This window comes from Oryctolagus cuniculus, chromosome 5 (assembly GCF_964237555.1).
Source record: "Oryctolagus cuniculus chromosome 5, mOryCun1.1, whole genome shotgun sequence".
NCBI lineage: Eukaryota > Metazoa > Chordata > Mammalia > Lagomorpha > Leporidae > Oryctolagus > Oryctolagus cuniculus.
The window spans coordinates 136,691,722-136,835,900 of record NC_091436.1 but is presented as its reverse complement, the minus strand read 5'-3'; the positions used below and the strand labels follow the sequence as shown (position 1 = coordinate 136,835,900).

Below are 144,179 nucleotides of genomic sequence, written 5' to 3'. Positions count from 1 at the left end.
ATTATTTGGGTTCGGCTGTACACTTAAAATAAATGCATTCTTTTGAGCTGAAGCTGTACTTCCATAAAATTGATATAAAAAAAAAAAAAAACAGAATAAGAGGTTTTGGTGCCAGGTTGACCTTAGTGGTCAAGCTTGGCCTCAAAGCAGTGATAAGTCAAATATAATGTTGGATATCATTAAAGCAATAAAAGGAAAAATTCTTCCCTCTAGTATGAAAGGAACATTAATATATGTTTTCATTCCTTTGCTTTGAATTTTTGTTTTGAATTTTTTTGTTTTGAATATTTTGTTGTTTTTTTTTTTTTTCGCTAAAACTCCAAATGTATTCTGTGCCTTTCACTTGGTCTAAATGTTTCACTGCTTTTCCTATTGCTTATTCCCATAGGAAGTAATTCTTTAGGGCTAGCATTGCGACACAGCAAGTTAGGTTGCAGCTTGTGACACTGCCATCCCATATATGAGTGCTGGTTTTAGCCCCAGGTGCTCTTCTTTTGCTCTAGCTCACTGCTAATGTACCTACAAGGTCAGTAGAAGTTGGCTAAAGGACTTGGGCCCCTGACACCTATGTGGGAGACCAGCATGGAGTTCCTGGATCCTGGTATCAGTTGGCTCAGCTCTAGCTCTTATGGGCAAATGGAAGATCGTCTTTCCTTCTCCTTTTCAAGTAAATAAATGAGTATGTATTTTAAAAATTAATTCCTCTAATTTACACTTCCTGAAGACTGCACATAGACATTCTCAAAAATACAGTCATTTCTTCTTGGACAGTACAAGTACATGTCTCTTCAACACCACTCTCATTACATTTAGGTGGCCAAAATATGCATAGAAATGACCTATATAATTTCTGATAAAATGTTCTTGTGAGTTGTTTCCCTCATACTCATTACTATTGTAATACTTTAACAATATGCCCCAGGACTACAAGGCTGAAAGTAAAGGCCCATAAATAGAAGCAGAAGAATGAAAAAACTCTCATTGGCAGAATCACTATTCTGAAGAGTTGCCCAGGAGAAACACTCAATCAGGTATATTAGTATTATACTTTGTAGGATTATACAGTAACAAATTAAATTAAATTGCTGATATATATGATTGGACTTTTTTTAAAAAAAGGAATTAATTATTGTTTGTGCAGAAAATGTTACAATAAAATAAAATGCTATAACACACACTTATAATATGTGGTCTTGGTTCACTGAATTTGTAGACCTCCATGATGAACAGTGATAGAATTCTGGCTAAAACCGTTGCCTATGTGGTCATCTGGAAAGCATATCATGTATCCTAGGCAGAATGTGATGTAAAGGAATGCATTTGAAAAGAGAGTAGTCATTAAATCTGTTGGTAACATCCTATTTCAAAATATTTACTATTATATTCCTCACTTTGTCAAACATAAATGAAAATAGATTAAACACTATTCAACATGGAGGCCTCGAATGAACTGCACCTCTCCCAGTGTTCTTTCTCTGGCTCTCTCTGAGGCAGGTTTCAGGATTTAGGTTTTGTCAGTGCCCACGAACAATTAGGACAAGCACTGACATGTGAGTGGGAAGCTGGTTAAAAATCTGAGAGTGGCATTTGAGTTAGAATTTGTTTCAATTCGGAATTAATTGGGAGGCCAAAGATTTAAAGAAACAGAAGATTCTCTTAAGAGACAGTGTATGATAAATGGTGGGTGTAATATGTGAGTGGATGGTGGTTTGTAAATGTTGAAATCTAGGCTCCAACAATCATTGTCAGCAGAAAATCAAGCTGCAAATATTTACGTATTAAAATGTAAATTATAAAGCTAGTTAAATGTAATAACTAGTTATACTGCTATGGGCACATTTTACCTAGGTTACATTTTACTTTTATAGAAATATATTTTAAGCACAAATTGGAGCTTGAATGCCAGTTTGGAATAGAGGATTTTATGAATTGTTTCATACTGCAGGTGAAAAATTTGACTATGGGGAATCAAACTAATTTCTAATCCAGTCTCTAAAACTAAAATACTAAAAACAAAAATAGGAATAAAATCCCACATTAAATCTTAAAAAACATTTTCCTCAGAATTGATTGGGACCTGAGGCCTTTCTTCCAGTAAACCAGGACTTGTTAGGCTTTTATTAGGTTCTGAACATTAATACCATGTATTTTCCCTTATCATGACAGATTGCTTCAGTGAAAAGTGCTTACTAATGATGAACTTTGGTGGTCCAGTTGGAGTTCTTCCATTTTGAGAAATGTGATATTTTCCTGGAACTGTTTTCTAGTCCCCTTCCCCATGGCCATGACCCTCTCCCCTCTGTAGAATTGAAGCTAGAATTTTCCCTTTTGATAAAGGAACCAAAAAAGAACATGAGATTTGTAAACTGATGGTTAGTAACTAGAAGAAAACTTGAAATAGTAGAAAACATTATAAGCCTAACTCTAGTCATATTAAAATGTGTCTCTTTAATTATCTTTTGAACCTATCTTCACATGGTATTTCAACCATGTTTTATTATAATTTATATATTTTTCCCTGTTCTTTTTTCAGAGCTGTGTTGTTCTGGTAAGGTTTATGTTAATTGTGGATCTGTGTTTTGTTATAGTTTATCTAGAACTGCCAATTTATTTTCTAGAGTCAATTCTGAAGTCCTATGGTCACTTATTTTTGGGACCATTTTCTACGAGTGTTGATACAAATTGCAACTCAAGGAGACCTCATCACATCCCACTCAGTGAATGCTGGTTGATGGAGGGAATGCCTTGCCTGTAGTTACCTTCACCACTGGACTGAAAAGCTGGCAAGAAATGGTATATCCTTCTTTTCATGAATCAGAAAAGCTTAGTGTGCTGGGTTTCCTTGTTAGCCTTGGCACATGAAGTGAGTACACAGTATTAATTCAGATTTAAGGGATTATCTAAACCTTGGTTTATGTGGACTCATAGTATACATGCAATATTACCTACATTGAACATCTCTTCCAGTTCCACTTGTGTATGTAGGTTCCTGCCTGACCCCCTCCTCATTAGTTATGAAAATTTGTAAACTGACAATATTATAGCAATGTTTTATTGCACTGATTTTATAAACTTTTACAGTGCAATACAGCTGAGGCAAAGCAAAGGTAAATTTCTCAAGGTTTTTGCTGTCTTGCTGTGTAGTATTTGATGGAAGATCTATAATCATTTGTAATAGACAAAAATAAACCAGGTTGCAAATTCTTTTTTAAAAAAATTTAAACCATTTATGAATTTTTTGGTTAAAATTGTAGGATAAGTTAAATTTAATTATGTTCTTTTAACCCATATGAGTGTATTTCTGTAAGCATAGGTATGTAAAGTTTTAAAAAGCAATCAATAAATAAACACGGTTTCTTCAAGAAATGAAGTCAGCAATCTATGGGACAAGAGCCAAGGAATCTTTCCATTTCTTTTTATAAAAGCAATTTTGTTGGAACAGATTAATACTAAATCATTCACATATTTCCTATGACTGCTTTTATGCTATAGGGGTAGACAGAGACATGCAGCTGACCAACCTAAAACCTCATCTTTGTAGGCTACTTCCTGTTTTTCTAATCCTCATCAGGTGTATTTCTTTGCTGGAAACTTTTCTTAGACAGGTGAAGCCCTCTCTGTGCATACCCAAGGTAGGCTAGATGTGTTACAGAATTTATGTTCCTAATCAGGCCTTAGTCAATCACTTGGAATGGGCGATATCTCTGAATTGCCTGTTCTATTCCATTTGCAATGTTACCCAATGACATGATGTGCTAGGTCCCGACAGGGGTAGCTAGATATATAGTTTCCCTTTCCTATTTCATTTCATAGTTCCAGATACTCTTTCTCAGATTGTGCCCTAAATAAACATCTTCACTTTCAAAAACAATAATAATAATCACATGGTCAAAACTTTAGGATCTGACTCCTTGGAAGAAAAAGTATGCCAACTATTTTTTTAAGAACATCCCAACATAAGAGATGAAATTTTAAAATGACTTTTTAGGTCAAAGGAATAGTGCAAATTATTTTTTGAGTACAGTGACTAGGGAAAGAACAACTTAAGATGATAAAATTTTCACTTTCAAGAGAGCAATCATGAAAAGAAATACATTTTAAAATGCATCTTTACATTATATTTGCTTTAGATTTAGTTATGGATACATGAAACTAACTGGCAGAAAATATATAAAATATCTAATGAATTTGGAAAAAAATTGTCAAAAATAAGGACCACCATTGTGTTTATAGCAGGAAAAAAAAAACTGTACCCATATGAATACAGTTCATGTCCCAGCTGCTCCACTTCCAATCTGACTCCTTTCTAATGCACCTGGGAAAGCAGTAGAGGATGGCCAAGGTGCTTGGGCCCCTGAACCTAAGTAGGAGACCAGGATTAATCTCCTGACTCCTGGCTCTGGCTTCAGCCTGGCTCAGCCCCAACCCCAGCCCCAGCAGTTATGACCATTTGGAGAGTGAACCAATGAATAGAAGATTCTGATTCATTCCATCTCTCTCTCTCTCTCTCTCTCTAAACTCTACCTTTCAAATAAATAAATAAATAAATTTATCAAATGAAAATAAAATGATGGGACATCTGGGATGACTGAATGAATAGGTTGGCAAAAATAAGACTGAAAAAATTATTTAAATGACCACTTTAGAATTCTGGAAATTGACCAAAGCACACATGAAATTGAGAAACATCTGAGCATGAAATACTATGAAATCTCAAGAACATCATCATTTTAGCATAGATTTCTTCTCACATCCTGTAGGACAGTGATGCACGAATTCTACAAAGTCAATACAGGTCATTAGGTCCAGAAATCCAGCTGCCATAGGTCCTGAATTGATTTGAAGCCAGAGACCTGTAAAGCATATGATCAGATAACTTTTCAAAACAATATTACCACACTGTGTGCATGCAAGGAATGTTAGGGTAGAGAAGCATCCGCTGCCCAAGGAATGACTCCAAGAGACACTCTCATGCAATCAGCAGGGGGTTTATTGATCCAGCATGCTGGGGCTCTGACACACAGGAACAGAGCAGCCCCGGGAAGTCGAGGGTCAGAGTTTTTATACAATTTTCAGAGGCACTCCACACGTCATGGTACCATTTAGCAAATCATCTCATCACGCGGGAAGTTCAAAAGACATCTCCCAAAAATGGGATGGCTTTGGGTTGATGACCTTTGAATTGATTGGCCGAAGCATAGGGTCTGAGCTGCTGGGGTGTACGTGCCAAACTGTAGGGTCCTACACAAGATTGTGGGAAGGTTTGTGGCTTATCTGGGAACTCAGGGACAGGGAACTGGTCGGGGGAGGCAAGATACAGGAAAGGGGTAGGGAGGGGCTTTGCGCAAACAGCAGGTGAGGCAGAGGTTACATAGTTTATTTCATTTTTTTTTTCATCTTTACAGCTGCACATAGTTTCAGCTTTGGGGGAGGAGGCTTAGGCCTGTAACTTTAAATCCAACTCCCCACAATCAAGTTTTACAGTGAAGAATTGAGCTTGCAGAATAGGCAAAATCAAAGAGAAAAGCAGACAGCACAACTTTCTATTTAACTCCTGACACATAGTCAAGAACAAGCTCAATTCTTCAGGAACAGCTTCAAGCAATCAAGAAAGTTCATTTTCAGCTACTTTTATTTTATTGGCTAAGTCAACTAATTGTAAGAAAAATCTAGAGATTTGTGAAGCAGACATGGTGTACACGGGCAAGTTTTATCTACCCTTCATCATCTGGAAGGCTGCATATGTGCACAAGACCACATACATATTCTTCAGAAAAAGAACATTTAACTGCCCCTTGCTGAACATGAGAACTTGAATATGCAAAAAATAAAATGTTAGGATGACTAGGGATCAGGAATCTGCCTGATACTTGAATAAATTTTCTAAAGCAAATACAGATTTACTAACAAAGAATGAAAACATTATTTGATTAACCACAACATTTAATCAATGGTTTGTTTATCACTAATATATTCTGACCCAGGGATGACTTCTAGAAAACCAGGTTGAAAAATTTAAAACTCTTAAAAAGTGCTGAGCAAAGGCATTAACAACCACATATTGATGCATAAAAAGACTTTGGAGAATTAATACTGAGAGATCACCAAACAAACAAATCTGTACACAGTAATTCCCAGGTGGGAGAACAAAATCTGAATTCAAATTGTTGTAACATATCATGTATTCTATTTAGTATACAGTTCTCTGCAACAATTAAAAATCATAAATAAAGTGCAGAAAGAGGAAAGTATGAAAAAATGCTCATTAAAAAAGCAATCAACAGTAAATGTCTCTGATGAGATGATACAAAGTATGAAATTAACAGTGATATACTTCAAAGCAGATATTTTAAATATGTTTAAAGAACTAAAGATAAGACATACAAACAAAGAAAAGTGATGATAATGAGATATCTAATAGAATTACAATAAAGGCATAAAGTAGAGAGAACATAGAATTGAAATTTATAGAAACAAATTTTAAAATCTCTGGATGGACTCAATAGCAGAGTTGAGCAGTGTTAGTAAATGGCACGGTCTTATCTGTGGCACCATCTAAGCCCTATCACCATCTTATGCTCTGGCCACAATGCCATATTGTAAAATAAGCCTCAGTTCTAAGCCCAGCCTGGCTTACTAGAAGTCAGGTGATCAAATGGCTCAACAACCACCCTAACAGGATCCGCTGGTCCCACTTCCCTACTCCTGCTAGGCTATAACAAGACCTACATTACCACACAGGCTTTCTTCTCTTCTCTTTCTTGCCCTCCCTTTCCAGCCTGTTGGCTTCCTCTCCCCTGAAAATAGGCCTTCTCCTTAATATGGTGTTTGGTCTGTTTTGTGGTGGTCTCTCTGCTGAATACAAAAAATGTATTGCTAATGCTAACAAAATGTTTATCATTCTGAAAACCCTACTCCCTTGACATTCCAAACTGCTAAGATGATAAACTACAAATTCACCAAGGAGCCTTCCTCTCATTCTCTGCTCTCCTCACCATGTCCTTGTGGTGCTCTGCGGTTCCCCCAACAAGCAGCTCTGCTCTTCAAGCCTGACTTTCCATTCCCACCCTCTGCCAGACAGCTTCAGCTCTGAAGTCTTATCTAACTAGCCACTTCTTCTTCTTTAAACCTGAAAATCTTAAAATCTAACATAATGACAAACAATCTCCAGTGGGTAACTCATCTATGACACACTGGTCCCTGGCCCACTGTCACCCTTGGGACCTGTCTTACAGCTGTCTAAACACGTGCTTTTTCAGACACAGTTCAAAAGTAGCTGACTGTTGCCTAGACAGCATTGGCCTAAGCTGTTTTTCTTTGGGAAAAAAAGAAAACCAGACTCAAATTCAATCAAAACCTAAAAGATGTATCTGATAAATAACATTCTTGTGCATGAAAATTTGGTTCAGCTGTAGCTAGATATTGGGTTTAAGGAAATTTCTCTCTTTCATATCTAGGAATGTCACTGCCTTTAGAAAATATTGCTTTATAACTTGCCAAACTTGTTTTGCAATTTAGTTTGACAGGTTTCCAATGAGATAGCAATGGATAATCAGTATTCCATGAAAGAGCAATGGGTGATTAGTACTCATTATAAGCCCGTGGTGGATCTCCAGTTTAATATTACTGATTTATAGCTAAGAGGAGTAAAATTCTATGTAAATGCAATTTTTATCTTAATTCAGATGTAGATATGATATAATATCAGCATCTTCAGTCATCTAGGTATAATTGCTACATGTAAATTGGATAAAGGTAAATGAGACAAATATGTTTAAATGTATTTATTGGTAACTCTTAAAACCTTATATTCTATAAAAATATTATTTGGGTTTGTTAACAAATATATTTTTATAAACTATGTATAACAATAGTTCAACACTGCTTAAAAATAACTATGGTTAAAATTCAATGTGTTATCTTATTTAAAAGTTGTCTCAATTTGGAGATTTTTACATAGAATTAGCATCTGACCCTCTGTTAAAACAATGAGGTTTTTACAATACGTATGTTAGCAAAAGTTTTAAAATCATTGTAAAATCTGTTTAAAACTTACTGCATCTCCTTTTAATAGTTTTGTTTAATTGTTGACTTCTCTATCAGTTTTCTAGCCATCTCCAGTAAGCTATTTTCTATTCCCTAGTGTTGACTCTGTTAAAATTGTTCCAAGTTATGTATGACTCCATGAACTGACTCATATTTTGGATTTTATTTACCATTCTTGGAATGACCAAAGAGACACAGATTTTGTGTTCTGTTAAATTAATATATTTTGCTCTCTTAATGTCTATGCTATGACTGTTTAAAACAGCTGTTTTCATTAAGAGTTATGGTTTGTTTAAATATATGCTTACTATAAAGTATTTAAGTAATTGCTTTGCAGCAATAATCAAAGCTGGTCTATATTATGTCATGATGTTAAGGGATCCTATTTCAACCAGATGTTTTAAACCTCCTTGGAATACTTGACAGGCATTCAAAAAAAAAAAAAAATCAAAGTTCCAAATTCTTTGGACTTTGCTATTTCCACCTGGGCCCTTGGGTATATCAAAGGATATGTCTGACATCTTGTAGAGGCACCAACTGTTGAATTATGGGATCCAAGACATTTCCCAATTAACCCACAAAAGACAGTCACAGATGCAAGGGCAAGAGGATTTATTGTTTTATTGCCAGCTAGCTGGGGCTCCCACCGACACACACAACATGGTGCAGTGTGGGGGGTGAGAAGCCCCGCCTCTCTCCTTCTCAGCATTTTTATACACTTGAGCAAACAAATATATTCATCATTAAGCACATGTGCTAGTTCCTTATTTTTTATATGAAAATTATCTAAATTTGAGCATTTTATTGGGGCATCCCAGAAGTCCGGGACTACGCGTCACAGAAGGAAGTGGTCCCACAAGGAAGTAGGAGACCATTAATTTCAGGAAGTATTTACTAAGTTTCATTTTCTAAGAATTGGGCCTTCCCATCTTCCTGCAGTTTGTGAAGCCTGTCATGGCGGTACAATTATCCCACCCCCTTTTCTTACGCTGGACATCCCGCATTAAGTCATTGAGCAAGCAGCACAGTACAGAAGCAAAAAGCAATTGATATTCAGCATCTGCTAGTTCTAGATAGATATACATATATATTTTTTCATTTCAACACAACTAATAAGGCTATTTGGATTATATTAAAGTTACTGTCAAGATGTAAAATTGTGCTAAGTTTTAAGATATAATAATATAAAATCTTACTGATAGAAATGTCCAAAAGTTATCTTGTTGTGTTGCTATCAGACATGGTGCTTATTTTAATGAGAAAGGCCCAGAGACCTAAAAGGGATAAATGTTTTATAAAATCCTACAGGTCTTTCAAAAATAATGTATGGAGTAAGCAAGTGCCTCTTGTTGGTTGATGAGTTTATAATTTCAAACATGGCTATTTAATATTTTTTGTCATCCATAGTTTGTGCTCTCCTCCTAACACTAAAAATCAGATTTGCTGCTCATAAAAAATAAAATAATGGCCAGCGCCGTGGCTCACTAGGCTAATCCTCTCCCTGCGGCGCCAGCACAGCAGGTTTTAGTCCCAGTCGGGGCGCCAGATTCTGTCCTGGTTGCCCCTCTTCCAGGCCAGCTCTCTGCTGTGGCCAGGGAGTGCAGTGGAGGATGGCCCAAGTCCTTGGGCCCTGCACCCCATGGGAGACCAGGAAAAGCGCCTGGCTCCTGCCATCAGATCAGCGCGGTGCGCCGGCCGCAGCACGCCGGCCGCAGCAGCCATTGGAGGGTGAACCAACGGCAAAGGAAGACCTTTCTCTCTGTCTCTCTCTCTCACTGTCCACTCTGCCTGTCAAAAAAATAAAAAAATAAAATAAATGAATAAATAAATAAAATAAAATATTGTTAGTTCTGTGTTTAAATGTATCTTCCTATAGGTTCTCAAGGTTTTTTTCCCAGTGATTTCTATTAAATTCAGTACTTGGCTTTTAAGCAGATATAGGTAATAATGGACTACAGGTTCCAACTGAGAGAGAATATGGTTAATTGAGGTGACTAAGAGCAGAAAGTAATTCAAATCAATTGGTAAATTAAAAAAAAGTTAAAGATTTTAAGACACTATTACTAAAACTGCTTTATTGTTCTGTCTTGTATGTTATGTTATACATGTATGCATATTGTATGTTTCCATGAAAACATGTATTAAAAACTCAGTTTTAATTGGTTTATAGATGAAAGTGAGTGTAATCTGAAGTAGGTTGTTTTCATTTAAGATTTATATTGTGATTCCCAAAACAGATATTAAAATGTAACTCAGAAAAACATAGTAATAACTACACAAGATAATTTAATAGTACTTTAGACTCTGTTTTATTCAGAGTAATTTAAAATAGAATAAAAAGATACATGAAGAGTAGTTTTTTACTTACTACTTGTAGAATCCTTTATTTGGTACAGGGTCAAGCTTGTGATTATAAAGTAAATTGAAAGTATGCCATTCTGAAACTCAAAAAGTAATATAAGAAAGGAAGCAGGGGGGAATTCAGAATGAGGGAGGAAGGGAAGGTGAAGGGAAGTATCATTATGTTCTTAAAATGTTATATATGAAAATAAAAAGTTAAAATGTAACAAAAATATATGCAGAAAATAATAGGAAACATTGTAAAAATCATGCAAAATATGTTCAATTTAAACATATTAATACCCCAAGCAAGATATGATCATCATCTGATTACATGAGGTTGAAAGAGTCAAAATTTAGATTCAAAGGCAAAAGTGGTTAAAAGTAAAACAACAGAATAACTAATATTCAAGCATAAATAATAAAAATGTTGATTGATTATACCAACTACAGAGAAAATAGACTCTAACAAAAAAATACTATCAGAAAAAAGAAATATTTTATAATAGTAAAATATTGATATAGAAGCAAGATCTAACAGTTATAAATACCTTCACTCCTAAAAACAGAACTCTTAGTATATGAAGCAAAATGCCACAAATTAATGGAGTAATAAACAATTTCAAAGTAATTGTCAAGTGGCTCAGTGACTCTCAATAATAGATAAAACAACTACATTGAAAATGATAATGATGTGAAGACATAGACATTATTAGTAACATGATCTCACTAACATCTACAGAACACTACACACAGCAACAACACAACACAGATTATTTTCAAGCTTATGTAATGTATTATCCTGCATAGACAAAATTTAGGCAATAAAGAAAGTTTCAAAAAACTTAAAAGGGTATTTTCCACTCACAATGGAATTAAATTGAAAGTGAAAATGGAAGCAAAATTTAGAGTTAATTAGAATTTGGATATTAAACAAAACAAATAATCCATGTATTAAAGAAGAAATGAAAACTGAATTTTAAAAATATTTTGTATTGAATGAAAACGAAAATAGTACAGATCAAAATGTCTAATATGTAACTAATGCAGTGCCTAGAAGGAAGTTTGGAGCTTTATACAGTTGAAATAGAAAAAATAGAACCATCCAAAAGCAATAATCTGAACTTTTCCCTTTATACAGTTGAAATAGAAAAAATAGAACCATCCAAAATCAATAATCTGAACTTTTCCCTTAAAAAACTAGAAAGAGGAGCATTGGAGGCAGCAGCGGTTGGTGTATTGCAAACAGCAACAGGTGGAGAGAAGAAGCCTTTGTGAAATGAGTAGGGGTTGTGGCCAGTGATTCTCAGGCTCATATGTGATCCACAGATTTTACCAGAGGGAAAAATTCATGTTCCCTCTGAGCTTGCATCTGGCTGGGAAGATTGACGGAGGCTGGGCACCCACTTAGGACTGTGAGGTACCCGCAACCTCTCAAGATATCACAGGCTCTAGGGTCCAAACCACCTAAGCAAAGCTCCCATAGACAGCTGTCTCTGGAAACATTTCTGCATCTCTGTGAACAGAACAGGCCAGCAGAGCAGAGCTGCGTGAGCCCTGTGTGCTGAGACTGTGGGAAATCTGACTGCAAGAGAGAGTGCTGGGTATAGTTGGTTCTCTGGGCAATCACTGGGTGTGGTTCCACATGTTTAGAGCTCATGGATGGCCCGGGGTGGGTCACATGGGCAGGATCCACACTAACACTAAGGGTTGCACACATCCTTTGTGCTGTTCTTGAGGCAATACAGATGAGTAGTGCACCCACTTTGCGCTAACACCCGGGCATTGATCATCTTGGAAGGGAGGAGGTGAGAGTATGATTACCCCAAGAGAGGTGATCATAGCCTCCTTCCTGCTATGGAGAGATCTACAATCTAACATAGGTGTCACCCTGGATACTCATCAGAGGAAAAAATCAACAAGTATTTCCCAAAAGGCCATAAAATAAATGTAGCAATTCATGAAATAAGAATAAGGAAAACAACATAATCCGCCAAAGGAACAACGCTTCAATATTAGATGTGAAGATAAATAGATCGATGAAAAACCTGAAACAGAATCCAGATATTAATCACAGGATTCCTCAGAAGAAAAGAGAAGCAAAATCATGAATTAGAGAAATCCATACATGACCCAGTACAGTCACTGTGCACACACACACACACACACACAAATGACCTGGGCCCCTGCTGCAGGTTTCAGTTTCCTCAACTATCTGTGTATTCAGGCAGCCCCTGCAACTATGTGCATACAGATGGCTCCTAAAGCAGACTGCTGCTGCTGCTGGAAATGTGAATTAGCTGAAGCACCTTTATCTGGCACCAGCATCTGTTATCACGCTTGAGTCCACAGCTGGCCACAAAGCTGCACATGTGCCTGCTGTTATCACTGATTGATGTAGCTATGGATATAGAAAGCCAGATCCCACAGCTATGGTTATGCACACAATCTTCCTTGGCCCCCGCTCCTGGATTTACCAAGCAAGCAATCCTGAAGCCAGGCTCTGCTGCCACACAAGTATTTGTAGCAAGCCTCTGTAGCTCAGTTCATGAATATGGCTGGTCTCAAACATACATACAGACATAAATGCATGAATATGGCTGGTCACAGAAAGCTGCCTGGATTTGTTCTCTGATACTAAAAACAAAAGTGCCTCTGAGGTCTTCAGTAACCTTTGCATCTGGAGACCTCCACCAATTCTTATTTCCAAGAATATGCAATTGTAATGTCCTGGATACCAACTGTCTTAGCCAACATGAAACTGTGCCCATGTCCACCCCAGGAAAGAAATACTTTGGCACCCAGTGTCACTTGATTGATCCAATGACCAGGCATGTTCCAGAATGTCTAGCCAACTAACAGTTGAAGTTCTTTCCTCACCAATTTCAATCCAAAGTGTTTGGAAAAGTTGATTATTACTTCAAATACAAAGCTGTAATAATCCATAAAAATCAAAAATAGAACACCACCACCAAAATAACACAATGTCAAGTAATTGACTCTAAAGCAATGAAAATTGTTCCTAAAAAAAATCTAAAAATTGCCACAGAATTCAAAATAATTCTTCTAAAGAAATTCATGAACTATGAGAGAACACAGATATAGACCTCAAAAATGAACACAGTTTAAGAAGAAAATGAGAAGTTCAGTTAAGAGAAATTTTAAAAAAAGAACCTGGGAGAAGTGCTGATAGTGAATAATGAGAAGAATAAAGTGAAAAATACACCAGAGTCAACAACAGATTTGAATAAATGGAAGTATCTGTGAGACAGAAGATAAATATTCTGAAAGTAGACAGTGTTGGAGGAAAAAAATGAAAAGGAATAAAGAAAACCTATAGGATTTGGTGGACAGCACCAAGCAAGCTAAGTTGTATTATGAGAATATAATAAAAAAGGGATAGATGAGATAGATAGATAGATAGATAGATAGAGATAGAGTGAGATAAAGGTAGAGATAGAGATGATACATAGAGATAGAGGTAGAGATGATAGAGATAGAGATAAATCGAGGAGGAGAGAGAGAGAGAGAGATGTGCAAATGTGTATTTAAAGACAAAATGGTACATAGTGAATGTGTATTTAAGGACAACGTTCATGAAATAAATCATCAAGGACACAAAAAATGGGAAAACATTCCCTGCTTATGAAATCGAAAAATCAATATCACTAAAATGTCTATATTACTTAAAGCAACCTACAGATTCAATGTAGTCTCTATCAAAATACTAATGATACTCCTTACAAAATTAGAAAAAGTAATCCTAAAACTCATATGAAATCACAAAAGAACCAGAATATTCAAAGTTATCCTGAACAAGAAAAATCAAGTTGGAGGGATCACAATACCAGACTTCAAAGCATCCTACAAAGGTATAAAAAATAAAACAGCACAGCATGGTACTGCATGAAAGCTGATACATAGATATATGGAACAGAAGAGAGAGACCAGAAATTAATCCACATATATACAGCCAACTTATGTTTGACAAAACTACTCAGACCATACAGTGGAGTAAACATAATCTCTTCAAAAAATGATGCTGGAAAAAAAAATTTATATATATATATTATATATAAAAATATGTATATATGTAGAAGAATGAAATTAGATCCCTACCTCTTACCATATACAAAAATCAACTCAAGATGGATCACAGACTTTAATTTAAGTCTGTAGACAATGAAATTGCTGAAAAAAAAACACATGGAGAATACCCCAAGACATTGCTGTAGGGCTAACTTCCTGGATAAGATCCTCAAAGCACAGGAAATAAAGGAAAACTAGACAAATGGGATTATTTCAAACTCAGAAGATTTGCACAACAAAGGAAACAATAAATAGAGTCAAGAGTATTCCAATAGAATGGGAAATAATATTTGTAAACCACCTATTTGCAAATCACATATTTTACAAAAGATTAATATCCCAAATATATCAATAACTTAATAATCTCAATAACATAAAAAAGAGAAATGGGCAAAAGTCTTCAATAGACAGTTCTAAATAGAAGAAATACAAGTGGCCAACAATTATATGAAAAAATGCTCCAACATCACTAGTCATCAACGCAATGCAAATCTAAACCGCAATGAGATTTCACCTCACCACTGTCAGAACGGCTAAAATCCAAAACACGGAGTAACAAATGCTGACAGGGATGTGGAGAAATGAGAATACTTATGTAATTTTGTTGGGAATGTAAATAGGCACAGCCACTGTGGAAAACGATGTAGGGATTTCTTTAAAAACTAGAAATAAACCTGACATATGATCCAGAATTCCCATTCTTACTACTAGATATGTACCCAAAAGACTTGAACAGTGGGCTGGCATTGTGGCATAGAGGGTTAAACTACCACATGCAGCATCGGCATCACATGAGGGTGCCAGTTCAAGTCATGGCTGCTCCACTACCAATCTAGCTCCTTGCTAAAATGCCTGAGAAAACAGCAGTGCTTGGACCAAGTGCTTGGACCATGAACCACACTGGGAGATCCAGTGGGGGTTCCTGGATTCTGGCTTCAGCCTGGCCAAGCTCCAGCCATGGTGACCATTTGGGATGTGAATCAGTAGATGGAAAATCACTCTGTCTGTAACTCTATCTTTCAAATAAAGAAAATCTGAAACTTGGAGAAAAGTTTCATGACATTTGTCTTGAAAATGAATTTTTGATACAACCGCAAAAGACATAACCATAAGAACAAAAATGAATGAGAAGTCATCAAAGATTTTGTATATCAAAGAAAACAATAAAATGACACGCAAACCCATATTATGGGAGAAAATGTTTGCAAACCATGTATATGATATAAAGGAATAACATCCAAAATATACAAATCTATATCACAATGAAATAGGTGTTCACACCAGTTAGTGTATTCAAAAAGTGAAAAAATAAATCTTCTTGAGGCTGTTTAATAGTATTGGTGATGTACCTTTTTTAGTCATTATGGAAAACAATATTATGGTTCTTCCAAAAATTAAAAAGGGAACTAGCATATGATCCAGCCATGTACTTTTAGGTATTAATCCAATGAAAATAGCATCAATATCTCCAAGTGATGAATGCATTCTTGTATTCATTGCATCATTATTCACAACAGTTGAGATATGTGAATAGCTTAAGTTTCCACTGACACATAACTGGATGCAGTATATTTATAAACTATGGAATACTACTCAGCCATCAAAAAAGAATGAAATTCTGTCTTTTGCAACAAAATGGATGCAACTAAACTATTATGCTTAGTGAAATAAAGCCATCCCTGAAAGATAAATATATTTTCTCTGATAAATGATAGGTAATATAGAACATAAAAATTATAGGAACAAAATAGACATTTTATGATTTCATTGTTGTATTTAACCCTGATTTAACCTCCTGTGGAACTGTGGTATTTCTACTTTTGCTAGTTGACTATTATGGTTAGTGCTGCATTCAGTCAGTGATTATAGAGTGGAACAAATTTTGCTTTTGAAAAATTAATGAAAAAGAAGGAGGGATTGTGGGAGGAATAGAAGAAACTTGGAGTATATGGTTACTTTATAACTGTAACTACATATAGGATAAATGAAATCTGTCTCATTCATATTAATAAAAGTTTTAAAGAAGAAAATTTGGCATATGAGGGTGGTCCAAAAGTTCATAGAAAGTGTAAATTGACACACCACTGGCCCAGCTAACTAAAAAAGAAGTGAAAAAACCCAAATCAATAAAATCAGAGGGGAAAAGGGAATGTAACAACAGACACCACAGAAATAAAAAGAGTCATCAAAAGTTACTACAAAGAGTTGTATGCCAGCAAACAGGGAAATCTGTCAGAAATGGATAGATTCCTGGACACATGCAACCTACCTAAATTGAACCAAGAAGACATAGAAAACCTAAACAGACCCATAACTGAGACAGAAATTAAATCAATAATAAAGGCACTCCCAACAAAGAAATGCCCAGAACCAGATGGATTCACTGCTAAATTCTACCAGACATTTAAAGAAGAACTAACTCCAATTCTTCTCAATGCATTCAGAACAATCGAAAAAAAGGGAATTTTCCCAAATTCTTTCTGTGAAGCCAGCATCACCTTAATCCCTAAGCTGGAGAAAGATGCAGCATCAAAAGAAAGTTAAAGACCAATATCCCTGACGAACATAGATGCAAAAATCCTCAATAAAATTCTCGCCAATAGAATACATCAAAACATCAGAAAGATCATCCACCCAGACCAAGCAGGATCTGTCCCCGGTATGCAAGGATGGTTCAATGTTCAAAAACCAATCAATGTGATACACCACATTAACAATCTGAAGTAGAAAAAACATATGATTATCTTAATAGATGCAGAGAAAGTATTTGATAAAATACAACATGCTTTCACGATGAAAACTCTAAGCAAATTGGGTATGGAAGGAACATTCCTCAATTCAATCAAAGCAATTTATGAAAAACCCACGGCCAGCATCCTATTGAATGGGGAAAAGTTGGGAGCATTTCCACTGAGATCTGGCACCAGACAGGTATGCCCACTCTCATCACTGTTATTCAATATACTTCTGGAAGTTCTAGCCAGAGCTATTGGGCAACAAAAAGAAATTAAAGGGATACAAATTGGGAAGGAAGAACTCAAACTATCCCTCTTTGCAGACAATATGATTCTTTATTTAGGGGACCCAAAGAACTCTACTAAGAGGCTATTGGAACTCATAGAAGACTTTGGCAAAGTAGCAGGACATAAAATCAATGCACACAGAAACACGGTCATCAATATGAAAGAAGGTAAAGGAAGGAAACCTCACAGCAAAAATCACAGGAAATTCAAAGCATATATTAGAACTTATCTTTGGCAGATGGCAGGGCAAAGTTACCACTTATTAGTCACATTGAACGTGAATGGCCTGAACTGTCCAGTTAAAAGACACAGATTGGCTGATTGGGTTAAGGAACAAAACCCATCTATTTGCTGCTTACAAGAAACACATCTTTCCAACAAAGATCCATACAGACTGAAAGTGAAAGGCTGGAAAAAGATATACCATGCCAACAGAAATGAAAAAAAGAGCGGCCGTAGCCATCTTAATATCGGACAACATAAACTTTACCACAAAAACTGTTAAAAGAGACAAAGAGGGACACTATATCATGATTAAGGGATCAATTCAACAGGAAGATATAACAATTATCAATGTATATGCACCTAACTACAGGGCACCAGTTTATCTAAAAGATTTGTTAACGGACTTAAAGGGAGACTTAGACCCCAATACAATAGTACTGGAGGACTTCAATACTCCACTCTCAGAAATAGACATATCAACAGGAAAGAAGATCAACAAGGATACAGTAGATTTAAACGACACTATAGCCCAAATGGATCTAACAGATATGTACAGAACTTTCAATCCTACAGCTAAAGATTTTACATTCTTCTCAGCAGTACATGGAACCTTCTCTAGGATTGACCACATACTAGGCCATAAAGCAAGTCTCAGCAAATTCAAAAGAATTAGAATCATACCATGCAGCTTCTCAGACCGTAAAGGAATGAAGTTGGAAATTAATAACTCAGGAATCCCTAGAGCATACGCAAACACATGGAGATTGAACAACATGCTCCTGAATGAACAATATCAATAGGTGCATACATCAAGAAATTGGAAAGGCACCAAATAGATGAGCTTACAATTCACCTCAAGGATCTAGAAAACCTACAGCAAACCAGACCCAAATCTAGTAGGAGAAGAGAAATAATTAAAATCAGAGAAGAAATCAACAGGATTGAATCAAGAAAAACATTACAAAAAATCAGCCAAATGAGGAGCTGGTTTTTTGAAAAAATAAACAAAATTGACACCCCATTGGCCCAACTAACTAAAAAAAGAAGAGAAAAGACCCAAATCAATAAAATCAGAGATGAAAAAGGAAACGTAACAACAGACACCACAGAAATAAAAAGAATCATCAGAAATTACTACAAGGACTTGTATGCCAGCAAACAGGGAAACCTATCAGAAATGGATAGATTCCTGGACAAATGAAACCTACCTACATTGAACAAGGAAGGCATAGAAAACATAAACAGACCCATAACTGAGACAGAAATTGAAACAGTAATAAAGGCCCTCCCAACAAAGAAAAGCTCAAGACCAGACGGATTCACTGCTGAATTCTACCAGACATTTAAAGAAAAACTGACTCCAGTTCTTCTCAAACTATTCAGAGCAATCGAAAAACAGGGAGTCCTCCCAAATTCTTTCTATGAAGCCAGCATCACCTTAATTCCTAAGCCGGAAAAAGATGCAGCATTGAAAGAGAATTACAGACCAATATCCCTGATGAACATAGATGCAAAAATCCTCAATAAAATTCTCGGCAATAGAATGCAACAACACATCAGAAAGATCATCCACCCAGACCAGTGTGATTTATCCCTGGTATGCAGGGATGGTTTAATGTGTGCAAACCAATCAATGTGATTCACAACATTTACAGACTGATTGATACTAGAAGGCATTTGATAAAATACAACACCTTTTCATGATGAAAATTCTAAGCAAACTGGGTTTGGAAGGAACATTTCTCAATACAATCAAAGCAATCTATGAAAAACCCACAGCCAACATCCTATTGAATGGGGAAAAGCTGGAAGCATTTCCACTGAGATATGGTACCAGACAGGTATGCCCACTCTCACCAGTGCTATTCAATATATTTCTGGACGTTCTAGCCAGAGCTATTAGGCAAGGAAAACAAATTAAAGGGATACAAATTGGGAAGTAAGAACTCAAACTATCCCTCTTCCAGATGATATGATTCTTTATTTAGGAGACCCAAAGAACTCTACTAAGAGACTATTGGAACTCATAGAAGAGTTTGGCAAAGTATCAGGATATAAAATTAATGCACATAAATCAACAGCCTTTGTATACGCAGGCAATGCCATGGCTGAGAAAGAACTGCTAAGATCAATCCCATTCACAATAGCCACAAAAAAATCAAATACCTACTCCCGGCAAGATGGCGGAATAGGAAGGGAGCACACTGATAGTCTGGGGAGAGATAGTTTAATAAAAGTGGAGATACTGCAGGTTCAAGGAAGAGTAGGGGAGGAAACAGCAGAAGAAACTCTTCCGGAACGCGTGACTCACAGCGGACCTGCGTGGACAGCGTGGGAGCCCACAGTTTGGGACATCAGCGGCAGACTCAACACACCAGCGCTGGAACGCGAGGTGAGCCGAACCTCAATAGCCCGAGACACCGGCAGGCAAGCGGAGAGAGGAGACTAGAGGGAACAGACAATGCCATGGCTGAGGAAGAACTTCTAAGATCAATCCCATTCACAATAGCTACAAATACAATCAAATACCTTGGAATAAACTTAACCAAAGACGTTAAAGATCTCTACGATGAAAATTACAAAACCTTAAAGAAAGAAATAGAAGAGGATACCAAGAAATGGAAAAATCTTCCATGCTCATGGATTGGAAGAATCAATATCATCAAAATGTCCATTCTCCCAAAAGCAATTTACAGATTCAATGCAATACCAATCAAGATATCGAAGACCTTCTTCTCAGATCTGGAAAAAATGGTGCTGAAATTTATATGGAGGCACAAGAGACCTCGAATAGCTAAAGCAATCTTGTACAACAAAAACAAAGCCGGAGGCATCACAATACCAGATTTCAGGACATACTACAGGGCAGTTGTAATTAAAACAGCATGGTACTGGTACAGAAACAGATGGATAGACCAATGGAACAGAATTGAAACACCAGAAATCAACCCAAACATCTACAGCCAACTTATATTTGATCAAGGATCTAAAACTAATTCCTGGAGCAAGGACAGTCTATTCAATAAATGGTGCTGGGAAAATTGGATTTCCACGTGCAGAAGCATGAAGCAAGACCCCTACCTTACACCTTACACAAAAATCCACTCAACATGGATTAAAGACCTAAAGCCACGACCTGACACCATCAAGTTACTAGAGAACATTGGAGAAACCCTTCAAGATATTGGCACAGGCAAAGAATTTCTGGAAAAGACCCGGGAGGCACAGGCAGTCAAAGCCAAAATCAACTATTGGGATTGCATCAAATTGAGAAGTTTCTGTGCTGCAAAAGAAACAGTCAGGAGAGTGAAGAGACAACCAACAGAATGGGAAAAAATATTTGCAAATTATGCAACAGATAAAGGATTAATAACCAGAATCTACAAAGAGATCAAGAAACTCCACAAAAACAAAACCAACAACCCACTTAAGAGATGGGCCAAGGACCTCAATAGACATTTTTCAAAAGAGGAAATCCAAATGGCCAACAGGCACATGAAAAAATGTTCAAGGTCATTAGCAATCAGGGAAATGCAAATCAAAACCACAATGAGGTTTCACCTCACCCCGGTTAGAATGGCTCACATGCAGAAATCTACCAACAACAGATGCTGGCGAGGATGTGGGGAAAAAGGGACACTAACCCACTGTTGGTGGGAATGCAAGCTGGTCAAGCCACTATGGAAGTCAGTCTGGAGATTCCTCAGAAACCTGAAGATAACCCTACCGTTCGACCCAGCCATCCCACTCCTTGGAATTTACCCAAAGGAATTTAAATTGGCAAACAAAAAAGCGGTCTGCACCCTAATGTTTATTGCAGCTCAATTCACAATAGCTAAGACCTGGAACCAACCTAAATGCCCATCAACGATAGACTGGATAAAGAAATTATGGGATATGTACTCTTTAGAATACTATACCGCAGTAAGAAACAACGAAATCCAGTCATTTGCAACAAAATGGAGGAATCTGGAACACATCATGCTGAGTGAAATAAGCCAGTCCCAAAGGGACAAATACCATATGTTCTCCCTGATCGGTGACGACTGACTGAACACCAAGAGGAAAACCTGTTGGAGAGAGGTGGACACTATGGGAAATGGTGGCTTGATCAGCATAGCCCTGACTGTTAATGAACAACTTAATACATTATCCCTCTTAGTAGTTTTTTTATCTGTTCTACTTAATATGACTGGTTTAATTCTGTAATTAATACACAGTTATTCTTAAGTGTTGAAATTTAACTGAAATGTGATCCCTGTTGAACATGGTGGTGGGAATGGGAGAGGGAAGAGATGTATAATTTGGGACATGCTCAGGCTGACTTGCCCCAAGTGGTGGAGTTGGAAGCATACCAGGGGATTCCAATTCAATCCCATCGAGTTGGCATGTACCAATGCCATCTCACTGTTCCAGGTGATCAGTTTCAGTTCACAGTTGGTCATGGTGAAGGGACTGGGAGTCAAAGGGAACACATAGACAAGTCTAGTACCTGCTAATGCTAACCGATGGAGTAAATAAAGGGGAGAGTGATCCAACATGGGAAGTGAGATACTCAGCAGACTCATAGAATGGCAGATGTCCTAAATAGCACTCTGGCCTCAGAATCAGCCCTAAAGGCATTCGGAGCTGGCTGAAAAGCTCATGAGAGTATTTCAGGCATGGAAAGCCAAGACACTCTGGCAAAAGATCTCTGCGAGTGAGATCCCAGTGGAAAGAACAGGTCATCAAAGAAGGAGGTACCTTTCTCCAAAGGGAGGAGAGAACCTCCACTTTGACTATGACCTTGTCTAAACAAGATAAGAGTCGGAGAACTCAGAGGGCTTCCATAGCCTTGGAAACTCATGACTGGAGCATAGGGAGATTACTGATGCCATAAACAGGAGTGTCAATTGGTAAAGTCAACAACAGGAGTCACTGTGCACTTACTCCTCATGTAGGATCTCTATCCTTAATGTGCTGTACATTGAGATTTAATGCTATAACGAGTACTCAAACAATATATTTCACTTTGTGTTTCTATGGGGGTGCAAACTGTTGAAATCCTTACTTAATGCATACTAAACTGATCCTCTGTAAAAAAAAAAAAAAGAAATTATCAATTCCCAACTTGACTCTCACTGGGATTAAACATGACAATAGGTCTGCTCTGATTTCATCATCATTTAAAAAAATCATCTATTATTTTTCACTTTATGTTTCTGTGTGGGAGCAAACTGTTGAAATCCATACTTGATGTATACTAAGCTGATCTTCTGTATATTAAGATAATCAAAAATGAATCATGATGTGAATGGAAGGGGAGAGGGAGTGGGAAAGGGGAGGGTTGTGGGTGGGAGGGACGGTATGGGGGGGAAGCCATTGTAATCCATAAGTCGTACTTTGGAAAATTATATGCATTAAATAAAAGTTTTAAAAAAAATCAAATACCTTTGAATAAAATTAACCAAGGACGTTAAAGATCTCTACGATGGGAATTACAAAATCTTAAAGAAAGAAATAGAAGAGGATACCAAGAAATGGAAAAATCTTCCACGCTCATGGATTGAAGAATCAATATCATCAAAACGTCCATTCTCCCAAAAGCAATTTACAGATTCAATGCAATCCCAATCAAGATACCAAAGACCTTCTTCTCAGATCTGGAAAAAATGATGCTGAAATTCATATGGAGACACAGGAGACCTCGAATAGCTAAAGCAATCTTGTACAACAAAAACAAAGCCGGAGGCATCACAATACCAGATTTCAGGACATATTACAGGGCAGTTGTTATCAAAACAGCATGGTACTGGTACAGAAACAGATGGATAGACCAATGGAACAGAATAGAAACACAAGAAATCAATCCAAACATCTACAGCCAACTCATATTTGATCAAGGATCCAAAACCAATAACTGGAGTAAGGACAATCTATTCAATAAATGGTGCTAGGAATATTGGATTTCCAAGTGCAGAATCATGAAGCAAGACCCCTACCTTTCACCTTACACAAAAATTCACTCAACATGGATGAAAGACTTAAATCTACGACTTAACACCATCAAATTATTAGAGAGCATTGGGAAAACCCTGCAAGATATAGGTACCGGCAATGACTTCTTGGAAAACACACTAGAAGCACAGGCAGTCAAAGCCAAAATCAACTATTGGGATTGCATCAAATTGAGAAGTTTCTGTACTGCAAAAGAAACAGTCAGGAGAGTGAAGAGACAACCAACAGAATGGGAAAAAATATTTGCAAATTGTGCAACAGATAAAGGATTAATAACCAGAATCTACAAAGAAATCAAGAAACTCCACAAAAACAAAACCAACAACCCACTTAAGAGATGGGCCAAGGACCTCAATAGACAGTTTTCAAAAGAGGAAATCCAAATGGCCAACAGGCACATGACAAAATGTTCAAGATCACTAGCAATCAGGGAAATGCAAATCAAAACCACAATGAGGTTTCACCTCACCCCGGTTAGAAAGGCTCACATTCAGAAATCTGCCAACAACAGATGCTGGCGAGGTTGTGGAGAAAAAGGGACACTAACCCACTGTTGGTGGGAATGCAAATTGGTAAAGCCACTATGGAAGTCAGTCTGGAGATTCCTCAGAAACCTGAAGATAACAGTACCATACACCCAGCCATCACACACCTTGGAATTTACCCAAAGGAATTTAATTGGCAAACAAACAAGCTGTCTGCACCCTAATGTTTATTGCAGCTCAATTCACAATAGCTTAGACCTGGAACCAACCCAAATGCCTATCAACGATAGACTGGATAAAGAAATAATGGGACATGTACTCTATAGAATACTATACAGCAGTCAAAAACAACGAAGCCGGGTCATTTGCAACAAAATGAAGGAATCTGGAAAACATCATGCTGAGTGAATTGAGCCAGTCCCAAAGGGACAAATATCATATGTTTTCCCTGATCGGCGACAACTAACTGAGCACCAAAGGGGAAACTTGTTGAAATGAAATGGACACTATGAGAAACAGTGACTTGATCAGCTCTGGTCCTGACGGTTGATGTACAATGTAATACTTTATGCATTTTAGTATTTTTTTTTGTTCTAGTACCATTGGTTGAACTCTGTAATTAACACACAATTATTCTTAGGCGTTTAACTTTTAAGTGAAAAGTGATCCCTGTTAGGAATTTGGAAAACATTATGCTGAGTGAAATAAGCCAATCCCAAAGGGACAAATACCACTTGTTCTCCCTGATAGGTGACAACTAACTTTGCAGCAAAAAGGAAACCTGTTAAAGTGAAATGAACACTAGGAGAAACGGTGACTGGATCAGCCATCACCCTGACAGTTGATGAGCAACTTGATATGTTATCCCTCTTAGTATTTTTTTGTTTGTTCTACTTAATACTTTTGGTTGAATAGTGTAATTAATACACAATTCTTCTTAAGTGCTGAAACTTAACTGAAAACTGCTCGCTGTTAAATGTAAGAGTGGGAGTAAGAGAGGGAAGAGATGTGCAATTCGGGACATGCTCAAGCTGACTTACCTCAAACGGTAGAGTTAGAAACATACCAGGGGATTCCAATTCAATCCCATCAAAGTGGCATGTACCAATGCCATCTCACTAGTCCCAGTGATCAATTTCTGTTCACAATTGATCATAATGATAGGACTAGGAACCAAAGGGATCACATAAACAAGAATAGTGTCTGCAAATACTAGCTGATAGAATAAAAAAGGGAGAGAATGATCCAACATGGGAAGTGAGATACACAGCAGACCCATAGAATGGCAAATGTCCTAACAGCACTCTGGCCTCAGAATCAGCACTTAAGGCATGCAGATCCGGCTGAAAAGCCCATGAAACTATTACAGGCATGGAAAGCCAAGACACTCTGGGAAAAAAAAAAAAACCTAAATGAAAGATCTCTGCGAGTGAGATCCCAGTGGAAAGAACGGGTCATCAAAGAAGGAGGGACTTTTCTCTGAAGGGAGCAGAGAACTTCCACTTTCACTACAACCTTGTGTAAAAATGATCAGAGTCAGTGAACTTAGGGGGCTTCCATAGCCTTGGCAGCTCCTGATAAGAACCTAGGGTGATTACTGATGCCATAAACAAGAGTGTCAATTTGTTAAGTCAACAACAGGAGTCACTGTGCACTTACTCCTCATGTAGGATCTTTGTCCTTAGTGTGATGTACATTGATATTTAATGCTATAACTAGTACTCAAACAGTATTTTTCACTTTATGTTTCTGTGTGAGAGCAAACGGTTGAAATCTTTACATAATGTATGCTAAACTGATCTTCTGTATATAAAGAGAATTGAAAATGAATTTTTATGTGAATGGAAGGAGAGAGGGAGTGGGAAAAGGGAGGGTTGTGGGTGGGAGGGATGTTATGGGGGGAAGCCATTGTAATCAATATTCTGTACTTTGGAAATTTATATTCATTAAATAAAAGTTAAAAAAATCAATGCACAAAAATCAACAGCATTTGTATACACAGGCAATGCCATGGCTGAGGAAGAACTTCTAAGATCAATCCCATTCATAATAGCTAAAAAACAATCAAATACCTTGGAATAAACTTAACCAAGATGGTAAAGATCTCTACGATGAAAATTACAAAATCTTAAAGAAAGAAATAGAAGAAGATACCAAAAAAATGGAAAAATCTTCCATGCTAATGGTTTGGAACAATAAATATCATCAAAATGTCCACTTTCCCAAAAGCAATTTATAGATTCAATGTGATACCTATCAAAATTCCAAAGAAATTGTTCAGATCTGTGAAAATTATGGTGAAATTCAACGGAGACACAGGAAACCTCAAATAGCTAAAACAATCTTGTACAACAAAAACAAAGCCGGAGGCATCACAATGCCAGATTTCAGGACATATTACAGGGCAGTTATAATCAAAACAGCATGGTACTGGTACAGAAAGGGGTGTATAGACCAATGGAACAGAATAGAAACACCAGAAATCAATCAAAACATCTACAGCCAACTTATATTTGATCAAGGATCTAAAACCAATTCCTGGAGCAAGGACAGTCTATTCAATAAATGGTGCTAGGAAAACTGGATTTCCATGTGCAGAAGCATGAAGCAAGAGTCCTACCTTTCACCTAATACAAAAATCCACTCTACATGGATTAAAAATCTAAGTCTACGACAAGGCACTGTCAAATTATTTGAGAATATTGGAGAAACCATGCAAGATATAGGCACAGGCAAAGACTTCTTGGAAAAGACACCGGGGACACAGGCAGTCAAAGCCAAAATTAACAATTGGGATTACATCAAATTGAGAAGTTTCTGTACTGCAAAAGAAACAGTCAGGAGAGTGAAGAGACAACCAACAAAATGGGAAAAAATATTTGCAAATTATGCAACAGATAAAGGATTAATAACCAGAACCAGAATCTACAAAGAAATCAAGAAACTCCACAAAAACAAAACCAACAACCCAATTAAGAGATAGGCCAAGGACCTCAACAGACAGTTTTCAAAAGAGGAAATCCAAATGGCCAACAGACACATGAAAAAATGTTCAAGATCACTAGCAATCAGGAACATGCATTTCAAAACCATAATGAGGTTTCACCTCAACCCGATTAGAATGGCTCACATTCAGAAATCTACCAACAACAGATGCTGGAGAGGATGTGGGGGAAAAGGGACACTAACCCACTGTTGGTGGGAATGCAAACTGGTCAAGCCACTATGGAAGTCCATCTGGAGATTCCTCAGAAACCTGAAGATAACCGTAGCATACAACCCAGCCATCCCACTCCTTGGAATTTATCCAAAGGAAATTAAATTGGCAAACAAAAAAAAAAGTGGTCTTCCCCTTAATGTTTGTTGCAGCTCAATTCACAATAGCTAAGACCTGGAATCAACCTAAATGCCCATCAACAGTAGACTGGATAAAGAAATTATGGGACATGTACTCTACAGAATACTATGCAGCAATCAAAACAATGAAATCCGATCATTTGCAACAAAATGGAGGAATCTGGAAAACATTATTCTGAGTGAATTAAGCCAGTCCCAAAGCGACAAATATCATATGTTCTCCCTGATTGTTGACAACTAACTGAGCACCAAAGGGGAAACCTGTTGTAGTGAAATGGATACTATGGGAAACAATGACTTGATCAGCCATTGTGTTGAATGTTCAGGAACAACTTAATACTTTATTTCTTTTAGTATTTTTTGTTCTACTTAATACTATTGAAAAGTGATCCCTGTTAAATAGAAGAGTGGGAATAAGAGAGGGAGGAGATATACTGTTTAGCACATGCTCAATCGGACTTGCCCCAAACGGTTGAGTTAAATACATGCCTGGGGAATCCAATTCCTTCCCATCAAGGTGGCATGTACCAATGCCATCTCACTAGTCAAAGTGATCAGTTTCAGTTCATACTTGATCATAATGATAGGTCTAAGAGTCGAAGGGTCACATAAACAAGACTAGTGTCTGCTAATACTAACTGATAGAATTAAAAAGGAGAGAACGATCCAACATGGGAAGCGGGATACACAGCAGATTCATAAAATGGCAGATGTCCTAAATCACATTCTGGAATCAGAATCAGCCCTTAAAGCATTTTGATCTGGCTAAAGAGCCCATGAGAGTATTTCAGGCATGGAAAGCCAAAACACTGTGGCAAAAATATGAACTAAATGAAGGATTTCTGTGAATGAGATCCCAGTGGAAAGAATGGGCCATCAAAGAAGGAGGTACCTTTCTCAAGGGAAGAGAGAACTTCTACTTTGACAATGACTTTGTGTAAATAAGATGGGAGTTGGCGAAATCACAAAGCTTCCATAGCTTTTGCAACACATGACAAGTGCCTCGGGTGATTACTGATGCATAAACAAGAGTGTCAATCTATAAATCAACAGCAGGAGTCACTGTGCACTTTCTCCCCATGTAGGATCTCTGTCCTTAATGGGTTGTACTATGTTAATCAATGGTATAACTAGTAATCAAACAGTACTTTACACTTTTTGTTTCTGTGTGAGTGCAAACTGTTGAAATTTACTTAATATATACTAAATTGATCTTCTATAGATAAAGATAATTGTAAATGAATCTTGATGTGAATGGGATGGGAGAGGGAGCGGGAGTTGGGAGGGTTGTGGGTGGGAGGGAAGTTATGGGGAGGGGAAAGCCACTGTAACCCAAAGGCTGTACTTTGGAAATTTATATTTATTAAATAAAAGTTTAAAAAAGCTATGTATGAATTTCAATTTTTTCACCAAATAAACATTTTTAAGAAAGCTTTTCAATTTTTTAAATTTCAAAGATATAGTTTTTGGAATATGGTGTCTCTTCCACCCATATTTGCCCTCCCACCCTCATACAGTCCCACCTCCTACTCCATCTCCCATCCCATTCCTCATTAGGAATCATTTTTAATTATTTTTATATGCAGAAGATCAACTCTATACTAAGTTAAAATTTCAACAATTTTCACCCACACAAACACATAAAATATAAAGTACTGTTGTTTGAAGTTTAGTTTTATTGTTAATTCTCAGAGTACAATACATTAAGGACAGAAGTCCTCCAATGGGAGTAAGTGCACAGTGACTCCTGTTGTTGATTTAACAATTGACAGTCCTACTTATGACATCATTGATCACCCAAGGCTCTTGTCATGAGCTTCCAAGGCTATGGAAGCCTCTTGATTCCACAAACTCTGGCAGCATTTAGACAGTGCCATAAGCAAAGTGGAAGTTTTCTCTTCACTCTAGAGAAAAGTGCATCCTTCTTTGAGAGCCCCTTATTTCCCATGGGATCTCACTTACAGAGATCCTTCATGTAGATCATCTTTTAATTACATTTAATTGAAAAATTTTTGGAGTACTCTTGTTTGTTTGTTTGTTTTCACAGGCAGAGTGGATAATGAGAGAGAGAGACAAAGAGAAAGGTCTTCCTTGGCCATTGGTTCACCTTCCAATGGCCGCTGTGGCCAGTACGCTGCGGCCGGTGCACCGCGCTGATCCGAAGCCGGGAGCCAGGTGCTTCTCCTGGTCTCCCATGGGGTGCAGGGCCCAAGGACCTGGGCCATCCTCCATGACACTCCCCGGCCACAGCAGAGAGCTGGCCTGGAAGAGGGGCAACTGGGACAGAATCCAGCACCCCGACCGGGACTAGAACCCGGTGTGCCAGTGCCGCAAGGCGGAGGATTAGCCTATTGAGCCGCAGCGCCGGCCCTAGAGTACCCTTGTAAAATTAAATATCATTCAGCATTAAGAAAGAGATCCTGGCATGTGTAAAGTATACTTGGACTTGAAAGACGTAATGATGGGGCCAGTGCTATGGCTTAGCAGGTATAGCCACCACCTACAGTGCCAGTATACTTTATGGACCCTAGTTCATGTCCCGGGTGCTCCACTTCAGATCCAGCTCTCTGCTATGGCCTGAGAAGGCAGTAAAAGATGGCCCAAGACCTTGGGCCCCTGTACCTGCATGGGAGACCCAGAAGAAACTCCTGACTCCTGGCCTCGGATTGGTGCAGCTCTATACTACATATTTAGATAATTATTTTGAGAATTTTGATTATATAAGTTAAATGAGATTAATATATAGGAGGATATATTGTTCATGGAATATTTTATTCTTACAGTTTCAATATTGATATAGTTATAATATTTAAGATTCCTGAGGAGAGAATATAAAAGCTAAGAGAAATAATTGATGATTCCCCATACCATGTAGGTCAGTATAGGATTGATGGAAGAGAATACATGTTGTTCTCTACATAGGAAGAGGTTATGCTAATATAACAAAGGGAGAAGTAATGGAGACATCCTAATTTAGATACAAATTTTTATATTTTGTTATAATAATCAGACAGTTCCTCTCTGATGGATTCTAATTATTATTACTTTGATTTTCTAAGTGAGAACACAGTACTTTATTGAGAACAAGGAAGAGTAGAAATTAAAGTTATAGTAAGTGGGCTCTTTTGAAGTTTTATAGACAAAATTAAGGGAATGTAGATAGCTGGAAAAGCATGGGAAATAGTGTTGGCATCCAAGTTGTGAAAGATACAACAAGTATATAAGGTACCAGTGTGATCATCTGTATGATTTTATAGCATGTTAAGCTGTTAGTGTGAGCAGCGGATAGAATCATCCATATTTGGGTCTTGATAAGATGTCACAGAAGGACAACAAGGACAGGGCTTTCATTTACTAGTAAGGAAATATTTGAAGTTATTAACCATTATTATTTAAGTAGGAAAGGATGGGAATTGAAGTCATGAGAGACTGACAGACCAGGAAAAAAAATGAAAGTCTAATGAGATGTAAGCACTGGATGAGTAGAAAAGTGAACTAGGCAGGTCAGGACATTAAACCTTCTGTTTCACCTGAATATTCAACTGTGGAAGTCTGCTGCTATCCTGAAAAGGAGTGTGTGTCAGTTAGAGTTAGATCTCATAATAAAACACACAAAAATACACAAATGGCTTAAAGATAAAGTTTTATTATCCAAAGAAAAGATGTCTTGTGTTAAACAAGAGTAGATACAATAACTTGTCAAAATCATTCTAACTTTATGTAATCATGTTTTATTTCATGCTCAATAATATGCTTCAAGTAAATATCCATCATGTCATATCTAGCCAGCAGAAAAAATAAACAGCATAGAAAGACATACCATTTCCCTTTAAAGGCAAATCTTGGAAATCAGATTGCACAATTCAACATATATTAAACTGGCCAACATCTAGTCACATGCAACCGAGGAGTTAGGAAATCTAATTTTTAAACCAGGCTGTCACAGGTCAAGAGATCTATTAATAAGGGAGAAAAAAAGTGAATATAATGCAAAATCAGAATCTGTGCCCCTCAGCTTCATTTTGACAATTAACAAATAAGGAAAAAGAAAAATGCAATTTTTGGATTGTTAGGTAGAATTGCAATCAACATTAAGACTCTCATTTTGTGATAAGGGTACACTTCTGAATTACAGCACCACTCTGCTCTCCTTCAGTGGACAATGGTCAAGGTGACTGAGTCAGACTTCCAAAGCCTGAAAAGAGGTCTTAAGGCACCTTGGAACAAAATCGGGGTAAAGGTGAAAATATGGGACCCATCTGTCATGTTATAGAATGACACGTCTCCATATTCATAATCTAGGAATATCACTACCCTACGGGGGTGCTGTCTCAGAGTAAGACGAGTTTCTGGGGAAGTGAGAGCCCAGTACTCCCCCTCATAAATCCTGATGGCCCAGAAACCATTTTGTGGGGATATTGTGACTTGCCCCTTCCTTGTTACATTGTCCCTACAGATTCCCAGATCACAGGAAGCTGTGTCCCCAATTTCTACCTCCCAGTAGTATCTCCCCGAGGTGATACTCAGCTGACCCAGCACACAGGGCAGGGAATGAAATCTCTGTGGGGAGTCACGGAGATCTTGCTTCTCTTCTTGCCATGTTACACGTCTCTGTTCAGACAGGAAGAGCGCAGGATGCGCAGTTTCTGCGTCCAGGGTCATGTTTACTGCAAAGACAAGAGAATCATCATCATCTAACTAGGGAAAGTCTCAGTAGTGCGGGGCTAGAGAAACTATTCTGTGAGAGCTTCTCTGGCCCGAGGTGAATTCTGCTAACCTCTGCCCATCTTTGTGTGAGACTACCCACAAAGATGTGGATCCCTGTACACCATCATAGACTCACCAGCCTGGAACTCTTCTTTCCTCCAATCTGCAAGAAATATATCAACATGAGAACCACCATCTGAGAAAGAAAGCTACCTGACCATTTAGAGTATGAATTCCCCAGGTTTAGTTTAAAATAATAGCAACTGAACAAAATTCTATTTATATCCTTGCCCTTCATTTTATAGCCTGCCAAATTATGTCAGATTTAAGGACCTGACCTATGCCAATTATTTCCTCATTTAAAAATTATTCAAGATAATAGTCTTTGGTCTATTTATGGTGAATTTGACTTGAAAAATTTTGTTTTGTTTTCTTTCTTCACAAATTAGTATATAGTTACTATTCTGTCTTCTCTCAAATATAAAGTGATACACAAATTTAAAAATATTAAAATTTAATGTTTCAGTCACATTATGTGTTAACATTTTAAGTTTATTTAACAGGTAAAACTATGGGGTTGAGGAGAGAAACACACACATACACACACATATACAGAGAGAGAGAGAGAGAGAGAGAGAGAGAGAGAGCTTTTCTATCTACTACAGTGACTGAGGATGGGCTAAGCTGAAACCGGGAGCCCAGTACTCGATGCACGTCTCCCATGAGGGAGGTGGGAAACAAAACTTGGGCCAAAACCTGAACCTTCCCAGATGTATCAGTAGGAAGCTGGATTGGAAACAGAGGAACTTGAAATCATATCAGTACTCCAGTGTGAGATGCAGCTGTCCCAAGCCATAGCTAAAGTTCTGTGCCAAAATACACACCCCAATGTATAGTATGTTATGAGAGATATGATTTGGATTTCTTTTCCTTTGTAATGTTTTGTATATTGAAGATGTTCATTTATAGTATCTTCAATAATGGGTTATTTTTTCAACTTTTATTTAATAACTATACATTTCCAAAATACAGTTTTTGGATTATGATGGCTTTTCCCCATATAACCTCCTTCCCACCCATAACCATCCCATCTCCCACTCCCTCTCCCATCCCATTCTTCATCACGATTCATTTTCAATTATCTTTATCTACAGAAGATCAACTCTATACTAAGTAAAGATTTTAACAGGCTGCACCCACAAAACAAAACAAAGTATAGAGTACTGTTTGAGTAGTAGTTTTACCATTAATTCACAAAGTACTTCACATTATGGACAGAGATCCTACATGGGGAGTAGGCGCACAGTGACTCCTGTTGTTCATTTAACAATTGACACTCTTATTTATGATGTCAGTAATCAACCTGTAGCTCTTGTCATGAACTGCCAAGGCTATGAAAGTCTCTTGAGTTCACAAACTCTGATCTTATTTAGACAAGCTATAGTCAAAGTGGAAGTTCTCTCCTCCCTTCAGAGAAAGGTACCTCCTTCTTTGATGGCCTATTCTTTCCACTGGGATCTCACTCACAGAGGTCTTTCATTAGGTCATTTTTTTTTTTTTTTGGCCAGTGTCTTGGCTTTCCATATCTGAAATACTCTCATGGGCTTTTTAGCCAGATCCAAATGCCTTAAGGGCTGATTCTGAGGCCAGAGTGCTGTTTAGGGCATTTGCAATTCTATGAGTCTGCAGTGTATCACGTTTCCCATGTAGGATCACTCTCTCCTGTTAACTCTATCAATTATTATTTTCAGACACTGGTCTTATTTATGCAATCCCTTTGACACTATCTTTTTGAACAATTATGAACTTAAACTGATCACTTTAACAAGTAAAATAGCATTGATGCATGCCACTTTGATGGGATTGAATTGGAATCCCCTGGCACATTTCTAGCTCTACCATTAGGGGTAAGTCTGATTGAGCATGTGCCAAACTATACCTCTCCTCCCTCTCTTATTCCCATTCTTATATTTAACAGGGATCACTTTTCAGTTAAATTTAAACACATAAGAATAATTGTGTGTTAATTAAAGAGTTCAACAAATGGTTAAGTAGAACAAAAAATATTAAAAGAAATAAAATAGTAAGTTGCAATGGGTTATTTTTAGGAACCAAGTCACTCACCAGGGTATAACGCTGCTTTCCTCCAGTCTGCAAGAGAAGAAAACAGGAAACGCTTTACTTTTTTTCCTTCTAAGTCTTCTCTCATTCCCCTTCTCATTTACCCTTGTTTTTCTCTTATTTTCTCCTGTACATCTTTTGTACTTTAATTTTCTGACCTATAATCTGATACTTAAAATTTCAAAGACACGATGAGGAAAATGATCAAGTGGAAGAAGTGTAGAAACATAAAAGCAATAAAAGGAAGAAGTCTGAAGGTGGGAGCATGAAATGCAGCAAAGAAAAAAGAATGAAGGGTGCAAGGAAGGGTGTAAAGAAAGCTGAGTCACAATGACTTTGTGTCTTCTGGATACATACAAAGTAGTGTGATTGCTGGCTCCTACGGTGTCTCTAAAGCCATGCACTCTAATCTTGCTGGTAAAATCACTGCCATGTGGTTGGAGAGTAATAATTCAGAACTTCTTCATAGCTTGAGTCTCCAGAGTCTGTCTGCTGTAAAACTGGTGGAACTGTAGCTGTACCACAAGCCCTTCAAATAAGGCAACTGCCCGGAAAACAGTGAGCAGTGCCACTGGTGTTCCAATTGTTTAGAAATGATCAGGGACAATGCAAAGAAACTCATACATCACCAGAGAAAAATATATAAACATAAAAATTTAAATATTAAGAAGTAAACATTGCAAAATATGAAATTAATTTTAAAAAAGAGAAGAAATTTTGAACTCTATGTACCAATCAATTGCCAGATCTGGCAAGCATAATGCTAGTCCTAGATTACTTATTGATTTGAAAGCAACAATAACAAAAACAAAAATAGTAAAATATAAAGACAAATTAATGTTTTATAGACCCTGGAAAAAAGATTTTTCAGCAAAATAAAAAATGTAAAGCATTCCTTTCTTCAAAGTTATAATTCTTTTACTGTATAATAGCACAGAATGTCAGCTCTATTTTAAGGAACAGAAGTTATGACTGAGAAAGGAAACATAATTTGGATTATAAAATTCTTACTTTAATAAAATTCCTTAAACAGTGGAAAAAATTTGTCAACATTGTGCCCCAAATTCTTCTTTGCCAAATAGGCATTTTTGTTGCATTTCTGTATCATAACCAATTACTATAGAGGTTAATATAGGGATTGAATCCAAAAGAGTCAGAGAAATGGAATTATTTTGAGAGAGAATGATTACTCACTGAACTTAAATTGAGCCTATTCTGAGAGAAGCAATGTCAGCATGCATCGTATAATTGCTATAGTACTTAGATATGGACTGATCCCATGGGAGATAAAGAAATGGAGGTTTCCAAGAGATAATAATTACTTACCAGACTTATATTGAGCCTTCCTCCTATCTGAGAGAAAAAATACAAAACATCACTTCATGAGATAAGTTTTGTTAATATTATGAAGAATACACAATCTAAACCATATATCTGCCAGTGTTTGTGCCTGCAACACTGGACACATCTTATTCATTTCATTATCAATAAAAGAAAACTCTAAAGTATATTCCAAATGAATACCTCACTCCAATTGGAAGAAAACTGCCTGATATATGAATGGTTAAATAAAATATACTTCAGAAATATTGTATGAAATGAAATGAAAACTTGTTTTATTTTTGGTGCAAAAAATTTTGAAATCTATGTACAATTTTTTCATAATTCACACTTTCAACACATTTTTTGAGATTCCTTGAAATTCCTATAATGTGATACTAAAATTTGTAGAACTATCTTAAAACAAAGTCTTAGATTTTAAAGATATATTTCCAATGGAATTTACATGAATAACAATGCATACTAAGGTCATGAAAGAACAATTTATAACTGAGTAAACTAAAAAGAAGAAAGAGCAGTAGAGTAGTAACTATGGTTGAAAAGAGAAAATTGTCGGAAAAATCATGGAAAAATATTGAACATTTTTGACTATTTGAAAATATTGTCAAATGATATGGATCAGCAATTCTCAAGACTACACTTAATATTAGTTTATACAAACATTTAAAAGGCAAATAAAAGGAGGAATTTATTTCTCTCATACCCATAGTCTGATATCCATAGGTAAGAGTGAAGACATCATCATGTGAAAAAATAATGAACTCTCTACTAGAGAAGATGTGTTGTGGAACACAATTAAAGTAAGTTTTCTATTGAGGGGAAACAGCTATTTTCCTCTTGACCTAATTATTTTCATCTCATGACCTTATAATAAACTTACATCAATTATCTCCAAGAGAGAAGAAGAAGGATATATAGCACAGAAAGGAATAGAGATGAAAGGAAGAGAGGGAAGGAAATTTAATATGAGATAATTTCAGGAAGCCAAAAAGAAAATACATAGCCTAATTTGAAATCCACAAGAAGGAAAAGCAAAGAGAGGATAGTGATGAAGTGAAGAGTAGAGATGGCAAAAAGATCTAAGAAATCTGTCAATAAGAAAAACAGTCAAAAAATTACCAATCTCTCCCTGAAGTTCTTCTGAAAAATAAAATGGAAAAACTCATATAAATGTCAAGGAACAACATAGATGTAGTTAGAGTATGTTATGTTAACTGTAGTAAGTAGACACAGAATGACACATATCGTGTGCTTTCACATGTGAAATCATAAAAAACCAATATCATACAGTAGAAAGTTAATTACCAGCAGCTGAAGGGGAGAAGAAGGAAAAGGAAGAGGAATTAGATTGATCAAAATGTACAAAGTTTCAGTTAAATTGGAGGAATATGTTTTAGACTACATAGTGACCATAGTTAATAACAATGTAAATTTAAAATTTCCCTTAAAAAGAAGATATTTAATAATCTTACTGCAAAAATAAATTGATAACAGATATGTTAATTAGCCTGCTGAGTCCTTATACAATGTCTACATGAATCAAAACACTACATTGTAATCCATGAATATTTTAAATTAAGGTTTTGCACCTCAATAAAATTTCAAAATGTTAAGTGAAAGGATGATATGAACCAACAAAGAAAATGAAAATGAGTTAAATTTTCTAGTGTAAAGTATAAATTGGTAGAATAAATATAATTGATAGCATAAACATAGTCATGATAAGATCAACAAAGTGACAAGGAAGCACATTTCTAACTTAGAAACTTGAAAAGTGGCATATTAGAAAAGCTGAAACAGGACAAAAGAATGTAAATGATGGAAAAGAAGAACTACCTAGGATTTATATCATACATACGTATTTTATAGATTAAAGTATTGAAGTAATTTAACTAATCCAACACACATACACAGACATATGAATGGAAGGTACTCAAAAAGTGGAAAAATGGGATTAAAAGATGATACCTCTCTGTCTCTACCTCTCAAATAAAGATATAAATATGGCATTTAAAAAATGAATTAGGCATTTGGAGCAATGGTGAACCCACTGCCTAGGATGTCAGCATCTCATATCAAGGAGTTTGGGTCCTGGCTCCACTTCTGAATACAACTCCCTGCTAATGTGCACTGTAGGAAGCAGCCATGATTATTCAGTTATTGAGTCCTTGCTACCACATGGGAGACCCAGATTGAGTTTCTGGCTCCAGGTCTTTTTCCATCTCTCCCATCTTTTCTCTTAGGCTCTGATAACCTCCAAAGGCTTCTCAGAAGATATCACAAACAATAAGGGAACAGATTACTATAACATCTGGGCACAATATTTTTGCAAGATTCATGGTCTCCAATTCTTCCCATTTAATAAAATTTCATTAGGATTTAATTGAGTTGTTAGTTGACAGAACTTTTAAAATTATCTTTGATAAATAGTAATTCTGTAGTTTTTATTATTTATCTCAGGAGAAGTTCCAAAATCTGGTTACATTGTTTTAATTAAGGCCCTTCCTATTCTTATTATCTTACAAATAAAAACACAATTTGTTAGCCTATAAATCTTTGATTAAAAAATAAGAAAATAAATGGAATAAATCATTATACTTAGTGAAATAAATCATGATCAAAATGTTTGAAAACTGTGCTTGAAACTTCCTTATTCCATCTCTTCTCTAATACATGAATTTAGGCTTCAGGGATATTCCTTAAACCAGTCCCAAAAAGATAGATACAATATGTTTTCACTGATCTGAGGTAACTAATATAGTACCTAAAATGTACTCTATTAGAGCTAAACTGACATTTTGAGATTTGATGATTTTTTATAGCCCTTCTCTCACCTGTAGAGAAACAGTGTTTTTTTTTTTCTTTTACTATTGGTTAAACTTTACTTAGCGTAGGTTTAACCTTATGAGTATAAAGTAAACTGAAAATAAATATTTGTAAAAATTAAGAGTGAGAATAGGAGAGGGAAGAGAAAGAAGGGTTGGAGCATGGGCAGGGGGAAGTTTAGGATGGGAAGTATCACTATGTTCCTAAATCTTTATACATAAAATACATGAAAATTGCATACCTTAAATAAAGTTTAAAAAGCATTGATATAGGCCACTGACTCAAGTGTTTCAGAGAAATAAAATTAAACAAGAAAGAATACGAAAGGAAGGAGGAGGGAGTGTTGAGTGGAGCATTACCACTATGCTTGTAATCTGTATATGAAATACATGAAATTTGTTCACCTTATATAAAAAATACAAAAATTAAGCATGAGTAAATCAAGTTAAAAGTGCTATGAAATTCGTAATTACAATGAAAATGTATGTCACGCATTTTATGTATATAAAATAAAACTGATAATTTTACTTAAATAATAAACAAATAATTCACTGAGAAATTTATGATGAAGATTTTTGAGGTCATATTTAAGTTGTTTAAGGTAGACTTAGTTTTTCACAATTATTTTAAGAATTACATGAACAAAATGTCTGAAAAGTGTGCTTTAAACTTTCTTATTCCATCTCTTTTAAATATATGAATTTAGGCTTCAGGGATATTCCTTAAATAGCTTACATATACTTTTGGAAATATGAGCTCATAATCTAGAATTCATAGATAATTTTATTGTACATTGGCAATTTTTGCACTTTATAACACTTCAACTTTTTATATGATATTTATACTTTTATTGGCCCTACATTCTTAAAGAAATCTATTTTATTGTGTTATTTCTTCTTGATTCTTTTGTCATCTTTTCTGGATTCTTCAGAATATTCCTCTCTCTATGGAGGAAGAGAATAGTATTCAAGAAATAAAATGACTCTTGGTACAATTTTCTAAATGGAAAAAATATGATGCTGCTACCTCATATTCATTCCAGGGAGAAAAATCACATTATTCATTAACTAAATCACATGAAATTAAAATATGTATGAAGTAAATTCATCACAAACAAGTTTGGAATTTTTTTGTCATTTCTTAAGGTAAGGGAGGTGTAATGTGCAAAGTAATGGGCACTTATAGATTGGAATATCTGATAAAGTTCTTAAATAAAGAGAAGTTTTCCAGAAATTATCTACATTAAATGGAAACTATGTGCCTTTTGTCTTAATGTCCATCATCTCACCAAAATCATAAACTTCAGAAGTATTTGTAATACAGAAATGGAAAATACATAAATGGAATACAGAATGGAAAAGATAAGGAAACAGAAATAGAGATAACATGAGGGAGGCCCATAACCAAAAAAAAATGAAGATGGAAGAATAGAAGTAGGTATCTGGAGAAGAGAGCTGACAACATGTAAGAAAAGAGAGATGGAAAGTTAAAGACACCAAGAAATTAGTTATTTTAAAGTGATAGGGGATAAAGACCTGTCATGGTACTGACCATTATGTCTCTGAAGTTCATCTGAAAATAAGATGGAAAAATAAATATAAATATTCTTGTAATGAAAAACAAGGTTAATAAAATTCCAACTTATAAAAAATGCAATGCAAAGTTAAAACTCGGGATACGGACACACACACACACACACACACACACACATATACACTCATAAATGGTGCTGGAAAAGTGTTTTTGTTTAACTAATATACTATACAGAATGAAATGAGAAAAGGAGAAAATTTGCTTCCTTGACAAAAAATAGAAATATTAGTTCTGATGGTTACTATATAATATATTTTTATTTTCCTTTTATGTTATTTAGGCTTTTATTATTAGAGTTCTTACCTTCAACACTGTCTTGGTTTCAAGTAAATATATGATATTGATTCTCATTATCATGGTAGCTATGTTGTACTGAGTCACCATCAACTCTGAGTTACAGACTCCTGAGCCACTGATCCTGGAATAAATCCAAGTTCAGATGCCTCTAAGTCACTGGCTACCACAGTACCAAAATATCACTTTGTTTTATATGCTTGTATGTCAATAATCTGATCCAGAATAAATCAGTGTTTACAGGGAAAGAAAGGAATAACTGAACAAAAAAGGATAGGGAATGATGAAAATGAAGGGGGACATTAGTCTTGTTTTGTTTGTTTGTGTGATCCCTTTGACTCTTAGACTTATCAGTGTGATCAATTGTGAACTGACTAGTGTCTGCTAACACTAACTGACAGAATCAAAAAGGGAGAGAATGATCCAACATGGGAAGCGAGATACTCAGCAGACTCATAGAATGGCGGATGTCCTAAACAGCACTCTGGCCTCAGAATCAGCCCTAAAGGCACTCAGATATGGCTGAAGTGCCCATGAGAGTATTTTAGGCATGGAAAGCCAAGACACTGTGGGGAAAAAAAAAAAAAAGACCTAAATGAAAGATCTCTGCGAGTGAGATCCCAGTGGAAAGAATGGGCCATCAAAGAAGGAGATACCTTTCTCTGAAGGGAGGAGGGAACTTCCACTTTGACTATGACCCTGTCGGAACAAGATCGAAGTGAGCAAACTCAAAACGTTTCCATAGCCTTGGCAACTCATGACTAGAGCCTAGGGAGATTACTGACACCATAAAAAAGAATGTCAAATTGTTAAGTCAACAACAGGAGTCACTGTGTACTTACTCCTCATGTGGGGTCTGCCCTTAATGTGTTGTCCAATGTGAAGTAATGCTATAACTAGTACTGAAACAGTATTTTACACTCTGTGCTTCTGTGTGGGTTTAAACTGATGAAATCTTTACTTGATATATACTGTATCGATCTTCTGTATATAAAGATAATTGAAAATTAATCTTGATGTGATTGGAATGGGAGAGGGAGCAGGAGATGGGAAGGGTGCGAGTGGGATGGAAGTTATGGTGGGAGAAGCCATTGTAATCCATAAACTGTACTTTGGAAATTTATATTTACTAAATAAAAGTTAAAAAAAAGAAAGTGGAGGTGGAAAAAAAGGAGAGAACTTAATGTGGGAGAACTCCAGTAGTCAACATATGGGGAAGAGAGTAGACATTCAGAAGAAGCATGAATCAAGAGATACATATAGGGGAGGAGGGAACAAATGTTAAAGATACCGAGAAAGTAGTCATTTTAAAGTGGCATGGGAGTAAAGGCTGTCAGGGAATATTTACCACATTGTCTCTGAAGTTCTGAAAAATAAGATGGAAAAACAAAATAAATATGCTTGCTATGGGAAGCAAAGCTCAAGAAAATGCAAACTTTCTGAAAATGCAAAATATGATATGGGAGTAAGGGCTTCCAAGGAACATTTACCATTGTTTTCCATAAGATTTCCTAAAAAATAAAATGAAAAATAACAAAGTAGATATTATTGAGAACAAATTTAAAAGATCACTCAATTTATCATAAAAAGCAAATTTAGAACTCTCAGGATATTCACACACATATGCAGTGGCAAATAGTTTTTTGTTGTTGTTGTTGTTGTTGTTGTTGTTTTAAAGTTTAATGTACCATAATATGAAATTTGGAGGGATGGAAAATCTTTATAAACATTTTAGAAATGTAAATTATTATTATCCTATTAAATCGCTATTGACTCCTTTTTATGTTATTTTGGCTTGTATTATTTGGTCTGCTAACTAATATGTTCTTTGATTTCCAGTAAATAGATAATGCAGATTCTCATTATTGTAGTAGCTATGTTTTATTGAGTCACCACAAACACTGAATTGGAGAATCCTAAACCATTGTTCTTGCAGGAAATCCAGCTTTAGATTATTCTAAGCTTGTGTCACATTTACACCAATGGATCAATACAGAACTTTTTTCTTTTCAATTAGTTTATTTACATAAAGAGAGCAGATTTCAAGTATTTCACCTATGCAGTTTAAGACCATAAAGACATTTTCCATACACCCTCCATACTTCCCTCACAGCTTTCCTCCTCCTTCCTTTCTTATTCTTCTTTTAAATTTTGCTATAACATGCTTTTAATTTATTTTATAATCACAAACTTGTCTTTCTGTGATAAGCATCTGGAATAAAGAGCCAATGTTTTTAGGGAATAAAACATGGCATCTAAAAGAAGAAAGACAATGGATAAAAGAAGAAAGGGAAACAGATGGGAGAGAAAGAAGGTAGATAACTTAACATGGGAGAAGTCTAGGATTCAAAATATGAGGCAGAAAAGTAGACATTCAGGACAAATGGGAACCATGCTAATGAAGAAGAAGGGAGTGTCAAAGGGAAAAAGGCACCATGGTGTAGATCTAGGGGTTGTCAGAGAATATTCGCCAAGATTGTTTCTAAGATGCCTCTGAAAAATAAAAAGGACTAAGTGTTCTAACCCTCAGTGAAAAATCCCAGGATAAAGGACTCAAAAAGAAAAGTAGTTTTACAATGAATATTTGATGTTATAAAATATAAATAAAAAAGAAAAGTTACTGGATATGGAAAGAGCAATGTGTCAGGCAAGATCAGGTTCAATATATTTAGGAGTACTGGAGTAATAGGATTAAAGGCAGAGTTACATTGAAACTTGAGCAATGAAGAATGTTGGTGAAAACATTTTAAGACTCACAAGAAAGAGGATGTGAATTTATCCTCTTTAATTATGTTCTCTTCTGATTAAAGATTAGATTAGGATCATCTGCACAGAAGTGGATGCATTAAAAATTCCATGATAGATTCTCAGGGGACAGGAAGAGAGAAAACTGCAGTGGAAATTTTACTGAAGGAAGAGGAATGCAGAGGATTGGTGTGGAAGGTGCAGATGGGCAACATGAACATGGACACAACAGCCGACCTCCACAAAAAGAGCCAGAGAAAGTGCCAGCATTGAAGAGTGAGATGAGGTCAAACTACAGTGGTCATTGCCACTGGAGATACAGCCAGAAGTAGAACATGGCATAAGTCTAGCCTGAAACTCTGAGAGGGATAGGGAATCTGCAGACTCAGTTAAAAAAATGGCACATTTCTCTCTCACCACCACCACCCTACAAAGGCTCTTGGCAACAGGCTGAGAGAGGACAGGCAACATTTTGGGCACAGGCAGCAACTGCAGAAACACTTGTGTGCATGCCCAACAACTATCCTTCTTGTCAGTAGTAAAAGCAACAACAGTTCAGGCACATGCACCCTGCAACCAGTAGGGAGATAGCAACATTTGGCCAGAACCTCACCCTTGCATGGCATCCAGAATTTCTACCAAAGGGAGAAATTTGAATCTGACTTTGAATCTGACTGGAAGGATTGACAAGGGACTGGGCACCTATACAGGATGTGAGTTGCCACCAGCCTCTCAACATATCACAGACTCCAGGACACAAATTGCAAAAGTGGAGCACCCACGGACAGCTAGTTCAGGGAACATCTCTGCCTCTCTGTGGATGGGTCAGGCTAGTGGGGGTGGAATGGAAACTCTGCACTCCGTGACTGTGGGAGAATTATGTACTGAGACTGTGAGAAATCTGTGACTGCACAAGAGGGTGTAGCTGGGTCTGTGGGCAATCAGTATGAGTGGCTACACATGCTCAGAGCTCCCTGATTGCCAAGGGATTGGTCACTGCAAGGTGATCCATGCTGAGGACTGTACTGATCCTTCAGTACATAAGGCAGCATGGATTGCACCCACTGTGGAATAACACTGAGACATTGATCATCTTGGAAGAGAAGAGGTGAGAGGAGATCTATCATGCTCAACTACAGTGTCACCCTGGATACACACCCCACCCTGGAGCAATGACCAGAGCTCCCTGGCCACACCCAACACACACCTCTGAGTATTCATTGAAAGAGCTGACACCACAATAAACCACAGAGGCATAGTTCAAAGATAAAGCCATCGGAATAAAAAGCCAACAAGTCTTTCCAAAAACACCTAAAAATAAATGCAGAAATACAAGAAACAAAAATAAGAAAGACAGCATTATCCCCCAAAGGAACACAGCAACACTTCAATATTAGGGTGTGAAGATGAAGAGATTCATGAAATGCCTGAAATACAATTAAAAAGATTAATCACAGGACTACTCAGAAGAAATGAGAAGCAAATTCACAAATTAAAGAAATTCATACACGACATGAATAAAAAATTCTCCCATGAAATTGAGATTTTGAAGAGAAATCACAATGAAATATATTAGAAATGAAGACTTACATATGTCTAATAAAAACATAGTGGAAATCCTTAACAACAAACTTGGTGAGGTAAAATAAAGAATATTCAAGCTAGAAGGCAAATCTCTGTAAATTTTTCAGTCAGACCAAACAAAAGAAGAAATAGAAAACTTAAAAAACAGTGTTGGAGATCAATGGGATACTATCAAATGACCCAAAATACGGGTCTTTGGAGTTCCTGAATGTGAGGAAAGAGAATAGATTAGAAGGGGCCTATTCAGTGAAATAATTTAGAAAATATTCCTAATTTGGAGAGACACAGGAATGTCCAAGTAAAGGAAGCACATAGAACACAGAAAACATCTTCACCATGATATTGTAGTTTAACTTTCAACAGTAAAACTTAAAGATAATATTCTAATTGTGTGGGCCTGTGGATGAATAGCTTAAGCCTCCAATTCTGGTGCCAGGTTCCACTAAGGACACTGGTTCCTCTCCAAGCTACTCCTCATCCAATTCAGATTTCTGGTATGTCATGGGAAAGTAGTGGAAAATGGCCCAAGTACCTGGGCCTGTGCACCCACATGGGAGACTCAGAAGAAACACCTGGCTTCCACCTTTGGATTGGCACAGCTCCAGCCACTGCAGGCTTTTTGGGGAATGAACCAGTTGATGAAAGACCTCTCTCTCCTCTCATTCTCTGTAATGCACCTCTCAAATAAATAAATTAAAGATTCTAAAATGTGCATGAGAGAAACACCATTACTTTCAAAAGATCTCCAATTAGCCTCACAGCTGACTTCTCATCAGAAACCCTCAGACTAGGAAAGAATGGGAGGTATAGTCCAAGATTTAAAAGAAAAATAACTGTCAACACTGTACAATAACTGTACAACACTGAATGTTGTACCCAACAAAGCTCTCATTTATGAATGAAGGTGAAATAAAGATCTTTCTTTTTTTCTTTTTTTTGACAGGCAGAGTGGACAGTGCGAGACAGAGACAGAGTGAAAGGTCTTCCTTTGCCGTTGGTTCACCCTCCAATGGCCGCCACAGCTGGTGCACCGTGCTGATCCAATGGCAGGAGCCAGGTACTTATCCTGGTCTCCCATAGGGTGCAGGGCCCAAGTACTTGGGCCATCCTCCACTGCACTCCCTGGCCACAGTAGAGAGTTGGCCTGGAAGAAGGTCAACCGGGACAGAATCTGGCGCCTCGACCAGGACTAGAACCCAGTGTGCTGGCGCCACAAGGCGGAGCATTAGCCTAGTGAGCCACAGTGCCAGCCATAAAGATCTTTCATGACAGAAATTAAAAGACTTTTTCACCACTCATCCACCTTACACTAGATGTTTAAGGTTATGCTAAACACAGAAACACAGATAGATAGTCATAATTATGAAAGAATGTGAAGACAAAAATTTCACAGTATAAGTATAAAGGAAACCCAAAGTAACAATAGGAATATTTATGAGAAAATGGAAAGGCCACGTCACTAATTATCAATAGAAACCTTGAAAGTAAATATTTAAACTCTCTAGCTAAAAGATACAGGCTGGCTGAATGGATTAAGAACAAGACCCATTTATTTGCTGCCTACACGAAGCACACGTCGCCAACAAAGATACATACAAAGTGCTAACAGAAAGCAGAAATGAGCATGTATACCTATCCTAATATCAGACAAAAAAGACTTAAATACAAAAAGTATTCAATGACACAAAGAAGGGCACTATGAAATGATTAAAAGATTATTTCAACAAGAAGATGTGGCTATAATAAATGGAAATTCACCCATTGACAAAGTGCCCGGCTATTTAAAACAAATGTTACTGTGCACTTACTCCTCATGTAGGATCTCTGTCCTTAATGTGCTGTACATTGTGATTTAATGCTATACTAGTACTCAAACAGTATTTTTCACTTTATGTTTCTGTGTGGGTACAAACTGTTGAAATCTTAATATATGCTAAACTGATCTTCTGTATATAAAGATAACTGAAAATGAATCTTGATGTGAATGGAAGTGGAGAGAGAGTGGGAAAGGGGAGGGTTGCGGGTGGGAGGGAAGTTATGTGGGGGAACCCATTGTAATCCATAAGCTGTACTTTGGAAATTTATATTCATTAAATAAAAGTTTAAAAAAAATGTTTCTGGATCTAAAGAGAGACATAGACTCCAATACAATACTAATGGGGGACTTCAACATCTGACTTCAAGCAATGGAAAGATCAATTAGAAAGAAAATCAACGAAGAATCAAAGAGCCAATCAACACTATGAATTAAATGCACCTACCTGATATATACAGAACTTTTCATCCCACAGTTGCAGACCACAAATTCTTCTTTTTTTTTATTTTTTGACAGAGTGGACAGAGAGAGAGAGAGAGAGAGAGAGACAAAGAGAAAGGTCTTCCATTGCCATTGGTTCACCCTCCAATGGCTGCTGCAGCCAGAGCGATGCGGCTGGCGCACCATGCTGATCTGAAGGCAGGAGCCAGGTGCTTCTCCTGGTTTCCCATGGGGTGTGGGCCCAAGTACTTGGGCCATCCTCCAGTGCGCTCCCGGGCCATAGCAGAGGGCTGGCCTGGAAGAGGGGCAACGGGGACTAGAACCCAGTGTGCCGGCGCCGCTAGGTGGAGGATTAGCCTGTTGAGCCGTGGCGCCGGCCAACCACACATTCTTTTCATCAATGCATGGAACTTTGTAAAGGTATTCTATAATAGACCATATATTAGGCCATAAACAAGTCTCAAAAAAATTTAAAAAATCAAAATCATGCCATGCATCGCCTCCAACCACAATGGAATAAAGCTGGAACTGAACAACTCAGGAATGTCTAAAGCATATGCAAACACATGGAGACTGAAAAACATCCTCCTGAATGAACTGTGGGTCATAGAAGAAATCAAAAGGGAAATAAAAAATATCTGGAAACAAATGAAGACAATAACACAACATATCAAAGCTAATGGAACACAGCAAAAACAGTATTAAGAGGGAAGTTTATAACAATTGGTGCCTACATAAAGGAATTGGAGAAGTACCAAATAAACGAGCTATCAGTGCATCTCAGGAACATAGAAAAAGAACAAGAAACAATAAACAAAATTAGTAGGAGGAAAGAAATAGTTAAAATTAGAGAAGAAATAAATAAATTTAAATTAAATAAATACAAATGATCAGAGAAATGAAGAGCTGTTTTTTTAAAAAAAAATTCATACACTATTGGCCCAAATACTCAAAAAAATGAGGAAGAAGCCCCAAATTTATAAAATCAGAGATGAAAAAAGAATTATTACAGTAGACACTGCAGAAACAAAAGAATCATCAGGAATTACTACAAATTATGCCAATGAATCAGAAAATCTAAAAAAATGGATAGATACTGGCACATACAATCTAATAAAATCGAGCCCTGAAGACATAAAAAACATAAACAGATCAATCAACAAGACATAGATCGAATCAGTAGTAAAGATCTTCTCAACAAAGAAAAGCCCAGGACCAGAAGGCTTCACTGGTGAATTCTACCAGACATTTAAAGATGAAATAACTCCAATTCTTCTCAAGCTATTCAAATATTTCAAAGGCAGAAATCCTCCCAAACTTTTTCTTTAGGGTCAGCATCACCCTTATTCCTAAAGCAGAAAAAGAAACAACTATAGATCACCCTCCCTAATGAACATAGATGCAAAAATACTCAACAAAATGACTCCAAAAACAGACAAGAAAAACCATTCATCTGGAATAAGTGGGATTTATCCCTGTTATGCAAAGATGGTTCAACATTATAAAAATAAATAAATGTTATATATCACATTAACAATCTGAGGAACAAAAACTAAATAATTATTTCAATAGATGCAGAGAAAGCATTTGATAAAACACAACATCATTCCATGATGAATACCTTACTGGGTATAGAAGCAGCATTCCTCAATACAAGCAAGGCAATTTATGACAAACCTTCAGCCAGTAACTTATTCTGGGAAAGTTTGATCTAAGATCTGGAAGTACACATGGATACCCACTCTCACCACTGCTATTCAACACAGTCCTGGAAGTTTTAGCCAGAGCTGTTTGGCAAGGAAAAGAAATAAAAGGGATACAAATTGGAAAGGCAAGTCAATCTATTCCTATTTGCAGATGGCATGATTCTATATAAGGAAACAAAAAGACTCCACTAAGAGATTATCAGAACTTATAAAAGAGTTTGATAAAGTGGCAAGGTATAAAATAACACACAAAAATCAATAGCCTTTGTATACACAAATATACCATGATTGAGAAAGATTTATGACCAATCCCTTCCATAATAGCTACAAAAAAATTAAATACCTTGGAATAAATTTAACCAAGAAGTCAAAGATCTCTACTATGAAAATTACAAAACTTTAAAGAAAGAAATAGGAGATACAAAAAATGGAAAAAATCTCCCATATGCATTGAATGGTGGAATTAATATCAAAATGTTATTTTACCCAAAGCAATTTGCAGATTGAATATGTTCCCAATCAAAATACCAATTACATTCTTCTTTTTCTAAAAGATTTTATTTATTTGAGAGGTAGAATTAACAGACAGTGAGAGAGAAAGGTAGAGAGAAAGTTCTTTTATCCGTTGGTTCACTCCCCAAATGGCCACAATGGCTGGAGCTGGACTGTTCCAAAGCCAGGAGCCAGGAACTTCTTCCATGCCTCCCACATGGATGCAGGGATGCAAGTGCTTGGGCCATTTTCTACTGCTTTTCCAAGTATAGGAGAAACTTGAATCCTAAAAGGAGCATCTGGGACTGGAATGGGCATCCATATGGGATGCTGGTGCCAAGGGGGAGGATTAAACTACTGTACCACGGTGCCACCCCAGCATTCTTCTACGATTTAGGAAAAAAAAAACTGCTAAAATTCATATGGATTTTAAATGACTGTAGATAAATAGAACAGAATAGAAACTCCAAAAATCAATCCATGCATCTGCAACCAACTTACCTTTGAAAAAGCAACTAAAATCAATCCCTGTAGCAAGCACCATCTCTTTAATAAATGGTGCTGGGAAAACTAGATTTCCATATACAGAAGTATGAAACAAGACCTCTACCTTAAACAGAAATCCAAAATTGACCAAGGACCTAAATCTACAATGTGATACCATCAAATTACTAGAGAACATTGGGGAAACTCTACAAGTCATTGACACAGGCAGACTTCTGGGAAAAGACCCCAGAGGCACAGACAGTCACAGCCAAAATTGGCAAATGAAATTATATCAAGCTGAAAAGTTTCTGCAATGCAAAAGAAATACTCAGCAAAGTGAAGAGGCAACTGACAGGATGAGAGAAAATATTTGCAAACTATGCAACTGATAAACAATTAATATCTAGAATCTATAAACAGTCAAAGAAATTCAACAACAACAAAACAATCTAGTTAAGAAATGGTTTAAAGATTTGAACAGGCATTTTTCAAGAGAAGAAATTCAAATGGCCAACAGATACCTTAAAAGCTATTCAGAATCAGTAGTTATCAGGGAAATGCAACTCAAAACAACAATGAGGTTTCAGCTCACTCCAGTTAGAATGGGTCTCATACAGAAATCAACATACAACAAATGCTGGCAGGAATGTAGGGAAAAAGGTGCCCTGATCCACTGTTGATAGGAATGTAAACTGGTGAAGCCTCTGTAGAAGACAAAACGCAGATAACTCAGAAACCTGAATATAGACCTACAATAATGATCCAGCCATCTCACTACCAGGAATTGATCCAAAGTAAATGAAATCAACATATGAAAGAGTTATCAGTACCACCATGTTCATTGCAGCTCAATTCACAATTGATAATATATGGAATCAACCCAGATATCCATAAACCAAGACTGGATAAAGAAATTATATTGTATATACACTATGGAATACTGCTAAGCAGTTAAAAAAAGAAATCCTGTCATTTGCAACAATGGATACAACTAGAAATCATTATACTTAGTGAAATAAGCCAGTCCCAAAAAAACAAATACCCTATGTGTTCCTTTATCTATAGTAACTAATAGAGAATCTAAAATATAATGTATTCAAATGAAATTGACATTTTCAGTTTCAATGATTTGCTTATAGCCCTTGTCTCTACTGTTGAGGAACAGTATTTTTTTCTTCTTACTATTTGTTGAACTCTTTACTTTGTATACAGTTAATCTTTTGAGTATAAACTGAACTGAAAATAGTTCATTTTAAAAATTAAGAGTGGGATGGGGCCGGTGATGTGGCATAGCAGGTGAATCCACTGCCTGCAGTGCCAGCATCCCATATGGGCACTGGTTCGAGTCTTGGCTGCTCCACTTCCAATCCAGCTCTCTGCTATGGCCTGGGAAAGCAAGAGAAGGTGGCCCAAGTTCTTGGGTCCCTGCACCCATGTGGGAGACCCGGAGGAGCTCCTGGCTCCTGGCTTTGGATCAGTGCAGCTCTGGTAGTTGCAGCCAACTGGGGAGTGAATCGGTGAATGGAGGCCCTCTCTCTTTCTCTGCTTGCTGTTTGACAGTGGTGCTTCCCATGTGAACATGTGTTTTGGTATGCCCCTTTCTCTCAGAAAATATAAGTAATAATTTCTCTTTTCAGTGGCATTAGCCTTCTGTGTCACCACTCAGACATACATATAGTGATGGAATACATTGTCAAAAATTGTACATACAGCTGGCACCATGGCTCAATAGGCTAATCCTCCACCTGTGGTGCCGGCACACTGGGTTCTAGTCCCAGTCGGGGCGCCGGATTCTGTCCCGGTTGCCCCTCTTCCAGGGGCAAGGACCCTCTCTCTGCTGTGGCCCAGGAGTGCAGTGGAGGATAGCCCAAGTCCTTAGGCCCTGGACCCGTATGGGAGACCAGGAGAAGCACCTGGCTCCTGGCTTTGGATCAGCATGGTGCACCAGCCACAGCAGGCCACCTGCAGCGGCCACTGGAGTGTGAACCAACGGTAAAGGAAGACCTTTCTCTCTGTCTCTCTCTCTCTCACTGTCCACTCTGCCTGTCAAAAAATTGTACATACACGTAGATATGTTTAAAGAACATTTTGTGACTATATGTTTAGCGTGAAATGGAACTCACCATTTTCCATTGTGTTATCTGAAAAACAGAAAGTGATGAAGAGAATGTTATCAATTCACTTCATTATTCAAGTAGAATAATCTTAGGCTGTTGTCAATGAGGCTTAATGTCATATTCTCTGAAAAACCATAGACAAGACTTTAGTTGTCAACTCATAGACTAGTTTACTGAGATTCTAAGTCCCCAGATTGCTTCTCTAACCTCCTCTAATCTCTCTCTATATTGTTTAATTTCTTTATTGCTCTATCAGTTTTCCTAAACATTCCCTCTGATATTACCTGTTCTCTTCTGAGTTTTTTCCTCCTCTTCCATATAAAACCAGAGACTTGGTGCCAATCTCCTCTACCACCTGCTTTCTTTAAAATCAAGTATCCTTACTCTTAGTTTCTTTCTACCCTTTGCAGAATATATAGGATTGTCTTTTAACTAGAAAATTGGTAAACTATGTATGTTTAGACACACACACATATGTTAATATTTAGACTTTAGATTTTTTTTATTTGGAAGAAGGAGTTGGTCAATTAAGAAGAAAAGTTTCTTTTTCAATCAGCAGCACCTCAACTCCCAATTTACATACATGGGCATGTTTTCAGCCGCCATCCTAATGGGTTTATGTCACACCAGGCAGTTAAGTCAGAATTTACCTTATATTCTAAAATGATCATATAAATGTATTCACAACATTAACATTTAGTAAAATAAGATTAAAATTTTAGTCTTCAGTTAATTGTATTTTTCTGAATTTAGAAACCGCCTCTTTTTATAGGCATAGTTTGGGTAATGGGTATCAAATCAGAATTGGATTGAAGGAATAACTTCCTACCATTACATGGCATTGTGGGGAGACTATAACTTACAACAAACTAGTACATATTGTATGAAAAAAAAAAAAACAGAAGAAAGAAACTCCAAGCCTCTAATCATAAAGTTATGTCAAACAAGGAGAAATGCTGATTACACTGTAGTGTAGTACATATTGTATACATGTATTGAATTAACACACTGTGGAACATACAATATTTAACTCTTGTTAATAAAATGTTAATGCTCAATAAAACATCTACTTGCCAATGTATGCATCTAATTCATCATAAAGTAATTTGCTAGATGTTAACACAGAAATTCCAAAATAATGAAAATAAGTCTCTCTCCATCTCATCTCATCTCATCTATCTATCTATCTGCAAATATATGAAGTACTCCCTCAGTTTCATACATGTCTTTTTTAAAAAGATTGATTTACTTATTTGAAAGTCAGATTTACACAGAGAGGAAGGGAAGCAGAGAGAGAGAGAGAGAGAGAGAGAAACAGAAAGAGAGAGAGAGAGAGAGAGGTCTTCCATCCATTGGTTCACTCCCCAGTTGGCCATAAGGCTGGAACTGGGCCAATCCAAAGCCAGGTGTCAGGAGCCTCCACCAGGTCTCCCATATGGGAGCATGGGCACAAGGACTTGGGCCATTCTCCACTGCCTTCCCAGGCATAGCAGGGAGCTGGATCAGAAGTGGAACAGCCAGGACTCGAACCAGCGCCCACATGGTATGCTAGCACTGCAGGCTGCGGCTTTACCTGCTACGCCACAATGCCAGCCCCTCATAGATGTCTTAAACTTTTGTCCTCTGCTCTGGAAAAACTGTTTTCCGGTTCTGATGATGTGTCACTTTCCTTTCCACTATTTTGGTGAAGTCTCTATATTTTCTGCCCCATATATTCCTCTTTCTTATTTTGGTTCCTTGAAAGGGAAACCTGAAATAAGCATTTAGGTGCCCATGTTTTACCTGAGGGTGATCCCAGAATATAGAAGTGAAGTATTAAGAGAAAGTAAGACAAGAAATGAGAAATGGGGCCAGATTGCCTCTCTAACTTCTTTTTGCATAATACATTAGTATATGGAAACACAACTGTTACAACTGATTTTATGTGTTTATTTGCTGAATGTATTAATTCTACCTATTTTGGGATATAGTCTTTAGGGTTCATTTTATTCTTTGCACTTTGAACATACCATGTAAATTTTGAAATCAGCTTATAAAGTTCCAGAACCAGTGAAGATCATGTATTTGATAGAAGGTTAATATTCAAAATATATAAGAAACTCTCAGAACTCAATATCAACACACATAATAAGCAAAGAACCTGCATAGACATTTCTCAAAAAGAAAACATACAAATAGCCAAGGATATATGAAAAATGTTCCTTCCCATCCGTAGTGCATCATTTTCTCTATATCTTCTCCAGAATTTGTTATTTCTTTGATTTTTTTGGAGGATAGCCATTCTAATTGGAGTAAGGCAATAGCTCATTGTGGGTTTTATTTGCACTGCCCTGATGGCTAGTGATCCTGAACATTTTTCATGTTTGTTATCAATTTGTATTTCTTTATTTAAAAATATAAATGCGCACACATTTAATGGCATAAATATTTTATTGAAAGAATTACTTGAGCTACATTTCTCCAATCATCCTCCTGAAGATTCTTGAACTCAGATAATTTTCCTCTGTGAGATAATCAAAGTTATACTCAAGCTTTCAGAATTTTACATCTTTTCTTTTTAACATTAATTCCTCTACATTTTCAGAATTTGTTGGTGAAACTGGGCTATGTGTTGAAGGTCATACAAGGCTACTTTGTCACTCTAGCCTCATATACTTATGAGATGGATATTCTCTCGTCAACAGTAGAACTTGACCTGCAGAGCGTGATCCCCAGCTGCATGACTGAATCCAGAATTAGCAACTATTGATGGGGTGAAAGTGCTTACAAAGGTGAGCTCATCTTTTCACAGTTATTGGCACTCTAGAATCCTATGACCACTTAAATTCTGCATCATGGGTTTAAATTTCAAATTTTTTGCATTCATATTTTTTCTAGTTCTTGTCATCAAAATATTTATCCTGAAAACTAGACCATCTGCCCAGGAATATAATTTTATTTGTTCATTTGTAATGGTGGAAACTTAGAAGATGGAAAGAATTTCTGTAGCCATATCCTTATTTATTGATGAGTGTCCTGATGTGAGCCATTTTATTGGCATATATTTGAAAATAATATTGTTACAGGTTTCTAAAATGACATATAGATATAGATGATATAGATATAGATATGGATACACACATGTATATAATATATATGTACATATATATATCCCACCCATTTATAATGCTTATTATGGGTCTGTTTGGATTCTCTATATGTTCTTGATTTAATCTTGGTAGGTTTTGGCTGTCCATGAATTTATCCATTTTAAGTTTTCTCATTTGTTAGTGTACAGTATTTCATAGTACATTCTTTCTTTTTTTTTTTTTTTTTTGACAGGCAGAGTTAGACAGTGAGAGAGAGAGAGAGAGAGACAGAGAGAAAGGTCTTCCTTCCATTGGTTCACCCCCCAAATTGCTGCTATGGCCGGCGCATTGCACCGATCCGAAGCCAGGAGCCAGGTGCTTCCTCCTCGTCTCCCATGCAGGTGCAGGGCCCAAGCACTTGGACCATCCTCCACTGCCTTCCCGGGCCACAGCAGAGAGCTTCATTGGAAGAGGAGCAACCGGACAGAATCCAGCGCCCCAACCAGGACTAGAACACGGAGTACCAGCGCCACAGGCAGAGGATTAGCCTAGTGAGCCGTGGCACTGGCCATCATAATATTTTCTTATGATCCGTTGTATTTCAGTAGTGTTAGTTGTAATGTCTCTTTTATCTCTAATTTAATTTATTTGAGTTTTTCCTATTTTTTCTTTGTTATTTTTGTCTGCTTTGTTTTTCTTACCAAGAAACAGCTTTTTGGTTTTTGTTGATCTTTAGTATTGCTACTTTATTTTCAATTTCATTTATTTCTGTTCTGATTCTTATTATTTCTCACCTCTTACTGATTTAGGATTTGACTTGTTCTTGTTTTTCTAAGTCTTCAAGGTACATTATTAGATCATATATCTGAGACATTTTTCTTCTTTTAATATAAGCAATTAAGACTATAAACTTATCTCTTAATACTGCTTTTGCTGTATCTCACAGGTTCTGATATGTTGTGTCTTCATTTTCATTTATTTCAAGCAAAAATTTTATTTACTTTTTAATTTTTTCAATGACACACTTTCATTTAGTAGCATGTTGTTGAATTTTCATGTATTTGTGAATGCTCTATTTTTCTTCTGGTTCTTGATTTTTAGTTTAATTCCTTTGTGGTCTGAGAAGATACATGGTATAGTTTCTTGTTGATTCATTCCTTTTATGAAAATTTAATGGCCTGCTTTGTCTTTTTTTACAGTTTTTGGTTAAAAGTCTATTTTATCTGATAAGAGGATAGCTACTTTTGCTCATTTCTATTTTCCATTTTCCTGGTACATCTTTTTCCAGCCCTTCAATTTCAGTCTATGTTTATCTTTATTTGTGAAATGAGTTTCTTAAAGGCATTACATAATGGGGTCTTGGTTTCTTATCCATTTAGCCAACATAAATGTTTAGACTAGAGAATTTTTGAAATGCTCTCATATATTTCTACCCACTGAAAACTAGTACTCATTCAGCAGTTGGCCACATTTATACACACATCAAATCCAAATGCAAATGCTATGGTATTTCTATCTCTAACAGGTATATGGAAATAAATTTCTTTCTGTTTAAAATCACTTCTACTGGCCAGGCGCCACGGCTCACTAGGCTAATCCTCCACCTCATTGTCCACTCTGCCTACCAAAAAAAAAAAGAATAAATGTTTTCTGGGCCGGCAGGCCCCGCGGATCAATCAGCTAATTAACTGCCTGCAGCGTCAGCACACTTGGATCTAGTCCTGGTTGGCGCGCTGGATTCTGTCCCGGTTGCTCCTCTTCCAGTCCAGCTCTCTGCTGTGGCCCAGGAAGGCAGTGGAGGATGGCCCAGGTGCTTGGGCCCAACACCCGCATGGGAGACCAGGAGGAGGAACCTGACTCCTTGGCTTCAGATTGGCACAATGCACCGGTTGTAGCGGCCATTTAGGGAGTGAACCAACGGAAGGAAGACCTTTCTGTCTCTCTCTCTCTCTATCTCACTAATTCTGCCCGTCAAAAAATCACTTCTACTGCTAAAATCCAAGCTCTAACCAGTTGATAAATATGATTGTGGTGGTTATTTATGAATAAAGGGGTTAGCACTGAGAGAGGAAAGAAGGAAGCATTGTGGCAATATTAATTTTAAGTTTTATGATATCATTGATGTCACATAGGTATGTTCACTTTGTGGAAATTCGTTGTTCTGCACACTTGTTTTAAAAATTTTTCTAAGTAAAAAATTACTATGAGTTGAAGTGCGTCCCTCAGAAGTTAATATGTTGAAATCCTATCTCCTAGTAGCTTGGATCATGATCTTATTTGGAAATAAGGTCATTGCAGGCACAACTAGGATGTCCTTATGGAAAGGAGATATGTGCACACAGAGAAAGACATACATAAGGGAAGACTACATGAGGAGCCCAGCCATGTGAAGATGAAGGAATTTCTACAAGGCAAGCAATACTGAAGATTGGCAGAAAACTTTCAGATATTATGGGCCATGCATGATACAGATTCTTTATCCAAAGGAACCAACTATGTTGTTATGTAGATATTTTGATTTTGATCTTATATACTAAAGAACAATGGAGACAACAAATTTCTGCTATTTGAGGCACATAATTTTGGGTATTTTTAAAGACAGCACTAGCAAACTAATATATATATGCGTGTGTGTGTATATATATATATATCTTATATATATATATAAGTTGCTTATAAGTATATGAGCAACTTCTAATTATAATAAATAGCACTATAATTATGGTTAGTTATTTCAATTGTTATTTCTATTGTTTTGGAAAATTTTAGTATTCAGGTCTTACCTGAAGTTTGACATAATATACCTGAAATGGAAAAAATATATATCATTAAGCTCTTTAGTATTATGACAAATAGAGAACAGAAGAAAATAATGAATCATTATATCACATTATAACAAAGTGTGAAAACATAAGTTATCATCATTTATATAGTTTTATAATTTTAAATATATTTTTGCTTAAAATTTGCATTTTAGTCATTGCTATTTGAACATTTTTAAATCTCAAGGTTGTCTATCTTCATAATAATTCAGAAATATATTGTTAGTAGTTATAATATCTTAGACTTACAAAATTTAAGTGCCTTATCCAAGAGTACATGATTTATAATTGTGAGACCCTGAGAACCTAAGAAGTAATTATCATAAAATCATTCTACTCAAGTCTTAAATAGATATGCTTGATGAGCATTGTAGGGATAAATGATATTTCTAAATATAAATGCAAAAAATCTCTATAAAAGTGTATTTAACCCGACAAAGCTATGTACTAAGAGACTATACATATTCAACAAGTAAATATGATCAGAAATATAAGAATGATCCAACAATTAGATACTATGCTAAAGGATATTTCCAACGTAATATATATAAGAATTATCATTTTATTATATCCCAAAAGTGAAATAAATGCACGCTTGATACAAAATAATAAAAAGTAGAGAACTAGAACAGAAGAAAATATTTTAATGCTAACAAAGAATATCCTTCAGAAATGAATAATAAATATTTTTCTTAATGATAATCATTAAAACAAAGGAATATTATTTCAGGTGGTTCAAGCCAAAAACACAATAGGAAAAAAGATATTGTGTGTGTATGTGTGTATATGCATCAATAAAAACATATTTTACAAAAAGTAAATTAGGGGCTGACATTGTGACATAGCCAGTAAAGCTGCCACTTGCGATGCTGGCATCCCATATGGGCACTGTTTTATGTCCCAGATGTTCCACTTCTGATCCACCTCCCTTCTTATTGCCTGAGAAAAGCAATAGAAAATGGCCCAATGCTTTAGCCCCTGCTGCTCAGGTGGGAGACCTGGATGAAGGTTCTGGCTCCTGGTTTAGGCCTGGTGCAGCACCACTGAGGCCATCTGGGGAGTGGACCAGGTGATTGAAGGTCTCTCTCTCTCATTCTCCATCTCTCTTTTTCTCTCCCCATCCCCTCCGTAATTCTTTCAAATAAATAAATACACCTTGCAAAAATCAAAAAGTAAATTAGAGTAAGTTAATTATATATGAAAACTATCATAATTGGATCTGATTTCATTTTAGATCCTAAACATACAAGAACATCAATGAAAAACCTACATAAAATGAGTTAAGTTCAACAAAGTGCTCATTTTAACAGCTAAATGTTTTTAAAATATCAATAACTTCAAAAAACATCATAACTATGTTTATAAGACCATACTCCTAATTTGTTTGATCTAACCTGTTTATGCAGGCTTTCCAAAGGTAATTATTATTAAAATTAAATTAGTTACACATTGCTGCACAACAAATTACCACAAACATAATGGTTTAAAAAACACACACTTATTATCTCAGTTTCTGTGGATTAGGAATCCTGGATCAGGCATCTGAGCACAGCTTTCTAACTCTACCTAAAATTTCTCCCAAGGCTGTAGTCAAGGTGTTGGTCACCACTGGGATTTGGACTAGGGAAGGATCTGTTTCAAAGTTTTATGAATACTGGCAGAATCCCAACTGAGTGACTTAGATTGAGAGCCTCAGTTCCTAGCTACCTTTACTCTGAAGGCTGCCATAATTTCCCGTCCAGTTAGTTTCCCCCAATGTGTCAATGTGATTCATCAGAAACAGTGAGAAAGACAGTTTGCCAGCAAGACAGACATCAAAATCTTTTGTAATATAATGAGAAGAAAATTATTTAAGGACAGAGGATTACACAAGACTGAATACTAAGAGGCAGAGATTATTTATGGCAAGATGAAAATTTAAGCAGAAGATAAAATTTGCCTCAAGTATCTAAATATTTGTGGTTTCTTTTTTCTCCTCAACAACAACTTTATCAATGAAAATGTGTATTGTCCTTTTGATTCAGAATACAGGTATACTAATTATCAACCACTATTCAGCTAAAAATAAATAAAAATTTATGAAAGAAATTTTTTTCTTGTATGGCTTGGATTTTCATTGATTTTCTAAACTGCTGACACATTAAGACAAAACTGACGTTACCACTTCTCTGTTCTTATTTGATTCACCCAATCTATTGGCTTCATCATAATTTATCACATTCAATTTTTGATGTCTTACCATTTTGGTTGCGTTTTATAAAACATTTGCAAATAAAGTAAATTAAAATGCAAATTAAAATACATAATTCAATCCCAAGGATGACTGCATCCATAATCAAAGTCTTAGAATCATTTGCACAGTTTCCTGAAAGAAAACAAAGACATGTAGAGTTAGACACAATTTTCATTCCTTTTTTATCCTAGAATAGTTCATATGTATTTATGCTCAATATGACCAGTTAAAATATTCGTATCTTTATTCGAACAATGGAAACAAATTTCTGAACAGCTAATTTCATTAAATTACACTAACTGCTGTGAGAATCGCATAGAAATTGAAGTTATACTTTGTGTCTTGGAAGTTTTCCCCAAGTTACATTATGTAGTTGAATTTCTAGGGCTGGTTCTCTTTAAAAGATTTGGTGTGACCACAAAGCAGAGACCATGAATGCTTCACTAGTATAATGTAATCATGGGGGGCAGAATGAGTTAGAAAAGGGATTTTGCAGAGACATTTATGGGACAGCTTGATTTACTCAATTCTATGCTAACCAACAGTGAAGTGGAAAATTATATTATCTCAACCCAAATTCTGAGAAAGATTTGTTCCACACATACTTATCATCCTTTGCTTTAATTTCCTACATTTTATGCCATTTATGCCTCATAAAATTCTACTTCACTCATTATGTAATATCTAATTACAGAATAAGATTGAAAGTCATCCTTATTTTTCTTATATTCTCATTTCCATTCAATTTGGACATTAGGCTCTGAATCCTGCTGATTCTCTCTAGCTCATTCATTTGTTTATTAAAAAAGTTAGCAAGTATCATCAATGGTCATTTCAAAGGTTTATTAATTTTCTCATACTAATGATATTACAATATCCCATGAGTAAAAACCTACTGCTGCAGGGCCAGTGCTGTGGCACAGAGGGTTATCACCCTGGCCTGAAGTGCCGGCATCCCATATGAGTGCTGTTCGAGACCTGGCTGCTCCACTTCCAATCCAGCTCTCTGCTATGGCCTGAGAAAGCAATAGAAGATGGCCCAAGTCCTTGGGCCCCTGCACCCACATGGGAGATCCTGAAGAGTCTCCTGACTGCTGGCTTCGGATCCAAATAGCCCCGGCCATTGTGGCCAATTGGGGAGTGAACCATTGGATGGAAGACTTCTCCCTCCCCCGCTCTCTCTCTCTCTCTCTCTCTCTCTCTCTCTGTTTCTTTCTCTCTCTGCCTCTCCTCTTTCTGTGTAACTTTGACTTTCAAATAAATAAATCAATCTTCAAAAAAAAAAAAAAAAAACCTTACTGGTGCCCTGCCAAGGCGATGTTACTCACTGAAAATCTTTCTTCCTCTGCTCAGAGGAGACACCACCATCCTAGATTTCAGTGGCTACTTACCAAATATTTCATTGACAGGCTCCAATAATGAATCTACTTCCTTTGTTTCATAATCCAATCATTCAAGTCAATCTACACTTAAAGTCAATTTGAATATCTATTTACCTTCTGACTGCTTTCCCAGGTATATTCCAATTTTTCTTCCTTAACACTTGTATAAACCTTGATATTTGAGAAAATGTTTTAATAATCTACTTCAAAGCTGACTGCCACGCTTACTTGTATTTATTTTATTAACATTGATTTTTGTAATATATTTGAGCAAACTTCACATAGTCATAGCATGTACACACAAACAGTGGAATAATAGGTAGTAATAAAAACAATGAACAGAGTTTTTGAGATTTATTTTGTTATTGAAAGACAGAGTTACAAAGAGAGAGTGTGAGAGAGAGTGAGAAATCTTTTTTCTGCTAATTCTCTCCTCAAATGTCCACAGCAGCCAGGGCTAGATCTCCCACTTGGGTGCAGGGAACCAAGCACTTGGTCCATCCTCCACTGCTTTCCCAGGCACATAAGCATGGAGCTGGATCAGAAGTGGAGCAGCCAGGACTCAGATCGTCACCCATACGGAGTGTTGGCATCACAGGTAGCAGCTATCCTGGCTATGCCACAATGTCAGGCCTGGAATGAACTATTGCTATGTGCAACAGCATGGAGTGATATCAAAATTCTTATTACTGATGGAAGGAAGCAAGATATGAAGCTGTACACAGAGTTTGATTCCACTTAGAGAAAATTCTAGAAAGTTTAAACCAACTTCTATGGAGAGCAAATCAATGATTTCTTGTGACCAGAGAGAACATGCAAGGGCCAGAAGGAGGTAATACAAAGGACCAGAGAGAAACTTTTTCAGGAGATAGATATGTATATTCTTGAATGTTGCTATGGACACACAAGTGTATGTGTATTTCACAAATTTTTCAGTTGCATGATTTTAATGAGTGAATTTTATTTTTATGCAGTTATACATAAAGTAAAGCTATTAACAGGTCAGCCCCGTGGCTCACTTGGTTAATCCTCTGCCTGCAGCACCGGCACCCCGGGTTCTAGTCCTGGCTGGGGCACCGGGTACTAGTCCCAGTTGCTCCTCTTCCAGACCAGCTCTCTGCTGTGGCCCAGTAAGGCAGTGGAGGATGGCCCAGGTGCTTGGGGTCCTGCACCCGCATGGGAGACTGGGAGGAAGCACTCGGCTCCTGGCTTCGGATCAGCACAGTGCCAGCTGTGGCGGCCATTAGGGGAGTGAACCAACGGAAGGAAGACATTTCTCTCTGTCTCTCACTGTCTATAACTATACCTGTCTAATAAAAGAAAAATAAAAGCTATTAACAACAACAACAAAAAAACCGCCAGTGCTTTTTATTTAGACCTCAAGGCTCTTGGACCTTCCCCATCATCCCAATCCAAATTTATTTCTTGGCCTCATTTCCTTTAACATCAAGCTGTATCCTTTCTCAAGCATTTAATAGACATTCAATAATACTTCAGATTTATTGTAAGTTGCATAAAAGATAAAAAATTAAAATATTGTATTTTTTTTAAAAAAGCACAAACTTTTATCAAGCTACCAAAGTCAAAGAGGAAAAATAAAATCAGAGATGAAAAAGGAGACATTGCAACCAATACTACTGAAACAAAAGGAATCACAAGAAATTTACAGGAACCACCACATACTAACAATTCAAAGAAATTCTTTTTTTTTTTTTTTTGTAATCCTGGATATGTACAATTTACCCAGATTAAATCAAAGAAGTACAGAAAATTGAAACGAAACAACTATCAGAGAGAAGATTGAAGCATAGTTAAAAGTCTCATCAAAGAAAATCCCAGAACCTGATGGCTTTACGGTGAATTTTACATAGATATTTAAGGAGGAATTAACTCCATTGCTATTAAACTGTTCCAAAAGATGAAAAAATTGGGACTGACATATTATTTTTAAAAGGCGTACATTGTTTTGATACCAAAAAAGAAACAAAGGCACACACAAGCAATAGATAATTACAAACTTTTTTAGCGAATGTTGATGCAGAATTCTTAATAAAACATTATCAAACAGAATCCAACAGTACATCAACAAGGTTATATATACATCATGATCAAGTGGGATTCATCCTAGTGACAAGGATGGTTCAACATTTCCAATCAATTAGCATAATAAGTCACAGCAATGGAATGAAGTACAAAAATCATCTGATCTTTTCAATAGATGCAGAAAAGGTGTATGTTAACATTCAATATCCTCTCAGGGTTAAAAACTCTTGAAAATTTTAATTTGAAGGAACATATGTCAAAATAACAAAGGTTTTATATGACAAACTCACAATCAATATGCAGAAGGTAGAAAAGCTGAAAGCATTTCCACTAAGATCTGGAACATGACAAGAATGTCCGCTTTCACCACTCTTACTCAATATATTTTTGAAAGTCTTAGAGTGGTTTTGGAAGAGAAAGAAATAAAGGACACTGACTGTGAATAATAATTGATAGAATTAAAAAGGAGAGAATGATCCAACATGGGAAGCAGGATACACAGCAGACTCAAAGAATAACAAATACTCTAAAAGACACTCTGGCCTCAGTCCTTAAAGCATTCAAATCTGTCTAAAAAGCCCATGAGCATATTTCAGGCATGGAAAGCCAAGGCACTGTGGCAAAAAAAAATGACCTAAATGAAAGATCTCTGTGAGTGAGATCCTGGTGGAAATATGGGGTCATCAAGGAAGGAGATACCTTTCTCTGAAGGGAGGAGACAACTTCCATTTTGATTATAGCCTTGTCTAAATAAGATCAGAGTTGGTGAACTCAAGAGGCTTCCATAGCCTGGCAGCTCATGACAGGGGCCTTGGGTGATCACTGACATCATAAATGAGTGTCAATTGTTAAATCAACAACAGGAGTCATTGTGCACTTGCTCCCCTTGTAGGACCTCTGTCCTTAATGTGTTGCACTACGAGAATTAACAGTAAAACCAATCTTCAAACAGTACTTTATACTTTGTGTTTCTATGTGGGTGCAAACTCTTGAAATTTTTACTTAGTATAGAGTTGATCTGTATATAAAGATAATTAAAAATTAATCTTAATGAAGAATGGCATAGGAGAGGGAGTAGGATGATTTGCGGGTGGGAGGGTGTTTATGAGGAGAAGAACTGCTATGATCCGAAAGGGGAGAAACAGAAATATCCAAGTTTACAAATGACTATACATGAAAAAAATCTACTCCAACAAATACATGTTAGAACTGAATTCAATAAAGTTGTGCTATGCAAAATCAACAACAAGAAATTATCATTAATAATCTTGTTGAAAGGAAAAAGACAAAAGTAATTCCTTTCACAATATATAGGAATAAATTCTAACAGTGAAAGATTTTTACATTGAAAATTACAAGACATTGGTGAAAGAAATAGAGGCCATAAAATATGGTAAGTGAGCAGATGTTTGGAGTAGCATTTGACAGCACTTGGGATGCATGCATCTCCCATATTACAGTCCCTTCGGTTGATCCTTTCTCAATTCCTAATTCCAGCTTCCTGCTAATGTGCATTCTGGGAAGTGTAGCATGATGGCTCAAGTATGGGCCACTATCACCAATGTGGGAGACCAGAATTAAATACTTGTCTCCTGCATTTGGACTGGCCCAGTTCCACCTGTTGCAGGTATTTGGGAATTAAACCATTAGATGAGAGATATTTCTGTGTCTGTCATTATCTTGTTCTCTCATTCAGAAATGAAAATAATAAAAATATTTTTAAATGGAAAGATAAAACATGTTCATGGATTGAAAGAATTAATAATATTAACTATCCAAAGCAATCTACAGAGTAAAAATATTTCTTAAAGTATCAATGACATTCTTTACAGAAATATAAAAAACTGTCCTACAGTTCACGTGGAACCACATAAGAACCAGAATTACCAAAACAATCTTAAGCGGAAAAAATTAAGCTGAATGAATCACTATGCCTGATTGCGGAGTATACCACACAGTTATAGTAATTAAAACAGCATAGTGCTGCCATAAAGCACTGATAATTAGATAAATACAACAGATTATAGAATTTGGGAGTTAATGCATATACAAATAGCCAAATAATTATTAATAAAGATATTGACTACATACATTGGAGAAAGGATAGTCTAATCTATGGTGCTGTCAAAACTGGATATATAGGGGCTGATGCTGTAGCACAACAGTTAAAGCCTTGGCCCATACAGCCAGCATCCCATGTGGGTGCTGGTTCAAGTCCTGTCTGCTCCACTTCCTATCCAGCTCCCTGCTAATGCACCTGGGGAGAAAACAGAGGATGGCACAATTCCTTGGGCCCCTGCACCCATGTGGGCGACCTGGAAGAAGCTCCTGGCTCCTGCCTTCATACCATCTCAGCTCCGGCCATTGTGACCGGAGTCACATTGGGGAGTGAACCAGAGGATGCAAGACTCTGTCCCTACCTCTCTCTGTAACTGTCTTTCAAATAAAAAATAAATCTTTTTTTTTTTTTAAAAGGCAAAAAATCTAGATAAGCATGTTTATAAAAATGAAAGTAAATTCTCTCTCACTATATTAAAAATCAACTCAAGATGGATCAAAGACCTAACTATAATACCTGGAACTATTAAATTGCTAGAAGAAAACATAAAGGAAGCGCTTTATGACACTGATGTACACAAAAATCTTTTAGTTATGAGCCACAAAACACAGGCAGCAAAAGCAAAACTAGACAAATGGGACTATATCCAACTCAGACATTTCTACACAGCTGAAGAAACAATCAACATAGTGAAGAGACAATTAAGAGAACAGAAGAAAGAATTTGCAAGCTACTTATTGAACATAGTATTAATACATAGACTGTATAAGGAACTAAAAAACCTCAACAACAACAACAAAACAAGAAAAGTAAGCAAGAAACAAGCAAAGAATCTGAATAGAAATTTCTCAAAAGGAGAAATAAAATGACCAACAAATATATGAAAAAATGCTCAAAAATGCTCACTAGCCATTAGGGAATTGAAAATCAAAACTACAAAACGATAGCATCTGACTCCATTTATTCTAGCTGTTACCAGAAGGACAGAAAGTAGCAAATGCTGACAAGGATATGGAGAAAGAGTGACATCACATAACTGGTAGTGAGAAGTAAATTAGTACGGCAACCATGAAAAACAGTACGGAGAGTCGTTTATTTTTATTTTATTTATTTATATTTTTGACAGGCAGAGTTAGAGAAAGAGAGAGAGAGAGAGAGAGAGAGAGAGAAAGGTCTTACATTTTCCGTTGGTTCACTCCCCCAAATGGCCACTACGGCCGGCGCGCTGCACCGATCCGAAACCAGGAGCCAAGTGCTTCCTCCTGGTCTCCCATGCAGGTGCAGGACCCAAGTACTTGGGCCATCCTCCACTGCCTTCCCGGGCCACAGCAGAGAGCTGGACTGGAAGAGAAGCAACCGCGACAGAATCTGGCTCCCCAACTGGGACTAGAACCTGGGGTGCCAGTGCCGCAGGTGGAGGATTAGCCTAGTGAGCCATGGCACCGTCCATGGAGAGTCCTTTAAAAAACTAGAAATAAAATCTTACTACTGGGTATATATCCAAAAAAAAAAAAAAAGAAAGAAATGATTGTATCAGAGAGATAGCTGCTCCACCATGTTTAATGTAGCACTATCCACAGTAGCCAAGATATGTAATCAGTCTGGGTTAATGAGTGGATAAAGCAAATGTTTCATTGATTTATGTATATTTTATATATTTAATATATAATTGGGGGCGGAGCCAAGATGGCGGAATAGTGAGGGCACGCACCGATAGTCCAGGAAAATTTAGTTTAATAAAAGGGGAGTTACGGTAGCCGCAGAAAAAAAGAACCAGGAAAAAATTGCACGGGAATCGTGAATCGGAGGACCTACTGGGAGAACAAGGTCGCCCACCTCGCGGAAGCCAAGTCGCGGGACCGAGCCGCAGAAGCTCCAGGGTCGGCACGCCAGTGCTCCAAGGGGAGTGCACGCCACACAGACAACAGCGGGGAGACTTGGGACGCTCAGGGCTCCGAGTCCACACATCGGCGCTGGAAGGGGAGGTGAGCTCAATAACCCGAGACATTGGTGGGGAAACGGGGGTCAGAATCTAGAGGGGGGCTGGAAAGTGCAGCAAACTCACTACCGGAAAGAAGGAAAAAAAAGCTTCGGGTTTCTCTTCCCCCTAACCTTGCAAAGGTTACAAGGCTGCAAGGCTTGAAGAGACAAAGAGCAGGCCTGCTCTCTGGATTTACATATCAATGGGGGAGAGCTAAGGAACTGAGTCACTACAGTTCAGTAGCCTAGGCAACCCAGTGGGAGTCCAGAGGAGCCAAAGACTGGAAGCTAAATACCATCAATTCTGCACAGCCATGCCCTGCGGTGTTACTTACCCCCTGAATAAATAAAATAAATAAATAAATAAAAAGAGAGAGATTTACCACGCATAACCTGAGGGTGTCACCTTTGCACACCCTTAACCAGGAAGAACCAGGCAGAGCTCTCAGGCCGCACCCATCTCAAGCCTCCAAGGCTCCTCCAACAGCAGGCAGTCCACTTAACACGGACACAGTATAAAATAAAAAAAAAAAAAAAACGCACAGTGACGCAAGAAGAATTAACTATGCCGAGTAACAAACACAGAAATAGAGGGAGCAAGATCAACGATGACACTATGATGCCTCCAAATAAGCAAAACACCCCAAGCCAAGAGTATGAAGATGATGAGATAGAAGAAATGCAAGATACGGATTTCAAAAAATTTATGATAAGAACATTTAGAAGTTTTCAAAAGCAAATCCTTGAACTACAGAAATCCTTAATGGACAAGATTGAAAATCTCTCTCATGAAAACGAAATTTTAAGGAAGAGTCAAAATGAAACTCAGAAACTAGTAGAACAGGAAAGTGTTATAGTGAAGAGAAATCAAAATGAAATGAAGAGCTCAATAGATCAAATGACAAACACATTAGAAAGCCTTAAAAACAGAATGGGTGAAGCAGAAGAGAGAATATCGGACTTAGAAGATAGAGCACAGGAAAACATACAGTCAAACCAAAGAAAAGAAGAGGAAATTAGAAACCTAAAAAATATTGTTGGGAATCTACAGGATACTATTAAAAAAACCAACATTCGAGTTCTAGGAGTTCCTGAAGGCATGGAGAGAGAGAAAGGATTGGAAGGCCTTTTTAGTGAGATACTAGCAGAGAACTTTCCAGGTTTGGAGAAGGACAGAGATATCCTAGTACAGGAAGCTCATAGAACCCCCAATAAACATGACCAAAAGAGATCCTCACCACGACACGTGGTAATTAAACTTACCACAGTGAAACATAAAGAAAAGATCCTAAAATGTGCAAGAGAGAAACGTCAGATTACTCTCAGAGGATCTCCAATCAGACTCACAGCTGACTTCTCATCAGAAACCCTACAAGCTAGGAGGGAATGGCGAGACATAGCACAGGTGCTAAGAGAGAAAAATTGCCAGACCAGAATATTATATCCTGCCAAGCTCTCATTTGTGAATGAAGGTGAAATAAAGACCTTTCATAGCAAACAGAAATTGAAAGACTTTGTGGCCACTCGTCCGGCCCTGCAAAAGATACTTAAAGATGTGCTACACTCAGAAACACAGAAACACGGCCATCAATATGAAAGAAGGGAAAGGAAGAACACCTACCAGTAAAAGAGCATGGGAAGCTCAAAGCATATACTAGAAAATATTTCCGGGAAAATGGCAGGGCAAAGTCACTACGTATCAATAGTCACATTGAACATTAATGGTCTGAATTCTTCAGTTAAAAGACACCGTTTGGCTAACTGGCTCACAGAACACAACCCAACTATTTGTTGCCTACAAGAAACACATCTCTCTAACAAAGAGGCATGCAGACTGAAAGTGAAAGGTTGGAAAAAGATATTCCATGCCAACAGAAACCAAAAAAAAGCAGGTGTAGCCATATTAATATCAGACAAAATAAACTTTAATACAAAAACTGTTAAGAAAGACAAAGAGGGGCACTATATAATGATTAAGGGTTCAATTCAACAGGAAGATGTAACTATTATAAATGTATATGCACCTAATTACAGGGCACCGGTCTATTTAAAAGATATGCTAAGGGACTTAAAGGGAGATTTAGATTCCAATACAATAGTACTGGGGGACTTCAATACTCCACTCTCAGAAATAGACAGATCATCCGGACAGAAGATCAACAAGGAAACAGCAGATTTAATTGACACTATTGCCCAAATGGATCTAACAGATATCTACAGAACTTTCAACCCTACATCTACAGACTTCACATTCTTCTCAGCAGTGCATGGAACCTTCTCTAGGATTGATCACATACTAGGCCATAAAGCAAGTCTCAGCAAATTTAAAAGAATTAGAATCATAGCATGCAGCTTCTCAGACCACAGCGGGATGAAGCTGGAAATTAGCAACTCAGGAAACCGCAGAAAGTATGCAAACACATGGAGACTGAACAACATGCTCCTGAATGAACACTGGGTCATTCAAGAAATCAAAAGAGAAATCAAAAACTTTCTGGAAGTAAATGAAGACAACAACACAACATATCAAAACTTATGGGATACAGGAAAAGCAGTATTGAGAGGCAAATTTATAGCAATAGGTGCCTATACCAAGAAATTGGAAAGGTACCAAATAAATGAGCTTTCAGCGCACCTCAAGGACCTAGAAAAACTGCAGCAAACCAAACCCAAATCCAGTAGGAGAAGAGAAATAATTAAAACCAGAGAAGAAATTAACAGGATTGAATCCAAAAAAACATTACAAAAAATCAGCCAAGCGAGAAGCTGGTTTTTTGAAAAAATAAACAAAATTGACACCCCATTGGCCCAACTAACTAAAAAAAGAAGAGAAAAGACCCAAATCAATAAAATCAGAGATGAAAAAGGAAACGTAACAACAGACACCACAGAAATAAAAAGAATCATCAGAAATTACTACAAGGACCTGTATGCCAGCAAACAGGAAAACCTATCAGAAATGGATAGATTCCTGGACACATGCAACCTACCTAAATTGAACCATGAAGACATCGAAAACCTAAATAGACCCATAACTGAAACAGAAATTGAAACAGTAATAAAGGCCCTCCCAACAAAGAAAAGTCCAGGACAGGATGGATTCACTGCTGAATTCTACCAGACATTTAAAGAAGAACTAATCCCATTTCTTCTCAAACTATTCAGAACAATCGAAGAAGAGGGAATCCTCCCAAATTCTTTCTATGAAGCCAGCATCACCTTAATCCCTAAGCCAGAGAAAGATGCAGCACTGAAAGAAAATTACAGACCAATATCCCTGATGAACATAGACGCAAAAATCCTCAATAAAATTCTGGCCAATAGAATACAACAACACATCAGGAAAATCATCCACCCAGACCAAGTGGGATTCATCCCTGGTATGCAGGGATGGTTCAACATTCGCAAATCAATCAATGTGATTCACCACATTAACAGACTGCAGAAGAAAAACCATATGATTATCTCAATTGATGCAGAGAAAGCATTTGATAAAATTCAACACCCTTTCATGATGAAAACTCTAAGCAAATTGGGTATAGAAGGAACATTCCTCAATATAATCAAAGCAATTTATAAAAAACCCACAGCCAGCATCCTATTGAATGGGGAAAAGTTGGAAGCATTTCCACTGAAATCTGGCACCAAGCAGGGATGCCCACTCTCACCACTGCTATTTAACATAGTTCTGGAAGTTTTAGCCAGAGCCATCAGACAAGAAAAAGAAATCAAAGGAATACAAATCAAGAAGGAAGAAGTCAAACTATCCCTCTTTGCAGACGATATGATTCTGTACTTAGAGGATCCAAAGAACTCTACTAAGAGACTATTGGAACTCATAGAGGAGTTTGGCAAAGTGGCAGGATATAAAATCAATGCACAAAAATCAACAGCTTTTGTATACACAAGCAATGCCATGACTGAGAAAGAACTGCTAAGATCAATCCCATTCACAATAGCTACAAAAACAATCAAATACCTTGGAATAAACTTAACCAAGGACGTTCAAGATCTCTACGATGAAAATTACAAAACCTTCAAGAAAGAAATAGAAGAGGATACCAAAAAATGGAAAAATCTTCCATGCTCATGGATTGGAAGAATCAACATCATCAAAATGTCCATTCTCCCAAAAGCAATTTATAGATTCAATGCAATCCCAATCAAGATACCAAAGACATTCTTCGCAGATCTAGAAAAAATGATGCTGAAATTCATATGGAGGCACAAGAGACCTCGAATAGCTAAAGCAATCTTGTACAACAAAAACAAAGCCGGAGGCATCACAATACCAGACTTCAGGACATACTACAGGGCAGTTGTAATCAAAACAGCATGGTACTGGTACAGAAACAGATGGATAGACCAATGGAACAGAATTGAAACACCAGAAATCAATCCAAACATCTACAGCCAACTTATATTTGATCAAGGATCTAAAACTAATTCCTGGAGCAAGGACAGTCTATTCAATAAATGGTGCTGGGAAAACTGGATTTCCACGTGCAGAAGCATGAAGCAAGACCCCTACCTTACACCTTACACAAAAATCCACTCAACATGAATTAAAGACCTAAATCTACGTCCTGACACCATGAAGTTATTAGAGAACATTGGAGAAACCCTTCAAGATATTGGCACAGGCAAAGAATTTCTGGAAAAGACCCGGGAGGCACAGACAGTCAAAGCCAAAATCAACTATTGGGATTGCATCAAATTGAGAAGTTTCTGTACTGCAAAAGAAACAGTCAGGAGAGTGAAGAGACAACCGACAGAATGGGAAAAAATATTTGCAAACTATGCAACAGATAAAGGGTTAATAACCAGAATCTACAAAGAGATCAAGAAACTCCACAAAAACAAAACCAACAACCCACTTAAGAGATGGGCCAAGGACTTCAATAGACATTTTTCAAAAGAGGAAATCCAAATGGCCAACAGGCACATGAAAAAAATGTTCAAGGTCACTAGCAATCAGGGAAATGCAAATCAAAAGCACAATGAGGTTTCACCTCACCCCGGTTAGAATGGCTCACATACAGAAATCTACCAACAACAGATGCTGGCGAGGATGTGGGGAAAAAGGGACACTAACCCACTGTTGGTGGGAATGCAAACTGGTCAAGCCACTATGGAAATCAGTCTGGAGATTCCTCAGAAACCTGAAGATAACCGTACCGTTCGACCCAGCCATCCCACTCCTTGGAATTTACCCAAAGGAGTTTAAATTGATAAACAAAAAAGCGGTCTGCACCCTAATGTTTATTGCAGCACAATTCACAATAGCCAAGACCTGGAACCAACCTAAATGCCCATCAACGGTAGACTGGATAAAGAAATTATGGGATATGTACTCTTTAGAGTACTATACCGCAGTAAGAAACAACGAAATCCAGTCATTTGCAACAAAATGGAGGAATCTGGAACACATCATGCTGAGTGAAGTAAGCCAGTCCCAAAGGGACAAATACCATATGTTCTCCCTGATCGGTGACAACTGACTGAACACCAAAGGGGAAACCTCCTGAAGTGAAGTGGACACTATGAGAAATGGTGACTTGATCAGCATAGCCCTGACTGCTGATGGACAACTTAATACATTAACCCTCATAGTATTTTTTTTTGTCTGTTCTACTTGATATGACTGGTTTAATTCTGTAATTATCACACAGTTATTCTTGAGTGTTGAAAATTAACTGAAATGTGATCCCTGTTGAACGTAAGAGTGGGAATAAGAGAGGGAAGAGATGTGTAATTTGGGGCATGCTCGGGCTGACTTGCCCCAATTGGTAGAGTTGGAAACATACCAGGGGATTCCAATTCAATCCCATCAAGGTGGCATGTGCCAATGCCATCTCGCTATTCCAGGTGATCAATTTCAGTTCACAATTGATCATAATGAAAGGACTGAGAGTCAAGGGGAGCACATGGGCAAGTCTAGTATCTGCTGACACCAACCGATAGAATGGATAAAGGGGAGAGTGGTCCAGCATGGGAAGTGAGATGCTCAGCAGACTCATAGAATGGCGGATGTCCTAAATAGCACTCTGGCCTCAGAATCAGCCCTGAAGGCACTCGGATCTGGCGGAAAAGCCCATGAGAGTATTTCAGGCATGGAAAGCCAAGACACTCTGGCAAAAAGATCTCTGTGAGTGAGATCCCAGTGGAAAGAACAGGTCTTCAAAGAGGGAGTTGCCTTTCTCTGAAGGGAGGAGAGAACCTCCACTTTGACTATGACCGTGTCCAAACAAGATAAGAGTCGGAGAACTCAGGGGGCTTCCATAGCCTTGGAAACTCATAACTGGTGCATAGGGAGATTACTGATGCCATAAACAGGAGTGTCAATTTGTGAAGTCAACGGCAGGAGTCACTGTGTACTTACTCCTCATGTAGGATCTCTGTCCTTAACGTGCTGTACACTGAGGCTTAATGCTATAACGAGTACTCAAACAGTATATTTCACTTTGTGTTTCTATGGGGGTGCAAACGATTGAAATCTTTACTTAATGTACACTAAACTGATCTTCTGTAAAAAAAAAAATTATCAATTCCCAACTTGACTCTCACTGGGATTAAACATGACAATAGGTCTGATCTGATTTAAAAAAAAAAAATATATATATATATATATATATATATATATAATTGAATATCATCCATTTAGAAAAGAATGGAATCTGGGGTCGGTTTTGGCATCCCATAAGGATGCCAGTTCTAGTCCCAGCTGCTCCTCTTCCAATCTAGCTCTCTGCTGTGGTCTAGAAAAGCAGTAGAGGGTGGCCCAGGTGCTTGGGCCCTGCACCCACGTGGGAGACCTGGAAGAAACTCCTGGCTCCTGGCTTCAGATTAGTGCAGCTCCAGCCATTGCGGCCATTTGGGGAATGAATCAACAGAAGGAATACCTTCTCTCTGTCTCTCCTCTCACTGTCTGTCACTCTACCTCTCAAATAAATAAAATAAATCTTAAAAAAAGAGAATTGAATCCTTTCATTTTTTTAGCAAAATGAATGGAAGTGGATGACATGAAGTGAAACATGCCAAACACAGAAAGACAAATGCCACACCTTCTCCTTTATAGGTGGAAACTAAAACAACTCAATTTGAACATACAACAGTAATTACAGAGGCTGGGCTAGGAAGGTGATGGGGACTGTAAGAAGGTTGGATAATGGGTATTGATTCAGAGTTAGATAGAAAAAACAGGCTGCTAGTGTTACACAGCATAGTGGGGTGACTGACGTTCACAGTGACCTATTCTACATTCTGTGAGCAAATGGAACAGAGGATCTCCAAATCGCCAATCATAAACTAAAAACAAAAGAAGGAAATGTTAATTACCCTTATTTGATCAGTATACATGTATGCATTATTGAAAAACCACACTTCAATACAAAATATTTTCAATTACTGTTAAGTATAAAAGCCTAACTCTTCATTTCATTGATCTTCAATTGTTGTTTATTTGTGATAGTTTTATTTTTGCTAAATTTTTATTAATAAAGATAGTTAATTTTAAGATGTTCATATGTACAACTCTTTGAAATCATTTTAGAAACCTACATGAAGTGAAAACACTTTTTGGAACATAATTCATCAATCCTGACAAGATAATCTGATGTAGGTGCTGATTGCTATAAATGTCCCTGTTAGTACTGCATTTTGGTATGTTATGTATTCAATTTTCATCTGTCCAAGAATTTTATTAATTGCTAGTTTGAATTTTTCAATGATCCATTATTCAGAAGCATGTTGCTTAGCTTCCATGTATTTCTATAACTTCTAAAATTTCTATTAACATTTATTCCTTGTTTTATTATGTTGTGATCTGAAAAGATGCATAATGTGATTTTATTTATTTTAACTTATTGATGACTTTTCCTTGAGAACATTCTTTGGGCTGATGAAATGAATGTATATTCTGAGGTTGTTCAGTGAAATGTATAATGTTGCTCAGGTACATTTGACCTAGTATATAATTTTCTATGTTGATTTTTTTTGTCCGTATGATCTGATGAAGTTGGGGCTGTTAAGTCTGAGCATACTTAGAGCTGAAAGAAAACACTCTAAAAAATTCAACATATCAGTGTTTAGTGAATGTACCCAAAGTTTATAAATAATAATTTTAATATTAAGAAGAAAATCAATAATCCAGCTTCCAACCTAAGAATTGAGAAAAAATAAGAGCAAAATTATCCAAAAGGGAATAACAAGAAGAAAATGATATGAATTTACTAGAAATCACATGACTCAGTCATTCTACTTCTAAGAGAAATCAAATTGTAGGTTTATACATACGCTTGTGAAAAATGGATAGTAAATTTTTTAATATGTAGAAAATGGAAACATTAAATGCTCATCTTGTGGTATGTCCAAGCAATATAAAATTCCTCGTAAATAATTAAGAATAAATAACTTTTTACAAGCTGTAAACTGAATGAATCTCAGCGAATTGTATTTAACAAAAGAATCCAGAAAGTACTTAATGTATGATTCCATATACATTAAATTCTATATCAAAGGAAATATTTTATAAAATCGCATAAAAGGAGAACTAAAAACTCTGTTCTAATTTCTTCAAATCTTTGTAACAAGTCTAAAGATAGATATTGTTAGTTTCTCTTCATAATATGTCTTGTGGTGCTGAAATATTCTACTCTAAGCATATGTAGTATTTTAAAAATAAGTACTAAGTATAAGAACTGTAAAATATCCATGAAATACATTGTGATAAGCAGACTAATGTTCCCCTAGAAATGTCCATCTCCTACTCTCTATACTTTGTTACCTTATGTGGAGAAGGGAACTTTGCAAATGTGACTCAGTTTAGGATCTCCACCTGGAAAGGTTATCTTTAATTATCTGAGTATGATGACATATGATGACAAAGCAGGCAATGTGTGGTAGTAAACACTCATTTAAGAATTGTGTAGGGTCTGGCACCATGGCATACTGAGCTAAGCCTCAGCCTGAAGCCAGAATTCCATATGGGTGCCAGCACATGACCTGGGTGCTCCTATTCCGATCCAACTCTCTGCTATGGCCTGGGAAAGCAGTGGAAGATGGCCAAGTGCTTGGGCTCCTGCACCCGCATGGGGGACCTGGAAGAAGCTCCTGGCTCTTGGCTTCAGATTGCCACAGCTCTGGCCATTGCACATATCTGAGGAGTGAACCAGAGGATGGAAGACCTTTCTCTCTGTCCTTCCCTCTCTCTGTAACACTACCTCTCAAATAAATAAATAAAATTTTAAAAAGTATAAACTTCAATTTGAGAGATTAATTTTCATAAACATATTTATATAACTTGTAACATATGAGAATATGAGACAATAGAAGACTGAGACCCAAGGGAAAATTAAAAAGTAAAAAATAATAACAATGAAAAACTAGAGGTAAAAAAGGTAAAAGAACTCACCCTGTGTTTCTTCTAAAGATTTCTCTGACATATCTATGGGAGAAAGATTGAATTAACTCAATAAAATTGTAATCCCAACTATTCAGCATGGACCAACTTTATCTGACAAACCATATGTGGGAACTTTCCCAAGGAGAAAATTATAACCTTAACCTGTGGAGATGCTAACAACTCTTTTTTGAGAATGTCAGTAAAAAAGAAGGATTTCTGTAAAGTAATGGTCATCAAAGAGGCATTTATCAGCCACCACTTTAGAGATATCTAGGATCATACAAGACTGGGAAAATTAAAATGAGCACATTAAAGGGAATATAAATTTGGAAATTATATGTGTTATCAAAATATAAAATTACTGGGTAAATTCTACAAATAACAGTTACTTCAGGACATAAACCTTAATATCTCATTTCTTTTTTAATTTTTATTTATAAAAGGGGAACAAATTTCATGTATTTCATATATGCAGTTTTAAGACCTTAATGATACCTCCCATCCTACCCTCTCTCCGTTCCTCTCTCCCACCTCCCGCTTTGTTTCTTATTTTTCTTTTAATTTTTACAATGAGATATGACAAACTTTCAATTTTCTTAATAATCACAAATTTAACCTTCCACTAAATACCCTATTCAACAAGTAGTAAATAGAAATATATCTGATTTCAACACCCTAACATGAGATGGCTGGTAATCATTGAAGCCTAGGAAAAGTAAGTGTAGAGAAAAATTGTGGTTGGTAAACAAACCAAAGTAAGGAACAAAGAGTGAAAGAGATAGGTAGAAGTAGTAGTATGGAGGCTAGAAGACAACAAGGCGGAATAATCTCTGGACTCACTTCACAACAGGATTAATTTAAACTACTACCTTCTTAAAGGCACAGACAGAAAAGACAAAATTTTTTAAAAATGTATACCAGTGTCAAGATTTAGGAAATCATGATCTCTGTTCTCTGTATTATCAGTTTAGAGAGTTAAATGAGATTACCAAAGAAAAAGAAATAAAAAGACACTGAAAATCTCATCCTCCCTGCCCCCTCCCCAGCCTCCATAGTACAAGCACCGTGATAAGATATTTATCTTCTGCCTTTATTTGGAGCACTAAGGAAAAAGAAAAAGATATTATATTATTTGAAGTATAGAATAATTAGCATTTCTGCCTGTATTTCTGAGGAGTTTGTAGGCTGTCTCAATTTGAGTGTCTCATATATTGACTCAGAAATTATAGTTCTGCCTCCCATCTCCGGAATATATATTATCATCATCCTGAAGGACTACAGGTGCATTTCTGATCAAGACAGACACGTGTCACCCTTTTACCACTGAAATTTACATATGCATTTTATTATTTTTCTCTTTATCTCTGGAGTAAATTTCCACTTTGCTGCCACTGTCAGATGGCTTACAGGTGCCTGCTCCTTGAGGGGAGGTATTATTGTCAAATTGATTTTGGCCTTGGATATATGATATTCTTCCAGTAGAGCAAGACTTTGGTAATGTCTATTTGCATACCTATGCAAGGAAAAGATACTCATAAGAGAAATAGGCACAAGCAATCTTATTCAACTTTATCAACCATTAGTGAAGTGTAAGACCATGATGAAATGTCACTACATACCTCTGGAACAACCAAAATAAATGTAAAATAATATTCTGGTGAATATACAGGGCTGGTAGGCATGTAAAATGGTAGAGTCACTCAGAAAAGTCATTTGGGAATGTCTTTAAAAATCTAAATGTTTACATAACATGCCCTTCATCACTCAGAATCCCTGCATGTATTTCAGAGATGAGAAAACATGCAACCACAAAGAAACCTCTGCAAGAAACCCATAGCAGCTTTTTTGTAAGAGTCAAAACCAGGAAATTTGAAAATGGCTTTCACTGAGTGAATAGTTAAACATACTTTGGAATATCCATACTTTGGTACACACTCAGCAATAATGAAGCAAGCTATTAATACAAAATTTATTTGGATGGACCTCAAAGGCATGACACTAAATGCAAAAGACAGTCTCAGAGTGTCACCTACTTAAAGTCAGTCTAAGATGAAATGAAATTGGAAATGGAAATGGAGAACAGATCAGTGGTTGCCAGCATTGGAGGAGCTTGGGGAGGGAGAAAGTTAGATCTGAGTTTAAAGAGGTAGTAGAGGAAGATCTTCATAGGGATTGTCAGGGAATTACTAAGGAGAAGAAGCTGCACTCTAAGCTGCCCTGCAAGAAGAAATGGCCTAACCACAGATCGTTGTTATAACTATGTAACCCTTCTACTAGGACTATGGGGCCTAGGAGGGCAGCGTTGCTATGATTACAAGACCCTGGGAGGGCGGCACAGGGGCGGGGTTGATCTTTTAGAACTGTATATAAGTGGACCCTCAGACTCGGTAAGCAGAGGTTACTCAGCTTCTCTCCCCGGTCCATAGTGCCTTGTGCCTAGGGGGATTCTCCTGGTCCGTAGTGCCTTATGCCTGCAGGAGTTTGGCTGAGCAGTGTCTTCCTCTAGATGCCATAATAAAGGTGTGTACCTGAGTCTTCTCAGTCTCCTTTTTTGAACCCGTCATTGGCTTCCTGGCCTGTTGCTGATGATCGGGAAGTCAACAGTTGGCGCCAGAACAGAGACTCGACTGAGGCAGTGGAAGGAGACGTGCCCTTGAGAAGACTAGAGAAGGGTGAGTAGCGGTGGTTGAAAAAGACCACAATGGGTAGGACATCCCAGTCTAAAGAGTATAGGAAGGCTCTAGAGAGTATGGGAAAGGTAAAAGTCTTTCCAGGATAAACGCAGAAAGGAAAAAGAGCAAAATGCTACACACCAGGTAATGTAACATGGGCTTGTAAGCTGGCAGCAGCTTGTACAGAACGTGACCTCTCTAGTCTTAGGACAGTAGAAGACATACAGAAGATGTTAAAGGACTTCCTTCTAGTATACTAAGCTGATCTTCTGTATATTAAGATAATCGAAAATGAATCTTGATGTGAATGGAAGGGGAGAGGGAGTGGGAAAGGGGAGGGTTGTGGGTGGGAGGGACGGTATGGGGGGGGAAGCCATTGTAACCCATGAGTCGTACTTTGGAAATTTATATTCATTAAATAAAAGATAAAAAAAAGGACTTCCTTCTAAAGGGAGAATGTAATCTTGGAAAGGATTATAAGTGCACAGCCAAGACCCTTAAGGTGATTGTCTGCTGTGGGAAAGAGCTATGCCCTAGGAACACTGAGGAAGCCTGTAGTCTAAATAACATGATTGCAGACTTTCAAGACAGATGTTCATGGCTTGAGCCTTTGCCCACTACGACTGAAGAAAGAATGAAAGAGTAGGCAGCCTACCCTGTAGTAGTGCAAGCTGGAAACATAGAATATGAACCATTGGGTCCTAGCACAATTTCAGCTTGGGTAAAGCAAGTACAGGAACATGGCTTAACAGGAACCCCTATCATTACTTATTTTGGGGTAGTCTCAGTAAATCTTACATCAGTAGATATACATATGCTTCTAAATGTGATAACAGGGGCAGCATCAGAAAAGCAATTAATTCTAGAAAAAAATAAGGGAAAAGGCAGCACAGTGGGATGAATAACACCCACCCCCGCCAGCCAGCACAGCAGGACCGGCACCATTAACATCTATCCAAATAAGGGGAATAGGCATGACACCACAGGAAGCACCTGACCCTGTATTTAATAATGCCCAAGCCCTATCTAGTCAGTGGATAATGGAGGCAATGCAAGAAACCAAGAGGGTAGTTAGTGGGGCTCCAAAAGCAGTTAGCATAAGGAAAGGACCAAAAGAACCTTATTCTGATTTTATTGACAGGCTATATTCTCAAATTGACTTAGAGGTATCTAGAGAAGATTTAAGGGAGTACTTAAAGGGCACCATGAGCATTCAAAATGCCAATGATGAATGTAAGAAACTGCTTAGAAATTTAAGACCAGAAGACTCCTTAGACGACAAAATGTATGCTTGTCGAGAGTTTGGGTCCACAGACTATAAGATGGCAATGCTGGCAGAAGCATTAAAGGTGGGGAATGAAAATGGAAGCTCTAATACATTTAAAGGAAATTGCCATAAATGTGGAAAAAGAGGTCATATGGCTAAAGAAAGTCATGGGAGGGAAGCCACTAGACCTCCTTTAAAATGTTATAACTGTGGGCTAATTGGACATATGGCAAAAAATTGTAGAAAGTCAAAAAACAGGGGACGGGGGTGGGGGGTGGGGGGCTTAAGGCTTCCCTGGACGATGATGGCCAAAATGCTATTGGAGGAGAAACCTGGTCATATCCAACCCTCTGCCCCGACAATGAAGGAAATGCAAGCAGAAACCTCGCAAATAGGAATTTACCCAAAATTACCAAAGGACTAGACTTGGAAAAAAGACCAATGATAAAAATTAAGATGGGGGAAAAATGGTTGAAGGATTATTAGATACAGGAGCAGATTTATTTATCAAAGAAAAACAAGATCTAGAAGGAATACAAGGGGGGATTAATGAGGGATGGCAATATGTAGAAGGAGTAAGTGGAAGAACTAGGTTACAGAAAAATATCAGGACTGAAACTGGAAACACAAAATGACATCAAATGGACATCTTTGTTAGTCTCCCCCAATATTCTGATCAACATATTTTGTAGGGATTTATTACTCCAGTTAGGAGTAGCCCTAGTAATGGCACAACTGTCAACTAAAATATAACCAGTGAAAATAAAAATGAAAGATCCCAATAAAGGTCCTATTACTCACCAATGGCTTTTAACTGAAGAAAAATTGATAGGATTAAAAGAGATAATAGATGCATTATTAAAGGAAAAGAAAATATCCCCTGCAGCTGCAGACAATCCGTGGAATACCCCAGTTTTTGTTATCAAGAAAAAATCTGGTAAATGGCATATGCTGATAGACTTTCAGGAATTTAACAAGTTAGTTGAAAAAGGAAAAGAGGTGCAATTGGGTATTCCACATCCCAGGGGGTAACAGAAAAGAAGGCAGGTTACAGTATTAGATAGAGGAGATTTATACTTTACTATCCCTTTAGAGCCAAGATTTAGACAGTATACTGCTTTTACAATCCCAGAAATTAATAACAAAGGACCAGGACATAGGTATCTCTGGAATTGCCTGCTACAGGGATTTATATTAAGTCCCTTAATTTATCAGACCACTTTAAGGGATATACTGGAGCCTTGGAGAAAGCAACATCCAGAAATGGACCTTTATCAGTATATGGATGATTTATATATTGGTTCAGATTTACCATTGCAGGAACATAAACAGAGAGTAATTCGGTGCCTACACAAAGTAAGACAGGAAAGTATTATAAGACTAGGAAGAGAACCTATTTATAGGCTTCCTATAAAGAAGGGAGATTTGGATATCGTTATCCTAGAAGACCCTTATCTACACTGGGTACCCCAAATAGAATGCATGCATGCTCCTATAATTCAGGAGAGCTTTAAGCAGTCTACAAGCTAAGCCGGTAGAAGGACCCCATATTACGTTGATGGAGGTAGCAAACAGGGAATGGGAAAATATGGCTTTTGGACAGCTGAAGGAAAAATAATGATTAAGGAACATGAAGGGAGCAACCAAGAATTACAAAAAAGAGCTATACTTTCTGCCCTTCATGCAGGACCTGAAAAAATGAATATAGTTACTGATTCACAGTATGTATGTGGGTTAATTGAGGCAAGGCCTCGGCCTGAAGACATCGAAGAACCTCTCTTGAAGACTATACTAGAATCTATAGAAAACAAAGAGGAGCTTTATATACAGTGGTACCAGGGCACAAAGGTATATCAGGGAATGAAAACATTGACGAGCTAGCATCCACATCTTGTAGGATGCAGATACACCTAGTGGTGCAAGGAGGTAATATCCGGGAGAAGGTACCAGAACAGGTAGGATCTAAGCACCAAGGAATTTATTTCCTTGAAAACATCAAGTCAGCAGAAGAGGACCATACAAAATGGCACGGGGATGTTCAATACTTAAGACAGAAGTATAACCTTCCAAAGAACGTTGCAGAACAAATAGTTAAGAAGTGTCCCAAATGCAGTAATAAAGGAGGAACTATCCCACATCTCAGTAGATCAGGACCAGGTGTATGGCAGATGGATGCCACACATGATGACGGAAAAATCTTTATAGTAGCAGTTGAGACATCCTCAGGACTATTATGGGCTAAGATAGTTCCAAAAGAAAACGCACAAGAAATCGTATGGGCTCTATTAGAGCTAGCTCACTTATTTCATATTACAGGATTACATACAGACAACAGGCCTAATTTTACAGCAGAAAAAGTAGAAGGGCTGTGTAAATATTTAAATATTGGTCACACCACAGGTACTCCATATAATCCACAATCCCAGGGCATGGTAGAAAGAGCAAATCAAGCGTTAAAGCAGGAGATGGATAAATTTACTGAAGAAGTACAAACTATAGAGGCTCATTTACAATTGGCTCTTATAGCTCTTAACAAAAAGAAAAGGGGAGGAATAGGGGGATACACCCCTATAGAAAGGTATATTCATCAAAGATGGCAGGAACTAGGCCAGAAATTACAAATCCAATAATTTAAAAAACAAAAAGTATCTTGTTTTGCTAGACTCCCCAACAGCAAAGATTGGAAGAGGCCTACAATTATCTTATGGAAAGGGGAAGAAGTGGTAGTTGTAGAAACCCCTGAGAAAAGGATAATTAGTTTACCACAAAGACATGTTAGGCTAATCCCAAACCCTGAAAATTAACCTTCCTACAGCATACATGAATTATCAGCTATGATTACCTTGCCAAAATAATCCCTGCATGTGCTCTGAATGCTGCTATCATTGCCAATTATGCTTTCTACAAAAGAAGTTAGGGATATCTTATTCCAGACAAAAGCAGAAAGAGATCGAGTATCGATGGCGCAAGTATTACCAATTAGTGGAGAAGAAGCAAAAGAATTGTATCAAAAACTCATAGAAAAGATGATACAGGAAGGAACATGAGAGCCCTCCATGAAGAACCTGTTTGAGGGACTCCAAAAGGAACAACAAGAACAAAAGGCAGGAGAATTGCAGGAAATAAAAGAGAAACTAACTGAATGGGAGCCAGGTAAGGTATACACAGGTAAGGAAAAATCGCGGCCTCTTATAAAAGTAAAATTCATACCCTTAATAATGCTAGTGATATTACCAGTAGTGCACTCTCAAATGTTGGGCTTAGTTGAAGTCCCTCCAGCCTATAAGGTTCCTGACGTAAGGGAAGTACCGTGGACCTGTGAGTCAAAGGTGCCAAATATAGGATGTGAACTTCCAGGGACTCTTTCCAATAAGAGGAATGGAGATGGGACTGGAGCAAGGACAAAATTAGCTTTATTTGTATTAACGGTAGCATTATGTAGCGTAATGTGCCCGATAGGTATATCGGCCAGTATATTTTTAATACACAAAAAATGTAAAGAAACTATATGCTTATCTCATGGTATGTCAATACAATAGAAAAATCTTCATAAATAAATAAGAGAAAATATTGTATAAAAAACATAAAAAGAGAATAAACTCTATTCTTCTATTTTTATTATAATTCTATAGATAGATATTGATAAATTCTCTTCACAGCATGCCCTGTGCTGCTGAAATGCCCTACCCTAAGCATATATATATGGTATTTAAGATATAATTTGCTGAAGCAAAAAAACTATGAAAGACCCTTGCGTACTCTTGAAAAAAGCATACATTCAATCTTCTTTATAATCACAAGCTTAAACCACCAATAAATACTGAATTCAACAAGAAGCAAATAGAAATATCTCTCATTTCAACATCCTAACTTGAGATCTCAGGTATTCACTGGAGGCCAGGGAAGGTAAATATAGAGAAAAATTGTGGCTGGTAAATAAAAATGTAAGTAAGGAACAAAGAGTGAAGGATATAGTAGAGTAGGTTTCCACTTATTCTCCATGTATGAAGTGACAAAGTCATGAAAATGGAGACAAGCTTGCTGTTTGCTAGGGTTGGAGGAGGTTGGGGATAGAGAAGTTTAGCTGTGAGCTGAAATCAGTAGCAGAGGAAGATCTTTGTGGGGATGAGATACTTCACTATGTTGATATGTGGGAGTTTACATGAATCTACCGTGTGAATCAACACAGAAACACACAAGACAGTAATAACAGACAGCATAAGATCCTGCCTTTGAACTATAAAATAATATAAATTCTCCTCATTTAATAACTTCCTAATAGTCCAGAGTAGTTATATGAAAAAAGAAAATTAGGAAAGAATTAAAAACTGACCTGACACCCGAAGCTCCCAGGTGGCAATCTGGTCATAAATCCCAATGCTGAACCGGCACCCATACACACCAGCGTCCAAAGCAGTGACATTCTTCAGCCTCACGGAGACTTTCCCCTGTGCAATGGAACCATTCAGGAACTCAGTCCTCTTTCGATACTCTGGTGTCTGCATCGATGGTAGGTCTTCCCCATGACTATAGACGATGGTCTCAGAAGAGAGCTCTTTCCTGTAGAACTGCACTTTCATGGCTTCCGCAGTGACTTCAGGGGACAGGAAGCAGGGGAACTCTGCGTCCTCCCCACTCAAGGCCAGCATAGGACTGTCTGGTCCAATCACCTGCCAATGCTCTGTGGGAGAAAAGACAACAGATAAATAGGTGGGAGGAGGTTGGAGATTGGGGGTTACCAGAGGCTGAATGTGGAGATGTTAATCAAAGAGTACAAAGTTGCAGTTAGGGGGAATAAGATTTTTGAGGTTCATTACAGACCACACTGATTAAAGTTCATAAGAATACACCCTGCACTGCAAAATTGCTGAGTACTTTTCCAATGCCTCACCACAGAGAATAAGTGGTGGATGAATATTTTATTATGCTACATTTAATGAAACCTGCCCTCTACAAATAGCAAATATTACCTTCTACCCCCTATTGGCAAACAAACGTGTTAAAATAATGGCTGGAGAGATGTTGGTTTGTGGATAATAAGCACCAGTTAGCTAGGACTAACAACTTCAAGATATCTCCTGTACATCAAGACAACAGATAATCATTGTATGGGATATCTTTCTTCCACGACCCCCTGTGGATATCAAAATCCTCCAGTTTTCAGCATCCTTACAGAAAAAAAATGGCATTATTTTCCACACAGTTTCTAGGCAATGTTCTGTAAACTTTACCTCATCTCTATATCAATGATTTTGCTGACACAATGTAAAATCCATGAAAATGCTGTTATACTATATTATTTCAGAATAATAACAACAGAGAAGCTTGCAAATATTCACAACAGATGCAGTTTTCCCCTGAATGGTTTCTGTTGGTGGTTGGTTGAATCTTCAGATGTGGAGTCCACAGATATTGAAGGCCTACTCCCTTTTATCCTTGAAAATTGCTAAGAAAGTGGATTTTTAATGTTCTTATCACATAAACAATGATGGATTTATGAGTAAATGCACCTGTTCATTAGCTCAATATAGTCATTCCACAACGTGTGTGTGGGTGTGGGTGTGGGTATGGGTGTGGGTGTGAGTGTGTGTGTCTGAGGTGACACACACATTTGTTGTGGTAAATCTCTTTTTTTTTTTTTAAACAAAAAAGAGTATTGTCTTTTGACATATTATCAGCTTAGCTCCTCTTCTTGAAGGAGACCAGTTCCTGGGCGCTAGACCCAGAGACTATATTATCTGTCTGCTTGTCCACAAGGACAACACAAAGATTCGTTGCAGTCCTCAGTGTAAGCTCAGATCCCCCATCAATGTCCCTTGCCAGGTAACCAGGGAGCCCTGATAGTGTGGCGTCTCTCACAGTGACTGCCCAATGTCCCAGCTACACACTGAGTCCTCCCACACAGCCTCAGTGTTTTCACAGTCCCAGCACACAAGCACCCCATAATCATGAACTCCCAGCCTCCCGTCTGTTCTCCCCACCAGACTCAGGAGTCTCCATTTGGATCTTTTCTGGGCATGGACATGAGCTGGGCAGCCATTACGCATGTCCAAAACGGTGACTAATCTCTGTTAGCTTGTTACAAGGTGCCTTTACAGGATGATCAGGGAGAAAGAAAAAATGGCCCCTCTTTTTTTTTCCTCTAGTTGGGTGGATACATTATCCCCCCATGGGGCTCCAAGCCAGATTTCCTCTAGGCTCTCCCTGCAGCTTTTTTGCCATGAATTCTGGTCTCACCTTGCACTCCAGTGCTGGTGCAGAGGCTCTTGGCTGCTGGGGTACTAAGTTGTACGTGTCCTCACCCTCCACAAAGGTCCACTGTGTTCCTCCAATTTCTTTAGAGTTTTCCCTGATGTTTTCTCCCTAATTTTTCTCCCTGACTGCACGCTTTCTCTTTTTTTTTTTTTTTACACTACCTTTTGGAGACTTTGTCTACATGAATGGGAAATGGCTTCAATCCATTCAGACATCAGAGTACTGAGGAAGAACTGAATCCATAAAGGCCTCCATTGGAAAGGGGCGTGTCTCTCTGAGTCTCAAGGATAACACTGCCTCAGATGCTGACAGATACGGTTCTAATTCAGGCCCTAAATTTATGACCAGAAGGCCACTTGGGAGCTTGAGTTGTCAGGATAGTCGTTCTTTCATACTTGCTTATTTTGTCCAACTCCTATAGACTCTATATTTTTGTTTAGTCAGGACAATTTTTACCTTAAAATATGTAGTTCAAAGGCCAGCATCTTCTGCCATGAGTCATGTCTGATTTGTGTGTGTGTGTGTATCTGCGTGATTGTATAACACCTGAAGATTCATGTGCACATCAACATAATGAACTATTTTGTCCCCATGAAATCTTCTACTATGACCTCTTTAAACTCATCAAACTATACCTTCCCCCTCCTCGATCTCCTCCTAACCTAGCAACTAGTGATGTGCTCCCCATTTCCAAAACTTCACCATTTCATCTAAAGTAGGTGACACTTTGAAACTGTCTCTTCCACTCAGGAACATGCCTTTGAGATCCAGCCAAGTCATTTTTGGGTATTATTAGTTTGTTTCATTACTGCGGAATGTGGAGCACTGAAAGGAGCACAGAACAGAGATCTCTGGCCACACCCACCACACACCTCTAGTTATTTCTGAAAGCAGACACTCCACTAATCCACTCAGACATAGTCCAAAGATAAGTGTGGCAACAGAGACAAAACAAAGAAACCAAGGAGTATCTCCACAAATGTTGAAAAACAAAAGCCCCAATTCAAGAAATAAGAATAAGGAAGACCACATGACAAACCCAAAACAACACAACACTTCAATACTACATCGTGAACATTATGAGATGGAAGAAAAGCCAGAAAAGGAATTCAAAACATAGGCATACTTAGAAGTAATCTGAAGCAAATGCCTCAATTAATGAAATCATCTGTACATGACATGAAAGAAAACTCCCACAAAATTAGATCTTAAAATGAAATCTTGGTAATGATTTCAATAGAACAAATGAAATACGGTGCAAAAAATTAAAAACAGAATTAGTGAGGCAGCAGAAAGAATATCTTACTAAGGAGACAAAGCACAGGAAATTACACAGTCAACCAAACAAAAAAAGAAGAAATTAGAAAACATTGTTGGTTATCTACAGGATATTAACAAATGACCCAAAATATGGGTTCTAGGGGTTCCTGAAGGCACGGAAAAAGAAAGGATTAGGAAGCCTGTGTAGTGAAATAAAAACAAAAATAAATAATAACAAAAAACAAGAAAAATTTCCAAATTTGGAAAAAGAAAAGGATATCCAAGTACAGGAAGGACATAGAACTCCTAGTAGCCATGACCAGAAAAGATCTCCACCATGACACATTGCAATCAAATTCTCCATAGTAAAAAATTAAAAAAAAAAGATTTTGAAATATGCATGAGATAAATGCCAGATTATTTTCAGAGGATCTCCAATTTGAATCACAGCAGACCTCTCATCTGAAACCCTATAGTCTAGGAGAGAATGACAACATACATTCCAAGCCTTAAAAGACTGTCAACACAGAATACTATACCCTGCAAAGCTCTCATTTATGAAAAAGGTGAAATAAAGCCCTTCCATGGCAGACAGAAGCTAAAAGAATTTGTCACCAGCTGTCCAGCCCTGAAGAAGATACTTAAGAATGTGCTGCAAACAGAAATACAAAAACATGGTCATCACTATGGAAGAAGGTAAAGGAAGGAAATGTCCCAGTAAAAGTACAAAGGAAATCCAAAGTAAAAAAAAAGGGGGGGGATAGGAGTATTTATGGAAAAACGGCAGGGCAAAGTTGTTACTTATCCAAAGAAAGCTTAAATGTAAATGACCTCAACAGCTCTAGTTAAAGACACAGATGGTTTGAATGGATAAAAAAAAAAACACATCTATTTACTGGCTACAAGAAAGACATCTCACTAACAAATACGGAAGCAGACTGAAAGAGAGGATGGAAAAAGATATTCCATGCTAACAGAAACCAAAAAAGAGTTGGTGTAGCCATCCTACTATGAAACAAAAGAGACTTCAGCACAAAAACTGTTAAAAGAGACAAGGACACTATGTAACGATTAAGGGGTCAATTCAACAAGATCTAACTATTATAAACGTATATGCACTTAAATATAGGGCACCTGGCTATGTAAAGAAATGTTAAGTGATGAAAATAGAGACATGGACTCAAATACAAAAGCAAAGGGGGTTTCAATACCCCACTTTTAGCAATGAACAGATCAACCAGACAGGAAATCAGCAAGAAAACATTTTATTCCTCAGAAACCTGAATATAACCCTGCCATACAACCCAGCCATACCACTCCTTGGAATTTACCCAAAGGAAATTAAATTGGCAAACAAAAAAGCTGTCTGCACATGAATGTTTATTGCAGCTCAATTCACAATAGCTAAGACCTGGAACCAACCCAAATGCCCATCAACAGTAGATTGGAAAAAGAAATTATGGGACATGTACTCTATAATACTACACAGCAGTCAAAAACAACGAAATCCAGTCATTTGCAACAAGATGGAGGAATCTGGAAAACATTATGCTGAGTAAATTAAGCCAGTCCCAAAGAGACAAATATCATATGTTCTTCCTGATCGGAGACAACTCACTGAGCACCAAAGGGGAAACCTGTTGAAGTGAAATGGACACTATGAGAAACAGTGACTTGATCAGCTCTTGTCTTGACTGTTGATGTACAATGTAATACTTTATCCATTTTAGGATTTTCTCTTTGTTTTGTTCTAGTGCTATTGGTTGAACTCTGTGATTAACACACAATTATTCTTAGGTGTTTAAATTTTAACTGAAAAGTGATCCATGTTAAATATAACAGTGGGAATAAGAGAAGGAGGAGATGTACAATTTGGGACATGCTCAATCGGACTTGCCACAAATGGTAGAGTTAGAATCATGTCAGGGGATCCCAATACAATCCCATCAAGGTGGCATGTACAAATTCCATCTCACTAGTCCAAGTGATCAATTTCTATTCACAATTGATCAACTGATAGGTCTAAGAGTCAAAGGGATCACACGAACAAGACTAGTGTCTGCTAATACTAACTGATATAATCAAAAAGGGAGAGAACGATCCATCATGGGAAGCGGGATACACAGCAGACTCATAGAATGGCAGATGTCCTAAACAGCACTCTGGCCTCAGAATCAGCCCTTAAGGCATTCAGATACGGCTGAAGAGCCCATGAGAGTATTTTAGGCGTGGAAAGCCAAGACACCGTGGAAAAAAAAAACAAAAAACAAACAAACAACAAAAAAAGAATACCTAAATGAAAGATCTCTGCGAGTGAGATCCCAGTGGAAAGAACAGGGCCATCAAAGAAGGAGGTACCTTTCTCTGAAGGGAGGAGAGAACTTCCACTTTGACTATGCTCTTGTCTAAATAAGATCGAAGTCGGCAAACTCAAAAGGCTTCCATAGCCTTGAAAACTCATGACTAGAGCCTAGGGAAATTACTATGCCATAAACAAGAGTGTCAAATTGTTAAGTCAACAGCAGGAGTCACTGTGTACTTACTCCTCATGTGGGATCTGTCCTTAATGTGTTGTCCAATGTGAAGTAATGCTATAACTAGTACTCAAATAGTATTTTACACTCTGTGTTTCTGTGTGGGTGCAAACTGATGAACTCTTTACTTAATATATACTAAATCGATCTTCTGTATATATAGATAATTGAAAATGAATCTTGATGTGAATGCAATGGGAGAGGGAGCGGGAGATGGGAGGGGTGTGAGTGGGAGGGAAATTATGGGTGGGGGAAGCCATTGTAATCCATTAACTGTACTTTGGAAATTTATATTTACTAAATAAAAAATACAGAAAAGATACAGAAAAAAAAGAAAACATTAGATTTAATCAACACCATAGACAAAATTGACCTAACAGATAACTACAGAACTTTCCATCTTACAGTTGCAGAATACACATTTTTTTCACCAGTTTATGGAACCTTCTCTAGAATTGACCACATGCTAGGCATAAAGCAAGTCTCGCCAAAATCAAAAAATCACAATCATGCCATGCATCTTTTTGGACCATATGCAATGTAGCTGGAAATCAACAACTCAGGAATCTCTAAAACAGAGAAAATGTGCTCCTGATTAAACAGTGGGTCATAGAAGAAATCAAAAGAGAAATCAAAAAAAAATCTGAAACAAATGAAAAAGACAAAAAAAGGAAAAATATTCATTGTTATTGATTGGAAGAATCAGTATCAACAAAATGTCCATTCTTCTGAAAGTAATTTACTTGGCTCGTGCTGTGGCATAGTGGGTGAACCAGCAGCCTGCAGTTCTGGCATCCCATCTGGGTGCCTCTTTGAGTCCTAGGTTCTCCACTTCCATTCCCGCTCTCTGCTATGGCCTGGGAAAGCAGTAGAAATGGCCCAAGCCCTTGGACCCCTGCACACACGTGGGAAACCTGGAACAAGCTTTAGGTTCCTGGCTTTGGATCAGTGCAGCTCTGGCTGTTATGGCCAATTGAAGAGTGAACCAGTGGATGGAAGACCTCTCTCTGTCTTGATCTCTCTCTCTCTCTCTCTCTCTCTCTCTCTCTCTCTTTTTATCTGCCTCTCCTCTCTCTGTGTAACTTTGACTTTCAAATAAGCAAATAAATCTTTAAAATAAAGAAATAAATAAATAAATAAAAACTCATTCCATCTTGAAAAAAAGGAAGAACTTTACAGATTCAATGTAATACCAATCAAAATATCAAAGACATTCTTCAAAGATCTAAAAAAAATGATAACATCCCTAAGGAAATACAGGAGACCTTGACTAGCTGAAGCAATCTTATACAACAAAATCAAAGCTAGAGATATCACAATACCAGATTTCAAGACATACTAACATGCAATTACAATCAAAACAGCATGATACTGGTCCAAAACAGATGGATAGACCAACGGAACAAAGTATAAACTTCAGAAATCAATCCACACATCTACAACCAACTTATATTTGACCAAGAAGCTAAAACCAATCCCTGGAGCAAGGACAGTCTCTTCAACAAATGCTGCTGGAAAAAACTGGATTTCCACATGCAGATGTATGAAGCAGGACCTCTACCTTCACCTTTTATAAATATCAGCTCAACATGGATTAAAGAACTAAATCTATGAGCTGATACCATCAAATTAATATAGAACATTGGGGAAGCCCTGTAAGACATTGGCACAGGCAAGGAGTTCTTGGAAAAGACTCCTGAAGAACAGGCAATCAAAGTCATAATTAACTCATAGTGTTACATCAAATTCAGAAGCTTCTGGACTGCAAAAGAAAAGGAAAGTGAAGAGGCAACCAACAGAATGTGAGAAATTATTTGCAAAGAATGCAACTGATGAAGGATAAATAACCAGAATATATAAAGAGATCAAGAAATTCCACAAAAAATGAACAACCCAGTGAAGAAATGGGAAAAGGACTTAGACAGACATTTTTCAAAAGAAGAAATCCAAATTGCCAATATACACATGATAAAATGTTCAGGATCACTAGCCATCAGTGAAACGCAAAACAAAATCACAGTGAGGTTCCACCTCACCCCAGTTAGAATGGTTTAGTGGATTAGGGGAGTGTCTGCTTTCAGGGAATAACTAGGGTGTGTGGTGAGTGTGCCACAGTAAAATGGAACTTAGTGTATACCCAGTAATAAGCCTAACTTTAGGGATCTTGGCGGGTATGTGAGGGAGAAACTCGGAGGAGTGGATCTCCTAAAGATCAGATTTGCAAGAGATAGCAGGTGTTTCATGAGAAGTAATAAAACAAATAAGTCTGGGTTGGTCTTGACAATTATTTCCAAAACTTAGCAGAAATAAATGGCATCACCCACCTGAGAAAGAAAAGGATGCTGTTTTCCTCTCACCCAAAAGGGGGTTGCTGATGGAACAAGTCACATTCACAATGGAGCTCCTTGTCACCAATAAAGCCGTCTCCACATGGAACAGCCCACGGCTGTCTTGACTCAGGGCCTCAGAAAACGACGGCATTGCCTCTCCCTGTCTGTCCATCCACTGCACAAGGGGCTGTGGGAACCACCCGTCCGAAGTGCACATCAGCTGCATGTCTCCATCCTTCAGTCCTTCCATGGTGATCAGTGGGGAAGAGCCCACTCCTGGGGAAGAGAGATCTCAGATCTACAGTCAGTGACTTCCCTGGGAGGGAGGAGGGGACTCAGAGGGCTTGCGGGAGACAGCAGATCTTAAGGGGCAATCCGCTCCACTCAGACAAAAGCAGCTGGAGCATGTCTTGTCTTGTTTGTAATTTCTGTTTGGGTATTGTTGTTATTGTTGCTTTGCCAAATCACCCTCGGATAGATTAATAAGTAAAACACAATTCCATACCAAACCTTTTTCTTCTGTCCCCGAGAACAAAATAACTTTACCAAGGCATGGATCACATGTGCAAGATAAAACATAGTAAGAGTGTTCTCTCAAACTCTTAAAAATATCTACGTCCATTGGCAGAAAACAACGGAGCCCATTTACTTCTTGATGTGTCCTCCTATGGGTAATTGCTAAGTGTGCTTTCTAATTTAGATTCAAAATGCATGGGAGGAACTTGTGTAACATCCAGGATTTTGGCCTGTCTTCAACAGCATTTGCTATCCCTGGAAATCAATTCTCACAAATATCAGCAGTGAGGCGGGAAGTGGTTTCATCTTCTCCATCCCTGGCATGCATGCCAATCTTCATTTTTGTTTCCATGATAGATCTACTTTTGTCTACAAATTATTACACTTCCTGATAATCGCATTTTTCAGAAATTTAATAACAAAATGAGAAATAATGAGTTCTGTGTAAAATTAGGGAGTAGATGTCCCTAAACATATGGTTACTTTATGGACAGATTGAAAAGAATACAAGTTCTATACTCAAAGAATTAACTTTGGTCCATTTAAGCTTGTGATCTTTAAGTGTCTGTGACAGTTCTGGGCACCAGAGGATTCAATACACATTTGATAAGAAAATTTCAAATGCCAGAGAAATGTCCTAGGAGTTAGCATGTCAATATGTTAGGAATAGGTGTTGAACCCAGGACACATGTCTAGAATCCTTACCTACCACCTTCAGATCCATGCTGGCCTCCTGGTAGACATCATCAATTTCAAAAAGGCACCGGTACTGCCCATCATCTGAAGTCCTGGCACCATGTATCTGCAGTGTCAGTCTCCCCTCGTGGATCGCATCACCCACCAGAGCAGTCCTCCCTCTGTATTCCACCATCTGCTCTCCAGCCACATGGTCCCCATCCACATACACATGAACAGCGGGGTAGCGGTGGGATCGGACCCACCTCACCTCCATGTTCTGTGCGTTCACCTTGGGGGACAGGTAACAGGTTAACTCCACATCTTCTCCCACCCTGACAAGGATGGGCTGGGAAGGCCCAATCACTGTTAGGGAAGCTGGTAAATACAAAGACAAAACACAAAGGAAAGAATAAAAGTGGAGTAAATGCTGCCACCTGCACCGACATCTCCAGTATTCAAGAACACCCCGTGTAATGTCCAAGGCTGGCTTTTGAAAAGATGAGGGTTTCACAGACTCAGTATAGAGGTCATTCTTGTCCAAGGAAAAGCCATCTCATGATGTGTGCCAATCCCAATCACTGATTGAACCACCACTCACCCCTGCCTGTAATTTATTCAGTTTACGGATCAATAATAAAATAATTCCATCATTAAACATCACAGGATAAAATGAACACTATCACTTCAAATCTGGATGATATTAAACTATTTCTTAATATGTCTCTCACTTTCTTAAACTATAAAAATGTCATATTATTGCCAAAATCATTCAGTTGCTGTGAGATTAAACAAAATGACCAAGATAAAGCCCTTGGATCACCATACAATGTGAGCAGAGGAGTATGGGCAAGATGCAAATGCTTTAAACTTGATAATTGGGAAGGAGTTGTAAATGGGTCTCCTGTGGATTTTTAGTAAGATAATTGAAGAAATCTTCCTCATGTTAGTATTTCTGGTACCTCATAAGTCCAGTCCAGCCACCATATTTTATTTCCCCAAGGTTATATGTATGTGAGTTTAAAGACACATACCAGATACAACGTCCTCACATAATTTAGAGTAAAACCTTAAGAGGAAGAATTGGGGCTCTTGACAGAACGCAGAATGCAGTACAACCATGAATCCAAGTTCTACCAGTATGGACAAGATCTTCACTGAGGGCTTTCCTGGACCACAGCTGTATAACAATTTCAATTCCCACAGGCCGTGCCCTACCAACTTTGCTCTATTATAATTCGAAGGTTGTCATTTTCTGACAAATGTAAAGATGGTTTAATACATGCTGAGACCACTTACAATAGAAATACGGGCATACAGTTTCAGATTCTCTGCACAGAAATCAATGGCCAAAAACATAACGTCCTTATTATATCATAGTCAAAATCTGCAAAGCGTATTTCTAGAGAAGAAATTCACTGTCAACACAATTTTAGCATTCAGATTATTCCCTTCTAGTCCATCTAAAATGTGACTCCAGTTATTGCCAATATGTTTTTGCTTTATCTTTTAAAATTTACCAAAAGCAATATTATCATCATCCCATGTATATTTGTTGAAATCCGAAGACAAGGGTAAGAATCCGAAAAAAATAAACTGAGCAATAGTTTGCTACTATTTTTTCACCCATAAATCTCAAATTACTTAATGGAAAAGGCCATTTCTTCTTCTCTGTCATTGTTAGGAGGATTTTTCCCCTTGTCTGTGACCTGTGGCACATATCAAATCTCAAACCAGTTTACCCTACTAGACATGGGTAATTAAGAGCTAATGTTAGGCCGGTGCCACGGCTCACTAGGCTAATCCTCCGCCTGCGACAACGGCACCCCAGATTCCAGTCCCTGGCTTTGGATTGGCACAGCACGCTGGCTGTAGCAGCCATTTGGGGGGTGAACCAAAAGAAGGAAGACCTTTCTCTCTGTCTCTCTCTCTCTCACTGTCTAACTCTGCCAGTCAAAAAAAAAAAAAAAGAGCTAATGTTGGTTTTAATGGGAACTAAAGGAAGCAAAATATAAATATGGAATTCAGTTAATTGGGAGTATTATAGATATGCAAAGCTCCCATTTCTCCTGAATTCAGAGTTTAAAGTTCTAGGTAAATCATTATATCTTAATATTAATAATTGGTATTCTATACAAATATGATCACCTGGGGAGCTGTATATAATCTCCTTTTCCTATAAATTTTAGCATCCAGCCTTTCACACCATTAGTGCTCAGATTTATTGTCTGGTTTTTTAATGTTGGATGTATGTTCCTGAAATCCTTCTGAATACTCACCTGAAAATTAAATCACATCTGGCATATGAAGTGCACTGAATTGTGTGCTAATCCCCTGAAACCGGACAGTCTTGTCATCCTACCCTCCCTGTGCTGTCAATCAGCACCTTCAGTGACGTGCTCTCATCACTGAATGCAAGTTGATTCACCTTACATCCAGTGTAGTAGAACTGGGCACTATCTTGCAACTTAAGTTCAATCTGTTCATTTTAAAGAAGGGAAAAATAGAGACTAGTGGGTTGCCAAAACTGTGGTGACCAAGAACTTGCACTCTTAGGTTAGATAGACAATGATTATAAAGGAAAACACCAGAATTTCTTACAGTTTTCAGCAAACCACACACGCCTCTAAGATTGCTTCCTAAATAGAAAATGAGGATAAATCTGTTAACCTTTATAACTATAAGAAAAAATGAAACAATTCTTACAAAGCACTTGGCATATTGCTTGGAACATAATATTTCAAGTAACCAGTCACTGTTTTTTACAAACCAATAGCATATTTTGCCAGAGTAGGAACTGGAGTTTTAGTTTCAGGACCTGTGAGCAGACTGGGTTTGCAGCAACCTCGTGTGTAGGTCCTTTCTCTTGGCCTCTAATTCATGGCAAAAGCACAGAGACAGCCACAGAGCACCTGGGCCCTTCAGCCATTCAGCACACCACCCTCCAAGCTCCTGGGGCTCAGCCCTTCTCCCCCAGCCTGACAGTGGGCAAAATGAAGCTCAAATTTTCCACCTTGTTTGTGTTCCCAGAAGTGAGCATGATTTGGGAAGAACCCGACAGGGATTGCATTTTGTGTCCCTGGTTTACAATGGGCATGTGGAGGTGGCTCAGAGAACTCAAGGATGATTCTTTTTATTTATTTTTTTTTGACAGGCAGAGTTAGACAGTGAGAGAGAGAGACAGAGAGAAACGTCTTCCTTCCACTGGTTCACCCCCCAAATGGCCGCTATGGCTGGCGTGTTGCGGCTGGCACACTGCGCCGATCCGAAGCCAGGAGCCAGGTGCTTCCTCCTGGTCTCCCATGCGGGTACAGGGCCCAAGCACTTGGGCCATCCTCCACTGCATTCCCAGACCACAGCAGAGAGCTGGACTGGAAGAGGAGCAACCAGGACAAAATACGGCGCCCCAACCGGGACTAGAACTCGGGGCTCCAGCGCCGTGGGCAGAGGATTAGCCTAGTGAGCCACGGTGCTGGCCTCAGGGATGATTCTTTACCTCAAATCTCACTGTGGGACAACAGTTGTGTCAACCTACTCCAAACACCAAATTGAAGTCCTGATCTGTAACTAACAAGCTCCATGGGTTAAGGTTTCTGTCAGAACAGGCAGAAGACGAGCTGCCTTAGACGGATAGGGCTCACAGGCACCTGTCTGTCCCCAGAATATGGAGTTACCTTTGACCTAAGGCCCATTCCTTATCTTTATGGTCTGATGGGGTCAAATGTTTCACTCCAGAATCTAACAGAAATCAGGGTGTGTTACCCTGATCTTCCTCAATAACTCTCACACAGACTGAAAGGAAAGGTATACTTAAGCTCTACTGACACACACGTGGGGGCACACACACAAATGCACACACATTCCTGTGACAGGTGTCTCGATGGAGGGTGGGTGGGCATTTATGGGAGAAGGAAATGAGTGACCCAGGTTCATATGCACTGGGGCAGAAGCAGCCACCATGGGCTGGTAGAAGAGACCTTGGACAGGAGTAAGGCGTGTAAGGTGGGAAAACAGAAAATCAAAGAGGTTACAACAAGTTATTTTTTAAACCACTTAAGTGCACTACAATAAAATAAGAGCAACAGCCCAACCATAAAGTTTAAAAAAATGCAAGAAAGTTATCACCCCAGTCATAGGGTTCCAGGTGGCACCTGGGAAAGAAAGTAACAGCCTCCTCTCTGTAGTGATGAATTCAGGGATCTACTGGGAGGAGGAGCAGGTGCAAAACCCATGGCAGGGTTAGAGGAGAGAGTGGAGGCAGTGACCTCCAATTATGATGAAGACACCGCCCTTTCGCACTCTAGGAAAGTTTGAAAATGGCCCCCAGGGCTGGCCAACTGCCAGGTGCCATTGCCAAACACTCAGAAGGCAGCTCTTTTGTCTCCTACACGGAGCAGAGGTGGTGTCTGTGTCATCTAGGTGTCCATCTGAGACTCGCTGGAACCCCCCTGGCAGACACACAGTGGGAAAGGCCCTAAAGGAGACCGTGGTAGCCTGCACTTGGCCAGTCCCACCAATATGAACGGAGCCTAAGACTTGTTGAATCCATGCCTTAGTTTCCCATTTGGGTTACAGGGTCTCAGCCTGGTGCCACAAGCTGTGTGTCCACAAGGCTCACCAGGCATGGGGGGAGGGGCAGGTCCTACTCACCCATCTCAGACTGGAGTTTCTCTGGAAAAAGAATGAGAATAACATATTGAGGAAATTGGTCTGAAAGAAAGGAGAAAAGTTATCTAAAAAGATAAAATAAATCAAGTACAGTAAAATGAAACAAAGCAAGTTCTACATTTCATTGGAGAGTTCAATATGCAATGTGAAATGATGAAAAATATTGATTTTTTTACCACAGATCATCTAGTATTCCTGCTAGTTTTCCTTTTTTCTGAACAACAAAAAAATGCTCTCAGTATTATCACCCAATAATTCTGTTTGTTTCTGCAGATATTTAACTACCAGTTATAAAAAGCATACACATTAATTTTGTAAATACTCAGAAAATATAAAAATATGAGGACATAAACTTCACATTTGTAATTCCAAACTGAGACATTATAAGCTCATGTATGTATATATATATATATATTCACAAATATATTAGTCTGATTCATGTAAATGAGTAAAGAAAAATTAAATGTTAATAGTTAATATTTTATAAATATGTATGTCTTCTTTTAACATCAACACATAACATTTAATTTTTCTTTACTCATTTACATGAATCAGAATAATAAATACAGCCTCAAAAATCTTAATCCAGTTTTGTGATTCAAAGTCAATAACCTATGTGATTCAAAATATCTATTTATAGCTATATAGATAGATATGATCTTTATCATTAAATAATTTTTCAATAGGATTAAGCCACTAAAATTATTTGAAAATATTTTTGTTATTTTTATAGTGACATGAGAAATTTAACACTATGTCATTTTATTGGGTTTTCTTTGGTTTTTGTTGTTCTTGTTGTTTTATAAGTGAGAACACTATTAAGATGCTATGTAAATAGTTTTCTCCACCTTGCTTATTTTTGTCTGATAGGTCCCTAGGCCTAATTGGCAGAATGCAGCATAGGAAAAAAATTCAGTTGAAGGAATATAGTTTTGTTTTCCTAAGAATACTTGTGGTTAAAAAATCAATGCAGAAACAAGGTAGAATTTGAAAATAACTGCAGTACTTTCAACAGTTATTTAGTCAAAATACAGTGCATCTATTCCAATTATAAATGTTTTATAGGTTTTAATAGAGATTACTAAACGTGAGATTTGTCCTGACCAGAAACACAGGCGCCATGGTTCCCTGAGCAAGCTGGTCCCAGGGCGGAGCACTGACCTGAGAGGGCGATGACAGACGCCTTGTCCTGGCTGAGGACAGGGTTGTGGATGAGGCAGGACACGGTCTCTGCGGAGGCATCCCTGACCACAAGGGTGGCTTCCACGTAGAACAGACCATGTTCATCTTGGATGTGATGCTCGGAGACAGACAGCAGCTGCTCTCCCTGGCCATCCTCCCAGCGCACCTGCGGCTCCGGGAACCAGCCCTTTGCAGTGCACACAAGCTGCACTCCACCTCCCACAGGCCCCTCCATGTGGATCCGAGGGGCCGACCCCAGGCCTGTGGAGAGAAGTCACAGCCTTGAGCCCCAAATGATGGCAGCACAAATCACACACAGTGGGATCCCAGTGATGCTGCCCACGGGAGAGGGTGGGCGCTCAGGGGCCAGGGAAGTAGAAGGTGGTCTAAGGCGTTCTTCTCATCAGATCTGGAGTTCAGGTCCACTTCCTTCATTCTCCAGTCAGTATCTTTTCTTTTTTAAAAAAGATTTATTTATTTATTTAAAAAGTAAAGTTACAGAGGCAGAGAGAAAGACTTCCATCTGCTAGTTCACTCCCCCAAATAGCCAGCCAGAGCTCGGCTGGTCCAAAGCCAGGAGCTTCTTTCAGGTCCCCCATATGGGCTCAGGGGCCCAAGGACTTGGGCCACCTTCTACTGATTTCCCAGGTCACAGCAGAGAGCTGGATTGGAAGTGGAGCAGCTGGGACTCGAACCAGTGCCCACATGGGATGCCTGCACTACAGGAGCAGCTTTACCCTCTATGCTACAGTGCCAGCCCTTATAGTATCTTTTAAGTTCAGCATCTGAGTGCATGCTTCTTCAGATGCAGACAGGGGAATAGGAGACAGGAGATACAATAACATTTTACTTCTTTCTTTAATACAGCAAACAAAGATGTGTCATCACTGACCCATGAATTCTTTGATGCCACTAACCCTGCCTTTTAATCTTAATATTATTTGTATCAGGCACTTCTTTTTGACATTTCAGATGATAATATGATCTAATTTAAACAATATGAAATTGTTTATATTTAATAACAATATTAAAGATAAAGTCACAAATCACCTGAAAGAGAATTAATCTTCTCTCTCTCTGCTTTTTTTGTGGGGGGAGGTTGGTGGTAGTGACCTTGGGATAGACATAAACTGCAGTGTGTGGAATGCAAGTTCCATGCAGAGTTCCTTGTGTCTAGATATCCCCTTCAATGACAAGAGTGGCTTTGAGAAATCCTACTTTAGGATAACTTACAGAGCCATGAAGTTCTTTCTCTGTCCTACACTACACTTCCCAAACTCAAAGGGAACTATATTTTCACAAGGTACCAAAACCTGTGAAATACAGCAAAAGCAGTATTAACAGGAAAGTTGGGGGCTGGTGTTGTGGTGTAGCACGTTAAGCTGCCACCTGCAATGCCAGCATCCAGTGTGAGCACCAGTTCAAGTCCCAGCTGTTCCAGTTCTCTGCAAATGCACCTGGAAGACATCCCAAGGACTTGTGCCCCTGAGCCAATGTGAGAGATAGGGACAGAGTTCCAGGCTCCTGGGCTTAGCCATGGTAGATCTAGGCCACATTTGGGGTGTGAAGCAGAGAATGGGAGAATACAACAGCATTCTTTAGAACCTGCCATTCACAGGGTGTCCCTACACCTCCTGCAAGTGCCCCGTTTGTTGAATGGTGGAGCACGAACATCTCTGTGAGAGCACAGTGTTAACCTCTTCAGCCTCATCACTGGCTCTCTGACCAGGGCATTGACAAAGCAAAGTTCTCACACCTCAGTCACCCCAAACAGAAGGACTCTCCAGAAAGTTCACAGAAAATGCCTATCGTGAGATTACCATGCATAGATTTCAAAAATTTTCCACCAAAATAAATTAAGCTTTTAATTCCACTTCCATGGACTTTTTGAAGTCCCCAAGGGGGATAAGGAACAACTGCTTCCACTGAGACACAGATGAGGAGCAGGAGCTGGGCTCACTCACTCAGCAGTCGACTTGCTCTGGCACACCAACCTTAGGTGGCACAAGCTCTTACCTCAGAAAAACTGCTAATGAATGGGGTAGGTGCTGCAGCTAGCATGTTAAGCCACTGCTTGGAATGCCCACATTCCACTCTGCTTCTGATCCACCACCCTGCTTATACACATGGGAAGCAGTAGATGATGGTTCAAGTACTTGAGTTCCTGCCATTCAGGTGGGAGGCCTAGATGGAGTTTCTGGCTTCAGCCTGGTCCAAACTGAGCTGTTGCAGCCATCTGGGGAGTGAACCAGAGATGCAAGGTGTCCTGCCCCCATGACTCTGCTTTACAAACAGGTAAATAATTCTTTCAAAGTTTCTAGGAACTACATGTTTTATATTTCAAATAATCCTCAAGAACAGTCAACTGTGTAAGTTTTAAATTTGGAAGAATATTTCACAAGTGAGCTTGTTTTAAAGATTTCAGAACCGTTTCAAGTGCCTCAGAGTAGACTATGGGGCACCAGGAATGGCTTTGATGACTCAAAGGGAATTCTTCAACTGGCAATAACCTTTCCACATGTTAATAAGCTCCTCTCCAGAATCCTATGTCTTTTCCTAGATATTCACCTGCTACTTTGAGCAGCAAGCTTGTTTCACTATAATAGTCGCCCTCTTGGAAACGGCACCAGTATTGCCCATTGTTGGAAGCCTGGATGCTGTGTATCTTCAGAGCCACACGTCCCTCTGCGATGCCATCTTCTATCCACTCGACTCGGCCTTGGTACTCCTCCTTCTGCACCTCAGTCATCCCAGCTCCATCCCGGTATGCAATTACAGGTGCACTGGGCTCTGAGTGGTACCACCTCACCTCCGTGTGCACCGCAGTCTTCTTGGGAAGGCGCTGACAGGTGAGTAGGGCCTCTTCCCCCACCATAGCCACAATAGCATGGGAAGGACCAGTCACTCTGAAGTCATCTACAAAGCAGAGCACAAAAGAGGAAGTGTCAGCCAGAAGCGCCAGCAGGAGGACCAGTGTGCTTGCCTGTGTTGTCCAACCTAAAAAGACAGAGAGGGGTGGGCTTTGCTCTCAACGTTTTAGAGAACTCCACCAGGATTCTTTGTGCACTCCTTTGTTACAGTCACAACCTTGTGTACTGAAAGAAAATGTAGTTCAAAAATTTGAGCACAAAAGCCAAACCTGTCACACACTAGCTGGACAATTTGGAGCAAATCTATTATTCTCAGTAAGTCTTTGAGGTTTATGATCTTAATTTCTTCATCTTTAAGACACTAAAACTATCATGTCTGGGTTGTTTTTATACTCAAGGAAGTTAATACATAAATTTATTTATTTATTAAAAACTTATTAGTGATTAACATTTTGATTAGTTTCTTAAAATTTAGATAAGGAACTCATCGATTAGTCTTTTTGGCATCTCAGGATCACTCACTCTTGTCTAGGTAAGGCCCTGAGATTTTCTTTTTTCTTATCCTTTCTCTAAAGAAGGTGATTGCAGTGACTGAATTAAGTACAATGCATGGTCCATGAGGACTCTCTGTGGTGGGTTAAGCACAGTGGTCCATAGAGAATTTGAGTCCTCCAATCCAATTCTAAATCATGTCTGACCTTCCTTGCTACCTGCACATCAGAGATGTTTAATATTGGCACGTGTTGTTACTTTCAGGACCTCGTCTGTCATTTATGCTGTGCTCTTTCTATCTAAATGCCCCACAGCCACCTGACCTTTGTGCACACTCGTCCTCCGGGGCAAACCTTTCCTTGTCAAATAGATGCTGCTCAAAAAGTCATCATTAAACTTGGGTGGAGATCTGTTTGTATTTTTTATTCCAAATATGAAGCAAGGGCTGAGGCTATGCCAGTCCTTTACAGACTAGGAAACCACAGCATGACTGAGAGAGAGGACGGCGGCCTCAGAACCTCACAAAACTTCCACGGCACCAAGTCTGCAGTCCACCTTCTGACGTCTTCACAGGATGTGTTTGTTTGTTTGTTTGTTTGTTTTATTTTTTATCAAATTGCCATTCTATGTTTTCCTTGGGGCTCTGATTTTTCTCTCTGACATCCACATTTCATAATTTTATTTCAAGGTATAACATTTTGACTGACAAAATTCAACTACTGGGGCCTGTGCTGTGGCACAGCAGGTAAAGCTGCCACTTGCTGTGCCAGCATCCAATGTGGGTGCCAGTTCAAGTCCCAGCTGCTTCTCTTCTGATCCTGCTCTCTGCTATGGCCTGGGAAAGCAGTAGAAGATGGCCCAAGTCCTTGGACCCTTGCACCAACGTGGGAGACCCCGGCAGAGACTCCTGACTCCTGGCTTCAGATCAGTGCAGCTCTGGCTGTTGTGGCCAACTGGGGAGTGAACCATCAGATGGAAGACCTCTCTCTCTCTCTCTCTCTCTCTCTCTGCCTCTCCTTCTCTCTCTGTGTAACTCCAACTTTCAAATAAATAAATAAATCTTTAAAAAACAAGTCAACCAGGGGACCGAGCTGCGCAAGCCGCAGGGTCTGCGCGCCAGTGCTCGAAGGGGAGTGCGTGCTACACAGACAACAGCGGGGAGACTTGGGACGTCCAGGGCTCCGAGTCCACACATCGGCGCTGGAAGGGGAGCGGACCTGCGTGGAGAGCGTGGAAGCCCACAGTTCGGGACACCAGCGGCAGACTCAACACACCAGCGCTGGAACGCGAGGTGAGCCAAACCTCAATAGCCCGAGACACCAGCAGGCAAGCGGAGAGAGGAGACTAGAGGGAACAACCCCCGGGCGGGGGGGAAACTTCACCAGGCTAACTGGAAGAGAGAGAGAGAGAGAGAAAAAAAAAAGGTGACTGGTATGGACACGGGTTTCTCTCTCTCCGCTCACCTCTCAAGGGCGAGCAAGACAAAGAGCAGGCGCCATCTTGGACATACATCATAAGCAGAGCGACCTCAGGTCTGCACTGGCCCTGAGCCTAGCAGAAAAACCTGACTCTGGGCGGGGCGAATTAACAGGAGATTGGGAGCTAGTAAATTTGTGGTGCTACTGAACTGAGACTGTGAAAAAAGAGACGGTGGGGGAGAGAACTCACGGAATTCACGTGAGTATTCTCCAGAGACGCTACAATTCCGTAACTTTGGCAACCCAGTGGGAGACTGAAGGAGAATTTGAGCCCACTCTGAGGGCAGAACAGATTCCCTGTGTGGTCCTTGGGAAAGAGCTTCCGATCTCTGGCTCCTGTGGGTATATCATTTGCCTGCTAACTACCTCCAACTTCGTTCAGCTGTGCAGAATTACTTCCCTTTTGAATCAAAAAAAAAAGAAAGAGAGAGAGAGGTTTACCACACCTAACCTGGGAGTGTCACCTTTGGCACACCAAACAGAGCTCTCAGGCCACACCCATCTCAAGCCCTAAGGCTCCATCAAAAACAGATAGTCCACTTAATCTAGAGTCATAGTATAACAAGAAAAAGCACCACAGTGAAGAAACCAAATATCTCCAATATGCCAAATAACAAACGCAAAAACCAAGGTAATAAAAACAAGGAAGTCACCATGAATCCCTCAAATGAAAAAGACACCCCAATTCAAGATTATGAGGATGATGACATAGAAGAAATGCAAGAAGCAGATCTCAAAAAATTGATAAGAACATTAAGAAGTTCTCAAAAACAAATTCTGGAACTACACAAATCCTTAATGGACAAGATAGAAAATCTCTCTCGTGAAAATGAAATATTAAGGAGGAATCAAAATGAAACGAAACAACTAGTACAACAGGAAACTGGGATAGTGACTGAAGTGAAGAATTCAATAGATAAAATGAAAAACACAATAGAGAGCCTTACAAACAGAATGGGTGAAGCAGAAGAGAGAATATCGGACTTAGAAGACAGAGAACAGGAAAGGATACAGTCAGACCAAAGAAACGAAGAGGAAATTAGAAATCTAAAACATATTGTCAGGAATCTGCAGGATACTATTAAAAAAACCAACATTCGGGTTCTAGGAGTTCCTGAAGGCATGGAGAGGGAGAAAGGATTAGAAGGACTTTTTAGAGAGATATTAGCAGAAAATTTCCCAGGTTTGGAGAAGGACAGAGAAATCCCAGTACAGGAAGCTCACAGAACCCCTAATAAACAAACACGACCAAAAGAGAACCTCACCACGACACGTTGTAATTAAACTCACCACAGTGAAACATAAAGAAAAGATCCTAAAATGTGCAAGAGAGAAACGTCAGATTACTCTCAGAGGATCTCCAATCAGACTCACAGCAGACTTCTCATCAGAAACTCTACAAGCTAGGAGGGAAAACTTGCCAGCCGAGAATATTATATCCTGCAAAGCTATCATTTGTGAATGAAGGTGAAAGAAAGACTTTTCATAGCAAACAGAAATTGAAAGAATGTGTTGCCACTCGTCCAGCCCTGCAACAGATGCTTAAAGATGTGTTACACACAGAAACACAGAAACACGGTCATCAATATGAAAGAAGGTAAAGGAAGGAAACCAAGGAAGGAAACCTCACAGCAAAAGATCACAGGGAATTCAAAGCATATATTAGAACTTATCTTTGGCAAATGGCAGGGCAAAGTTACCACTTATCATTAGTCACTTTGAACGTGAATGGCCTGAACTGTCCAGTTAAAAGACACCAATTGGCTGATTGGGTTAAGGAACAAAACCCATCTATATGCTGCTTACAAGAAACACATCTTTCCAACAAAGATCCATACAGACTGAAAGTGAAAGGCTGGAAAAAGATATACCATGCCAACAGAAATGAAAAAAGAGCGGGCGTAGCCATCTTAATATCAGACAACATAAACTTTACCACAAAAACCGTTAAGAGAGACAAAGAGGGACACTACATAATGATTAAGGGATCAATTCAACAGGAAGATATAACAATTATCAATGTATATGCACCTAACTACAGGGCACCGGTTTATCTAAAAGATTTGTTAACGGACTTAAAGGGAGACTTAGACCCCAATACAATAGTACTGGGGGACTTCAATACTCCACTCTCAGAAATAGACAGATCATCCGGTCAGAAGATCAACAAGGATACAGTAGATTTAAACGACACCATAGCCCAAATGGATCTAACAGATATCTACAGAACTTTCAATCCTACAGCTAAAGACTTTACATTCTTCTCAGCAGTACATGGAACCTTCTCTAGGATTGACCACATACTAGGACATAAAGCAAGTCTCAGCAAATTTAAAAGAATTAGAATCATACCATGCAGCTTCTCAGACCATAAAGAATGAAGTTGGAAATTAGCAACTCAGGAATCCCTAGAGCATATGCAAACACATGGAGATTGAACAACATGCTCCTGAATGAACACTGGGTCATAGAAGAAATCAAAAGAGAAATCAAAAACTTTGTGGAAGTAAATGAGGATAACAGCACAACATACCAAAACTTATGGGACGCAGCAAAAGCAGTGTTAAGAGGAAACTTTATAGCAATAGGTACCTACATCAAGAAATTGGAAAGGCACCAAATAGATGAGCTTTCAATTCACCTCAGGGATCTAGAAAACCTACAGCACACCAGACCCAAATCTAGTAGGAGAAGAGAAATCATTAAAATCAGAGAAGAAATCAACAGGATTGAATCCAAAAAAAAATTACAGAAAATCAGCCAACTGAGGAGCTGGTTTTTTGAAAAAATAAACAAAATTGACACCCCATTGGCCCAACTAACTAAAAAAAGAAGAGAAAAGACCCAAATCAATAAAATCAGACATGAAAAAGGAAATGTAACAACAGACACCACAGAAATAAAAAGAATCATCAGAAATTACTACAAGGACTTGTATGCCAGCAAACAGGGAAACCTATCAGAAATGGATAGATTCCTGGACACATGCAACCTACCTACATTGAACCAGGAAGACATCGAAAACCTAAACAGACCCATAACTGAGACAGAAATTAAAACAGTAATAAAGGCCCTCCCAACAAAGAAAAGCCCAGGACCAGATGGATTCACTGCTGAACTCTACCAGACATTTAAAGAAGAACTAACTCCAATTCTTCTCAAACTATTCAGAACAATCGAAGAAGAGGGAATCCTCCCAAATTCTTTCTATGAAGCCAGCATCACCTTAATTCCTAAGCCGGAAAAAGATGCAGCACTGAAAGAGAATTACAGACCAATCTCCCTGATGAACATAGATGCAAAAATCCTCAATAAAATTCTCGCCAATAGAATGCAACAACACATCAGAAAGATCATCCACCCAGACCAAGTGGGATTTATCCCTGGTATGCAGGGATGGTTTAATGTGTGCAAGACAATCAATGTGATACACCACATTAACAGACTGCAGAAGAAAAACCATATGATTATCTCAATTGACGCCGAGAAAGCATTTGATAAAATACAACACCCGTTCATGATGAAAACTCTAAGCAAACTGGGTTTGGAAGGAACATTCCTCAATACAATCAAAGCAATCTATGAAAAACCCACAGCCAGCATCCTATTGAATGGGGAAAAGTTGGAAGCATTTCCACTGAGATCTGGTACCAGACAGGGATGTCCACTCTCACCACTGCTATTCAATATAGTTCTGGAAGTTCTAGCCAGAGCTATTAGGCAAGAAAAAGAAATTAAAGGGATACAAATTGGAAAGGAAGAACTCAAACTATCCCTCTTTGCAGATGACATGATTCTTTATTTAGGGGACCCAAAGAACTCTACTAAGAGACTATTGGAACTCATAGAAGAGTTTGGCAAAGTAGCAGGGTATAAAATCAATGCACAAAAATCAACAGCCTTTGTATACACAGAGAATGCCATGGCTGAGGAAGAACTTCTAAGATCAATCCCATTCACAATAGCTACAAAAACAATCAAATACCTTGGAATAAACTTAACCAAGGAAGTTCAAGATCTCTACGAAGAAAATTACAAAACCTTAAAGAAAGAAATAGAAGAGGATACCAAGAAATGGAAAAATCTTCCATGCTCATGGATGGGAAGAATCAATATCATCAAAATGTCCATTCTCCCAAAAGCAATTTATACATTCAATGCAATACCAATCAAGATACCGAAGACCTTCTTCTCAGATCTGGAAAAAATGGTGCTGAAATTTATAAGGAGGCACAAGAGACCTCGAATAGCTAAAGCAATCTTGTACAACAAAAACAAAGCTGGAGGCATCACAAGACCAGATTTCAGGACATACTACAGGGCAGTTGTAATCCAAACAGCATGGTACTGGTACAGAAACAGATGGATAGACCAATGGAACAGAATTGAAACACCAGAAATCAACCCAAATATCTACAGCCAACTTATATTTGATCAAGGATCTAAAACTAATTCCTGGAGCAAGGTTAGTCTATTTTATAAATGGTGCTGGGAAAATTGGATTTCCACATGCAGAATCATGAAGCAAGACCCCTACCTTACACCTTACACAAAAATCCACTCAACATGAATTAAAGACCTAAATCTACGACCTGACACCATCAAGTTACTAGAGAACATTGGAGAAACCCTTCAAGATATTGGCACAGGCAGAGTTTCTGGAAAAGACCCGGGAGGCACAGGCAGTCAAAGCCAAAATCAACTATTGGGATTGCATCAAATTGAGAAGTTTCTGTACTGCAAAAGAAACAGTCAGGAGAGTGAAGAGACAACCAACAGAATGGGAAAAAATATTTGCAAACTATGCAACAGATAAAGGGTTAATAACCAGAATCTACAAAGAGATCAAGAAACTCCACAAAAACAAAACCAACAACCCACTTAAGAGATGGGCCAAGCACCTCAATAGACATTTTTCAAAAGAGGAAATCCAAATGGCCAACAGGCACATGAAAAAATGTTCAAGGTCATTAGCAATCAGGGAAATGCAAATCAAAACCACAATGAGGTTTCACCTCACCCCGGTTAGAATGGCTCACATTCAGAAATCTGCCAACAACAGATGCTGGCGAGGATGTGGGGAAAAAGGGACACTAACCCACTGTTGGTGGGAATGCAAACTGGTCAAGCCACTATGGAAGTCAGTCTGGAGATCCCTCAGAAACCTGAAGATAACCCTACCGTTCGACCCAGCCATCCCACTCCTTGGAATTTACCCAAAGGAATTTAAATTGGCAAACAAAAAAGCGGTCTACAGCCTAATGTTTATTGCAGCTCAATTCACAATAGCTAAGACCTGGAACCAACCTAAATGCCCATCAACGGTAGACTGGATAAAGAAATTATGGGATATGTACTCTTTAGAATACTATACCGCAGTAAGAAACAACGAAATTCAGTCATTTGCAACAAAATGGAGGAATCTGGAACACATCATGCTGAGTGAAGTAAGCCAGTCCCAAAGGGACAAATACCATATGTTCTCCCTGATCGGTGACAACTGGCTGAACACCAAGAGGGAAACCTGTTGGAGTGAGGTGGACACTATGGGAAACGGTGACTTGATCAGCATAGCCCTGACTGTTAATGAACAACTTAATACATTATCCCTCATAGTAGTTTTTTTATCTGTTCTACTTAATATGACTGGTTTAATTCTGTAATTAATACACAGTTATTCTTAAGTGTTGAAAATTAACTGAAATGTGATCCCTGTTAAACATAAGAGTGGGAATAAGAGAGGGAAGAGATGTATAATTCGGGACATGCTCAAGCTGACTTGCCCCAAATGGTAGAGTTAGAAACATACCAGGGGATTCCAATTCAATCCCATCAAGGTGGCATGTACCAATGCCATCTCACTATTCCAAGTGATCAATTTCAGTTCACAATTGATCATAATGAAAGGACTAAGAGTCAAAGGGAGCACATAAACAAGTCTAGTACCTGCTAACACTAACCGATAGAATAAATAAAGGGGAGAGTGATCCAACATGGGAAGTGAGATACTCAGCAGACTCATAGAATGGCGGATGTCCTAAATAGCACTCTGGCCTCAGAATCAGCTCTAAAGGCATTCTGATCTGGCTGATAAGCCCAAGAGAGTATTTCAAGGCATGGAAAGCCAAGACACTCTGGCAAAAGATCTCTGTGAGTGAGATCCCAGTGGAAAGAACAGGTCTTCAAAGAAGGAGGTACCTTTCTCTGAAGGGAGGAGAGAACCTCCACTTTGACTATGACCTTGTCTAAACAAGATAAGAATCAGAGAACTCAGAGGGCTTCCATAGCCTTGGAAACTCATGACTGGAGCATAGGGAGATTACTGATGCCATAGACAGGAGTGTCAATTGGTAAAGTCAACAACAGGAGTCACTGTGCACTTACTCCTCATGTAGGATCTCTGTCCTTAATGTGCTGTGCATTGAGATTTAATGCTATAACGAGTACTCAAACAATATATTTCACTTTGTGTTTCTATGGAGGTGCAAACTGTTGAAATCTTACCTAATGTATACTAAATTGATCCTCTGTAAAAAAAAAAAAAAGAAAAAAAGAAAAAGAAATTATCAACTCCCAACTTGACTCTCACTGGGATTAAACATGACAATAAGTCTGATCTGATTTCATCATCATTTAAAAAAAATCATCTATTATTTTTCACTTTATGTTTCTGTGTGGGAACAAACTGTTGAAATCCTTACTTAATGTATACTAAGCTGATCTTCTGTATATTAAGATAATCGAAAATGAATCTTGATGTGAATGGAAGGGTAGAGGGAGTGGGAAAGGGGAGGGTTGTGGGTGGGAGGGACGTTATGGGGGGGAAGCCATTATAATCCATAAGTCGTACTTTGGAAATTTATATTCATTAAATAAAAGTTAAAAAAAATTCTACATGGATCACTTTTATTTTTGATCAAAATAATTTGATTGTCTTTAATCCTACTGAAAAAAAATTTCATTCGAGTTCTTTCTCCCCGGATGTCACTGCACCCTTTTGTCTTCTTTTGTAGAAGACTGTGCTAGTCATCATGTGTACAAGTAAGAAACTGTTGAGTAGAAGTTACATGGAAGAGTAATAACTGTGGGTACCTAAAATGTTGTAAATTTTCCTAATTCTAATTAGAAGATGCTCTCTTAATTTCATAAAAAAGGATGTCATTGTAAATTGATTGGGTAGAGAGAAATATGTCTCTTTTTTTTCTCCCCTGGTTTGGCAGGTACACTCTCCCCCATGGGGTTCCAGGCTGGGTTCCCTCTAGACTCTTCTTGCAGCTTTAGCACCAGTGGCTTGGGCTGCTCTGGTGTGATCTTACCTCAGTTTCTAATGCTGGTGGGGAGGCTCTCAGCTGCTGGTGTCCTGCTTTGTGGGTATCCACACCCTCCATATAGGTCCACCATATTCTTCTAATTTGTGTAGAGTTTCCTCTGTCATTTTCTCCCTAACTCTTCCCTGAGACTGCACCCTCTCTACTCTTTTTCTAAACAATCTTCTACTAGAAGAGTGCAGTAAGCTCCCTCCCTACTGTGCTATCTTGGAACTCTGGACTCTCTCATTGTTTTTTTTTTTTTAATTTTTTTTATTTATAAAAGGGAACTTGGCAGGCACTGTGGCTCATTAGGCTACTCCTCCACCTGCGGCACCAGTACTCCAAGTACTAGTCCCGATTGGGGCGCTGGATTCTGTCCCAGTTGCTGCTCTTCCAGTCCAGCTCTGCTGTGGCCCGGGAAGGCAGTGGAGGATGGCCCAATTGCTTGGACCCTGCACCCACATGGGAGACCAGGAGGAAGCACATGGCTCCTGGCTTCAGATCAAAGCAGCGTGCCAGCCATGGCAGCCATTTGGAGGTGAACCAACGGAAGAAAGACCTTTTTCCCTGTCTCTCTCTTTCTCTCACTAACTCTGCTTGTCAAAAAGAAATAATAAAAATAAAAAATAAAAAAATAAAAAGGGAACAGACTTCATGTTTTCCATATATATAGTTTGAAAACCATGATACTCCCACCTTCGCCTCTCTTCCTGCTCAGCCCCAATCTTTTTGTATTTTCAATTTTTACAATGATATATGATATACTTCAATTTTCTTTATAATCACAAGTTTAAACCACCAATATATATTGAATTCAACAAGTAGTAAATAAAAATATCTCTCATTTCAACATCCTAACTTGAGATCTCAGGTATTCACTGGAGACCAGGAAAGGTAAGTATAGAGAAAAATTGTGGCTGGTAAACAAAATGTAAGTAAGGGACAAAGAGTGAAGGATATAGTATAGTAGGTTTCCACTTATTCTCGACGTATGAAGTGACAAAGTCATGAAAATGGAGACAAGCTTGCTGTTTGCTAGGGTTGGAGGAAATTGGGGACAGAGAAGTTTAGCTGTGAGCTGAAATCAGTAGCAGAGGAAGATCTTTGTGGGGATGAGATAGTTCACTATGTTGATATGTGGGTGTTTACATGAATCTACCGTGTGAATCAACACAGAAACACACAAGACAGTAATAACTGACAGCATAAGATCCTGCCTTTGAACTATAAAGTAATATAAATTATCCTTATTTAATAACTGACTAAATAGTCTAGAGTAGTTATATGAAAAAAGCAAATTAGGAAAGAAAAATAAAAACTGACCTGATACCTGAAACTGAATTCCATAAAAATTAAATATTTTCTCTGTGGGAGATCCTTGTATGTAACTTGGGCAATGGATAACATGTACATATATCAAATTGTCACATGGTATCGCATAAGTATGTACAACTTTTATATGCCTGTTAAAATTTTTAAATCTTAATAGTGATGATATGATAAAGAAGGTGAAAAGATGCAATATTGATTGGGAGATACTACATGCAAAGTCATTGGGACAATTTGCAATTTTTGCCGAGATCTAGAGCTCAATAGTTTTTAAAAAATCCAATATAATTATATATGAACATATTTTCCACAGGGAAAAATACTCATATGGGAAATAGGCACAGGAAATATTTTTCAAGTTTGTCTACCATTATTGAAGTGTAAGTTAAGACCGTGATGACATATCATACATACCCACTGGAATGACTAAAACTTAATATAAGATGGTGGTGAAGGTACAGTGCTGGAAGGCATGTAAAGTTGTATGGTCACTCAAAAAAGCAGTTTGCACATTTATGGAAAAGCTAAATGTTTAGTCATTATGCCACCAATCAGTTGTAATCCCTGCATGTATTTCCTATATGAGAAAACATGAAACCTCTGCACAAAATTCATAGCAGCTTTGTTTGTAAGATCCCAAACCTAGAAATATGAAAATGGCTTTCATTGAGTGAATGGTTAAGGGAACTTTGGTATATCTATACCTGAAACATATTTATCACTAATTAAACAAACTGTTGACCAAAAAATGACTTGGATGGATCTCAAAGGCCTGATCCTGAGTAGAAGATACAACCTCAAAGTGTCACCTACTTTAGGTGAAATGATATTTTTGAAAATGGGGAGCACATAACCAGTTACTAGAGTTGGAGGAGATCGAGAAGGGAGAAGGTTGGGCTTGATGAGTTTAAAGAGGTAATAGTGGAAGATCTTCATGGGGATGAAATAGTTCATTATGTTGTGTACATGAATTTTCAAGTTATACAATCTCACAAATATAGACGTACACACAAAAATCAGACATAACTCATGACATAAGATGCAGTCTATGAACTACATATTTTGAGGAAAAAATTTTCTAAATTGTCTATAGGAAAGGAGGAGCTCCAAGATAGCGGAATAGGGAGGGAGTGCACTGATAGTCCAGGAAAAGATAATTTAATAAAAGTGGAGATACTGTATAGTCTCAGGGAAGAGTTAGGGAAAAAACTGCAGAGGAAACTGTTTCAGAACTACTGGGTCAGGGTGGACCTACGTGGAGGACATGGCCGGCCAAATCTCAGGACCCCAGCTGCCAAGTCTACGCACTAGCACTGGAAAGGAGTGAGGCAAAACTGCAGTAGTCAAAGACACTGGCAGAAAAGCAGCAGGAAGAGCCTAGAGGGAACGAGCCTTGAAGCCACATGGGGGAAAGTTCACCAGCCTGACTAGAGGAGAGAAAAAAAATAAAAGGGACCAGTATGGACACGATTCTGTCTCTCAACTCACCTTACAAAGGCAGGGAAAACAATACAGCAGACACCATTTTGGACATACATAGCAGCTGCGCCAGCTCAGGGCTGTGCCCACCCTCAGCCAAGAAGAAAAACCTGACTCTGGTGGGGAGAAATAACAGGAGGTTAAGACATAGTGAATGTATAGAGCTTATGAACTGGGACTGTGGAAAAAAAAAAAACCTGAGGGTGTGTAGGAGAACTCACGGTGTGTCTGAGATGTGAGTACTCTCCATGGGAGATGCCACAAACTCAATAACCTTGGCAACCTAGTGGGAGACATTGCAGGGGAATCTGAGCTTACACTGAGGAATGCACAGATCCTTTGTGTCGTCACTGGAACAGAGCAGATGAACATTATACCCACTGGGACTAGCACTCAGACACTGATTTCCATCAAGAAGAGCTCAATGAGTGGAATTACTTCCATTCTGAATAAAAAAGAGAGAGAGAAGATTTGCCATGCCAAACCTGGGTGTGTCACCTTTGGCACACCCTTAACGCTGAATAACTGAACAGAGCTCTCTGGTCAACCCACCACAAGCCCCTAGAGATTCACCAAAAGCAGACAGTCCACTTAATCTAGTGCCATAGTATAACAAGAAAAGCCATCACAGCAAAGAAAAAAAAAAAAAAAGAAGAAACCAAAGAATATCTCCACAATGCCAAACAACAAATACAGAAACCAAGGAAATGAGAACAAGGAAGAAATTATGATGCCCCCAAATGAACATGACACTCAAATGCAAGATTATGTAGATGAGGAGATAGAATAAAATACAAGATATGGATTTCAAAAAATTTATGATAAGAATATTTAGAATTATCAAAAACAAATTCAAAAACTACAGAAATCCATAATGGACAGGACAGAAACTCTCTCTGTGAAAACGAAATCTTAAGGAGGAATAAAAAATGAAATGGAGAAACCAGTAGAACATGAAATTGTGATATTGAAGACAAATCAAAATGAAATTAATTCAATATAATAAATGACAAATGTATTTGAGAACCTTAAAAACAGAATAAGTGAGATAGAAGAGGGAATATAGGACTTAGAAGACAGAGCACAGAAAACTATACAGTCAAACCCAAGAAGATGAAATTAGAAATCTAAAAAATATTGTTGGGAATCTACAGGATACTATATCAGACAAAATAAACTTTAACACCAAAACTGTTAAGAGAGACAAAGAGGGGAACTATATAATGATCAAGGGATCAATTCAACAGTAAGATGTAGTTATTATAAATGTATATGCAGGCCGGCACCACGGCTCACTAGGCTAATCCTCCGCTTTGCGGCGCCGGCACACCGGGTTCTAGTCCCGGTCGGGGCTCCAGATTCTGTGCCGGTTGCCCCTCTTCCAGGCCAGCTCTCTGCTGTGGCCTGGGAGGGCAGTGGAGGATGGCCCAAGTGTTGGGTCCTACACCCACATGGGAGACCAGGAGAAGCACCTGGCTCTTGGTTTCAGATCAGCATGATGCACAGGCTGCAGTGTGCCGGCCGCGGCGGCCGTTGGAGGGTGAACCAACGGCAAAAGGAAACCTTTCTCTCTGTCTCTCTCTCTCACTGTCCACTCTGCCTGTCAAAAAAAAAAAAAAAAAAAAAAAACAAAAACAAAAAAATGTATATGCACATAATTACAGGGCACAGGTTTATTTAAAAGAAATGTTAAGGGACTTGATCAGCCCTTGTCCTGACTGGTGAGGAACAATTTACTAATTTACCCTTTTAGTATTTTTTGTTCTACTTAACACTATTGGTTGAACTCTTTAATAAACAAACAATTATTCTTAGGTTTTAAGTTTAACTGAAAAGTGATCCCTGTTAAATATGAGAGTGGGAATAAGAGAGGGAGGAGATGTACAGTTCAGCACATGCTTAATGAGACTTGTCCCAAACAGTAGAGTTAGAAACGTGCCTGGGGATTCCAATTCATTCCCATCAAGGTGGCATGTACCAATGCCATCTCACTAGTCCACGATTGATCATAATGATAGGATTAAGAGTCAAAGGGATCACATAAACAAGACTAGTGTCTGCTAATACTAATTGATAGAATTAAAAAGGAGAGAACAATCCAACTTGGGAAGCAGGATACACAGCAGACTCATAGAATGGCTGATGTCCTAAACAGCACTCAATCCTCAGAATCAGCCCTTAAGGCATTCAGATCTGGCTAAAAAGCCAATAGAGTATTTCGGGCATGGAAAGCCAAGACACTCTGGCAAAAAATAAATAAATAAATAAATAAATGACCTAAATGAAAGATCTCTGTGAGTGAGATCCCAGTAGAAAGAACAGGCCATCAAAGAAGGAGATACCTTTCTCTGAAGGGAGGAGAGAACTTCCACTTTTACTATGATCTTGTCTAAATAAGATCGGAGTTGGCGATCTCGAAAGGCTTCCATAGCCTTGGCAACTCATGACAAGAGCCTCGGTGATTACTGATGCCATAAACAAGAGTGTCAATTGTTAAATCAACAACAGGAGTCACTGTGCACTTACTCCCTATGTAGGATCTCTGTCTATGTGAATTAACATTATAACTAGTCAAACAGTACTTTACACTTTGTTTCCGTCTAGGTACAAACTGTCGAAATCTTTACTTAGTATATACTAAATTGATCATCTGTATATAAAAAAATGAAAATGAATCTCAATGTGAATGGGATGGGAGAGGGAGAAGGAGATGGGATGGTTGCGGGTTGGTGGAGGCTATGGAGGGAAAAAGCCACTATAATCCAAAGGCTGTACTTTGGAAATTTATACTTGTTAAATAAAAGTTTAAAAAAAAAAGAGTCTACAGGAGTTGTACAAAATAAGCAAGTATTAAAGAAACAACTAACCTGACAACTCAAGCCCCCAAGTGGCCTTCTGGACATAAATCTGGGGCTGAATGAGAACCGTATCTGTCAGCATCTTAGGCAGTGACATACTTGAGCCTCAGAGAGACACGCCCCTTTCCAATGGAGTCCTTTATGGATTCAGTTCTTCCTCAATACTCTGATGTCTGAATGGATTGAATCTGTTTCCCATGCACATAGAAAAAGGCCCCAGAAGAGGGCTTATTCTTTAGAACTCAAGTCCACAGCATCAACACTGGTTTTAGGAGATAGGAAGCAATAGAACACTACATAGTCCCCCACTTAAGACAGGGATTGTTTTTTCTCTCAAATCATCTACCTCTTCTTTGTCCAGGAGACAAAACAGAATATTAAGCAAAATACATTTGTTGTGTTCTGCTTCTGTGTAGTGTTGAAATGCATGAAAAAGGGATGTTTATCACAATCTGTTTTTTTAATACTGAGATTCTCATTTGTAAAACCCCTTACAGTTGATAGGACATGGTCATGTTGTTTATTTCATTCAGTAATGAGAAATGTCTCTGTATTGGTGTGTGTTATTTATTTCCAACATTCAATATGAGAATACCATGTCATGGAGACTAAGCTATTTGTAAGGATGAGAAGACCTCTCCAAATGCAGACCCTATTACTGGAAGAGATGTTAATCCTGTTTTTTTTTTCACTCTGTCCATGTGGTTTATAGAAGTCTCTTAGAGGGCCTGCTGTCATCTTCTTTGCTAATAATCCCTTTACAAAAGCTCAAGATGGAATATGTTGCCATACTATTAGCAGTTTGGAACAACTTAAATTCTTTTATATCACATGATTATATCTTGTAAATGCATATGGACATAAAAGAATATATAATCTGTCAAGTGATTAAACAAATAGCCTTGTATTTGTAATATTATATTTTTCAAAAAATAAATAATGCAGCACAAAAGCAACATACATATTTTTTACTAGGTTAAATTCAGCATATAGGTCCGTGGGTGTTCTTATGTGCTTCCTATTATTATTTTAATCTTTGCTTTTTTGCCTCTTATACTTTATTTTTGTTCATGTCTATAAAACATTAATAGAGAAAAAATTCAGTGTAGTTCAGGAATACAATTTCATGACTATAATAATATTCCCTCTCTTCCTCTCATCCTCCCTCCTCCTTGCTCTCCCTCTCTTCCTATCTTTCCTTTTTGCTTTTATAATATTTGAGATCAAATTTTAATTATTAATTATTGTGTTTACAGTCAAGGGCCCAATGCTCCACTAAATAGAGATAAACAAGTTAAAAGATCCCAGTTTATTGGGAATATAGGCAAAGACTATAAATAATACAATGGAAAGATAATCATTTCGGCCGTCACCGTGGCTCAATAGGCTAATAACCCGCCTGCAGCGCCGGCACCCCGGGTTCTAGTCCCAGTCGGGGTGCCGGATTCTGTCCTGTTTGTTCCTCTTCCAATCCAGCTCTCTGCTGTGGCCCAGGAAGGCAGTGGAGGATGGCCCAGATCCTTGGGCCCTGCAACCACATGGGAGACCTGGAGGAAGCACCTGGCTCCTGGCTTCAGATCAGCACAAAGCACCAGCTGTAGCAGCCACTTGGGAGGTGAACCAACAGAAAAAAGAAGACCTTTCTCTCTGTTTTTCTCTCTCTCACTGTCTAACTCTGCCTGTCAAAAATAAATAGATAGAGAGATAGATAGATAGATATTTAAAAAAGAAAGATAATCATTTCACTCATATATAGTAAATTTTAAAATAATCAAGATCATTAAAACCATATAGCATAACATTCTTAACAATTGGTTTGACAAAGATATAGGACCAAGTTTGGCAAAAATATATTTGCAACAATAGACACAGGCATTCCTTTTTTTCTTTTATTTTTCTTTTAAATTTTAACTCCCATATATAAGGGAAAACATGCATCATTTGTCTTTCTGTCTCTGCCTTTTCACTCAGCATGATGTAGTCTTGCCTTACCATCCAGCAAGTCTACTACTACTGTATATGTGTGCAAAAGATATGAATATAATGCATTTTATTAATAGAGAACAAATGTCATGTATTTCATAGGTATAGTTCTAAGAAGATAATCAAAATTCCCTCCCTTCACCTCTTCCTCCCCTAACTCACCTCCTTCCCCTGCTTCTTTTCATCAATTTTTAGAGACACAATTATAATCCACTATATAATCATGGGCTTTTAAACCACTGTATAATCACATAATCAAGGAGTATGTTATATTAAAGATACTTGCACCATCACATTTTTATTTTGTTCAAAATAGCCAAAAGATGGAATCAACCAATATTTAGATCATTGATTTAATGGATAAAGAAAATGTGGTATATATCTATATACAATGGAATATTATTCAGGTATAAAAAGAAGACAGTTTTACCATTTGCATCACGGTGGATGCAACTTTTGGCTTTTAAGAAGACTCAGGGTCAGAATCAATAAGGCACTGTGATTAAAACCAAAAGAATCTTTGCAGAAGCAAACAGAATAATAAATGCCATCTTATTTGGGGAAGTTTTCAATTAAATATAATTCCTTGTGTATACCCTGAAGTAGAACAGGATGGCCTCTAAGGGAGAGAGGTTACCTGCTGTTAGAAGGGAAGTGGTGCCGATGGAAACATGGCTTAGAGGGTAAGCAAAGGCAGGATGATACTGATCTGTGACAGCAGAAAACTGAAGGGACATAGTGATAGGTGATCAGGAAGGTGCATTTGTTCAGAGAAGAAAATAATTTTCATCAGTGTGGGTACAGAAAACACTCTTAAAGCTCAAGTTTTATCTCCTTGTTCAGTGCTGATATCTCCCCCTAACTTCTCCCTGATGTGGTCAAGCTCCAGGGAATCTCAAGAAAGACAGAAAACTCTCTTCCATTTGTAAAGGCAAATTTTGAGGGCATTTTAATTAGTCATAATTAAGGATAATAAGAAATATATTTTGTATTTGAACTTGAACACATTGACTTTAACACACTGAATACATTGAATCTGCAATTAATACAGAGTATTCTTAGTACTGTTGATCAATGCACACAGTTGCACATCTCATCAAATCGTTAGTCCTTTATGTGTTTAAAAGAGCAACTTCATATCTCCTTAAGGTTTCCTTTCTATAAGTTAAATATCTCCCACTTTATAACCTTCGTTCCTACATTACAGCTTGTAGACCTTGCATAATTCTGAATAATATAACCTTTTGTCCTTAATTTGCCTTGCCTTTTGTCCTGTAAGTTTAATTCAGTGTCTGTTTCAGTGACAAAAACTTCACCCATTTAGAAACTTACCTTTTTCTTTTAATTCTGCAGAATCGCCTTGATAAAACGAAATTAGTACCATGATTAGGTGAACTACTGGAAGAATCTTGCATGAATTGGCCATTATGAAGTTATGATGTGAAAAGATAATTCTGGAGATGTTTTGATTGACTCGTATAATTTGAATGCAGTCAGTGTCTTCACTTCTGTCCTGCAAGTAAACTGGAGAATCATGACTCAGATCGATTTTCCTAAGGAAAGTTATACCCCTCCCCTACTATTTCCAAGGACATGGAGGGAAGATGCTGACTCAGGCTGTACCAGGTGAGTATTTGAGGACAGAGTTGGTGGAGGCAAGCTTCCCTACAGGGCAATGGTGAGCTTTGAGTGCGACAACCTCACCTGACCACAGGTTGGCTCTTATCCTCTCATTCTTCTAGAAGGAGATAGAGGGTAAAAAACTATGGGGAAGATTCTAGATTATTATGAAATATATTTGAATGAAATTTTGAGCAGGTTTTGAATGAGTAATTTACCTAAGGGGAATAGCTACAGGGATGAAAATGGATTTACAGTGTCTCACCACACAGAAGAAAAACGCTCCTGGTAGGGAGACAGCAATGGGGGAAACTACAGGATGTGGGGATAATAGAGAGGCCTTGGGATGGATCCAAATAAATAGAAATAGAGCCAGACAAGTTCTCTAACAGACTGTAAGGAAATCCCAGTACTTAAGATTTTAAAGGATAATAGCCTGGAAGAATCTTTAAGTTTTTCTAACTGGAAGGAAATAAATTAGGATCAGTTGAAGAAATCATGAGGACAAACGACATTAATTAAACCTCTCTCTGTATTCCTTGTTTTCTCTATTGACATTGCTAAGGTCCTTAAAAAACTCCCCTGTTTCTCTCTCTCTCTCTCTCTTTCTCTTACACACACACACACACACACACACACACCAACACTAACCTTAACTTTCCCCAGGATAAAAATTTCTTTTTAACTTACCAGAGTTAATTTCAGCTGAAAAATATGAGGTTCAAATGAAACACTGAATATGTCTTTTCATTTAAGTTTCTTCTAAAATACAGAAGCCCATTATCTAGAAGTGCAGTTGTCTGCTCCATGCACTGTAACCAACAGGAATTAGAGAGTTGTAAGGAATAGAAAGAAAAAGGAATAACAGGGAAGGACTCTGGACTGAACGTTGCACTTCTCCATTTAATTAGGGGCCATAAAGATCTCAAATGAACATGAAGCCAAACAGACTGAACCTAAATATTTATATGCTCATATAAATACACATATTCACTTTAAAAAATCTCTGAAGACTGACTGCTCTCCTTCTTGATTTTTTTTCTTTAATTACTACTATTGGTGGGAAGTGTCACTATGTTCCTAAATCTGTATATGTGAAATACATACATAACTTGTATATGTATATGAAAACTTGTATAACAAAAAAATTTTAAAAACAGATCATTAAAATTGCTACTATTTCAAAGAGAAAAACTCTTAGTGGAGATTTAAATGAGGCATTCATACACCAACTTACCAGATACATGAATTTACTTTGTTTAGTGTGATGGATGTGTAAATACATCACATTTGTGGCCTTTTACTCAGGAAAGTTGATGCTACTTGTCCCTGTAATTCCCTAGGACACAGAGGAAGGATGCTGCCTAGAGTTGTTCTATGGTGAGGAATTCAGGACAGAATTGGTAGAGGGGACCTTGCATCTTGGATCATGAGTGGGCCTTTTCAATCCTACTGTTTATATAAAATCTTCCCAGGATATTGAGAAAGGCTGATTCTTACATTTATATCTCCAGAACAGTAAATGTTTACAGCCTGCCTGTACAAATATTTATATTTATCAAGTATGCATTCTCTGGACACTCCCTTGTATTCAGTCTTGTCAACACATAAAACTGAATAAGAAATTCTGACAGTCAGTCAAGGCAAGAACTCATGTAGTAGCAAAAAGCGCACGTCCCTTTTATTGTTGGAACACTTACATTCGGTTTAATCTCTGAGGACCTAAAGTAAATTCTATGGTTATAATCTGAATTTATCAGATACCTCTTGCTTCCTTGGATTTGATTCTGTACTTGAAAATCTTGGCTGGAATTTGTTTCCCTACATTGCACCTCTTTGTTTGATATGTGAATGTTCTGCACAGTCAACTCCTCTCAAGTCAGAAGTCTGGGTAACTTAGTGAAGTATATTCGTTTTGTTTTTTTTTGTTTTGTTTTGTTTTTGGACAGGCAGAGTAGACAGTGAGAGAGAGAGACAGAGAGAAAGGTCTTCCTTTGCCATTGGTTCACCCTCCAATGACCGCTATGGCCGGCGCGCTGCGGCCAGCGCACCACGCTGATCCGAAGGCAGGAGCCAGGTACTTATCCTGGTCTCCCATGGGGTGCAGGGCCCAAGTACATGGGCCATCCTCTACAGCACTCCCTGGCCACAACAGAGAGCTGGCCTGGAAGAGGGGCAACTGGGACAGAATCCGGCGCCCCAATCGGGACTAGAACCTGGGGTGCCGGTGCCGCTGGCGGAGGATTAGCCTATTGAACCGCAGCACCAGCCGAAGTATATTCTTAAGCATATGAATTATTCTCATAATACAGACTTTAGAGAATTTGAATATTTGAGTACAGAACACTTTTGAGATGAGAAACGCAGAATTGTATTAATTGGAAACTACTCTTTTAGATTAATGGGTAAGATTAGGAACAGAATTTAAAGGCTGTGCATGCACAAGAGACATCAGGAAGGGAATTTCTTCCAAAAACTCCCCAGCTTTGCAGGATTTCAGGAAACTGAAGGGGACTGTGGCCATGCTTCTGTGACTGCATAGATAAAAGGACATCCCAGCACTGCTTTTCATAACCATTGTATCCTATAAGCCTAAGAATTTCTAATAGCTCTCATCCTACTGGTCAAATTGCTATTTCTGTAGTTGAGGTAAAAAAAATGCCAAATAGGGAAAGTTAAGCTAAAAAATAATACCCATCTCCTTTGCCAAAATTCCATTGAAAGAAGTAGGAATCTCTATCAAGTAAACCTGATATAATCCTAGGCTGTTAAGATGACAGTTAAGACTGGCTACTGCTGACGAGAGCTGTAGATGATAGTTAATGATATTTGATCAGTGATGGAGGTCACAAAAAAGTCAGTATTGATGAAGGCATTTCCAGGATCCACTCAGAGATCTTTCGTTTTAAATCCTTTCCTCTTGGGGCTGGCGCCATGGCTTACTGGGTTAATCCTCCACCTGCAGCGCCAGCATCCCATATGGGCACCAGATTTAGTCCCAGTTGCTCGTCTTCCAGTCCAGCTCTCTGCTGTGACTTGGAAAGGCAGTGGAGGACGTCCCAAGTGCTTGGGCCTTTCTCCTGCATGGGAGACCTGGAAGAAACTCCTGGCTCCTGGCTTTGGATCTGCGCAGCTCTGGCCTTGCGGCCATTTGGGGAGTGAACCAGCAGATAGAAGACCTCTCTCTCTTTCTGTCTCTCTCTTTCTCTCTCTTTCTCTCTCTCTCTCTCTCTCTCTCTCTCTCTCTGCCTCTCCTTCTCTCTCCTTGTAACTCTGACTTACAAATAAATAAATAAATCTTAAAAAAGAATTATTGCAGCAATAATTCTGTCATGAATGAAGACTTAGCAAAGACCTGGGCTATAAATGGATTAATCTTTGTTATTTAGTCCACAGAGTTCCTTCAGGTAGAGATATTAGCCTTATTACTGGAAAAGCAATTTCATCAAGCACTTTTTTTGTTTCAATATTTAAAACTGCAAGAACTTTTTAGATTTCATAGAAATGAAAATGAAATATTAGGGAGTGGGCATTTGGCACAGTAATCAAGATGATACTTGGGATGCCTGCATCCCATATCACAGAGCCTGAGTTCGAGTCTTGGCTCTGTTTGCAAATCCAGTTTCCTGAGAATGAGCATCCTGGGAAGCATTAGGTGATGGCTCAAGTAAGTGAATCCTTGCCACACATGTGGGAGACTTGGATTGAGGTCTGGGCTCCTGGCTTTGACCTGGCCAGCCTTGACTGTTGTGGGTATTTAAGGAGTGAATCAGCCAATAGAAGATCTCTCTATATCTCCGTTTCTCCATTGTTCAAATACAATAAAAATAATAAGTACATAAACAAATAATTTTAAATAAATTTTTAAATAAAATATGGGTACATTTGAGAGGCAAAAATCACAACACAGATAGTACACATGAATGATAAGAAAAAAGGGTATTTGAAATTAATCACAATCAAAAATACAAGGAATCTTCAAAAGGTTTATGAAAATGCATATTATGAAAAAACCATGCAAGTGTTTCAAAATCATTTTGTTCCCAAATGCATATATCTTTCTATCCCATTTTCCATAAGCATTTTAAAGTACCAACAAACAGATAAGAGAGAATTTCAGACCACCAAGAAAACATTTGGGATAGCCAATGCAATGTTGGAAGAATATTTGTGTACAGATTATATAAAGAGGTTGTTAGTAACTGGATCTATACTCAGATCAGTGAGGATTTGTGATAATTAGACACAAACCTTTTAGGACATGGCAGTGTCCATGCCCTCTCTAAAAGACAAAATGGTGGCAAGTTTAAAGTATAAGTGGTGAAAAATAATGCAGTTATAATGATTTCTACAATTTACTTGCATACACTTTCATCAACGCAAGAACTCAGAAATGTCCCTTTTACCAGAGCCTGCTCTTACCTCTCTTGCATGATGTTTCTCCCAATAGGGCAGGGCCTTAACTTTAGGGGCACTCATTGTCCTTTGAATGCATTCTTATTTTTTCTTCATTATTTTTTAAGATTTATTTTATTTATTTGAAAGAGTTACAGAGAGAGAGAGAGAGAGAGAGAGAGAGAGAGAGAGAGGTCTTCCATCTGCTGGTTCATTCCCAAAATGACCACAACAGCCAGAGTTGAGCTGATCTGAAGCCAGGAGCCAGGAGCTTCTTCCAGGTCTCCCACAAGCATGCAGGAGCCCAAAGAGTTGGGCCATCTTCTATTACTTTCCCAGGCCATAACAGAAAGAAGGATTGGAAGTGGAGCAGCCAGGACTCAAACCAGTGCCCATATGGGATGCAGGCACTGCAGGCCTCAGCTTTAACCTGCTGCATCAGAGCGCTGGCCCGTGAATCCATTCTTAATGCATATTAGTTTAGTCAACTCAAAACTCCAGTGCAGGTGAGTATTCATATTTTGTGGTGCTATTTTCTCTTTACATTTTTTTAGCATTTATTTAATTTTTTTTACCCAGAGACCTTTTATTTAAGGCATACAAACTTAAGGCATTTCATAAATAAAACTAAGATCTTTTCCTGCCTTTTCTGCCATGTGATATTTCATGCACTCTTTTCTATTTCTTATTTTTTTTCTTCCTTTATATGTAAACATGTCACTTGGTATGCCCCATAAAAAAAAACAAAAGAAAATTAAGCAAAATTTAATTTCTTCCTTCTAATCTGCGTTGTCTTACAGATTTCACCATATCATTCTTACATTTGCAACCATATTTAAATTGAAATGTCTTAATTGAAAAAATTATATATTAATGTTGTAGCACATAATATATTGATGTATATTTGTATATTCCTGTATACATTGTGGAGTGGTTAAATCAGGCTAATCAACATACTCATAACCTCACATACTTAATCACTATTTTGTGTTAAGAACAACTAAAACCTACCCGCTTAGCAATTTTCAAGAATCTATTACATTGTTATAAACTGTAACCACCATGTTGTATAATGGATCTGGTACAATCATTCTCTTTGTATAGCTAAAATTTAGTATCTGTGAGTCCACATCACCTCAAACCGTAACCTGCAGCTTTTGGTAGGCACCATTCTACTCTCTGCTTCTATGAGTTCATCGTCTTTAGATTCCACATACAAATCACATAACAAGTGTTATCATGCAATGTTTATGTTTCTGTGCCTGCCTTATGTCACTTATCGTAATGTCCTCCAGGTTCATCCATGTTGTATAAATGATAGGATTTCCTTCTTCATAAAGCTTTAATAGCATTAACAGGTTTTGCAACTATTCAGCTTTTCCAGCCTCATGCTTCATTTCTTTTTCTTTAAAAAAAAAGACAATCAATACTTCTTAAAATTTAAAAATTTTTTGTGTGTAGAATTTATACATAAGATACATTTAAGGCATTATTCTCATAGTTTAGATAATGGATTCAGTCTTAGAAGGAGGCCTGATGTTAGATATGATATCCTATAGTTCATATACACACTTCATTGTGTATGGTAGATCTGTATCATATTCTAGGATGGAGTCAAAACGGCAGGAGTATTTCTGAAGGCAATTTATCATTCTCTTACAGAGTTTAGCATATATTAAATGACCCAACAATTTCACTCCTAGATGGTAACGCAAGAGAAATAAAAATAAGTGCACATTAAAAGATTTACACATGAATGTTTAATGAGTTTTATTTATAACACTTGCAAACTGCAGCATCATTAAGGAAACCCATAATCAAATGCTCATATGTCCAAGCAATGAAATGTGATATTTAATACTACAGTTTCTTTTTTCCATCTGACATCCAAATCCATTGTTCTTTGTCATGCTTTTTGATACTGAAGCTGACTGTAATATTTCTTCTTTTCCAGCAGGCAACAATGTTAAGCTTTGTAAATGGAAAATTCCTTTAGGAACACTAATGCACAACAGACGAAAAACCTTCTCTTTTGTTTCTGACAGGCTTTCCTCCACTTCCTGCTCTGGCACACAGGACTCCTAGCTGACTACAGGGGGACTTCCCGTGAAGTCTGCCAGCTCCCCAGTTATCTCCACAGAGTATTTAAAGCAAGTCACACATGATTTCCTAGGAGTTTCAGCAGCATCAAGTTTCTTGTTCTTCCTTAGCCACACAGTGAGCTTCTGTCTCCAGTCAGCCTCCATCACACCGTCTCTGCATAAGTATGGAGACAATTTCTCTCAGCCTTGGCGCAACACTGCTAATTCCTTCCTTCCTTAGAGACCTCTGCCTGAGTCCTAGAGGCAGTGGCTGCTATCTGTATTTTTTATGGAGTCCTCTTAATACTTGGTAGGTAAGTACTTGTTACCATAGTGTGATATTTCATTTACATACAGTGTACTGATCACAAGGGACAAAATATTTCCTCTTTCTTGACATACTTTAAGATTGGAGGTTTTGGGCATCTGTTGTTTGTTCTACAGTGTAGGTAGATTGTGAATTATAGTCTTCAGATTGCACCAGGAACTTATTCCTTCGCTTTAACTCTGATTGAATACTCATTATCCAAACCCCTCCACCCCCCACACACACCTCTCACAATATCTGGTAATCTTAATTCTGTGTTCAGATTTAGTTTTTGCAAAGCTTCCCCATATAAGGGAGAACATGCAGTATTTGTCTTTCTTTATCTTATTTAACTTAATATGAAGTCCTCCAGTCCCTTCTATTTGCCACAAATCACAGGATTCCAAGCTTTTTATGAATGAATGATATTCCATTGTGTATATGTACCACATTTTTCTTTATCCATTAAAATGATGATAGACACCTTGGTTAACTCTATATCTTGGTTACTGTGAACAGTACTGCAATAAACATTACTGTAACAGGTATCTTTTTACTATGATTTCATGCCATTAGGATATATTTCCATTAGTGGGACTGATGAATCATATGGCAGTTCAATTCCTAGTTTTAAAGATATCTCCACATTGTTTTTCATAGTGGTTATACAAATTTGCATTCATGAAAACAACATATGAGAGTTCTGTTTTCTCCTCATTCTTGAAAGAATTTATTAGTTTTGGTTTTTTGATAATAGTCCTTCTAATTGGTGAAGTGATATTGTGGTTTTGTTTTGTATTACCCTGCTGACTAATGATACTGCATTTTTTTATTTTTTATTTAATGAACATAAATTTACAAAGTATTTTTTCACATAGTGTTGGTCACTTGTAGTTCTTCTTTTTTTTAAAGATATTTATTTATTTATTTATTTATTTGAGAGGCAGAGTTTCGGAGAGAGAGAGAAAAGTCTTACATCTATTCATCACTCCCCAAATGTCTGCAACAAAATGGGGCCTATCCAAAGCCAGATACCTGCAGATTTTTCCGAGTCTCTCACATGGATACAGGGGCCCAAAGATTTGGGCCATCTTCCACTGCTTTTCCAGGCCATAGCAAAGAGCTGAATAAGAAGAACAGCCGGGACGTGAAGCAGAGCACATATGAGATACCAGCACTGCAGGCAGAAACTTAGCCTGATATGACACAGCACCAGTTGCTGTATTTCTTCGTTTGAGGACATTTTACCCATTTATTATCTGGATGGGGTGTTTTTTTGTACGTGAGATTTTCAAATCCCTTACATATACTGATAGTAATCTTCTGTAAGAAAGTTTCAAATATTTTCCCATTCTGTCAGATATAGCTTCACTCTATTGTTTCCTTTGCAATGTAGAAGCTTCTGAGTTTGCTGTAATCTCACTTGCCTAGTTGTGTCATTTGTTGCTTGATCTTTTGTGCATTTTACACACAAACTTCTAAATGTAATCACATAAATTAGTCTGCCTTAAATGTGTTCAGAACACTTATATAAAGCTACAGTTTGGCAAAATCATCCAGCACAAAGCCTATTTTACAATAAAATATGAAATATGTCATATGATATATTGACTATGGTGTTGAAAGTGAAAGAACTATTATATGGTATTTTGTAGGCATGAAAAATATTGAAAACACAAAACACGACATCTAAAAAATGCAATAACCCAGAATACTGTAGATTCTTATTTGCTCTCATGTTTTTGTGGTGGACTGGGAACTGTGGTTCACTTCAAATCCCAATATAGCAAAAGTGTGCTGTACCACACATTTCTACCCCAGAAAAAGATAGAAATTAAAATACATTTTCTACTGAATTTCTATTTTTTTTTCACCATTATACAGTAGAAATATGTGAGATCAATCACTGTAAGTTGGGGAACATCTGTGTTTTGATTTTGTGTCTTGACACTGTGATATTTTTAATTAATTCTAACAGTTTTTTTTTTTTTAATGGAGCTTTACTGTGTTCTGCTATAAGGTAGAAAAAAAGACCAAAACATAGTAAGTAAAACCATAACAAATTTAGGAGAAATGATAAATAAATAGTTCCTTGACATTAGACTTTGCGAAACTTTTAGGGCATGACATTAAAAGCTAAGGCAATAAAAACAGAAATACATAAAAAGGGCTACAGGAAACTACAAAGCTTATTCAAGGCAAAGGAAACAATCAACTAAATGAAAAGATAGCCTATGGAATGGAAGACAATCTTTGTAATCTACTTATCTAATAAAGGGTTAATAAAAATTTCAGGTAAAAACAATTAAAAAGTTTTGAACTGACATATTTTTAAAGAACACACACAAATGAAAAACAAAAACATCAGAAAATGCTTGACATCAGTGGTCATTAGGAAGATGAAAATCAAAGCCACAATGAAATATCACCTCACACTTGTTACAATAGCTATTATCAAAAAGACAGGAGCTAACAATTGTTGGTGAGGGTGTGGAGAAAGACAAATCCTACACATGGTTGGTAGGAACATAATTGAAGAAACCATGTGGAAAATAGTAGGTAAGTTCTCAAAAAATTAAAAATAGAACAACCATATGACCTAGCAATCTCTCTTTGGAGTAAACAGCCAAAGAAAATTAAATCAGCTTCTTACAGAGATTTGTGCTTGCACATTCATTGAGCATTATTCACAGCAGATTTGTCACACACAAATATTTATGTCTATATATGCATTTACATGTTTGTACATATATATAATACACATGCATATTAGGTACTTCAAAAATGTACAGAAATGTGCAATATGCATTATTTTGCACCTAATTAAACTCTTTTAATTCCTTTTCCACAAGTTTTGAAGTACGCATATTCTATGTGCATATATATTTTATATATAATGTTGTACACTTTAAATATATAAATAATAAGTTTTTAAAAGAGTGATTCCATATGCATAAAATTATAAAATAGATCAAATTATCATTGTTTATCATAACTATAGCTGACTAGCTTCAGAAATGGGTATATTGATTCAAAGGGAGGGACGGTATGGTGGGGGAAGCCATTGTAACCCATGAGTCGTACTTTGGAAATTTATATTCATTAAATAAAAGATAAAAAAAAAAGGGACATGAGAGAACTCTGAGAGGATGAAGGTATGTATCTTGGCTAGGAAAGTATTTATTCAGGATGAATCGTAGCCAAAATTACTTGGGCTGTACACTTAAAATAGAAGCATTCTTTTTTTTTTTTTTTTTTTTTTTTTTTTTATTTTTATTTTTATTTTTTGACAGGCAGAGTGGACAGTGAGAGAGAGAGACAGAGAGAAAGGTCTTCCTTTGCCGTTGGTTCACCCTCCAATGGCTGGCACGGCCGGCGCACCACGCTGATCAGATGGCAGGAGCCAGGAGCCAGGTGCTTTTCCTGGTCTCCCATGGGGTGCAGGGCCCAAGCACCTGGGCCATCCTCCACTGCACTCCCTGGCCACAGCAGAGAGCTGGCCTGGAAGAGGGGCAACCGGGACAGAATCCGGCGCCCCAACCGGGACTAGAACCCGGTGTGCCGGCGCCGCTAGGCGGAGGATTAGCCCAGTGAGCCGCGGCGCCGGCCCGAATAGAAGCATTCTTTAGAGCTGAAGTTGTACTCCATAAAATTGATATTAAAAAAAAAAAAAAAAAAACAGAATAAAAGATGTTGGTTCCAGGTTGACCTTGGTGGTCAAGCTTGGCCTAAAAGCAGTGTCTAGGCCAAATACTACGTTGGATGTCATTAAAGACCAATATCTGCTAATAATAATTGATAGAATTAAAAAGGAGAGAACGATCCAACATGGGAAGCGGCATATACAGCAGACTCATAGACTGGAAAATGCCCTACACAGCACTCTGGCCTCAAAATCAGCTCTTAAGGCATTTGCATCTGAACAAAAGCCGAGGAGAGTATTTTAGCTATAGAAAGCCAAGACACTGGCAAAATGACCTAAATGAAAGATCTCTGTGAGTGAGATCCCAGTGGAAAGAACGGGCCATCAATGAAGGAAGTACCTTTATCTGAGTGGAGGAGAGAACTTCCACTTTGATTATGGCCTTGTCTAAATAAGGTGGGAGTTTGTGAACTCAACAGGCTTCCATAGCCTTGGCATTTCATGACAAGAGCCTTGGGTGATTACTGACGCCGTAAGAGTGTCAACTGTTACATCAACAATGGGAGTCACTGTGTACTTGCTCCCATGTAGAACCTCTGTCCTTAATGTGTTGTACTATGAAGATTAATGGTAAAACTAGTCTTAAAACAGCACTTTATACTTTGTATGTTGGTGTGGGTGCAAGCTATTGAAATCTTTACTTAGCATATAGTTGATCTTCTGTATATAAAGATAATTTTAAATGAATCTTAATGAAGAATGGGACGGGAGAGGGAGTAGGAGATGGGATGATTTATAGATGGGAGGGTAGTTATGGGGAGAAAAACTGCTATAATCCAAAACTTGTACTTTCAAATGTTATATTTATTAAATAAAAGTTTTCTAAAAAAATAAACAAAAAATAAAGTGCAAAATCCAAACTTACAAAAATATGAAAGAAAAATTAATCATTCTTTATTCCTACCTTTGACAAATAGTCAAGAAATTTCACTCTTAATAGACCATATACAGTTTCTTGTATAATCTTATAGTGATAATCTGATTATGCTACATGAGTCTGTATGTCTATATTTTATAAATATGTAATTTTTTCATATGCTACAAGCAACACACACTTCTTTACACTGCACCAGGCTTTAGGGGAGAGCATTTATGAGAGAAATTAAATGATGGGAAGAACCATAAAAAGTATAAAAGTTGATTTGCTCTGGTGCAAGCCTCAGTCCTCAGTGACTTGCAGGGTACATGATGTCTGTAGTATTGGGATAGCATCAGGGTGAGAGTTACTTGCAAGCTGTGCTGATTCAGGCAGTGGACACATGGACAAATATCCTGAGTCTGTGGAACAAAGCCTAAAAAATGTCTCAGGGACCTATCAAATGAGTCTCAGGAAAAGTGTAAACATGAGATTTATCTGTCATGTTATAGAATAGGACATGCCCATCCTTAGATTCTAAAAAAATACACACCCTGGCAGTGTGCTCTTTTAGGGTTAGCAGTGTTTCTGGAGAGGTGAGTGCCCAGTATTCACCCTTATAAAACCTGATGGCCCAGAATCCATCCTCAGGTTTTGTGCAAATCTTCCCCTTCCTCATTACATTATACCTGCAAATTCCTAGGACCCAGGCAGTCTTGTCCCTAACCTCCACCTCCCAGTAGGTAGAGAGTTATTGGCCCTGCAGGGAAGGGCATAGAATCTCTGTGGGTTGTTAGCTAGATCCTGAAGTTCCTCTCCCCATGTTACACATCTGTTCTCTTCAGACAGACGAGGGCAGGATGCACTGTGTCTAGATACAGGACCACATTCACTGCAAAGAAAATCATTCTTTGAACTTCTAAATGGTTCGAGTAATGCAGAAAGCAAGGTGTCTATATTAGCCTGAGCTATCTAGAGGACTGTGGGAGGAGCATATACTCACACTCTCACATGGGGTGCATCATCTGTCCTTCTCATCAACTCCTCCTGAAACTGAACCTGAGCGGAAGGATTAGAGACTCAGACCATCAGGGAATGAATCACAGCCTGGAAAAATTCTTCCCTCTGGTCTGAAAAGAACATTAATATTTGTTGTCAGTCCTTTGGTTTGAATTTCCTAGCACAAGAGATAATTTCTTTTTCTCTACTATTTTGTTGTGTTTTTTTTTAACTTTTATTTAATGCATATAAATTTCCAAAGTACGACTTATGAATTACAATGGCTTCCCCCCCATACCGTCCCTCCCACCCACAACCCTCCCCTTTCCCACTCCCTCTCCCCTTCCATTCACATCAAGATTCATTTTTGATTATCTTAATATACAGAAGATCAGCTTAGTATACATCAAGTATGGATTTCAACAGTTTGCTCCCACACAGAAACATAAAGTGAAAAATAATAGATGATTTTTTTTAAATGATGATGAAATCAGATCAGACCTATTGTCATGTTTAATCCCAGTGAGAGTCAAGTTGGGAATTGATAATTTCTTTTTTTTTTTTTACAGAGGATCAGTTTAGTATGCATTAAGTAAGGATTTCAACAGTTTGCACCCCCATATAAACACAAAGTGAAATATATTGTTTGAGTACTCATTATAGCATTAAATCTCAATGTACAGCACATTAAGGATAGAGATCCTACATGAGGAGTAAGTGCACAGTGACTCCTGTTGTTGACTTTACCAATTGACAACTTGTCTATGGCATCAGTAATCTCCCTATGCTCCAGTCATGAGTTTCCAAGGCTATGGAAGCCCTCTGAGTTCTCCGACTCTTATCTTGTTTAGACAAGGTCATAGTCAAAGTGGAGGTTCTCTCCTCCCTTCAGAGAAAGGTACCTCCTTCTTTGATGACCTGTTCTTTCCACTGGGATCTTACTCGCAGAGATCTTTTTCCAGAGTGTCTTGGCTTTCCCTGCCTGAAATACTCTCATGAGCTTTTCAGCCAGATCCGAATGCCTTTAGGGCTGATTCTGAGGCCAGAGTGCTATTTAGGACATCTGCCATTCTATGAGTCTGCTGAGTATCTCACTTCCCATGTTGGATCACTCTCCCCTTTATTTACTCCATCGGTTAGCGTTAGCAGGTACTAGACTTGTCTATGTGCTCCCTTTGACTCCCAGTCCCTCCACCATGACCAACTGTGAACTGAAACTGATCACCTGGAACAGTGAGATGGCATTGGTACATGCCACCTCGATGGGATTGAATTGGAATCCCCTGGTATGCTTCCAACTCCACCACTTGGGGCAAGTCAGCCTGAGCATGTCCCAAATTATACATCTCTTCCCTCTCCCATTCCCACCACCATGTTCAACAGGGATCACATTTCAGTTAATTTTCAACACTTAAGAATAACTGTGCATCAATTACAGATCTAAACCAGTCATATTAAGTAGAACAGATAAAAAAACTACTAAGAGGGATAATGTATTAAGTTGTTCATTAACAGTCAGGGCTATGCTGATCAAGCCACCGTTTCCCATAGTGTCCACCTCACTCCAACAGGTTTCCCTCTTGGTGTTCAGTCAGTCGTCACCGATCAGGGAGAACATATGGTATTTGTCCCTTTGGGACTGGCTTACTTCACTCAGCATGATGTGTTCCAGATTCCTCCATTTTGTTGCAAATGACTGGATTTCGTTGTTTCTTACTGCGGTATAGTATTCTAAAGAGTACATATCCCATAATTTCTTTATCCAGTCTATCGTTGATGGGCATTTAGGTTGGTTCCAGGTCTTAGCTATTGTGAATTGTGCTGCAATAAACATTAGGGTGCAGACCGCTTTTTTGTTTGCCAATTTAAATTCCTTTGGGTAAATTCCAAGGAGTGGGATGGCTGGGTCGAACGGTAGGGTTATATTCAGGTTTCTGAGGAATCTCCAGACTGACTTCCATAGTGGCTTGACCAGTTTGCATTCCCACCAACAGTGGGTTAGTGTCCCTTTTTCCCCACATCCTCGCCAGCATCTGTTGTTGGTAGATTTCTGCATGTGAGCCATTCTAACCGGGGTGAGGTGAAACCTCATTGTGGTTTTGATTTGCATTTCCCTGATTGCTAATGACCTTGAACATTTTTTCATGTGCCTGTTGGCCATTTGGATTTCCTCTTTTGAAAAATGTCTATTGAGGTCCTTGGCCCATCTCTTAAGTGAGTTGTTGGTTTTGTTTTTGTGGAGTTTCTTGATCTCTTTGTAGATTCTGGTTATTAACCCTTTATCTGTTGCATAGTTTGCAAATATTTTTTCCCATTCTGTCGGTTGTCTCTTCACTCTCCTGACTGTTTCTTTTGCAGTACAGAAACTTCTCAATTTGATGCAATCCCAATAGTTGATTTTGGCTTTGACTGCCTGTGCCTCCTGGGTCTTTTCCAGAAATTCTTTGCCTGTGCCAATATCTTGAAGGGTTTCTCCAATGTTCTCTAGTAACTTGATGGTGTCAGGTCGTAGCTTTAGGTCTTTAATCCATGTTGAGTGGATTTTTGTGTAAGGTGTAAGGTAGGGGTCTTGCTTCATGATTCTGCACGTGGAAATCCAATTTTCCCAGCACCATTTATTGAATAGACTGTCCTTGCTCCAGGAATTAGTTTTAGATCCTTGATCAAATATAAGTTGGCTGTAGATGTTTGGGTTGATTTCTGGTGTTTCAATTCTGTTCCATTGGTCTATCCATCTGTTTCTGTACCAGTACCATGCTTTTTTAATTACAACTGCCCTGCAGTATGTCCTGAAATCTGGTATTGTGATGCCTCCGGCTTTGTTTTTGTTGTACAAGATTGCTTTAGCTATTCGAGGTCTCTTGTGCCTCCATATAAATTTCAGCACCATTTTTTCCAGATCTGAGAAGAAGGTCTTTGGTATCTTGATTGGTATTGCATTGAATCTGTAAATTGCTTTTGGGAGAATGGACATTTTGATGATATTGATTCTTCCAATTCATGAGCATGGAAGATTTTTCCATTTCTTGGTATCCTCTTCTATTTCTTTCTTGAAGGTTTTGTAATTTTCATCGTAGAGATCTTTAACGTCTTTGGTTAAGTTTATTCCAAGGTATTTGATTGTTTTTGTAGCTATTGTGAATGGGATTGATCCTAGACGTTCTTCCTCAGCCATGGCATTGTCTGTGTATACAAAGGCTGTTGATTTTTGTGCATTGATTTTATACCCTGCTACTTTGCCAAACTCTTCTATGAGTTCCAATAGTCTCTTAGTAGAGTTCTTTGGGTCCCCTAAATACAGAATCATGTCATCTGCAAAGAGGGATAGTTTGAGTTCTTCCTTCCCAATTTGTATCCCTTTAATTTCTTTTTCTTGCCTAATAGCTCTGGCTAGAACCTCCAGAACTATATTGAATAGCAGTGGTGAGAGTGGGCTTCCCTGTCTGGTACCAGATCTCAGTGGAAATGCTTCCAACTTTTCCCCATTCAATAGGATGTTGGCTGTGGGTTTTTCATAGATTGCTTTGATTGTATTGAGGAATGTTCCTTCCAACCCCAGTTTGCTTAGAGTTTTCATCATGAACGGGTGTTGTATTTTATCAAATGCTTTCTCTGCATCTATTGAGATAATCATATGGTTTTTCTTCTGCAGTCTGTTAATGTGGTGTATCACATTGATTGTCTTGCGCACATTAAACCATCCCTGCATACCAGGGATAAATCCCACTTGGTCTGGGTGGATGATCTTTCTGATGTGTTGTTGCATTCTATTGGCGAGAATTTTATTGAGGATTTTTGCATCTATGTTCATCAGGGATATTGGTCTGTAATTCTCTTTCAGTGCTGCATCTTTCTCTGGCTTAGGAATTAAGGTGATGCTGGCTTCATAGAAAGAATTTGGGAGGACTCCCTCTTCTTCGATTGTTCTGAATAGTTTGAGAAGAATTGGAGTTAGTTCTTCTTTAAACGTCTGGTAGAATTCAGCAGTGAATCCATCCTGTCCTGGGCTTTTCTTTGTTGGGAGGGCCTTTATTACTGTTTCAATTTCTGTCTCAGTTATGGGTCTGTTTAGGTTTTCGATGTCTTCCTGGTTCAATTTAGGTAGGTTGCATGTGTCCAGGAATCTATCCATTTCTGATAGGTTTCCCTGTTTGCTGGCATACAAGTCCTTGTAGTAATTTCTGATGATTCTTTTTATTTCTGTGGTGTCTGTTGTTACATTTCCTTTTTCATGTCTGATTTTATTGATTTGGGTCTTTTCTCTTCTTTTTTTAGTTAGTTGGGCCAATGGGGTGTCAATTTTGTTTATTTTTTCAAAAAACCAGCTCTTCGTTTGGCTGATTTTTTGTAATGTTTTTCTTGATTCAATCCTGAAATCAACAGGATTGAATCAAGAAAAACATTACAAAAAAATCAGCCAAACGAAGAGCTGTTTTTTTTTTTTTTGTCTTGCTAAAACTCCAGATGTACTCTGTATGCACCTTTCACTTGGTCTAAATGTTCCGCTGCTTTTTCTATTGCCCATTCCCATAGAAAAAAATTCTTTAGGGCTAGCGTTGTGACACAGAAAGTTAAGCTCCAGATTGCCACACTGCCATCCCGTATATGAATGCTGGTTCTAGACCCAGGTGCTCTGCTTTTGCTCTACTCACTGCTAATGCACCTGTGAGGATAGTAGAAGATGGCTAAAGGACTGGGGCCCCTGACACCTATATGGGAGACCAGACGGGAGTTCCTGGATCCTGGTATCCATCTGGCCCAGCTCTAGCTCTTATGGGCAGATGGAAGATTCTGTTTCCCTCTCCATTTCAAATAAATAAAATGAGTATGTATTTTAAAAAAGAATTAATTCCTCTAGCTTAGACTTCCTGTAGACTTCAGATAGATATTCACAAAAATACAGTTATTCTCCTCATGTCCCACAACACCTCTCTCATTACATTTAGGTCACCAAAAATATGCATATCAATGATCTGTAAAAATTCTGATAAAATATTCCTTGGGAGTTATTTCCCTCATGCTTTTTATCATTGTAATACTTTAACAATATGCCCCAGAACCTCAAGGCTAAAAGTAAAGGCCCATAAAGTAGAAGCAAAATATAAAAAAAAAACCCTCTCTGGTTCTCAGAGTTATCATTTTGATGAGTTGCCCAGGAGAAATACTCACCAGTATATTAGTATTATAATTTGTAGGAGTACAGAATAACAAATTAAGGTAAACTACTGAGATGTGGGAGTTGAATTTAAAAAACAGAATTAATTACTATTTTATGCAGAAAATGTGACAGTAAAATGAAATGCTGCAACACATACTTAAAATATGTGGTCTTATTTAGACAAGGTCATAGTCAAAGTGGAAGTTCTCTCCTCCCTTCAGAGAAAGGTACCTCCTTCTTTGAAGACCTGTTCTTTCTACTGGGATCTCCCTCGCAAAGATCTTTCATTTGACTATGACCTTGTCTAAATAAGATCAAAATCAGCGAACTCAAAAGGCTTCCATAGCCTTGGCAACTCAGGACTAGAGCCTAGGGAGATTACTGACGCCATAAACAAGAGTGTCAAATTGTTCAGTCAACAACAGGAGTCACTAGTACTTACTCCTCATGTAGGATTTCTGTCCTTAATGTGTTGTTCAATGTGAATCAATCCTAGAACTAATACTGAAACAGTATTTTACACTTTATGTTCTGTGTGGGTGCAAACTGATGAAATCTTTACTTAATATATACTAAATCGATCTTCTGTATATAAAGAGATTTGAAAATGAATCTTGATGTGAATGGAATGGGAGATGGAACGGGAGATGGGAGGGGTACGAGTGGGAGGGAAGTTATGGGGGGGGGAGCCATTGTAATCCATAAACTGTACTTTGGAAATTTATATTTACTAAATAAAAGTTTTAAAAAATTGCATTTAAAAAATATGTGGTCTTGGATCACTGAATTTGTAGACTTCCATAATGAGCAGAGATAGAATTCTAGCTAAAACTGTTGCCTATGTTGGTCACTGGCAAGCATACCATGTATTCTAGGCAGACTAGTGATGTAAGGAAAACATTTGAAAATAGAGTAGTCACTAAATCTTTTGGTAACATCTTATTTCAAAAACTTTATTATTATATTCCTCACTTTGTCAAGCATAAATGAAAATAGATTAAATACTTTTCAACATGGAGGCCTCAAATGAACTGCACCTCTCCCAGTGTTCTTTATCTGGCTCTCTCTGAGTCAGGTTTCAGGTTTTAGGATTTGTCAATACACATGAACAATTAGGACAAGCACTGACATGTGAGTGGGAAGCTGGTTAAAAATCTGAGAGTGGCATTTGAGTTAGAATTTGTTTGAGGCCGGCGCTGCAGCTCAATAGGCTAATCCTCCGCCTAGCGGCGCCGGCACACAAGGTTCTAGTCCCAGTCGGGGCACCGGATTCTGTCCCGGTTGCTCCTCTTCCAGTCCAGCTCTCTGCTATGGCCCGGGAGTGCAGTGGAGGATGGCCCAAGTGCCTGGGCCCTGCACCCTTGGGAGACCAGGATAAGCACCTGGCTCCTGCCTTAGGATCAGTGCAGTGCGCCGGCTGCTGCGCGCTGGCCGTGACAGCCATTGGAGGGTGAACCAACGGCAAAGGAAAACCTTTCTCTCTGTCTCTCTCACTGTCCACTCTTCCTGTCAAAAAAAAAAAAAAAAAGAATTTGTTTGAACCTGGAATTGATTGGGAGGCCAAAGATTTAAAGAAACAGAAGATTCTCTTAAGACAAAAGAAAAAGTTGTATGATAAATGATGTGTGTAATATGTGGATGAATGGAGGTTTGTAAATGTTGAAATCCTGTCTCTGACAATAATTGTCAGCAAAAAATTAAGCTGCAAATATTTCTGTTTTAAAATGCAAGTTATAAAACTAGTTAAATCTAAAAACAGGTTATAATGCTCATGGGCACATTTTACCTAGGTTACATTTTACTTCTAAGAAATATATTTTAAGCACAAATTGGAGTTTGAATGCCAGTTTGGAGGAGAGGGTTTTGTGAATTCTTTCATACTGCAGGTGAAAAATTTGCCTTCTGGAGAACCAAACTAATTTCTAATCTAGTCTCTAAAACTAAAATACTAAAACCAAAAATAGGAAGAAAATCTCATATTAAATCTTTAAAAACATTTTTCCTGGGAATTGATTGGGATCTGAGGCCTTTCTTCCAGAAAACAAGGACTTCTCAGGCTTATATTAAGTTCTGAACCTTAATACCATGTATTTGCACTTATCACGAAAGATTTTTTTAGCAAGTGAGTTAGTAACATTGAAATTTGTTGGTCCAGTTGGAGTTCTTCCACCTTGAAAAATGAAATATTTTCATGGAACTGTTTTCTGGTAATCTTCCCCATAGCCTGTAACCCTCTCCCCTCCTTAGAATTGAAGCTAGAATTTTCCCTTTTGATTAATGAACCAAACAAGAACATATTTGTAAATTGATGGTTACTCAGCAGCATAAACTTGATATACTTGAAAACATTATAAACCTAATTATAGTCATGTTATAATATATCTCTTTTAATTATCTTTTGAACCTATCTTCACTTTTTTTTAAAGATTTATTTATTTATTTGAAAGTCAGAGTTACGCAGAGAGAGGAGAGGCAGAGAGAGAGAGAGAGAGAGAGAGGTCTTCCATCTGATGGTTCACTCCCCAAATGGCCACAATGGCCGGAGCTGCGCCGATCCAAAGCCAGAAGCTAGGAGTTTCTTCCGGGTCTCCCATGTGGGTTCAGGTGCCTAAGGGCTCGGGCCATCTTCCACTGCTTTCCCGGGCCATAGCAGAGAGCTGGACAGGAAGTGGAGCATCCGGGTCTGAAACCAGTGCCTATTTGGGATGGATGCCAGTGCTTCAGGCCAGGGCGTTAACCCACTGCGCCACAGTGCCGGCCCCTTCCCATGGTTTTTTAACCATGTTTTATTACAAGTTATATATTTTCTCCTCTTTCTTTCAGAGCTGCTTATGTTGGAGCTACTTTATTTGATGTAATTCACAGGATCTGTATTGTGTTGTTTTGGTAAGGCTTATTTTAATTGTGGCTCTGTGTTTTGTTATAGTGAACCAAGAACTGCTATGTTATTGTTTTGAGTCAGTTCTGAAGTCCTATGGTCACTAACTTTGGGCACTATTTTCTATGAGTGATGATACAAATTGAAACTCAAGGAGACCTCATCACATCCCACGTGGTGAATGCGATGATGGAGGGAATGCCTTGCCTGTAGGTACCATCACCACTGACTGAAAAGCTAGGAAGAAACAGAATGTTCTTCTTTTGCATGAATGAGAAAAGCTTAGTGTGCTGGGTTTCCTTGTTAGCCTCGGCCGATGAAGTGAGTAGACAGTATTAATTCAGATTTAAGAAATTATCTAAAGCTGGGTTTATGCGGACTCACAGTCTAAGTGCAATATTACCTACATTGCAGAGCTCTTCCAGTTCCACATGGGTATGTAGGCTCCTGCCTGATTCCTTCCTCATTAGTTATGAAAAATTATAAACAGGCATTAAAGCATTATAGCAGTGTTTTATTGCACTGATTTTGTAAACATTTACAGTGTAATGCAGTTGATTTTCTGAGGCAAACCAAAAGTAAATTTCTCAAGGTTTTTGCTGCCTTGATGTGTAGTATTTGATGGAAGATCTTTTATGTATATGTAGTAGATAAAAATAAACAAGGCTCAAATTCTGTTTTTAAAGCTTTTATTTATTGAATACAATTTTCATAAGTACAACTTTAGGAATATAGTGGTTTCTCCCCCATACCCATCCTCCCTCCCCACTCCCGTCCCACCTCCTGTCCCCTCTCCCATCCCATTCTTCTTTCAGATTCACTTTTAATTAACTTTATGTACAGAAGACGAACTCTGTACTAAGTAAAGATTTCAACGGTTTGAACACTTATGCACACACAATGTAAAAAGTACTGTTTGAGAACAAGTTTTGCAGTTAGTTCTCATAGTACAACTAAGGACAGAGGTCCTATATGTGGATTAAGTGTACAGTAACTTCTGCTGTTCATTTAACAATTGACACTCATATTTATGAACTCAGTGATCACTCAAGCCTCTTGCCATGAACTGCCAAGGCTATGAAAGCCTTTTGTGACCAAAAACTCCATCAATATTTAGACAAGGCCATAAGCAAAGTGTAAGTTCTCTCCTCCATTCAGAAAAAAGTACATCCCTCTTTGATGGCCCCTTCTTTCCACTGGGGTCTCATTCACAGAGATCCTTCATGTAGAATATTTTTGCCCAGTGTCTTGGCTTTGCAGGCTTGCATTGCTCTCATGGGCTTTTCAGGTACATCTGAATGCCTTAAGGGCTGATTCTGAGGTCAGAGTGTTACTTAAAGCGATTGTCAATCTATGAGTCTGCTGTGTGGACTGCTTCCCATATTGGACATTCCCTCCTTTTTAATTCTGTCTATTGTTATTACCAGGCACTTGATGTTATTTATATGGTATCTTCAATACTTAATCATATCTATATGTTCACTTTAACACTTAAAATAATCACTTTAACAATGAAGATGGCATATTGCAGCTTTAAAGCTAGAAATTTCCTCCTCCTTCTTTTATTCCCCCACTTATGCTTTACTGCAATCTATTTTCTATTGACTATATATACAAATAAATATATATACATATATATATGATTAATTCTACCTTAAGTAAAGAGTTCCACATATAGTGTGAAGGAGAGAAAAGAAAAAATAGATAAAAATAAAAATATAAAATTGTTCCTCGACAGTCAAGACAAGTGCTGTTCAAGTCATTGTTTCTCAAAGTGTCAATTTCACTTCTACAGATTTCATTTTAGGTGTGCTATTAGTTCTCACAGATCAGGGAGAACATATAGTATTTGTCCCTTTGAGATTGGCTTATTTCACTAAGTATCAAGTTTCCCAGTTTGCTCCATTTTGTTGCAAAAGACTTGATTTTATTTTTATTGCAGTGTAGTATTCCATAGTGTACATATCCCATAATTTCTTTATCCAGTCTTCTGTTGATGGGCATTTAGGTTGAGTCCATGTCTTAGCTATTATGAACTGAGCTTCAATAAACATGGAGGTGCAGATAGCTCTTTGTTTACTGATTTCATTTCGCTTGGGTAAATGTTGAAGTGTGGGATGGCTGGTTTGTATGGTAGGTCTATATTCAGATTTTTGAGGTATCTCCAAACTGTCTTCCATAGTGGCTTTACTAGCTTACATTC

General features: G+C 38.1%; 2 protein-coding genes across 2 annotated transcripts; both read right to left on the bottom strand.

Moving 5' to 3' along the window:
• Positions 1-31,252: 31,252 nt before the first annotated feature.
• Positions 31,253-41,805, bottom strand: LOC127488063 (butyrophilin subfamily 1 member A1-like). Its single transcript, XM_051835593.2, has 7 exons — positions 41,793-41,805; positions 40,109-40,129; positions 36,851-36,871; positions 35,717-35,743; positions 34,394-34,420; positions 32,406-32,432; positions 31,253-32,229 (listed from the first exon to the last, which is right to left on the bottom strand). The coding sequence occupies exon 7, from the start codon at positions 32,222-32,224 to the stop codon at positions 31,715-31,717; it is 510 nt and encodes a 169-aa protein (XP_051691553.1). The 5' UTR covers positions 32,225-32,229; positions 32,406-32,432; positions 34,394-34,420; positions 35,717-35,743; positions 36,851-36,871; positions 40,109-40,129; positions 41,793-41,805; the 3' UTR covers positions 31,253-31,714.
• Positions 41,806-41,848: 43 nt separating this feature from the next.
• Positions 41,849-122,480, bottom strand: LOC127493269 (butyrophilin-like protein 2). The gene is made up of 13 exons (XM_070074933.1): positions 122,290-122,480; positions 121,312-121,492; positions 102,749-103,096; positions 100,160-100,441; positions 98,981-99,001; positions 94,361-94,708; positions 93,134-93,415; positions 85,094-85,441; positions 76,831-76,863; positions 59,961-60,086; positions 57,683-57,703; positions 51,838-51,855; positions 41,849-41,955 (listed from the first exon to the last, which is right to left on the bottom strand). The coding sequence occupies exons 2-13, from the start codon at positions 121,403-121,405 to the stop codon at positions 41,849-41,851; spliced, it is 2,028 nt and encodes a 675-aa protein (XP_069931034.1). The 5' UTR covers positions 121,406-121,492; positions 122,290-122,480.
• Between the last annotated feature and the right edge of the window lie 21,699 nt (positions 122,481-144,179).

What these genes read in the sequence shown, in the direction of transcription:
- LOC127488063 (XM_051835593.2), bottom strand. Translation starts at nt 32,224, where the DNA reads ATGACCCTGGACGCAGAAACTGCGCATCCTGCGCTCTTCCTGTCTGAA.
- LOC127493269 (XM_070074933.1), bottom strand. Translation starts at nt 121,405, where the DNA reads ATGGCCAATTCATGCAAGATTCTTCCAGTAGTTCACCTAATCATGGTA. An exon ending in CTTGCTGCTCAAAGTAGCAG is followed by an intron (nt 100,442 to 102,748) that starts GTGAATATCTAG and finishes TTCTCTCCACAG; the next exon opens with GCCTGGGGTCGGCCCCTCGG. An exon ending in CATGGATCTGAAGGTGGTAG is followed by an intron (nt 93,416 to 94,360) that starts GTAAGGATTCTA and finishes TCTCTTCCCCAG; the next exon opens with GAGTGGGCTCTTCCCCACTG.